The 121,896-nt window shown below is 28.9% G+C and overlaps 1 protein-coding gene across 2 annotated transcripts; it reads right to left on the bottom strand.

The window, feature by feature from the left end:
* Positions 1 to 19,467: 19,467 nt before the first annotated feature.
* Positions 19,468 to 121,535, bottom strand: LOC129960096 (centaurin-gamma-1A-like). 2 transcript variants are annotated; one of them, XM_056073205.1, is made up of 20 exons: positions 121,173 to 121,535; positions 86,747 to 86,805; positions 64,046 to 64,133; positions 63,877 to 63,962; positions 47,408 to 47,549; positions 42,618 to 42,752; positions 41,701 to 41,924; positions 41,398 to 41,583; positions 39,036 to 39,113; positions 38,251 to 38,355; positions 37,966 to 38,134; positions 36,016 to 36,159; positions 34,850 to 34,923; positions 32,765 to 32,842; positions 32,557 to 32,653; positions 32,318 to 32,435; positions 32,127 to 32,231; positions 30,778 to 30,862; positions 26,677 to 26,847; positions 19,468 to 25,102 (listed from the first exon to the last, which is right to left on the bottom strand). In XM_056073205.1, the coding sequence occupies exons 1-20, from the start codon at positions 121,348 to 121,350 to the stop codon at positions 24,890 to 24,892; spliced, it is 2,535 nt and encodes an 844-aa protein (XP_055929180.1). In that variant the 5' UTR covers positions 121,351 to 121,535; the 3' UTR covers positions 19,468 to 24,889. The 2 variants fall into 2 exon arrangements, with proteins under 2 accessions (XP_055929180.1, XP_055929181.1); XM_056073206.1 differs by lacking the exon at positions 121,173 to 121,535 and adding an exon at positions 86,923 to 87,083.
* Positions 121,536 to 121,896: the final 361 nt, after the last annotated feature.

Genomic DNA, 121,896 nt, shown 5'->3' on the forward strand with positions numbered 1-121,896 from the left:
TGTGCTGATTCCTTTTTTCATTCCAAGCGTCTATTTTTTACGCTTGCATATTTTTAAATGTAAATATGAAGGCAGATATTATTTATATTTATTTGCTAAATATACTTTAATATTTCTCATTTTTTGTTCAACTTTTGCTTATATATATTATGGGGCTATATATTTATGGGGCAACTTTTGCTTCTTTATTTATATTTGCTTATATAAATAACATGGTGCAAATATTTGTTCTGCTAACTGTATGCCTTCAGTATAAATTTCCGAACTTATACATTCTCCTCGGGTTGGCTGACGAAATGGTTGCGTGTAACAATTCGTTGACAGATAAAGTAGCATGATATAGAATCAAGTATATATATATAAATATATTGTAATTTTCAAAATAAAGATACGTTCAAATTCTTTATTTCTCTTTTCAACCCACGTTAACTTCAGTCTTTGATATTTGACCCAATTAGCATTTGAAGTATGCATTCTCGAATAAAAGTATGAAAAGAAAGTAATGCAATTAATAAAACATTCGACATCGAAATTTTGAAAATCTTCGCGTTCTAGACGTCTCTGAGTCCGAAAACGACTTCTTTGGAATTATATCTATTAGTTCATCTGTCCGTCTATAAACATAATAACTCAAAAAGAAACCAGTTAAGCAAATGAAGTTTAATATGCGATCATTACATCAAAATTGTGTGTGTGTGTGTGTGTGTGTGTGTGTGTGTGTGTGTGTGTGTGTGTGTGTGTGTGTGTGTGTGTGTGTGTGTGTGTGTGTGTGTGTGTGTGTGTGTGTGTGTGTGTGTGTGTGTGTGTGTGTGTGTGTGTGTGTGTGTGCGCGTGCGGAATTTTATACAACGTCAACGAATAGCCTTTCGGTATGTTTACCCGTTTTCATAAGCATGAAAACTCAAAAGCGCAACAAGCTAAATAGATGAAATTCGAAATATGGTTTTATCAAATATCAATCAAATTTTAGTTTCTAGAAAGTAGAATCCAAAATACAAACTCAATTTTTTCCATTCACTATTTAACAAATTTATACATAATATATTGTGGAAGCAAATTCTCTAGCTTTATATTGTAGTAGCATACAAAAAAATCGTGGGGGCCGAGACATTTCCCTTGGTTATTTTTATTTCATTTTCTTCATCTATGAACAAGAATTAAGATATATTTTGTACTCTTAAAAGATCGATTTTTATCAAAGGTGATACTCCTCAGACATTTTTAAAACCCGTTCTAGATTATTTATGCTTTTAATGTTCTTATCTCAATTATATGACAAACGTTTAATTTCCCGCTTTCTTATGCTGTGTTTTTGCGATGTAACGGTTTTCCTTCAATAAAAGCGCATAACGGATTTCACATTTAGCATGTATAAGATGCCCTCCTTTGCTTTTTTCTCTTCAAAAATAATAGGTCTGCACCCTTATGCAGGAATTTCTGGCATCACAAAAGCATTGATAGCGAGAGGATTCTTCAAAATTAAAACAAAAATTGGCCTTTTGATTTCTAATACTTCCTTATTGTTTAATAAATGTCTATGTTTTCATTAATGCCTTATTTCCCACCTGTTTCCCCCCCCCATAGTAGTGCGCTCGGGGTCTCAAAAAAACTTTACCCATAGGATGAATTAAATTGTTATTTCTTCGGAATATTTTTCCATTTGAAATAGAGTTTGTAGTCGAAAAATTTACGTTTATTCATAAAACACTTGTCCGAATTGCAAAGTCATTCTGCTGTACCAAGAAAAAAACTTCCACATTCACCAAAATCAATAAAAAAGGTTTTTAATATTTTTTTTACTCTTGAATCTAACCAAGTGTTTATCACAGGCAATCTTTTTTTTAAAAAATTATTGTTCCTTTCTGCATACTAAAATTTTTTTCTCCAAATATATAAAATAACTCACTTTGAGTTAGTTGCTATTTTTCGTTATTTATGGATTATTTTGGAGCTGTACCACGTAATTTTGAACTTTGGTCAGATGTTATCTGAACTGGGCACCATATTTTCAAACTTCAACAAGCCATTTCTTTTTAGGAATCAAATGTTGAACCATCCCATGCACAATTCTTAAAACCTATGTACTGTAGAAAGTTATACAATAAATAGTTAAATAATAACATCACGAAGATAACTTTGCTTCCGTTTGAGTTCAACATGAATTCAGAAATACTATTTTTATTTGGTAGAGTGGCCAGCTTTACGCCTATCCCCCGTATATTCTTTTATATCTTGTTACTATAATAACGCTTACCTTTAGAAAGGAAGTATAGATTTTAAATATGTATTACGAAAGTTATTATAAAATCTTCCTTTTAATTTTGCAAGAAAGGATATCATGCTAATAAATAACACTTTAAAATGTCCTCAATGACCTTTTTCCTGATTTCCAAATGAGATTAAAGCGTATGTTAATGGAGGGAACAATTATCCAGTATCTAAGTTACGGTCCATTGATTTTATTCGAAATGTTTAGAGGTGAATTTTTTTACATCATTCATTCATCATTTTAAAAAGAGAAATCTACCGATAAGAGAGAATTACAAACTAAATAATGATATTTAAAACTAGTTTCCACTGGCGACCGACTGGTTCCCCGGAAATATTGGTTATATTTAATTTCAGATATATCTTTTAGATATTACTTAATGTCTATCATTACGTCAAAGTGCCCGATATTAAACCCGTGCCACTTTTATTGTCTTATTTAAGTTGTGTTAACCGTGAACTTGAAAACCGGTTCCATAATATCATAACGTTATTAAAAACGTAAAAGCCCGCGTCATCTATGTTTCAATTTTATGTTATTATAACTTCCTTTTTTTTTTACTCTTCTTATAAACTACTCAGATATTAATTAGAATCCTTCTTCTTTAGCTTTTATCAATGGAAGAAAATCAAGCGATTGATTATTTATTGAAACAATATATTGCTGAAAATCAGGCAAAAAAAAAAAAAAACAATTTTTAAAAATTTGCCGAAATTCAGGAAAAATTTGAACTACTATTAAATTGATATCATTGGAAAAACAATTTTTAAAATTTTAAAATGGTGAAAAATAATATCTTCGGAAGTTATAGTGGGAAAACGCCAAAATTAGCCAATTCAGCTTAATTTTTAATTAATTATAATTCTAATTAAAATTTCCAAAAGATCGCCCCAAATAAGAAAGATAATAATAAATTAATTTTGACTTAATCTTGGAGATTGATTATTAAGGAATAATATTGGAAGTAGAAACTGCTGAAGAGTAAGACTTTTCTTTTTCAGTCTTTTAATATGTAGTTGTAAGTTCTCATGACTCAATTCAAGATCCAATGGGCACTTTTTCGTCCCTACTAATCCATGAAATTGAGAGTGAAATGGATTTCTAAAATTTAAAGAAAAAGTCTGAAAAGTTGATAGTAGTATGAAGGTATATTATTTTTGTTCTGATTTTGGGTTTTTTTGCTGTATTGAAATAAGTAAAAATATCTACAATTAATTCTATGTGAAAATCCAGCATGAGTTTAGTTTTGAACGGGCAAACACTTTCTATGTGTTCTGTTACGAATTGAAAATATCTCCAACACATTTACGCTGCCCCGATTGTGTGCGTGCGTGCGTGCGTGTGTGTGTGTGTGTGTGTGTGTGTGTGTGTGTGTGTGTGTGTGTGTGTGTGTGTGTGTGTGTGTGTGTGTGTGTGTGTGTGTGTGTGTGTGTGTGTGTGTGTGTGTGTGTGAATCTTCTTAGATTTAAATAGACTCTTAAGTTTTTTTAAGACTTAAAAGATTCTTCTTAGTTTTAAGTAACTTTTTGAAAATAAAATTGCATTTTGCTTTAGGTCTCAAATAAATAGATACACAACTCCTAGATCGGAGACGGCGAACCAATGGCACGCGACACAATATTTTGGGCACACCACCGATTAAAACGGTTTACATTTTAGTTCAAAATAACAAACTTCACTATGAAGTATTACAAACAAACGCGACTGATCGGTCGCGGTGAACATATTCCCATTCCCTACCCTATTTCTTGCATGGAAAAAACTCGGCCGTCGCGCACTCTGCAAAGTGAGTGTGCCGTCATTATATGTGAACTTCTAAGTAGGATTGCGTATTGCTAGGATTGTAGTTCGCAATTTCCGAAGGACGAATTTGGAATCATCACTGGGAGCACACTCATTTGTTAATGTCTTCCTTTTGTTACGTGGTGGATTACAATTGCTAATGATGCAACATTTGTCTACGAACAGCATCGTCACTTTCTTTGACACAACTGTGCTTTAAAGTTTATTTGTGTTATATTTACGATTTTTAACATGGCTAGTTCAGCGAAAAAATAAAAAGTGAAAGATAGTAAGTGTAACAGAGAATTTCAAACTTGGTGGACCGAGAAATATGGAATGATAAGTAAATTTGACAAAGCGGTGTATGTTTTATGTTCTGGAACAGTGGTATGTTGAACATCGTCTGTAAAACGGCATTTTGAAAAAAATCCCATATCCTTTTGCTAAAAAAGCGAACCAGAACAAAAAGAATTAATTGCAAGTGCAATAAAAGACAGAAATAAACAGTCGACGTCTATGATTAAATATGTTAGCAAAAATTGTCATATAAGCGCTACAAATCACTCGGCTGCAAATGTCATTGCTCGGCATAGTAAACCTTTTAAAGAGCGAGAGTTTTTGAAAGAAGCCTGGTTAGCATGTGCGTCCTTACTTTTCGATGATTTTGATAATAAAGGTAAGATAACTCAGCGAATCAAAGATATTCCCCTGTCTAGAAACACAATAAAATAAAGAATCTTAAAACTGGCCGGAAATATACAAGATCAACAACAACAAAAAAATGATTTTAATTCCGCTCCTTTTATATTGCCATGTCTTGACGAAAGTACTAATGTCATTACATCTTCATGTTTAGCTGTTTTTGTTCGATATTGTATAGAAAATATCATTAAGGAAGAATTAATTGCGATAACATCGTTGCTAACAACTACAAAGGGCACAGCTATTTGTTCGGCTGTTAAAAATTCGCTTGCTGAGAAAGAAATTGATTGGAAAAGAATTGTTTCAGTAACAACTGATGGTGCTCCAAATATGGTGGGCAAAGAAAATGGTTTCATTATTTATTTCAAACAGACGTAGGACGTTCAATTCTTGAATTCCACTGCATTATTCACAAACAAGCCTTGTGTGCCGTGGTTTAACATCCCTTGTTAATGTAATGGCTTCAGTCACAAAAATAGTCTACCTCATATCGTCACGGGCTTTAAATAAGCGAAAATTTGATGCTTTGTTGGATGAAGTCAACTCTGTGTCTAATGGCTCACTAATATATAATAATGCTGGTTGAGCCGCGGGATCGTACTTCAGAGATTTGTCGACTGCTTGGAAGAAATCAGACTTTTGCTGCAAAATGAGGGGGAAATTGAACAATACCCACAGTTGTTGGATGTTATGTGGGTTTCAAAATTAATGTTTTTTAAAGACATGTGCCAACAATTCAATGAATTGAACGTAAAGCTCCAAGGCACAAATAAAACAATTATTGTCATGATGGATCTCATTCGCGTTTTTGACGCTGAACTGCATATTTTCAGAAACGATATTATTACAAGAAACTATAAGTACTCCCAAACGTGAGAAAAAAATATCAAAGTTTTAGATGTGCATGAGAAACCAGACAAAGAAAAAGTTATTGAAGCATTTATTTCTGTAATTGATTCTTCAATCAAGGAATTTTCATCAAGATTTTCTCAGTTCAAAGAATTATCGAAAACGCCCAAGTTTATTATGTACCCTGATGTGACTTCATTTGATAAACTGAACTTGTCCCAATTCGATTAGTTGAAATTGAACAATTTGAAATGCAACTGCTTGATTTCCAGTCTAGGTGAATATGGATTCAAAAATTTATTGAAACAAGGAAAAAGTTGGAATTGATTGAAACAGAAAGATTAACAAGCAATATAAGTAAAAATGGCAGTAACTAAATTTGGAAACATGGAATTCGATTCCAGTCACATTAAACTGTTTGAAGAAGCTGACTCGTGCTATTTTAACCATATTTTTATCTACCTATGCCTGCTAGTTATTATTTTCAGAGATGAATAACATTAAAGACTCGCTTAGAAACCGTTTGGCAGATGACTCCAATTCAGCAAGCATTCAGAATTCTGCTAAAAGTAACATTTTACAACCGTAATATAAGTTATTTGTCATCTAATCTGCAACAATAGAAGTCACATTAATGTTATTTAGTTTGAATTACGTATAACTAAAACATTTACTACTATACAATGCAAAATGTACTTTTTCGTAGTAAATAAAGAGTTTTGAGTTGTTAGTACTTAATTTTATTGTTTTTCCAACAATCACAAGTCAAAATTATTTGACGGCAAGTCTATACCTCATTAAACATTTCTTTAGAAAAAATGGCACGTGGATCCATAAAGGTTCGCCATCCCTGTCCTAGATTCATAAAATGCTTAGTCATTATCAAATCGAATTTCCTTTAAATTTGCTTTTTTAAAACAAATATCTGATTTGCTTGTTCTTCATAACTGCATCAGTTATAATACATTTTATTCTTAAGAATTAAAAAAAAATCATAAGACACTATAATAAGATTTTAAAATTATGTGGTAAACATAAACATCTCAAGTATTTGATAAATTCTTATATAATCACACAAAATCACGTTTTCCTCTATAGATATGAGAAATCCTCTATATAAAAAGTTCGACGGTCACCAAGTGAATGATATTCATATATATCTGTGAAATACATTTTTGAAAATCGAATGCTATATTTTACAATTTAGCGTACAGTATATATGTTTTAGATTTTCCTCAAAACTATTTCATTTTGTTGAGTGGAAAAATTCATCACTTTGGATCTGTAAAATTGCTTGTTTAAATCGAAACATTTACGCTTGAATCCTGATCAATTCAAAAGCATTCTAAACTGTTCGTAATAGTCAACTCATCCAATTTTCTACTGAGGATGGTTTACTTTAAAATGCTGATTGTAATGTCTAGCACTCTCGCTCAATATACCAACGAAAATTATCGATAATTAATAACCAGCCAATATAGATTAGATATAACACAGATGTTTAGAAGAAACTTCAGCTACATATATCTTTTTAACTATGAGTTCTGAATAGTTCTTGTAGCAAAAAAGAGCAATAATTGTACGAAATAGTAACGGAATTACTATTTGTGCAATGGAATTTCCATGGAACATACACTCACAATTTATTCATACAAATAGAAAACGGAAAATCTGATCCATTATAACAAAAAATGTATAAAGTAACAAAAGAATGGCATAATATTTAATTCGTTCCATTAAAATACTTTAAAATTATCCTCAGTTTTCATGTCCAGCTCAAACAGACGAAGAAGGATTGTCACTTTCTATGGAAGATACCTGGCGTTGTTTCGATGCTGTTCATAGCTGTTTCATTTCTTCCCAAAAGAAATCCAGAGGATCCGGATCTTGAAAATATGGTAATCAAACTCATAAACGTAACATTTGATGAACCGTTGAGGATAAATTGTTGTTAAAATCTAGAAAAGAATCTCACAGGTAGTGTGGAACCTACCTGTAACCCATAACCCTATGTAGTGAGTAGAGAAGCCTGCGATAGACAAATTAATAAATGCTCCAGCAATATACGGTACACAGAGCGCATGTTATGTTTTTAGGAGAAACCTAGACCAGGCAATCATCAAGAATAATGTGCATCAATTATTTCTATTTCTTTCCTTTCCTCTAAAAAAGAAGTAATGTGAACGAATAGCTTTTCCTTCTTTATTAAGTGGATTGTAACCCTATGTTTTGCAGTAAATTTTTTTCGTCTCGCTTTATATTATTAATTCCCATTTTTGTTGCAAGAGTTCATAGATATCCTGCCGATCTAGATATGTCCGTCCGGGGGGGGGGGCACCTAAAAAATGGGAATGAGAAACTTCCGTTATGGTGGTCGGTTCTTATTTTTCTGGTGGGTATAGTAATGATGTGGGTTTGGTTACCTCCATACCGATGATGGTGCATCTGCTGCCGGGGAATTTGTGTCATGTACGCTGATGATAATCAGGATTCAGTCTTAATTTCTGGCAGAATTCTGTCGTGAACAATAACGATCATTCACTTCACCCTGAACGCTACGGCAAGGAGGACATAGTTCATTTGCGGTTAACTCATAGATATATCCCATCGGATGGCACCCCATGCATGGCAGATATGAGGGGGAAAAAATCTTCCGGTATAATGGTTCTTGCTTCTCTGATGGGTACATTAATATTGTGGGGTAGATTATGAGGATGGATCGTGCCTTTGAGGGGATGACTTTAACCCGTCGTAATGGGGGAAGCAATGTGCTCTTCATAATGCCCGTTTTAATTTTCGTAACAAATGTATCATTCAGATTAGCCCAGATGCTAAGAAATAGAGTCGGGATCTCCTTGAAATGGGTAGAATGGGTTATCCCCTAGATATAGGTAAAAAGCCATTTAGCGCAACAAGATATCAGCCGTAGTAAAGTGAGTTGCTACTGAGGAATAGGCTCCAACATACATTGTGCAACTGATGATATTCTAACATTTCCTTGGCACATGAGGAGGCCATAGTCACAATTCCAGATTGCTTAGTTCATAAGAATGGCAGATATTCCAACCTTCTTCTTTCAAGGACTAAAATATAAATATATTTCGCAATGTTTTTCCAATCTGATAGAAAACCAACTACTTCGTCTTTTTTTAAGTTTCCTTCGTGTGTCATTAATACATTTAACTGATCAAGAATTGGATTTAAAGAATCATTCCGATTCTAGGTACAAAGTTATAAACTGTTTTTTTTATCTCTATCTTATGAAATTAAGATTTAGAAGGGGTCTATCAAACCAGTTTATTGTCTCCTTCTCCCGCTTCTTGAACGTCGAACAATAAGTAAAAGTAAACATGTGAACGATTTTGAATCCAGGTAGTAGAAAAATTCTATTCTACTTCATCTACTTGTTTCCAAACATAAGGCCTCATTCATCAAATATATTTCATAAAACTAACCGAAAGAAAAGCTAATTTGGATGTAAGTGACATGTCAAAGACTGAAAAAACTATTGTAAAAAAAGATGCATAAAAGTGTATAGAAATTAACGGAAATAAAACGGATAAACCCAACTTAAAATTCGGGAAATTACATGACTTTAATTTTTTGTGTCTACAAAAATTAGATAAGCATATATTCTTCTTATTGTAAATTTACATACAATGGAGACATCGTAGAATAAATGATGCTTATAACAGATTCTATCGCACGAAACTGAGAGATGGTATTAAAATAATGCACAGTACAAAGAATATTATCTCTTTTATCAATGTCAGTATCATGATATCTGTAAAAAAGGAGATAAAATTTGCCTTTCTCCATATTTGCATATGGATTTGTAGGATTTCTAGGGACATAGCAATTTTAAGACACTCCTATGTAATTTGATGAGAATGGAATACACAAAAAATTGATGGGAAATTTCTTGGTTAAATTATAGGAACAACTTAAATAGTTCCAATAATTCATCTGTAATACTCGATAAAGAAGTGTCCAATTAAAAAAAAAATGTGTACTAGCGCCATTTCAGATGAATGATAAAAAATGAACATTCATCACTCTAACGGTAATTTATTATTTTTTTGTGGGGGGGGATACGACAGGTATTGAAGTGGTGTAGTATTTCATGTCCATTTATGAGTAGTCAGCAATAGCAATTTTAAGTGAATGATGAGCGAAGTGAAGCGATGAATAGCATATACTGATAAAAAAAGAAATGCAGATAGAAAGAATTAAAAGATCAAAAATCTTTTAATTTTTTCTTTATTAGTAAAATATTACTTTAAAATTAAAATTGATACTTTTTTGAACAATCAAGGATATACTTAATTTTGTTTCTCTCACTAATAGAAAAAATTTATCCATTTATCCATCCAAAAATTCATCCAATTGTTTTGAACATAGCGACGATTCAGGCTATGGTGCAATTTAGACAAAACTTTTAAATAGTTAATTATTAAAAATTAATTTATTATCAAATTTCTACCAGAAATTTTCAAAGTAATATTTTGTCGTGCATCAAGTAGTAATCATCTTTAACATGTAGAACTTAACTTTACAGATGCTTTTAAAGTGGCACAATAATAATAATAATAAATACTATTGACAAAACCTAGATAATATATAAATCCTACAAATATAAAGATGAAAACAACCTTTACCAGAAAATATTGAATATCCCTTAATGCAATAATGGCACATTAACTGAAATTTATACGCAAAATAATTTTCCATGAGGAATCCAGTCATGAAAATTGTAAAGTCTGTACATTTTTTAAAATGTAGATAATAACTTACGAACATTTCAGACATATAATCTTTTAGTGTTCATTATTACCTTTGAAATGATCATTTTAGTTTCCATATACGATGATAGATAGTGATAAAGCTGCAGACTCCTATTCTTTCTGCGACTGTATTCATCGAGAATCCCCAGTGATCGATTTTTTTTTAACCGATGGTATAACGTAGAAGTTTGAAGAAGGAGGTATAGGTTCAGGAATTGTCTTCTTCATCCGGCTCTGTTTCAATATTACGAGGTTCATCTCAAAATATATTTCACCCAACTTCAAAACGGGACGTTTACCTAACTAAGCTAAACCTAAAGCTTACTAAAGCTATTGTAGCTGCAACACAAAAAAACCAACATCTTGCTTTTCTTCCAGTCTTTCAAAATTTTCTCTGGGGGGGGGGACCTAATAGTAAGGTGAAACTAATGCACGATGAAACTCCAAAAAAATGCGCGATTATGAATACAGATTATTTTTCAATTGACTTTAAAGAAAGAATTGATAACAGTAAAATTTCACAACGTTTGTATATTAATAATATTGGTCACTTCTCTTAATTTATCCAACAAAAAAAAAGTGAATTCAAAGAAAGGTGAAAACCATCGACTGAAAAGTTTTTCCAAATGAAAAAGTGAATGAACAGTAAAAAGAAAAGCAATCAACTCTTTTCAACTCTCGCAGTTTACACCTCGAACCTAAAAGAGATTAATCATGGAAACATCTAACAAAATCATTTCATGCATCTAGATATTTTTAAGTCGTTATTTTTAGTACTCAGTTATTGTTTTCTGTCAGTTAATACCATCAAATAGTCCATGTTTCAATTTAGTCATAATAAGCAGAACTTGCTGTATCTATTACATAAATCAACAAGAGAGAGTTATTGGTAAACACAACACATCAAACAAAGATTAACACGCTGAATATAAAAATGGCATGCGTTTTTCATTATCACTTACAGAATTTCCTACTATATCACTCAAAAAATTTTAATGAAATCACATTGACAAGTTATTAATAACGAAACGTTTATTAATAACGAAAATCAAATAGTGAAATTTAAATGAGTTATGTAATGAACATTCTTTTATTTATCGGGTAAAATCGATGAAAGGATGCTATTAATAACAACGAACTACTTTAATGAACAAATAGTTAAAGATAGATGTGTCAGGAAAGAATGTTTGACCCGAAATTGAACGCAGCAGTTTGTAGGTTTATTTTAGTTATATTAACATCCCTTTCGAAGCAAGGACTGTTTGGGTAATTCTAATCCATGGTCAGATGACATCAAAAGCTCGTAAGAATTCACTTAAAGACGTGATTCGCATAGCAACGCAAATTTTAAACTATTTTTTTCTACCGCACGTGTGAGTCACGTGATGGCAGATGGTGAGTTTGCAGACAGGGTGGGTGACATGCATTGAAAAATAAATTCATGTCACGCATATGTTTCAGACGATTATAAGCGTGCACAGATAATTGGAATACTGGTTTACTTTATATATCAGCTTACTTTTTTTAAGCAACATAAGTAAGGGTTAATTTGGGACTGACCTCATAATTTTGAACCACACTCAGAGGGCGAAAACGAAACTTGAGTTGAAACTTCTCTTAAGGTTTCCGCACCAAGTTAGCGAGAGGATGTCTGAAATTTGGAGTCATATTTAATGTTCACTAGGCCCACATTTATGACAGCGGAATCACTTTAGTAGAATTCGGATTCTGAGCTTAGAATCTCCGACCAAGAAACTGAGATTTTACTTTTACACAGCTGGGGTTTCAATTAGAAAGCCGAAAGAATGGCGACAAGTAATAGAGGTGGCAAGCACTGGTAAACTAGCCGGGCTACCATCTTGCCCAACGGCAAATGGGTTTCTTGCACATAAGGTGGAATACGGACCCCTGGATATGCATGGGAGAGAGAAAATAACAAGAACATTATCAGACAATTTCTAAGCCTCTTTTATTAATTAAACTAACAAAATAGATTTATGTTACAAACACAATTAATTAGTTCGATCCTGATTACATCTCTATAGAAAGAATAAATCAGCAGCATGGCTCTTAACGCAAAAATTCTCTAGCTCGAAATATTGCAATTCATTTTATGGCAGAGTGGACTTTGGAGAACAATGGTCAAATTAAAAATTCTTTGCAGGTAATTTGTCATCTATAAGATTATTAAAGCCTGCAGTCAAATTCATTTTTGTGCTGGATATCGATGTCGAAAATAAAATTTTTGAATTCAAAGTCTTATCAATCTTATCTGCGTCAGAATATCTTCTAAAAACTTAGAGAGTATGCTGGCAGACATTTTCAGGAGATTTCCATTGAATGCGCTCAAGTATTAAAAATTCCAACCCGTGTATTCTTTTATCAAAAGGCTTGAAAACAATACATTTGTCAAAAATTCAATGAATGTTGGATACATTCTATCCCCGACAAAAGTGTGAGGGATAATTTGCCTGATTACAATAATAACTAGTATTTATTCCTGATAGCGCATCTGTATATTTAATTTATTTTAATTAATAATTCTATTTATGTTTGAAATAATTTTTGTAATGCTTGATTTTGCTCATTCACTAAGAATTTTCATTTTTCTGCTTCAAAGGATATAATAACCTGCTTATAATAAGGCGATTATCGAATGACAACATTAAAAAAAAATTAAGGCATTCTTTTTTCAAAGAGCTTGGAATCCATTTTTGAGATTATTTCTAATGACATTACTGACAAATAAACTTTATTCTTTTATGCATTGGAATAGTTTTAAATTTCTAATTATTTCTCTTCTAATTTTATTATTTTCTATTTTTTCATGTAGTTCAATATTTTGTTTGTTTGTAGTTTGTATATTCTGATGCAGCATTGTCCAGCTAATTTTTGTTTGCTCCCCTTATGTAAGGGATTCATTGCAATGTTCTAACGTGATTTTGAATTTTCAGTCTTTGATGTTAAATACTGTTCTTTCAAAACATAAAAGAAACATGTATAATTTTGCATTTTATTTTCAGTTAGAGCAAAAATTCTCAAAATAGTAATAATAAAAATTTATTTAAGATTCATTCATAAAAACTGTATTTATAATTTTTATTTCTTATTAAAATACAAACTGGTGATAAAATAATACGAACAGCCGGGAAACAAGAGAAAAGCTTTGTTAATAAGGGGCTTGAACACCCCTTGACTTGATTACAGATTGTATGCGACATCCGATGAATGCACAGAAGTCATGAACAGCATTCAATGGAATATGAAGCTATTCTTCCTAGAAAGCAGTCACTAATTCCGAAAGCATAGTTTTTGTAGGAAATCAAGCACAGAGTTATGACTCCAAATATCCCCACAAATGTTCAATTCGGGAAACTGAAAAGCCCAAGTAAGATCTCCTATTTACTCCTCATGCTCTTCAAACCATTTTTAGACGATTTTAGCAGTGTGGATGGAAGTGTTGTCGTCTTGATAAAGTGGGAATTCTGGACATAAAGTGAAAAATGAAGTGTGGAGAAAAGGATGCACCTAATCACCCAAAATATCGATATAGTGAGTAGTTGCAGCCTTCCCATGCAGAGTAACAAACGATCCAAGACCACGCCAATATATCGCATTCCATACCGTAAGGGAGGGAGCCACTTCCATGATTCACAGTCAACAAGAGGCAGTCAGAGGAAAATGCTTTTCTGGGCATTCTCCAAACATAAACGAGTCGTGTCCAGTTGTCTGTAATGTGGTGAAGGAATGATTCATTAGACCAGATGATTTGTTGCCATTGTTATGGAATCCATTTCTGTGTGTTTTATGTCACTGGCGTTGTTGAAAAGCATGACGTTATATGACCATTAGTTTACGAATTATATTTCTTTCATACACGTTCAAAGCATAAAATTCCCTCTGGAAAGATTTTGCTGAAAGAGCTATCCGGAGATGACTGTTTAGCAAGCAATCTTTATCTCAGATGTTATCTGAGATAAAGATTGTTTGCGATTTCGGACCATTATGGATTCGGAGCACCAACATTCTCTTATCCCTCTCAGTAAGCTCCTTTTTCTATCCCCTGTTGTGCTCCGTTGATGCCGCTTTATCGCCTGTGTTGTCATAACGATTGATACAGTACTCCTTGCACGCCCCAAATAATTGGCTTTTCTATCGCTGAGCAACCAGCTCACCCTATTCTGACAATCATATCTTTTTTACCGACAATCATATCTTTTGACAGCTTAGTCATTATTGAGTTTTTCAGAGAGTACAGTAGCAACACCTATGACTAATGTTGAGAGACTGATACCTTAACTTTCATAATCACTAGGTAGCAGGCTCGAATGCAAAATGACATGCGCGTTTTGCTTCTTTGAAATGGGCCATCCCTTTTTCACAGTTGTCAGTATTATTTTGTCGCCCATCTGTATATATAGTACGTGTATACTGTAATTAGTAATATGAACAAAAATAAGGAGATTTTTAGGATAAGAAAAGATTGACCGACACCAGACAATATTCTGGATAAAAATATTTTCCTCTTATTGATAAAAATTAATTGTATTATTGTACCATGTAGCTTTCACTTAAATTTACCTTATTTCTGACTATTTGTATGAAATTTTTAAGCATTGATCATATAAGATCAGCTGTTGTTGGGTACGTAGTATAAACGTCGGGTAAACAGTATATGTATATAGTAGATGTTCGGAGGTTAATACGCACCCAAATAAACACTTTTTAAAACATATATAATATTTTTGAAAAATATTCTTATACAATTAATAAATATTTTAAATACAGTTAATATACAAGAAATCCGCTTATAGTATGCTTCTTCATTTTCAATTAAAATATCATTCACATCAAATGACATTTAAATTTCACGGCTCCTACAAAGAATTATATTTAGTTCCAAATGATTTTAAAAACCACCGAAAGCTAATTTTTTTTCCATAAGTTGTTAAGGATTTTTAAAAAATGATGCAAAATTTAACTAAACTTTGCGAGTGTCAATTCCAAGGTAAATCAATAAAATTGTTTAAAATATCTGTAATATTTTCATTCAACAAGGATAGAAATATTAAATATAAAATAATCGGTTCTATGCGTGAAAATATAGTTTTTAATTCAGGAAAATAAATGATTCAATTAACTATTACGAAATCTTCACTAAAACCTTTATGCTCTATAATATTTGTGAGATTTTGAAGAAAGTCTGATTGATATTTTGAATTTCGATGGGGCATAAATTATTTACGCATTTCCTTTTTATATGTATATATATTACAGTTCGTTTTAAGAATCCAAGATTATCACCTTTACATAATTTTACCTCACAAAGGGCTCATATGCAGTGAGAAGATGAAAGCATTCCCAAATTTCTTTGTTAGACCTGCATTTTGATCCCGTTAAATATGTTTTCTTATAGTCTTTTTATTTGTTTTGAACGGCAACATTTTAGTTTAATTCGTAGCAAGTGTATTTATTTTTCATATTGCTGATACAATTTTCTCAATTTATGACTATATATATATATATATATATATATATATATATATATATATATATATATATATATATATATATATATATATATATATATATATATATATATATATATATATATATATATATATATATATATATAATAGTGTAAACATAATTTTGTAGATGCGTGGCTCAACAGAAGACAAATTTTGAATGAACTTCACTTTATTTTACTACGGGAAGCATAATTTGTACAAGAGGAAAAGCGATAAGACGACGTATCTGTCTACACCGCGACGCAAGAACAAAGTGAAAGTAATTTTTCCCCAGAGTGATTTTACTTCTTCAAAGGATATCTTTGAAAGGAATGCGTGGGTATTAGGGATATATATTCCTTCGCTCGGAGAGTGAAAAATGCACAAGCCATCAATTTTTTTACAGCACGTGTTAGAAATAAATGAAATAACGAAGTGAGCAGGAAATAAGAGAAAATTTTAGAATAAAGTAACGTGAACTTATTTAAGATAAAAATTAGAAAATAATTAGGATTTAAATTTAGAAATATCCTTATATTATATCCCTTCTTTTGAATTTGTAGGTTGTTAATCCTTTGTGGACGAGTATTTACAAATAAACGCAGAAGTCTTTTGTAAATTACCGACTTTCATTCGCGAAGAATTCATAATTATAGATTTTTCATTCTTTAATTAATGGTTCAGTTGAATTTGTAGTGTTTCCATGTAGCAAGAATTATCTTTGGTTATTTGAGATTAAAATTTCTTTCATTTTTAACGAAAGAAAGTATAACAACAGATTTTGTCAGTGGGTAAGAAATAAATAAACATTAGGCATTAAAGACTATTATTAAATAAACAAAGTTCAGAAAATATTACAAAATATTTTATCACCATAACAAAGCAACTATTAAATACCTGGATTTTCTTTGCTAACAAAATAAAAGTCAAATGCTAATGTGCAGTCTAATTACTAACAAAGCAGCCTAAGGTGAACCGACAATAATAGATTTAAAAAATTCATGAACTCAATAATTTTTTTTAAAAAATAGCATCATTCATCTCTTTGTAATATGAAACATTTATCAAGAAAGACCGTCCAATTCTGATGATTCTTTTCCCCTTCAATTTCGACAGCTTTTATAACTTTTAAGCAGAAACTTTATGTTCATTTTTCAACATTAATGATAAAATTTAAAAGAATCGATATCTTGAATGCAACCACAGCTCACTTTTAAATAGACTTTTATGAAATTTATGTTCCCACTTCTACTAATTTCAAAGTCACTTAAAATCAAGGCGTAACTTTTTTTTTTACTTCTGTCATAGTATCTAAAATGGTTCAGTTTTTCAGTAAACATTGTTTCATTTTAATTTATCAAGCACCGGAAAACTTCAGAAGTAGATTTCTTACTATATAAAGCTAATATTGATATACGATTATCCTTAAACGACAATAAAAGATGCAATGAATGACATTATGAAACGGAAATGAAAGTATAACCAGTTTACGACTTTTCGACATAACTGTCTTTCGTGTTGAGGTATTTGTCTCAAAAGAAGATCAGTTTAGAAATCTAGGTCTCACAGAACGAAGTCGGACACGAGTAAAGATGCAGTCGCACGGCATAACTGAGATCATTACCAGAATCAAGCTTCTGATCGTCAAGGACTCTCTCGATCAGTCCAAACAGATGAAAATCTGAGGACCCCGTGTCCGAGCTTAAACTTCCCAAACCGAATCTGAAATTTTGCAATTATGAGGAAAAACTTTTCCCCGAAAATAGCCTGGACATGGAATTCTCACATTTTCATCTGTTTGGAGCCTCGAAGAAATTCCTTGGCGTTATGAAATTGCATCTGACTAAGACCAGAAGGTGATGATGACCTCAAACGGGCCGTACGACAGCGTCCTTACTCAAGGTCAATGGCGTTTTATGAGACCTAGATTTTCAAATTAATCCACTACTGGGACAAATCTCTCATCATGAATGGCAGTTATGCTGAAAAGTAGAACATTGGCAATACTTTCATTTCGTTTCATATTATCTTTCATTGCATTTTTTATTATTGTGTTCAAAATGACGCGCGCTACTTATTGATACACTTCAATAGATTTTCAAAATAGTGCCTTTTATTGTTTGTGTTATGCACTGTATGAACAAAAAAAATCTAAAAATTAACAAAATGAATTAGAAAATACGTTGTATTAAAAATGATCTAGAAAAATTAACATAAACATTCCTCATTTGGAAGTTCGAGTGAATCGATTATCCAGTACACATAAATGCAGGATTTAGATTTACATCAACAGGAAATGTAAACTGTATATTGCTGAATTAAAAAAAAAAAAAATCCTTAACTGAATGCGTAAGAAAGTTACTCTTTGACCTTCAAAAAAAAAATATTGCACACACATACATGAAAAATTTCAGATCATAAAAAAACAAGGTATACATCCTTTAAAAATATTTTTTTCAATCAAGTTTTAATAAGTTTATACACGCTTTCACAACCAAAAGAAGCTAATATTCGAAGATGTGAAAGACATAAAATATTTACATTGTACGATTACTAATTCTTTGTTTCAACAAACAACTGAGATGATTAAGCAATCACTCACAACTGCAACTCTTAGTAATAGGTTCAACTAAACATGCTGACCTACTCAAACAGGGTGTCTCAGCAACAGGTTTAGAAACTTCTGGGAAGGGTAGGATGCATCTGCACACAAATGCTTTCAAGACACGGTAGACGGCGCTGCAAGTGCATTCCCAAGTGTTTCATCGGAGATTCTTCATTTCAACATCCCATAGCAAAATTTAATGTTAATAAGCAACGATATAATTGCTGTCAACATTAAGCAGAAATAGATCACCAATTAAAGTTGTGAAAAACACCTGCACCTTCAATTCAAAGCGTGCAGATACTTATATATGTGGTGCGTTTTATATAGAGATTATAAAAGCCATCTTGCAAGGAAAGATTCGTACTACATATATTTCTTGCCCAAAGAAATGTGAATGTCAAATTATTTTCTTTTAATTAAAAAAATAATAAATTATTGATCGAAATATCCAAATACATATGTGGATAGTTCTACATATGAACTGAGTAAATTGGATCTAGATTATGAAGATGCTAACATCAGCTGTGACATAATTAGTTATGATCACTCTCTATTCACGAAGACTACTGTGAGGTCATTTTTCCACTATGATTATTGAATTTTGTTAAAGAATGCTGAAATGAAGAATCTTTGAAGCACTGCTCGGGGATCCCGCGTACATGCATTGCCATCTACCGTGTCCGGAAAGCATTTTCAGCTAAGCGTTACTATATGGTTCCGAATCGTCTAGGTGTATCCTACCTCTCCTAGAAGTTTGTAACTCTGGAGCTGAGACACCCTGCATATAGTACCTAATTAAATTTATAATAAAAAGAAATTACAGAATAAAGAAATAAACATGATTCCAAGTATGATTTGTCATAGCATTCTAGTTTTAATTATCTCGAAGTTATAATACGATAACAAAATAAAATAAAATTTTGGGTAAAAAAATCTTTTTACACAGAATGAGAAGCAAACACATAAGGAAAGAATTTTTTTTATTATATCTTCTTAGATTACATACTTTTCTCAGAGTACCATCTGAAGGCAATGCATCTTTCCCTACTGTAAATTCATGAATGAAGCAGTCTTCGGATACAATAATTTACGCTTTGCCATTACACTTTCTAATTTCTTCAGGAAAATACATATGCAATGTACAGAAATACCTTATATAAATCTCTTGCATCAGTAACAATGTTTCAGAATAAATTTGACAATAAAAGCCAACATAATATATGCTACACTATATATCTTTAAATTTGGTTAGAGAAATCTAAATTTAAGAAAGGCGAATTTTAGCTTGCTCACAACTTCATAGGAAATTTCCGAAGTAAAAGAAAATTACAGAATTTATCAAAGTATATTATGAAACTATTCAACAAAACAGTCTGACTCTGCTTTTTTAAGTTCAGAATATCAATAAAACAAAATATATCAAATAATAATATGGTCACACATAGAAAATGGCTCCGTCTTAATGAATAAATATGGAAACATCTTCCGGGGAACATGCAACAAATAGATAAATTAAAAATTCTAAAACTTTCTTAAATAAGATTCAAATTTGACAGTAACAGGAATATATTTAAATATTCTTCACACATTTAAAAATTCTTAACAATACTTTTTCAGTACGAAGAATTACAAATAATTTGCACCAATCTCAGTTTTAGATCATAAATACACTGTACTGTACTTATAATTTTTTCAATAAATGTTTTCTTTCATAGCCCAATACTTGCCTGCACTTTGCACTCATATGCTTAGAAAACAGGAAAAACAAACTAAAAGGCAAAAACTTTTTTCTAAAAGATAAGTCTACACTATTAGAAATCGGTATAAAAGTATTTCTGAAAGTAATATGGATAATATTATATGCTGAATCTACATTATCACAATTTCAATTAGAAAGCAAAATCAATCGCCTTAACTACTACAGTGAAGAATAGAAGTTTCGGTGAAAATTTCTAAGCATACTAAAAAGACAGTATTTTATCTAAATTACATTTTTCAATCAAAAAATTTCTATCCTGACATTTTTCTAAATTCAAAACATAAATTCACAAACAGTACTAAAATTCATATTTTCGAGATAAAACTAGATTAAATAATTGCACTTGAGTTGGGTTTCAAAAAGCAAATGATAATATATGTAAGTGTAACTTTTAAATAGCTAAAACAATTGATGTCAATAAATCATTTATGGAAATTTTAGCATGGCAAATAAATAACCAAGCTCAAAATGGTTTGACATTTCCCTTCAATGAGTAATTAATAGTAGGATAATATATTTACATGATTGTCTTTAGAACCTGAACCCGTTATACGGTAGAATTAAACTCATGAGCTAAACAAACAATTTTATAGTAAAATTTGACCGTTTGAAAAATTCGGATATTTTAATAATAAAAAAAAAATTACTTCCAAAATTCGAAAACACATAAAAACTATAAATTTATTTAACTTTTACAGTTCACAAGTTACTTCATTATGAAATGTTTATTTCATAGTGCAAAAAGAATTTTGAAACTATAACTCCAGGAAATTAATCAATGTAATTATTTTAATCCATCACTAAATATATAAATAAGATTATATAATATAATTTTTAGATCAACTTATGCAGAGTTAAAACGTATAGAGCTAAACATAAGATTCATTCCTCCTTTGCCAGCACTAGAAAACAATACTGCAGCTAAATAGCTATTCCTGGCATTCAATTATACTAAAACAGTGAAGTATTCCAATTGCAACATTTTCATGAACAAATACTTTACAGCTGAAATTTCTGATTAATTAAAATAATCGTGGATGTGCTTAACAATTCAGACCTAGAATACCTGTGTAATTATGAATTAACACAACCCATAAAATTCTGATATAAATACACTATTAAATAATTAAAATTCATTAGAAAAAAGTTTCACAATCTTTGTTTTCGGGAAAGCTGCCATATAAGTACACAACCAATTTCAATGACTATACAGGAATTAATTAATATTTATGCATGTAGCTTTTATAATTTATTTAATTTGCTAGTAGAATAAAAAGGACTTCGCATCAGGCAGTGGTATCACAGATACTGATATGGAAGATCCTTGGAAATTTTTAACATTTTAATTATTTTCAATTTTCATATTCACACAACTATTAGCAATACTTAACAAAATTAATAATATCATAAAAGTATTATATTGAATTCAATACGTAAAATTACCTTTTAAAACTTAAAGGAAAATTGCAAAAATTTTATATTAAATGCAAACACAACTTCTGCATGTGTGTATATTAAGCAGCCAGTAACTGTCTAAAATTAATCGATTCACACAGAAGTTCAGACCAAATACAACATTTGATCTCGAAATCAGGAAAATCATATTTTGACAGATCTTACCCATTCATAATTTTTAGGAAATGCAGAAAAATTTATTCATGACATTCAAATTATTACTGCATTACTTGATTTTACTAAAACCACAAATGTAAAAAATGAACGAACTATTCTATGCAAAAACTCATTAGAATGGAAAATGAAAATTGATAACAACTTTTTCAACCAAATCATAAGAAAATGGCAAAACTATTAAAACAAGATCATCTAACTAGAGTATATATTTGCAACAATTTTAAAAATAAATAGTTTAAAAATTTATAAGAGTATCAAGTTATTTTCTTGAAATTATATAATGAGTCAGAGTGATTATATAATTTTAGAAATCTGTCAGGTTAAAAATTTGTTATTAAAATATTTGATATATTATAGTGCCCAGTCAAACTCATAATGATCACTTAATAATGAAAATTCACAATTTTTTTTAAAAAACTTAAATGAGTGGAGCTATGTAAATACACTGAATAATGTAACTAGTTAACTCTAAAATGCTTTTTATTATTTAAGCAAATATATCACTAACTATTCAAATACACTCATTTAATTTTTGTAAATAATGCAAGCTTCTAATGTTTTGGCACAGATTAATAGTAAAAGAGTATCAATGAAGCCTAATAAGAAAATAAGCATCTCATAAATTTCGATGACAGATTAAATTCACACATGCAGCATGCACAACTAAAACTGTAAGGTGTGTTGCTATTAACTTCCAATATACTATTTTTCATTAAAAAAGAAAACTATATCCACTTGGGATACCAAATATTTTATTTATATGACATTTTAAAGTGCTGAATAACAAAAATCACAATTTGAAATCTGTAATAAATAGAATTTAAAACGAATGAAAAGTTCCCCAGATATATGAATATATTTAATAAATAGCAGTGATAGGGTAAGCTAAGCACATTATTAGATGGTACACGCTGAGGTGCATACCTTTTAAAGCTATTAATACTGTGTTACACGAGTGCACTTTGGTATTCTTGAGTCTTTAAAACATGAGTATTAAACCATATCACTAATATTATTGCAACATAAACATGAAAGCTATTTCATACAAAATAACTTAATGTTTATTTAAATGACCAAGCAACAGCATTCAGGAAAAGATATTATACACTGCATACATATGTGATAAATACAGGTTATCAAATTCATTTTACAAAAGTCATTGCTTTTTTAAAAATTTGCCTAACTAAAGGCAATAGTAACATGATCATGTTTATAAAAGTAACAAGCCCATACTACGCATAAACAAATAATAAATTAATGCAATAGATTTAAAAAATTTCCAAGGGACCAAACAAAGACAATATATGAAACATTATTTAAAATAATTCAATTCACTAATTTAATGAAAACTACTTTATTTCATTTAAAATGAAATCTTAAAATTAAATAACGCTTATTTGTATATTAAAGTATAAAATATAAGACTAACAGAACAGATGTAATAATATAAAAGAGTACTTATACTTTATATGATACTTCTACTTTAAAAAAAATTAATAATTTTAAACTTAAACTATTTATTGCATATATTAACACACGTTAATATTTTACAAGAATCTGAAGACAGTTTATGACACAATTATATAATGAAATAGGTTGGCAATTATACTAATGCTCAAATGCTGCAAAACATTTGAGAATTATATAAAACAATAATTTTATTAAAGAAACATTTCAATCATGCTCATTAATTGTTTGTGTCATAGTCAAATGATTTCTTAGGTTTTAAAATTAAAATAACCATCTTACATAAAAATTAAAACATCTACAGTTAAAATTTTAAAAAACATTTCTTTATAATTATTTTTTCTAAAATTATTAATTAATATTAAGCAAGTATATCCTTTAAAAATTCTTCCTACAAATATTATATGAAAGAAAAAAAAAGCAAATGAGAGAGAATTCCCCCATTCTTAATTAAATATGAATATATATTTCTACAGCTAAATTTACTTTCATAGCAATTTTTTAAAAAATTCAAATGTATTTTTCAGACAAGTATGCAGTGTAAAATAAATTAACAGATATCAATTACATGAATGCCACAAAATTCAAGGAAAATTTCGAATATAGAAAAGACAGGAATGGAAAAAACCATACAATGAGATATAAAGGCATAAGATTCCCCCCTTCTTTCTGCAAGGCAGATATGTAATAACTCAGTTATTAACTATATATCATACATAAATATATGTATATATACATATATTTAAAACAGTTTTAAAATATACACAATACACATTAAATAACATTTTCTGTACAAGTTCATGTATATATACATAATAGAATTAAGGTTTTGACTAAAAATATACATAAATGATGATGATAAATAATGATGCTGGAATTGATCAGTTTGAATGACTTACAAAAACATAACACATTTCAGATGTGCAAAGTTTTATAATGGAACACTTCATAAATGCAACATTGAGGCCAAATCCCAAACTGAGTATCTTTGCTTTGTCAATATTTAAAGCATAGTTCCTATTAACATAATGCACATATTTGATTTTCTATATTATGAATATGAGTATGGATTTATCAGTCACAAATAGAATTACTCTCTCAACAGGAAGTTGACAACTTCCATAGTTTTCCCCTCCATTTTAAGAGTTAAATATTAATCTATTTCTAAACTCTTTAAATTTTTAAAGACAGTATACAGTAATAACTTTTTTAGAAAATTGTAATAAGCAGAGGAAGAAAGTCAAATACGAAAAGACCATGTGTATCAAATTTAAGGGAACAGTGTATTAAGGATAATCATATCCCTTGTGGAAATTTAACAACAAAATATTGCAGACTATTTTTCCATAAACACTCTATAAAAAATTTAGCTCATTTCCAAATAGAGCATTTTCCATACTTCTGTCACATTTTCCAAGAGTTGCTAGCTTCATCTATACAATTTTGGCTTAGAGAATGTGGTCAGACCTACAATGAACGAATAAAATGATAATGATGATGCAATAAATCACAGATGCTGATGTCTCACTATATAATGCTGGCAGGCAGTTTATCGAATACCTCTGTTGACTTTTTGGATAAGCTACCTCGTCTACGAGGAAGGGTAGAGGTAGGTGCAGGATTTGAATCTGGGCAACCACTATGGACAAGCAAATCATGGACTTCTTGAAATCCGCCATTTTTTGCATATGAAAGAGCAGTTCTACCATCAGAATCCACAGTTTTTACATTAGCATGATTCTAAATGTACAAGAAATCATAATTTGAAATATATAAGTTACAAGAAAAATATTTAAAAAAATGAACACGTTTTAATATTCTATTACTCCCTATATCCAACGAACTTGTCTATTACCTTGTCCACAATTAGAAAAGCAATTAAAAAAAAAGGCCACATATTTATTTATTTTGAAATGTATGGAATCAAATAAAACTACGATAATTGCCCTTAAATTGAATATTAAACCTTATTAAATTTGTTCAACCTTTAAGTCTTCGACATGAAATTTGAAACACAAAATATTGTTGATGCCAGTTGATTTTTTTCCCAAACTTTTTTGTTATATGGAGAAAATGGCTTGATTGTTTATATCTCAGTATTCCTTGCTTCATTTCCCCTCAAAATCTTTATTACTACTTACACAAGTAATAGCACAAACTGTTTTTGATTTCATAAATGAGCTCATTCAGTAAATAAGACACCAAAATAGAATATGGTAACTTAATTTAGTTTCTAATTTTAAAACCTTGATTAACAAATACATATATTGAAAATTGTATTATCAACTATCCAAACTTAGGTTTCTCAAATTTGTCTTTATCCCCTTCTAAATTTAAAAAAAAAAAAGTAAATCGTATAGAAAAAGTATTTGTTTAATATAAAATTGCATGAAACAATATAAATTTCAAGACTTCTTCTCACGCAAATAAATCCCGCTCCGAAAATAAAATACATTTTAGTATTTATTTTTACTAAAAATAAAATTGTTTTAGGGTGAAATTTTTTTCGGGGAAACATTGATACTATGGAACAGCCGAAAGCAGAAAAACAAAAATCAAATTAAGGATGAAATAAAGAAGTATAATCCATTTTTAAATACTACAATGAGAAATTAAAGTAACAAAATAATTTTTACTTTCCTCATGTTGTAATAATAGAAAAATAATTGAATTCAAAATCCCGTACTATAGACATATATGTTGAAAACAGAATTTTTTAAAAAGGTCGTTTTCATATTGAATTTATTAAGCTGAAAATATACATTGTGGCATAGTATGGGAATTTAAGACAGTTAGTTCGCATTTTTGATGATCTACCATACTTTGAAAATTTCAAACAAAACAAATATTGTTTGTTTGAACTCTCATTTCTACCAAATTCATTTTTTGATATCGTTAAAAAACATATGGGGATTTTCTGAATGAGCTCAAAGGTGTGAAACCAGCGAGTGGCAAGAGCCCAGAGCATAATATAATTTTTATCACCCCCATCATCAGTGGTTTAGTATGTATAAATGGCGCCTAGGGCACTGCATTATTTTAACGCTCCCCTATGATATTTCATTCTGCAAAATTATATAGGCACACTAATGCTTTGCCTCCATGGTGCCCGAATCATCTATATCTCCTCTAGCCCCAGGTCGCTACGCCAATGAGTGGAACAGTTTTCAGAATAAAGTCAGAATAAATTCAAATCTTAGAAATAATAAAATTAGAAACCTACTACTTATATTTTTACAGTAAATCCAAATTTCAACTTGACATTTCGTTTAAGAGCACACATACAAAAATGAAAATTACAACATCAAGCTTACCCATATGAGTAGCTGAGTGATTGGTAAACTTCCCAATGCAGCTGCAAGGTGAAGAGCGGTTCTCTGATCCCTTGGACTAACGGGAGTATTGACATGTTCTGGAGATGATGAATGAGCCAAAACTAAAGCTACTGCTTTTATATCATTTTTGCACACAACATCAATTAGTTGCTAAAAGAAAAATGTATTTTTTAATCAATAAACTTGCTTGATAAGGAATGAAAAACACATGATGAAGCCCGGTTCTACCGGTTGAGCAAAGCATACATGAACAAACAGGGCCGTCTTCATTAAGCAACGTTGGGCATATATATGGGCAGTTTGAGGAAACTTTAAAAACTAAGTAAGGCAACAAAAATTTGGTGGTGGTGGGTGACAGCTCAGGTATCATCCTCGTCATCTGACCACGGTTCAAAATTACGAGTTCCGTCCAAAATAGCCCAAGTATTGCTTTAAAATAGTATAGCTACACTAAACCAAAACTAAGTAATAACATACTAGTACTACCTTTAAAATATTAAAATTATTATATATAAGTGAATTTGCAATAATAGTATTAAATTTCAGATAATTAAAGCAGTTTACTAAAATATATGCTGTTCACAATTATACGTCATTTTACGTAATTCCCATAAAACGTAAAACAGTGCTTAACTTCATTTAACGCAATCGTTTTTAAAATATAGGGCTATTTTAATACAGTATTATTAATACAAAAATTCCCCTTATCTTTTTAACTGCAATATAACATTTTCTCCATAAAATACAATGTTCTGCAAAAACATTAACTATTTAACAATTAACTATTTTTTGAACATTTGACAATCAGTCAGTTGAATGGCTTAAAAGGCATTTAACTGATATGGTTATTAAGCCCATAATCGTGGTGGATTGAAAATATGTTTTAAAAACTTTCAGTTTAAAAAACTTTTTTCATCAGTAGTAATAGTGATTTGTAAAATCAGAAAAATTCTCAGCGTTGCTGAGATATGTGAAAACTTTTTAGCAAGTCATCTCAAATTCATATAATTCCTAGTAGCATCTCTTAATAGCTAATTATTTCATCTGGTAACAGAGTTAACTAATATTTCTAGATAAAGTTGAAAACAATCAACATCATTAAGAGCTCCGTCACTCAATGATAAATGACATGTTCAAGGTCAAAACACATGCTAACGATTTTGTCCTGTTTCACTTTCCTGATGTACAATCACAATATAAGCACGAAATTCCGAGTTTTTCATTTCTGCTTTGACAGTTAAAAGTTTTCGCGCAATTTTCAGAATTATCGACTATATAACCTTAGCATTAACTATCCAAAAGGTGCCAAGAATCTTCTGAAAATGCAATTAACATACTTTTTTTGGAGATCATTTATAGTGAGGTGTGCTGGTTTTCAGTATGTCTCCCTGTCTTAATAGTATTTTTCAAGATAAGAGGAGATGAGACCAATATTAAAAAGAAATCATTTGTCAATTTCCAGAACACTCATGTCTATTAAAACTACTCCATCCATCCCCCCCTTCACACCCACTTTGCCGCCATGGACAATTAGTTACCCAGGCCTCAATGCGTCTTGTGTATACAGTACAGAAATTATACATTTTTTGTGGTGTTCTTTTATAGTTTCTACAATCATATAATCTTTTCCAAGAAGATTAAGTCTACATCAGCCTTAACTTTATATTCGAAATCTCATTAGTATGTTAATTTTATTCTGAATTTGTTAAATGTTGCAGTTCTTCTCCGACTTATGAATGAATTTACTTCCGCTTACATCCTTTCCTCATTTTTTTTTTTTTTACGATAAGGAAATTGCGAATATTTTTATATACTTTTATAAGAAATATTTTAGTTAATTTTAAATGTACTAATTTTGAAAACGAAGGAAAATATTACAGGGTGAGGGGACGGCTGAAATTAAATATCACGAGAGCAGCTTTACCTCCAGTACAGGGCCTCCATGTATGAATCAAGATAAATCAGAAATAATACCAAGGAGTATACCAAACATAAAATAAATGAAAATTTTTAACTTGATTTTCCAATACCTCAATATACCCAAATATCGCACACAAGCACGCGCAAATAATGATAAATTTATCAAATTTAAAATCTTGGGAAGAAAATTTATTAAAAAATTTATATTTTTAAAATCCTGCAAAAGAAATCAATATTTCCAAAAACTGAAGCATTATTTTACTACACTCCTCTGTAGTAGGAAGTTCAAAATATGATAATGAAATAAAAATCAAAGAATATGTTATGTCATACTGTGTTTCCATAAGTTAAAATATGGAATAATTAATTTTCACTTTGAAAGCATTATGATAACCTATTTCAACACCGAAAAATGAATTATTAAATGGTATATCATAATGAATTTGATGGAGAAGCTGATTTACAAAAAATGAAATTTGACATACAAAGAAATAAATTATATTTTATTACAAGTTTACTTTGACAATCTTAAAAAATTTAGTGATTTTCAAAATAATTCTCTTAAAATTCTCCTTTAAAAAAATAGAAGCATTTCCACTAGCAAAAATCTCATCTTAGTAAAAACAAATCATAAAACCTCTGTAATAATGTTATATATGTTGGTTTGTTATGTTTACCATTTCCTTTCAGGCATATGCTATACTAATGAGTAAAAAAAACCCTTTGCCTATTTAATTAATCCAATTCTCTACTAATCACTTAATTGATTGTTTTATTTCATTATATTACTCAATTACTCAATGTGTAACGCATGCAATTCTAGCTAATGAAGGATAACAAAAACAGTAATTTCATAGGCGATTCATAATGTAGACTACAAATTAACCTATTTATTATTTGAAAAAAAAAAGGGGGGGGGGAGAACAGCATTTTCAAATTTCTTTACGCAATTCTTCACATTAAGATCAGTTAAAGCTTTCATTTAGCATGTAATATAATGGTTAAGACGTAGAAAAATTAATCAATAATTAAAAAGTGTTTTTAATGAAGCAAAATTGGCATGTTTAGTCAGAAATAGAATGACCTGGATGTCAATCATTTTTATAATGTAAGGTGCTACTTTATTAAAGTGACCAACATTAGTCTGCAAGCAAATAATTTTTTGAACGCATATTATGTCTATGCTATTTTGAACCACGTAATTCTGCAAAAATAATTTTAAAAAACTTGGCATGTTAGTGATAATAATTACATCAAAATCAGTGGTGTATGGTAGTTCTAAAATCTATTGAAATAGACGAATTTTTAGTACTCCAAATTACGATATTTTCATTTAAGCTTTAGAAATAAAATCTATAAAAATATTACATATATGTGTTCGCAAATGTGTAATCAACCGTAAAAAAATCTATTTCATAATTTTTCTCCTCCAGGCTCAACATACTTTCTCCAAATAGACATTAAATCAGTGAGAAGAAGAGAATATGCAGTGGTTATGAATTCAACAGCAGCATAAGAACCTGGTGTGATGAAACAAGAATCATTTGCTTATTTTAACTAGCGTTTTTTATTACATTGCATAATGCTGGCTGGTAAGCCAGTAATAACTGAAGAGAACAGTGATTGAATTTCTATAAGCTGCATGACTTTTAACCTTCAATTACTGTTCATTCATACATTCAGTCACACTTCAATTACTGTTCATTCACATAATGAGAAGAATGGGGTTTTGTCCATAGTGACGAACAGAATGGAATCGTGCTTTTTTCTTTATGATAATAAATTGTTAAAGGAATGTCACTGCTTCATAGCATATTATGCTGGTTTCTTTTCTTTTCTCTTCTTTTGTTTTTGTTTTCAGGACAAGTCATATATAATAGATTTTAGACTAATTAGTTCTGTACTAAATAATCCAAAAACTAAAAGTTCCAATACTATATAAGAATTTAAAACTCTTTTGAGCTAGCTTGAAATTTATTATAAGCATAAACAATAAAAGATGCATAGTATAAGTAAACCCAAAATTCCCGCAAAATTCATTTTCGAAAACATACTTTCGTGATACAAACCAATCAAATGAAATTAGAATCCTACTTAATGTTTTCTATAATTATCATTATAATTGCAGGAACACTAGAAACGTAGAAAAGTAACACTTACTTGACCAATAGGAGTGGTTGAGGAAATTGGCGCAAGAAATTCTTTAAACTCATATTTTGCTCGTATCCATCTTTCCTTTTCTTCCCTATATCCAAAAAGATATCGCTTAACAAAGCAATTGCAATAGGAGATAAAAATGTTTTCTTTTTATGTGATAATTACTTAGTGCAAAATATTATTCTCTTGTCTCTACTGTCTCAATAAAATCGCCAAATTTATCAAAAAAAGAAAATTGTTAAAAGAACTGAATGCACAAATCCTAAATTATATACTTTAAAAATAATTCTTATAACAGCAATTGAAATGAAAAAAAAAAAATCTTAAAATATGTTAAGCCTATAAAAGACACAAATGATACAACTAACGGCGATGTAAATAAATGAACAAAACATCTTTGAAAGAAAATAAAATATCTGAGAAATACAGATGGGATTTCTTATTACATGAGATAAAAACTCCAAAAATAAATTAAAGCATAATTTAAAATTTAGCAATCAAACATAAATGCGTCATCAAGGAAGAGATTAATGAGATTGCAGAAGTGATATTTTTAATGTAGACTGAGAGGTTAAATTTGGATTTTATATTACTTAAGCCAAATATAGCTACATTGAACTAAACGCATGAAAAAAAAGTGCCAACATCAATAGATAGCAAAATCAAATGCTCTCAACTTAGACTAACGAATTATGTCAATCAGTGATTTACAGATAATTTACCATTTCTATCTTTCATGTAAAAGAATTATTTTATACTATGTTTAATGTCCTGCTTAATTTATTTATTTATTACAAAAGAATGTACACACTACTTCTCCACTTTCTCTAAAAGTGGCATGGGAAAGACAGCCATTTCTATTTCTTTGCCTTAGCTCTATGTAGAAAGCAAAACCTTTGGTAAGAAACTGCCTCGTTATTTTGATAATGCACAAATATGTCCGATTACTACAGCCTCGTTTATAAAAATTCAAATATTTGGATTATTTCTGAATTTTATTTAGTATGCTTATTATTTCCTTTGTCCTTTTTACATTTCTTGCTCAATTAATCATATGCATGAAAACGTTTCATACTTTTGATTATTTAAGATGAAACCCCAAGATAATGAGTAAATTAAAATATTAAGATGAAAAATGTAAAATTTGTGAAACATTAATAAAGAATATTATTTATAACAGAAACTCTTAAAATAAAGAAATATTTCCTCCATTTCTCCATCATTCTACTAACAAAATTCATGCACCACTTCCTTTCAGATGATTAATTGTCAGAACCCATTATAGTAAATGATGAATTGTAGATACTAAGAAAATTTCTAATATAATAAAAAAAATTAAAATTCTGACTCACCTACTAGAATTAGGAGTTGGTTTTGCCCGTCCTCTAGTATTACCTTCCCATATACTATTAGCTAGAGTATTTCCTAAAGCCATCATAACACTTACATGTTCAGGCCTAAATTTGACAAAAAAAAAATTAATATTTGACGCAATAATTTTTTGATATACTTATAGCAATGATCTGAAACTTTAAATGCTTACAGCCATTCATCTAAATCAAGGGATCTAACTCGAGATATATGGGAACCCAAATTCCTATGAATTCCTGAGCATTCAATGCACATAAGAGCTCCAATATTAAGACTCGCCCAATCTGGATCTATAAAATAAAATATTTTAATGATGCATCTCCTCTAAATTAGCTTCACAAGCAAGTTCAGAATATAATGAATGGACTACAACAAACATATGCATAAAAACTGTGAGAAATGCATTCATACTTGGAGCATCACAATCCACACAATGAGTATTTCCAGGAACAGAATTCTTAATTAATTGGATTGAGGCTTGATCAACAGAAGATGCTGTACGACCAGACTAAAAATTAAAAAGAAAACTCATTATTTAACCAACATACAGCACATTTCAGAGTGCAAATATCTAGTTATATGATTTAACAAAGTTTTAAAAAAATATTCAATAATTTACTTTGGTTTTACAACTCTCGTTGCCTTGCAGACTAGTGAGTATTTGTTGTTCAATTGCTGTAATCCACGCTTCACGATCCTAAAATTAAAATATTATAATGGTTTTAATTAAATGTTATGTGTACGACTCTTAAAATAAGTATGCATCCTTTAGACAGGGGTGTTTGTGGGACCCCAAAAAATCCCCTGAAACTTTTACGGACTTACTACCGGCATTTTGGAGTTTCGAGGAGGGGGGGGGGGAGAAATGAAAAATTACAATTATGAAATATTGAATGACCTAATTATAAAAGTTCAATGAATTACTTTTTTTGCAAAATTAATAACCATAAATTTTCAAACATATAAACTACTACATTTTATGCAAATATTTTAAATTACCTGAATTAATTCTTTAAAAAAAATTATCTAATTTCTGCTGCTTTTTTTTATTTTCTGATGTTTGTGGGCTTGTCTTTCTTTTGTGGTGAACTTCATAATTGCAGGAAGATTGACTTTTATTTTCCTCATTTACAGTTGAAGAAATTTCCTCGAGAACTGCACATGCAGAGGTAGAAGCAGTTTGCTTTTCTGCTAATGTAGAAGGTTTTTCAGAGACTTTTATAGGTGACTCATCTGAAATACATGTTTTTAAGTCCTCTTGATATGTTTTCCAACTTCTGTTCATATTCAGTAAGAGATCTTTGTGAATTGGATCAGTCATTGGATTTTTTGAGCCATATTTTTCACATGAGGTTTCTTTAGAAGCCATTAAATCATATTTAATAGTCTGCACTGCATCTAGGGAATCAATCTTAAGAGAGGTTCTATAGTCAGTGACAAGTGTATCCATTAAATTGAATGCACTTTCCACTAATGGGCCATGGAAGCAGCTAAGGCAGGCTTTGACCAATTTAGCCAATGTAGGATACTTATAATCATTTGTGAAATCATCTTTTAAATTAAAAACTTTAGACCAATATTTATCAATTGTACACTTGACTTGATTTCCACTTTCATCAGATGTGTAGAGCATTTCTTTGGTGATATCAATATCACTCTGGTATAACCTTATTTCAGCTTCTACTTTTGATTTTTCATTATCACTAAAAATATGGGGCATGATAATTTTTCAAAAGCTAATATTGTACTGGTTTTACCTCTTAGCTCTGGATCTAATGCTGTAAAACTAATTAGATATGAATTTTTAAGGGGTAATTTCTGTTTCATATGCTGAAATTTCAAAGTGAAATTCTCTTGCGTACATAAATAAAAAAATATTTCAATAAGAGAAACGAAAAATTTACACGTGCATCAATAAATGAAACGAAAATTTTACACAGCGGAGAAAAAAAAATTGCGAAGCGATCAATGACAAATAGCTAATACGGCGAAAAATCCCCCTTCTCTACTTATTGGCGCCACGCCAGGAGATATAAGACCTTTGAACCCAGAGTCACGTGATCGCACATCTGGTCGCGAAGTCTCTCCCTTTTTTTTCTGCCGCGCCTACTTGCCGAAAAGAATCCAGAAGAGAATGTCCGAGAACCGGGGGAATGAGTCATAACTCGCAATAAGGAAAGAACAAAAAAGAAGTTTTTTCCCCCTTTTCACGCATTATCACTGCCTTTGGAGAAAGAAAGGAAAAGTTTTCACCACACACGCTGACCTTGCGCTTTCTGCTTTCAAAGCAAACAAAATCGCCCAGATCAAAATAAATAATTCATTATTATTCCTACTTCCTTTTGAACGACGATCCCCGGAATTTCCGGGTATCGAAGTTCAAAATCCCCGGAATTCCGGGGTTTCCCCGGAGCACAAACACCCCTGTTTAGAGAAAAATCCTATTTCCAATTTACTTTTAAAACTGAAAACAAAAATTTTATGTTAAATTTATATTTGGATCCTTATAAATATAAATCCCAATTGAATAACTTAAAAATTACTGTAACAGATAATAAATATGCATAAAAGCATAATCCTATCAAAATATGTGTGAGCAAACAAATTAAAATATAACTTGAATGAATTAAATATATAGTATTTCAGTCTTATATATAATACAGTACCAGCACACAAAAAATACTTTTTAACCAATCATACTTACATCTGAGCTTGAAGCTTCAAAATGCCATTGTTTATTGTCCAACGAGACAATTATGAACTCATGATCATCCGAGTCTGCACAGAAAAAAAATAATCATTACGAATATACTGCAAAGGTAAATCAATTTTTAAACTACCAATTTAAATTTATCCTAACTACGATAATATATTTTTCAAAATAAAATTATGACATTACACACAAAATTTTAACGGTCTTATTCTTTTACAAAATTTAAATTTAACATGTAGAAGAATTTAGGCAATAATTCACAAAGTCCCATGTTTGAACATAACAAATGGTACAATGATCAATTGAGCATTTGAAATCTACTTTGATTAAAAAAAAAATAACTGTACTCTCTAAGAGAAATCCTAAAAATATTAAAAAAGTCTATAAGAAATAAAAAAGTTTTAAGCACAAGAAAGAAACCTTATGAAGGTCTGATTAAAACCTATCTTTAATAATGCCAACCCACAAGTTCCACTTTAATTTGAATTTCAGAAATTTGCACAAACATGTTTCTTTAACAATAATATCTGCAATTTCCATTCTTCCCTCACAAAGAGGGAGATAATAAGTCATCTTTAATTGCCTTAATCAAAGTCAATCATCAATTTTCAGCAACCATAACTATCTCAAACATAACTAACTGGCAAAATATGTACACAATAATTTTATTACAAATGAGCACATATAATGCTTTTCTTCAATTATCTGACCCAATCGCACCAACATGCAGCAGGTCCATGTCGGTTACTTCATATAGCGACATGCAGCGCTGAACGAAGGATCAAAGATCAGTCTACTGTACCTATTACCTCTGACCCCCTCCTCACAGCGCTACTGAAACGACCACATATCGGTCATCGGTAAAGCCCATGGTGACCAATGTGTTCAAGAATTCCCTTCTCATGTTATTCACAGCGAGGGAAACGGAAAACACAGTTATAAATGAGAAATAATATTATAAATTCAAATGGTAAAATACAAAGTCTTTCAACAACAAAGCATTTTAAATTCCAATTTAAAGTAACAAAGCAGATTTGTCATGAGCAAAATACTGTATTCACTTAAATAAAAATACAATTTAAAGCGAATAATAATGGGTGAAATAAGAAATTATGAGATATATGAAATTTTTTTAAAACACAAAACATAAATTGTACCATCCATAGCATCCATATTCCTCAGTCCGGTACTCTTCATTCGCCTATGTCGCTTTTTTACAATAGGTGTATCTAATCTACTTAACAGAGGATTTGTACTCGGTACAGCAGGTATTAGCTGTGTTTCACTCCCATTTAAGACACCTAGAAAATATTTGAAAGTATTATTTTATTTTTTAAAAAACCAGGGATTTTAAAATAAATCTAGTTTTGTAAAAAAGAAGTGTATTGTTACATAAACTTTCAAAAGTAATAAAATAAAAACTGCATTCTACTGATAGGCATGTTCTCATACATCTTAAATGCTTTTTTCAAACACAAAATACTGTTCATTTCAGTATTCTGAGACGACCACTTTTTGACGGTTATATCTCACTAAGGGGCGACACAAGGAAGGATGCGCGTCATTTCCCGAATTTAATTCATTTTTAAATGTAAACTTCTCCTTTCCACTTACCCCTATTTTGCCGAATCAAACCCATCCTAACGCACCCGCAAAAGCGCGGAGGGTTATAGAATCCGCAGGCAAACAATAAATATATGTATCTGCATGTGTTGTAATTCTTATAAACATCAGATTTTGACACCACTTTCATTTTTTTTCATGAATACTTTTTAATCTGCCATAAGCTGATTCAATAGATTTAATGTTTTTCAGTCGTATAAAATACCAAAATGAAATTTTTCAAATGCATTCCGTATTAATTATTTAAAAGTCTTAACAAGTTAACAATCTAATAACTAATAATCTGTGCGAACAAGCTGGTCGCCAAGGGCGTCTAGTTTAAATTATCATCTGCTATGCAAAGGGGAAGTAAATAGTAATAGAACTAAATCTCTGCAGACTTCTTTCAATATAGTTAAAATCATTTACTATAAGACATTAATAAAAAATCTTCTATTTTTTCACGATCTAAAGAGAACCTTACATAAATACAGATTAATATCATTTAAGAAGCATGAAAAGCACTTTGAATTACTGAAAAAATATTTTTAATGCATTCTTTGAATTGAAAAATGCAAAGAAAGAAATAGTACATAAAAAAGAAAAAGCTGCAAACATATAACATCTTTTTATTACAGTAAAGAATAGTTTTTGAACATTGAGAAATGTTTCATGCTTACTACCACAAACATTCAAATGTAATGGATGCGTTTCAAATGCCTATTAAAGATAACTTCAAATCTTTCAAAGGATCTAATTATTTGAAAAAATCTCACATTCTTTCCAGATTTGATTCTTTCCAGATATCAAAAATTAATCTGCTATTGTCTTGATACACTTTTCAAAGATAAGTAGGTAGATTTTTAATGACACATCAGATATTGATATGCTGCATCAAAATGGTTATCAGAGAAGCTTCGTCAAAGAACAAATAATATTTTCATGACAAGGATAAAAGTTTGATAATGAAAAGCAAACTAAATGAAAAAGTAAAAGTTAACCATTCTTTAAGAAAAGCTAAAATTTACTTTCCAGAATTAATTTTTGCATAAAATAATAGAATGAAACAAATTAAAATAAATTATAAAGACAATAACAGAACAAATAGACTAAAGAGAAAAAATAAGATAAATGATTTTATTCATCCTGTAATATATTTTGCATATATATTTTATTTAAATGAGATTTCATTTTTTATTAATAAAAATACAACTTAAAAATGAAGAGGGTCATTTACTATTTTAATTCCAAACAATAGTTTAGAAACAATCTTCTACAGAACAGCAACTTTTTAATACAATAAGTACAGCATGGTGCAGCATTGACACCTTATCAAATGATACCTTTAAGATGCATTTAAGGCAACATGCTTAGTCTGTCAATGGCATTTATCTTTAAAATATATTTTTTATGCAATTTTATAAATGTTACAAAATTATCTAATTAGAAGTTAGCATTATCTTCTTCACTTAATTATTTGCACTGAATTTAAAATTTGCATTTACCTCCAGCAATGGATAGATTACTTAATTCTGAGGCCAACTCATTAACCTGATGTGATGAGGCACTAGAAGATGCTCCTGGGGTACGAGAACCTCTAGGCTTTTGACCAGGTATTTTAACAGTTGTGTGCATCAAAGGAATCTCTTTTCCATGAACATCATCCATATAATCCTTCATAAAAATTACAAAAAAATCATTATACAAGCCCAGACAATTAAAAAGTTAGTAATTCAAAGAACGAAGATATCTGAAAAAATGAATTTAATTGCATTAATTAAAAGGCTTACATGAAGACTTGGATGATAAGTCAATCTGCCATCACTTGTAAGTGTAACATACTTCTTTTTCCACTCTTTATTTAGAGCTTTGCAACTCCTTTTGTAAAGGTATCCCTAAATTAAAATATACATAAATAAAATATGTTCTATTCTCTAATAAGTTTTTATTCTTACAATGGCAATAACTACCATGACACACAATACAGATTAATACGAAGAATTAAAGATATTTCTCAATATGTTTTCTTCTTCTTTTTTTCAGTTTTGTGCTGATTTTATCAAACAGACATGCATTAATTTCCAATTCAATACATGACCATTTAAACTGAATAATAAAAGTATAGAATAATATTCTTGTATAAAAATCATCAGATAAATTTTGCAATTACCTAAAAAGTCCATTGACTTAGATTACAAAATTTTTTATGAATTTAATATTTAAAGCAAATGTAACTTTTTAGAAAGAATTAAATAAGCATTTTGAAATTTCAAAATGTCGACAGTACAGATACTTATATATAATGTAAAGCAATAGAATATTTTTTTTTTCTTTACGCAACCTTAAATATGAAAACAATTTCAATATTTGTGAGTAAAATTGGAGAAAAATAGATAAATTGGTAAATCCGACGCTCATGAAAATTTTGTTGCGTGACACTAATCATGAATTAATATCAATAATAGTTCCTTTAAATCTCTAAAACCTTTTAAATTGGCAAATAAATTCAGAGAAAATTTACAAACTGTATTTTAAATTAGATTTGAAATTACAAACAAGTATGAATATATATAACCTGTCTAAGAGGGATCACTCGACCACTGCCCACTTCTCCATTCTTGCTCTTTTTATCATCTTCACCCTTTTTCAAAGGCTATATAAATGTAAAATAGCATTTGAATCATGTCATTAAACTAAGGATATGCAAACAAAATATTTAAATACAAAATATTTAAATTGCAAGAATTTATTTACTCACAAATAATTTTTCAATTAATATGGACCCCTTTCATCTCCTTTTGAAATAGGAAATAAATATAAACAAATATAAAGAATATGTTACATCAATTTAAGTGCAGGCTAATGTTACTAAATCATTCCTAATTGAATAAATATATTAGCAGAATATAAAATTTTCTGCTTATTAAGCTGTGATGCATATAAAATAACAAATAATGACCATCATTACAGATGAAGAAAATATAACATTAGTATGATCTCTGACTGTTACATGTCCTTCAGTGAAAGTTCATGCCCAAAATCAAAGTAATGAAATAACAGATAGCTAGAACAATAAATGACGCAGATGAAGAGTCTGAAATCCTAGCACTTTATTTTTTCTTCAGCAAAATTTTTAAAATAGGATTATTAAAAAAATGGTAAACATTTTGACAGGAAGTGGAAGAAAGAATTAAAGGAATCTAATCTTTCTGGTCTGGAACTTTCAATCTTCAATAGATTATTTTATCTCCAAATAGTCTATTTATATTAATTTAATCTTAATTTAGCTCTGTTTTGTTTATATGGTATTCAATGTGATGTAGATCATTACATTACAGTGAATACCATAATGCCAAATGTAGATAGATCATAACATTTATGATTATGAGAACATTACTAAAGTTTATTTAATGAAACTTAATAAGAAAAAAATTGAAATTTTCTAATTCTGAACATTATAGAAAATTTCGGATCAAGTCACTATTTTAAAGATGCAACTTTTATAAATGTTGTTTTTCTCTGGCAATTGAGTTGTTGGTCTCATGTGGATGATTAATACACTAATTTGTTATTTCCTTAATTTGTCAGTTTTGTGAATATCGCTATTAACATTTCGATGTTTTTAATCTTTTGCTGAACTCAATTTTCACTAGATATTAATATTTTAATATTATAGTATTTTCATGAATTATACCTTCATTCTTTTCAATTGTAGAATTGTGTGTGTTTGATATGTCTAGAAATGAATTCAAATCAGTTGCTAAGCAAGTTATTTTCTTTGGACAAAATATGGGTTTTGATTTAATTATTAATTACATTGTGAGAACAAATTTAGATTTAATTTTTTAATGGTTTGTAAATATCTGCTATTTTAGTATGCAACTCCTAACATTACTTTGATGCTAAGAGATAAAATTTTGAAATTAGTATTGTAGAAAGAACTAGCCACATCATTTCAATTTAGTTGCTTATGGATGGTTTTGGAATTAAGATTTTCTGCAGGTATCTACTTGCTGCAGGCTATATTTTAGTACATTTAAATCTAAATCCATTTTAGCCTCAAATTTCAATATGCATGCCTAATGGAAATTTCTAAAATTTCATTATTATACCGTTTTATACAAGAATTTGTTCTAAAAATTTATTAGCACCTTGAAATTTCGTATTGAGATGTCATCCTGATTTGATATGTTTAGATTTTTAAGTCTCCAATTTGAGTTTTGAGAATAATTTGGTTTTGGTGAAATTTCAATGATTCATAAAATAACGTATTTTGTCAAAGAGGGTAGCTTGTTATGAGCTTTCTTCTTTCTGATGAACTATAAATATAATTATATTGTCAGTTAAGATATTTCATTTAGGTTAGGTCAATTTTAAGTGATGATTAAAAAGGTATTAGAATGTCAAAAAACATTTTTAATTCATGTGCAATGCATGATTGAAGTATGGTTAGTTTGTACTTTAAAGATTTTATGAAAAAACTTTTTTAAAAAAATGCACCAAAAATTGGAATTATATATATGTTATAATGTTTGTTTAATGGTGCTGTTATATAGGGTTTATCAACCAATTAAAAGTGTTTCTGGAAAAAGATATATCTTTTATAAATTCCTTTTGTGACTGTATAAATTTGGTTTGTGTACAATAATTTTGGAAATATAGATCACAATCTTGCAGAACCTTATAATTTCATTACATTAAAATATAATAATATGAAAGAATAAATAACGTATCGAACCTCAAAAGAATACGACTTTTTACAACGCTATTATGATAAACATGAAACAGCAGAAATTTTAAATACTTCCTCCCAAAAATAAAAGATCTTCATTTTTATGAAATATCATTAACATTTTTCATAAAACTCACAAAGTAATAAATATAATTGTATTTAAATACGAAAACGAATATGAATAAGAATGAGGTATAAGACATACTGGGAAAAGGTTAGAGCGCCGTCGAGTCTTGCGAGAAGTAGTAGGAGTGGAACAAGGTGTAGGTAGATCTTTTGATTCTTTAGGACCGACGATGGAGTTAGTAACTAGTACTTCAATTCCTAGATTCCGTTCTGATTTAACTTTAGATTCTCTCATTGATATAGTATTTCCATCGACACGATTTTCCTGGAAGTTAAATTTATAACGTCAATGTTTAAAAAATATATATATAGTAATTAAATGACACAGATTTTTTTAATTAAAAAGATTTCTTTAATTAATAAAAATTACTAATCAAATTACTTTTGGAACATGACTTGCAGCTATATGACTTAGATGACTAGGAGATGCAGAGACTGCAGAGAGAGTATTACTTCCCACACTAGTAGGTGGATGATAACCATTATTAGTACTGCTTACACCACTAGTAGTGCTTGAAACATAGCTATTGCAGCGAACTGGATGGCTGGGAGTGCTGGGTCTTGAGCTTATGCCAGCCATTTTCTGTTGAACTATCTTCTGGCAAGCTGAAGAGATATTGTAATGAAATACATTATTACTATCAAAGGACCCCCCTTATCCCATGACCAATACATTGTACATTATTTTTTTTTTCAAATCACACAATACTGAATCATAAAAATATAAGTCAATGCATACCTACAATAAAAAATATACCCTCACATTAAAATATTTATGTGAAGCTATTAAGTGATTTTCCGTTAAAAATACTTAAAATAATACTCAGCCACTTAAAATTCAAAATTTTATATAGAAATAGATGAATGTCTAAATTTTAACTAATAACATCTTGCTTAATTAATTCCATTATCAAATATAAATGAAAAAAGCTAATTATCGATATTGGAGAAATTGTAGAAGAAAAATAAAATATCACGTTTACACTTTCAGAAACTGATATTGAATGAAAAGATAAATTACACAAAGTATTTTTAATACGATAATATAAATTCAGGAACGTGAAAACAAATAACTGCAGAATTATATATTAAATTTAAAAGCTTAAAATAACTGCTACTTTATAACCAGATTTAAAAATGAAACAGCCTAGAGAAACTAAAAATAAAATAATCCAATTGTGATTCAATAAGAAAAAGGTACAGTTGGATTTACACTGAAGATAAGAAAAGTCATTAAAAATATTTCATATTTCATATGACTGTTTAAAGCGATTATATATAAACAAAAAATAATCTCACCATCTTGAAAGACTCTTTCAACATTGAGCCCGTAAGTAGCACAGGTTTCATAATAGGAACACCTTTTAAGGTCATTAGCTAATTTCCTGGCTCGAGAATCATCGATAACACGAGGATTGCTTTCACTAATTGCATCTAAAAACATACGAGAGAGAAAAATGCATACGAAAGAAATTAAAAAGAATACGAAATTTTTAGAATATATTTCACAATAAATGGCTGATTCACAACCAAAAAAAGAAAGAGAAAAAAAATTCAGGTGGGAAAATTAGAAATAATTACCAATCGAAATGACATTTTCAAATCAGTAAAAATTAAGTTCTCCTAAATAAAGCTGTAATCGTATTTTAATACCATCCTACAGTTCCAAAAAATTTCAAAAATGAATCAATAGTTTTTTTGCACATAATTTCTTAAAATGTTAAAGCATGTAAGGCAGTTTTCTGCTTCTTCAATGTAAAGCAAATCCATGCTACAAAGAATTGAGAAACTCAATTAACAATACATATATATCAATTCCAGCACATTAATTTACCCCTTCAAAAATAGGGTAGTGAAATGTATCTTAAATCAAAATTGTTGGGATTTAATTTCAGAGAAATTATTACTATATTTTTCAGAAAAGTTTTAATTCAATTATATACAATTACATAAAATTGTAATTATATACTAACATACTCACATTAAATATTTAGGATAAAAAAAATCAGAAAAAATTATCAGGATATTTTTTTCTAAGGCAGATTTATAAAATAATTGAATGTTGAATATCATTGCATAGATTTTTAAATAAAATTATGTTTAAAATCTAATAAATTAAAAACCTTGATGCACTTTTAAAATAAAACAACCAAAAAATAAAACTTTATTTTTTAACATATAAAATTTAATAAAAAATAAAGTAATTTAAGAATTATAAATGTCACTTTAAGTAAAATTTATAGATATCAAGCGGTTTAATCAGCAGATTTTTGTTTATACTAATAAATTTTTCGAATATATATATTACGGAAAATAAAATATTAAGGGCGCAACCAACCTTATATTTCATTCAATTAAGTACAAGTGATGAGACTATTTCACTTGCAGAACACTATTATATTAGTGTACAGGAATGAAGACACATTAACGAAAGGAAATAACAGAACTTAATAAGCACACTAAAAAAAAATTTAAGTTCACTTTTCGCAAATAAACATTTCTTCTTAAATATTATACAAGACATAAAGTTTTAGGGGTTAAGGGTTAACTGAACAAAGAAGAGAATTTAAATGAAAACTTATACAGCAGATGCATTGAAAGAAAGTTACCCTTTCCGAGAACAAAATCCTATAGCATATCAACAATTCAATATAAATCTATGTAGTATTTGACAGGAACGATCTATTAAAATTTTATTTAAAATAAAACTGTCGATAATCAATCTTGCAAGTCTTTGCAGAATGTATTTAAACTATAACACAATCAGGTGCACCATAGGAAGCTATAAACACAGAAAATATTTAAAACGATTGCAATAAAGTAAACGTATCGAATAACAGTTTAATTATAAAATCTTTAGAAATTTTCAAATATTTTGATTTCGCTTATTACCTCACAAAAGTGATATACTGCTTTCTATAAATCGACACAGGTAGTAATAGGTTAATAAGAAAACAAAAGAAATGCATAAATGTAATCAAATTAGGTACTATCAACGGAATAACTCATAACTTTCTTAAAAAACAAAAATTCAATCAGAACAACCCAACAAGAAAGAAATTTATAAAATTCATAATTTATCTGTTATATTTATCTTGTAATAGAGACATCGTCCATTCGTTCCGAATGATGAATATGGGTTGTGCTAACAATCTCATTGAACTGAGACCTATTCGGACTACTTTAATATCAAAGTCCTTAAGTTTCTTTAACCTTCATTTCAAAGTGAGATAGCATTATTCTAAGTATCGGCCATTTTAAAGAGAATCTTTTCCAAAAAGATGAATGCCTATCCAAATGCATGGGTGAAAAGTCCGAAATATGTAACGAGAAGAGGACAGAGGGCGAACAGGCTTACCGTGACGCAGGCCCCTTATAGAAAGGTGTCGACCATGTCTGCCTCGGCAATGCAATCGATCGATACAGCGCCCTCTTTCGTGTTCGCCCCTTCAACACCCGAATTTCGTTTATAGGGATAGAATACAAATAGCCCCGTTTCAGCGCGGTGTCTAGGACTTCAAAGACGGTACAGGGAAACACCATTCATCGGTAAGGTTACGCAGGGGCGTTCCCTGACAGCGGCTGCCCTACCTGGAAACGGAATTCCTCCAGCCCCCTCCGCTTTTCCAGTAGCTGCTATTTATGGCCTGGAAATTTATGTCCTTACGCAAGAGATCAAAATAAGGCCATCATTATATTTTTCAATGATTAATTGCTTCAAAGGAAAGCGGAACAATAAAACTTTCATTTTGCAAAATATTAAATACAAGACAAATTTGATTACAAATGAAATTTAAAAAAGGCATTTAAAATAATATGCCATCCACTTCTTTCACTTTGCATATTTGCTCTTTGATTCGATAGCTCAGAATAATAAGATATATTATTTCTAATAAAAAAAAAACATTGACTGAAAAAAAGCAAAAACTGCTTACATTGAAAAATGCATTTTTCGACTATTTAGATAAAAGATATTTGCAAAGAAAATTTTTTGCATTCTTTTTTGCAGTTGTTTTTATTTATATAACCGTTTTTTCTTTTCATTTTATGTCATCTAGAAGCCACGATACAGCTAATAAAAAAATGTAGCATGTTGCTAAATTAACCATTTGTCTCAATCTGCAACCGGAAGTCGCTATAAGATGCAACTTTCAACTTTTTTTCTCCCATTTTTCATCATTTTAAAGTACAAATAATATCTTTAGGATATTACTAATGCAACAAAATAACTTTTTGACTTTTATTTTCTTAATTTCTTGATCTAATTTGCAGCATTCTCATTCGCTGGAGTATTTCTTCGCATTGAAGTTTTCGTTTCGATTTCAAGTGAATTTCGTTTCGAAAACTAAAAAAGAAAAAAGGAAAAAAAAAAGCAACTGGAAGGAAAGGTCAAGTTAACAGATAATTCCATTGATAAATTACAAAACTAATGCAAGATTGCAATTCGTAGCAACCTCGATAACCTTAAAAATATGCAATCTGGAGTCTGGCAGCTTTTGTCATCGCCGCTTCAGCACTCAGCATTTTATGCATGAGTAATACGCAACAGGAGCCACTAGCTGGTCAGTATTAACAGGCAAATGACAGAGGGGAAAACATTTTTTGAGAAAGCCGCTGAATTTTCCACAAAATATTATATACATTATAAAGACAATATACATGTAATTCTGATATCAAAAGTTGCTAAAGAAGCACTTACATGGAACGACGAAAAATGCAAATGGAAGCTTTCATGGTTTACACTGAAATATTATTTCGAATAAAATTTCGTTGTTCCAAACACTATCACTTTTCCTATATAGCTGTCCTTCAGCTTAATGAAGATGAAACTGGTATATTAAGTGTACTAAATAAATTGCAAACGAATAATAGCAGTTATACGTGAAAAACTCAAACGCTTTTTGATTATGAACGTATTTGTAGTTCAAACTTATTATTACAGAAAAAAAAAAAAAAAGCAAGCTCAGTGAAAGAAAAAATATTTAATATATGAAGAAATATTTCTTTACAGTAACTACATACTTTGCGCGCGCTTTTCTCAAAATTATTTTTTCGAAATAAATTATCAATCATTAAAATTATATCTCCAATACTAATTAAAATTCTTAATGACATTTTCAGAGAATATTATGTATATTATTCTTAATAAATTCAATTAAAAGTTTTGATGTGCAATAATACTTTTTTATTTATAGCCTTTTTTACAAGAAAATATTTGGAAAATGAAGAATAATGTCGATACCATAACATATAAAACTTCATAACATTCTTGCATTTTTAATTAATTTCTCAGATTTTAGTTCATTTAGAAGATAACTCTGTTATATGTCACGTGTGTAAAGGAAATTGTGACTATCTCATTAAAATTTGATGTACTTTGTCAACTATTTTGGATAAATTTTATTGAAATTAACCTCAGATTAGTCTAAAAAATATGATATTTACAGTTTAGTTTTGGTTTAGTTATATTAACGTCCTGCTTTAAAGCAACACTAGGCCAATTTTGGGACGGACCTCGTAATTTTGAACAGCGGTCAAATGACGTGGATAGCACCTAAACTGAGCCCCCCCCCTCTCCAAACTTTCGCATTATACCAGTGGAAGGAAATTCGACTTCCAACGGATTTTATGTGCACTAGACCCGCTTATGCGACGGTTATTCGGTGGAATGGGGACTTGAATTTGGAGCCCTTGGTGTCTGAAGATGAGATCTTACCACCAGGCCACAGCGGCCTCATAATATTTACAGATATTTGGATTTTTTAAGACACTTTTTATATTATTTTTATGTACTATATAACTAAAAAACACCAAATAAAACTTAAAAAACAGCCCTCCCCCAAAATAATGTCAAACATATAGTCATTATTTCATTAATAAGATATATATATATATAAACTAATTTCTCCCGTCAATTTAGTTTTACTTTTATTTACTCATAAAAAAACATAACTTTAACAGAACATTACACAAGATGTTTCAGAAATATGGACTAAACGATCGAACCTGAAAAACAAGACCCCATTCTATGAAAGCTAATGTCTCGATTTACTCAATACATAATTCTAAAATTAGAAAAATCTATTTACCTTGAGTGCCCACCAGAATTAAGGGCACTTCACCAGGACTTCTGTAATGCGACATCTTAGTGTAATAATTATAGATAGCGTTAAAAGAAGGCTCGTTCTCTAGACTGAAGACATAAATGACGGCGTCTACCCAACAACTGAACTGAAAGAAAGAAAATACTTTAAGTTCATAGTTTCAATCTTCACACATTTTATAACAAATTATAATCAATATAAATATTAAAAAAATACAAAGTGCTAAAGCTTAAATTTATGTGCAATGAATACATTTTATAAATTAGGTTTTTAGAATAAATTATTGTGTAGAGGAGTATCCCTTCACCTCCGTTATCTAAGTCTGCAAATCAAGCAAATAACGTAACACAACAAATAATATAACAATATGCAAATAATCTCATTAATTCAGGCAACGTTACTAACTTAAATTTCAGTCAGTTTTCTTTTTTTATTTTAAAAATCTTTTTGCATTTAAGTTAATGCATAAAATAATTATATTCTGCTAAAGTAAAGTTTACAGAATCAATACATAATTCCGCAACAATTACGTGCATTTCTGTAAAACTTGGCAGTTAATAACTCAATGCGATTTAGAAAATTTGGGCATTAAACACATTGTAATAACAAAAACAAATAGTTTATTTGTTTTATGCGGATGAATTGAAACCAAGGAAAGTCAGTTATGATTTTAATAAATTAACTGCCCATGTTGAAAACACTGATTAACAAACAGCCACATAAAAGCATCCATATTCTAATCATTATCACAATAATAGCACAAGACTCAAATAGCTATACATATTCGTTTAGTAAGATTAAGTATGCATTTTATTTGGCACAGACACAACACAGTCTATTAATAAATGTATAAGATACTAAAAATATCTAATATTTCATATTTTTAATAGAAAGAGAATAAATAAAATTATACGAATTTAAATAATAAATTGTCACTAAAATGAAACAATAGCGCATTTAGAAATTCATCTGAAAATTACAAAGAAAACAATAATAAAACATAGAAATATAAATAAACTAATGTGCTCTAAATCAAAATAAAAACAATCAATGGGTAGTTATTCAGTTTAAGTGTAAAAAGTAAAATATATATTATAGTGTTTATATTTCATTGTAAGTGTTTTTACTATACTAAGATAGATTAATTTCCTGTTTTGAAACTATACAAAACTTATTTTGGAATGGAATTCGTAATATTAAACAGTGGCCAGATGACGACGGTTGGTACCCCGTCTCTCCTAACTTCCACGCCACAGAGGAAATTTCACCTTCGATTTAAAATTTAACGTGCATCAGACCCACGTCGAGTCTCTAACTCATAATTCCTTTATATTATAACTGAGACCTCAGTATCAGACCCCCATGGCTCTTATAAACCATGGGCACGTGATAATAAAATAATATCAGGCCCTCAAGCAACTATAAATATAAATTTTAACGTAATTAAAAACTTATATTTAATAGAAAATACAAGTCTGATTTGTAAAAAACCAACCAAATTTATTTCCAAAAACCTACAAACCATTATCTGCACTAGACTTCACATATTTAACATTTACTTGGCTATATATTAAACGCAAAATATGAAATCTCTATAATTTCATTTTATAATGGTTTGACTTGAATTTCATAATCAAGCTCAAAAAGGATTATTTCTGACAAATTGGAGTACATTGATTTCAACGTACAAGACTACTGAATAAAGTTTCTTTTTTGGAAAGGAATAAAAAAAAAAAAGTAAAACTTCACTATTTTTTGGAATTCTACAAATTGTGTCGCGAGAATATTCGTTTATGAAAAGACAACACTTGCTACAAAATTCAATGAAATATATATATATAAATTAAGTTATGCAAAATTTATGTATGGTTTTGAAACTACTATAAGGGTAGACCTCAATTTTTAATCCACGGTTATCTTACAAAGAGGATATCTTACTACAACCCTAAGAAGAACAGGAATAACCTAACTTAATTAATATTCGACTCTCAGCATTGCACATTAATAATGATATAGCTCACTGATTAACGGATGACAAGGCTAAACAGCAAGAAAAATGAAAATTAAAAAAAAAGTAGTCTTTATCTTAGAACGAAAAAAGACTACAAACGAAGCTAATAAGAAAGAATACTTTCGGGTTAAATAAAGAAAAAATTTTGAAGATTATACAAATGTAATTATGTAGATAGCGCTTTATGTAAATGTTCAGATATTTTTAAAGAGAACATATCTTTGAATTTAATATCATAGATTACGAAGGGACAATAAGAAATATTGGGAGACTTTTTTGCGAACTGTACAATCACAGTCCTGATATAATTATAAACATTTTCAAGCAGGATTTGTCAAATGAGAAAGTATTTACAACTTAAGCATAATTTTAAAAACTGAGTTGCAACCAGGCTTTTTTTTAAAATCAACTACGGATCAAGTGCGATTTGAAATTAATAATGAAGTTCCAAATATTTAATCCAAAATAACTATTCTTTAGGATGAAACTTCTGGCTTAAGTTGAAATTACGGATTTTTATCATATCAACAAATTAATTTCAAACAAATGGATTGAGGATTGAAAAACTCAGAAAATTATTAAGGTATTTCAGATGAACTCCAAAGTTATGAGCTAAGATATGAGACAACATCAAATAGCAGAAACACTGATCCGTCTTTCTTCGCCTCAGTTCATTTTACCAAATCATTTGAAATGTCCAATGAATTCATATGCAGAACAAGTTTGAAAAAAAAAAAAAAAAAAAAGGGGGGGTTGCAGATATAAGCTTTTTATCGAGTGTGTATAAAACACTCAATTTTCACTTTTAATTTACAAAAAAAATGAATACCACATAAAACGGCAATGTCCTTTCCCTCGTTTTCTAAAAGAGTGCGCATGTTAATAGCTAAAACAATAAACACGTGTTAATAGCTAAATCATTCATCGAAATATTCATAAACATTTCACATAATAGGGAAATGTTTCTCAGTTAGTATTTTATCAAATTTGGAAGTTACCTCAAATCCCAAAATTCAAAAACTGTTTCATTTTTTCCACGAAAAATAATTAGGAGTGAAAAATCTATATAAGGCGTTTAGTTTTTCAGAAATCGTACAAAAAAATCATTTATTCCTTAGTAAATAAATAAATATTTGTCAGAAAAGGATGAAATAATCTTCTCTTCTTTGCTTTTAAAGTCATTTCTTTCTGCTCTCATATAAATCTATTAATTCAAATTCTAACAGTTGCTGTCAGAGGTTTGAATAAAATATATCTCATTTCATAATCACGAGTCAATTTATATTTATATTACCAATATCACAGAAACCAAAATTATATATTCACAAAAATTTAAATGGGAAATTGTCGGAGTATATCGGGATGTTGGGAATTTTTTGTGTTAGGTTCAGAAAATTAAGGAAAAAATCACAAAAATTGCAATAACTCACTCAAAAATAAGCCAATTCGTATAAAATATGAGTATGTTGTCAAACAAGAGTTGCCGAGTAAAACTGCAAATTGCAAATTAGTGGAGCTGCAATCTGAATACGTCATCTGCGAGGAGCATAAAATTGCATGTTTGAGAGCAAGTCTGCAAATTTTGCTGCGATATTGAGATAAGAAATCTGGGATAGCTAATTCGTGGCAGTGTATCATTTGCCCGAAGAACTGCGATGGAGAACTATTGGGAGACTAGAAACAGGACAAAGACAAACAGAAGTAGCCAGATGGCTAAATGTGAGGCCTTCCATGGTATAGAGACTTCGGCAACTATTTCTAAACACAGACTCAGCATTCAGAAGGTTCAGCTAAGAACGGCCAACCGCTACGACGAACACCGATGACCAATATTGGTCATTATGGTCATGAAGGAATAGAACCGCAAATCCAACAGCTCAGATCCTTTCTTGCTGCAGCCACCAGAAGTTTGGTATCAACGTCATTTGTGCTTAGAAGTCTTCATGGAGATTACCTGTGTATGAGACGGACAGCCATTTCCTTGCAGCTCACGTCATGTCACAGAAAGGAACGTTAGGTCCAGTTTTAGCTTCCAAAGCGATAGTCGGTGCTATTTGATTTGGAAAGAACCCGTTATCATCCATCAAAAATCCATCTGTGAAAAAAATGCATACGGTGGAGACAGTGCTTCTTTTTGGTATGATATTTCTTTGGGTGGACACACAGACCACGAATACTCGAGCCTACATGCACTCCTGTGCTAAGATAATAGGTGATGATTTCCTGTTACAGAAGAACAATGCTAGTCCATATAGCGCTCGCATCGTGAATGATTATCTTCTGCAATAAACAATTCAGCGCATGACCAGCTCAATCATTGGACCTGAATCATATCGAGCATGTTTAAGATATTTTAGGAAGACGTACAGTTGCTTTCAATCCTCCACCTCAGACTATTGCCACACTTGCAACTGCTTTACATAAACAATGGCTCTCACTTTCTTCGGAGCTGATAGACCACATAACTGACAGCAGCACACATCACTGCACGTGTTATATAGCTTCTACAAGGAATCATACTCCATACTGAAGGAACTTTTTCTATATCAAATTGACACATTCAATTTGTTCATTTTATACACATACTAATTTCTATAACATTATAATTATCTGGTAATTTCATATCATTTTATGCATTTCTATGTACTGTATACTGTGGGTCAGTTCCATTAAATTTTTCATGCAACTTTTTGAGTACTCATCATTTTTGTGATCTTTCTTTAATTTTTGGAAACCGGTGTATTTGTTTAAATTTGAAAGCATTCTCAAAAATTAACGGACTTTAGATCAAACACATATTCATGCACAAACATTTAAAACACCAATGACCAGATGGGTTTTTTACATACCACAGGATCCTAGAAAGCCACGGGATCCAGAAAAAAAAGAGAGAGAAAGAGTGTACTAAATTAAAACTATATTACAACAGTGTAAATCAACAATATTATTAAACTTAACACAATAATGTTTATTGACAACTAAAATGTAATCACAGAAAAAACAATTAACTTAATGGATAAACTTAAAAACATCAAATGTAAATAAGTTGCGAAAGTATCAAAGGTGATCGAACGCTGACAAATAAAGCTATAGCATTACCAATTTTAACCTTGTTTTACAATTCTAATAATAACTAAGAAAGCATAAAAACGTAAATAGATAACACAAAATGATATTTCTAAACACAAAGCAATTCTTACCATAAATAATGAATTTGGGATTTTATAACAAGGAAAATAATTCATCAAAAAGAGCAAAAGATAAATAGAGAAGTGCATTTTCCAAAAACTAGTGCTGCAACACTAAATTTTGATTTCATTTATTAGAAAGGGAAGAAGTAATGCGAATTTCTTCTTTTGCAATTTTATATTCTGGAAACATTAGAACAAATATTTGAATTCCTCGTCTCTGACTCCTGAAACAAAATGTCATATCCTTATATATTTCGCGAAATTACAGACTATTCGTAATTCCTACACTCAAATATCAAGAACAAAGTCAAGTATTTCAATAAGTTTTGTTACCATTAATTTTAAGAAGATTTGTAAAAAGTAAAAAATAAATAAAGTGAATAACGCAAATTATACAAAGAAAAATCAATTCGACAAATTTAATTTTAATTGTAGTATACCTATATCATGTAAATATATTGAAAAATAATATTATGCTATTAATTTTATATAACATTATACTTTTCTAATATCTACACTTACTACCGCTACTGTTTCAACATTAAGCATAACTGATTCAAAACAAATTTTTCTACAACTTCAAATAATACTCAAACAAATATATAATGACTTATTTATGTTTTAATTTAAAGAAATCGCAATTTCATTTTCATTTTAGTATTTAAAAAAAAATGGACTGTACACAGTAGTAATGTTTCCAGTTTTAATTTAGTATAATTTTAATAATAATCCCTTTTGAAGCAACACGAGGGTTATTTTGAAACGGAACTCGCAATTTTGAACCGTGGTCAGATGATGAGGACGACAGATGAATCCTTTTTTATTATTATTATTTTTCCCCAAACTATTTGAAGGGAAGATTTTTGTCCCTGGTAGGTTTAACTGACATCAGTTCCACTTATACTGCTGTTCTTCAAATTGCTTCTTTCACTGTTCTGTGAAATCATGTTTAAAAACTTGACCATTCGAAACCGAAGCCTTAGCACGAGTCTACCGTGATACGAAAGCTTCCAAATTTTGAAAAGCTATTTACATATTAAGGAAGCAAATATCCGATAGAAAAAAAAACTACTTTTACATACCACAATTTCCTATCATTTCTTGTTTTATAAAACAATTTAAATTCATAAGCGTCACAATTCACATCTTGCACAAAAATCGATAGTAAAATTGCATGCGACTTTCAAACTTTTATGGCGTTAAGAACAACAAATTCAGAGTTTGTCTAAATATTTTTTTGCATTAAATAAATTACTATGAAGACTACCAAAAATGGGAGATATATAAAAAAAAATCTATCCACAGAGATCCCAATTAAAAATCGGATAACTGTTCATTTGTCGACGTGGCTACACAAGCCATCGGTTCGACTAAGAAGCACACCCGACTATTTTTACAAATAATCAAAATAATAAATAAGTTACTACGTTAGTTCCATACATTACATTAAAATACAATTTAATTTTTTATAACTAATTCTAAGCAAGTAAAACTTACCCCCCTGAAGCCTATAAACCCCTCCATTAAGTACAAATACGTCCTATGTATTTAATTAGCTATAATAATAATCGATATTTAACTATTTATATTCAGATTATCTACTACAGATTTAAGAAAAAGCACAAAATGTTACGAACTTTTCTTTCATTCAGTATTTAAGTATAAGCTATTTTGAAATTAGAATAATACATAGTTCAACTAGTAATCTAGACAAGATGTATCTGTACCTAATGTGGTGCTTAACAAGCGTTTAGAAGTAAGCCTACCTCTTTATAGTTAGTAATTAAGAAATAAATTAATCATATTTTAATGTACCATATAAATAATAATGTCAACAATGTTCTCTATCTATGATATTTAAACTTATCTGGAACAAAGAATACTTTGATTAGATATCATTTAATCTATAAATTGCAATATCATCGTCAATGCTTGAAAAAAAAAAAAGCATCTTTTGTTACACAAAAATTTAAAGCTTCTCATTTTATGATAACGAGGCAATTTTATTCAATTGCTTGAAATCAACATGGGCTTAATTTTCTAACTTCGAATTAGTAGTGCAAAGATAATTCATCAACTTCTTCTAACAACACAGATTCAATAAATCTATTTATTAATTTCAGTATCTTTGTTAAAAAATATCTAGTCTGTTCAAATGAATTAGATCACCTTGATATATTTTGGAAAATCGTAACTCTCATTTAACAATAAGAATTCTAAATTTCAACTGTTCATAACTCATCAACATTTTACTCAGAATTAAAAAATACCAAGTTAATGAGCTAATTGGATATGAACTCGAAATTTAATGTTGCTATTTTAAAAAATTGAGTTTGTGTAAATCTTAAAAATACAAAAATGGCCCTTTGAATAATAATAATAATAAACCTCTAATAAAGGGATATTTCTGCGCCGATACCCATCTGTAGCATTATTGTGCGATAAGTTTCGAAATAACAAACAGTGTTTGGATTTATTTATTTTGACGAACTGCACTATAGTAAAAATGTTTATGATGCTGCAAGTCAAGTAGGTTACTGATGTACAATAAGCAAGTTTCTATTTGAAAACTGAATTGATGAGATAAACTGCATTATAATAATCAAAAATAATAATTTTGTTTTAAAAAAAATTTAAAAAGCAAAATTGAAATTTAAAGAAAACAAGCACCACCCCTTCATTTGACATATGCTTAAAAAAAACAGTTCCTTTCAAACATCACTTTCGGTTTTTTTTTAAATGTATTTAGAAAACAAGAAAGCTTACCATAATATATAAAATAAATAAATAAATAAAAGACGGTGGTTCTGAAATGAGTAAATAATGAGTAATAAATAAATAAAAGACGGTGGTACTCAAAATGATTTTTGTTAGTTCTGAGTTCTGCAAATGAGGAAAGATATGCAGAATTCGATCAGCGTGCAACGACTAGGAAAACTTTTAATCTAACAGATGCTAAAAGAGGTTCAAGAATTTTTTATTTAAATAAAGAAACTCTTGTTCCATTTAAAACAAGTCTTATTAATTAGAATCAATGTGCAATTACTTTACACTACCAAATTTGAAATTAAAAATTTTGATCTTTAAATGTCGTTTAAATTTTTTTTATCGGGAATAAGAAAAACTTGCAATAATATTCAAAAGCTGACTTATCACAAGCTATAATTTAAATAACAGTCACAGAAAATAAAATAACTAAACATCAGTTAAATATCTATTTTTATTTCTGTCCAATAATTTTCTTCGATTTTTTTTTTCAATAATGGTAAATTTAATCATCAGATACTTTGATATAACAGATATTCATTGCATCGCAACAAAAATAGATTCAATTTATTTGCTTGAACTAAACAAATCAGGTGCATTATTTCAAAATTAAGCTGTAGATAGAAAAACCTAATCAATAAATTACTTCACAGCTTATTAAAGATCCAAGAAATCTAAAATATTAGTATAAAATAAGAACCTAATTGGCTGTTCAAAATGACTAAGTTTGTATAAATTCTCCCAAGCAAGTAAAGTCAAGATTAAGCTTCTATTCTTTTGTTGCTGTCAATTCCACTGTGGAAATGATGAAATGACATATAAGAGATCAACCCAGAAATAAATCTCTCAATAATTTTCTTTGAATCACTGGCTTACAGGAAATATTTTTAACATCGAATTGTAGATTACAAAAACTGAAAAAGTATAGAAGAAAATATTTTGACTTGCGAAAAATACGGTTAAAAATTTCTTCCAAACAAGAAAAAAGTTTGATTTTTAAGGTACGACAAGTGGTGGCAACCGGCAGAAATCGTTAAGGTCTCAACAACTAGAAGGTGGAGCGTTAAGTCAGAGAGAAGAATCGTTTCAATTGATTTGTTTCGAAATAACAAACATCACTAATATATTCAATTCTTCATCATGGAAAAATCGTGGAAGCGTCTTTTTCTATTATAATTATGGCTTATATTCATTTACTATCTGATTTTTATTCACATAAGCTTAAATACATATACTTGTCAGAAGGATTTCAATATAATTTAAAAACATTGGTATAATTCCTTGTGAAAATCTGGAACTACAACTTTATGGTTAATTCTTAAATTCTTCTTCTTTCATTTTCATTTTAAATAAAAATATTATGAAAAGGCATAAAAAGAAAAAAGAAAACTATATCATCATCTATAAAAATTGGCACATCGTTTTTTATAGTCATAAAAGAACTTGATTTTTTGATATTTGTCCCGAAATAGCTTCCACTCATTTGTTCTAACTATTATTAACACAATCATAACTAATACTGATTTTAAATATAGTATTATCCAGCATTTACCTTTCATGCTTTTTTTTACAATTTCCTGTGATGATCATCTCAGATTTCAAGTGCAATACTATCTACATGTGGTTTCTCACAATACACGTTTTACTTCGATTTACACCACTATTCATTTTACCATTTATTCATTGAGTCTCTGGAAAGTATTAAAGAAGGGTAATAAATAGTGTACACGATAACATTTCTGAACGGAACGACAGTGATCCATAAATAAACATTTTTAAGAAAGAAAAATAGCAATTATTTTCCCAATTCTGCCTTGGATTTTTCCAAATTAATATACTTACAGCTTCATAAAATACTCTAACACTTTTAGTATATATTTTCCCTCCATAAGACTTAAACAAAAAAAAAAAAAAAAAAAAAAAAAAAAAAAAAATCAAAAGCATCATGGATTTCAAACAATTTTTTTCAGGTGGATGAAAAATAAGACGATCGTATTCTTAAGTTTATGAGGAATATTTACACAGTCACTAACAAAACCGACATTTGTACCGACAAATTTCTATAAAGCACAGCATATATTGCTATAAATAAGTGTTTTGTCGACAATGGTTGAAGGTAAGAGCTTCATCTTAAAAGTGCTTGCTTAATCTTTTAAAATTTAAAATGCCCAAAGAAGAATCATGAGCAAGACAGTCAGATTCAAAATTATTTTTACGATTCAGCACTTTCTCATAATTCCTTTTAGTATTTCATGTTTAACTTCTCATTTGCTTTAGTCACACCCAAGTTCAAATGTTAGCATGATGAATATTATAGAATTATTTTGACAATTTTAAACAGATATATATATATCTCATTTCTGCATTATATATATGTATTCTATGATGTCAATTTATTTATATTTATTTTTGTTTCAACAAACTATTCGCCTCTTTATTCATGTCTTGGCATTCCTCTAACACGTTGAAAATTATTGCTCTATTTCTGCTCTCTCTGGCCTCATATTTTCTTCTACGCATGCCGTGTTAATGTGTCGAGGTTAAATGCACAAGAAATAAACCAGATGGGAGTGCAGCGCCTTCAAGAAAACGAACAGGATACACTTTTAATTCTTAAAGTGGAAAAAAGAATTAACAATAGAGTAGTTCGAATGGGTTTACTTCCGGGCTGCCATTTATTTCATAAAAATGTATGAGTTCGTAAATCAAAAGTACACAAAAAGGAGAAAAAAAGACTGCACAATTTATTTTTTTAATAATTAAAAAAAAACACGACAATTTTTTAAACGCAAAATCGAATTTGGTAGGGAAGAGGTTGGAAAAATAAAAGATTTCATCAAATGCGTTGGTTATTTAAATTTATTCCTCTTCGAGTGGCCAAATCAAAAACACCGGGGAAAAAGATAATCTAATAGGGAAAATAGAATCCGTGCTAAGAGCATTGGCGATTTATAAAAAGATCATTTAGAAACATTAAAAAAAATAGCCCCTCTTTTTATTTATTTATTTTTTCTATGACCAAGAAAATGAGGTGAACCGTATAGTCATGGTTCGCTTCGATCCATCGAAACAAGCGTATCTCGTATTTCACACTAACAAAATAAATAAACAGGATTTAGTTAATAGATGGCTTAAGAACAAATGAGGCTGAACGAAGCTCCTCTTTTCTGAATGAAGCATTCTTGTATCCGATCTCCTTTGACTGCTCTTCCAAGAGAAGATGCGCTTTATTTTCCATTAATGTTTCACAATACATGACGGAAGAAGTTATGTAACGGCAGTTAAATATCATTAATGTCATTTTTTTCGTAGTCAAAACAATGAAACGGAGGTCATTATTTCATATTTCAACAGGTGAAACCAGTCTACAATGCAGACAAACGATAGTGGATACAAAGCAGGGTTTTTCTTCTGTAACAAATGTTATTCATGCTTCAAAAGTATTTACATAAATAAAAGTGGAGATTTTGAGATAACCTTTCTCTGCAATAAAGATGCTAGATATTAGCTCTTTATATTTAACTCATTCTTCCATTACAAGTTCATCATATTTTATATACTTAGAGTAATTAGCTGAATAAGGAAGGGCGTCTTTTTCTTTTATTTATTTAAAATATAAGATTCAGACTGATAAAGAATAGCATCAAAAACAAAGCATTATTAGAAGGCGTGCGATTTAAATCAGCTAAATTGCTCTACAAGAAATAAACAAATGCATTAGTAAAAAAATAATAGAATCCCTTTTCATAGTTAAGCCGGTCATATGCTCATGATGTTATGTTTCTATGTTGGCGAAAGTTTAAAAAATATACCTTTCAGTTAAACATAGTGTGAGTAACAACAGTTTTATGTTTATAGTTATAAATATGACTGACAAAGATAATTCAGTAGATTATACCGCATAAAATCCAAAAATGAACTATTGAAATCTCAACATTAAAGCGACTTAACGCCACCGGAAAACTGAAAAAAAAAATTAAAACATGTTTCTTTTCTTGTAAGCAAAATAAGTTTTTTAGTTTAAACATACCAATTATGTTAAAACACTTATCGTTCCCCTTACAATAAACGTTTAAAAGTACAATTTTAGATGCATCACATAAACGTGTACCAAGAAGTAAAAAATTAAACATATCATATACGTAAGCAATCAATACATCTAAACAGATTTAGTAGTAAACGATATTTAAAAAACCCTCAAAACTAAAATACAATAATTTATTTTTTAAAAAATGCTTTAATTATATGAAAGTCTGAGCTTTATAATTTTATCTTCTGTTCTGTTTTTATTCTGTTCTCTTGCTTAAAATGTACAAGTTAGTTAATTTCATTTCACTAATAAGCTAATCCGCATTTAGAAAATTTCTGAAAGAAAAGGCTACAGGACATTGCCAAAGTGCATAAATCAGATGGCAATCGCTACAAACCATTCAGATGATTTAAAATATTTTTAGACTTACAGCTACTCTTGTTAGCAGTCGAACCCTCATCGGCTACGGATGCAGTTATTCTATATATTAACTATGCGCAAAACTAAAGCGGTTTAGCAATAACAAGTTCTCTATCATTACAATTAGATTCTGCAATGTAGGGAAGTAAAGATATACGAATAGCCGTTAATCTATAACTATTTATCTATCATTACAATTAGATTTTGCAATATAGGGAAGTACAGATTTACGAATAGCCGTTAATCTAAAACAATCATCAAAGATTCCGTATCGTAAAAAAATAGCAGGAAAGTAATGAATGATGGCATAACCATTCGCCATACTGAGTGGCATCAATCTCTTAAAACTCTCTGGTTTCGGCATTTCTCATCAAGAGCTATTTAGACACCTAAATCCTATTGTGCTAGGGCAAACGCATTTTTGAAAACGAAAATGTTTACGTAATTTCAGTTTGAAATCAAAGGAAAGATGTCTTTCCGCAATGAAAAATGTAAAGGAAATACGTAAGTTACACTTTTGTAAAAAAAATTTGCATGTTATAAATGTTACACGGGTAATGATAGTAAATTGTAGAAGATGTGATAGGCAAGAATTAATCTTCATGTGCCTTTTTAGGAATTTTTAAAAAGTTTAATATTATTTTCCCCCAATAAATTGGATTTTGGCTTAAAATACATAACATTTTTTTTTTATCCGTCTTATGTATTTTCACCTTTAAAACTTTTAAAGATTATTGTTAAAATTAAACATCAATTAAAATATAAATACATTAACTGCAGAAAAATGCATATCAGTCTATATTAACACAATGTTCATCAATTCTACTAAAGAAAAAAAAAATGCGATTTCACAGACTTTCGTTATTTTCAGTTAAAATAATTATAAATCGTGCTTACTATACTGTAAATTATATAGTATAAATTATTATTAATTATAATAATTTACTGAAATAAAAAAAAATGCAAATTTTTCTTCAAATCAATCACTGAAACGAAACGAAAAATTAAAAATTTCGGGAAAGCAATCTATTTGAATATAAATATTGAGTCTCATTATATAATATGAATATAAAGGTTCAGTTAACTCATTTTTATGTTCTTCTTGAAATCAAATTAAAAAATTTCAGTAGGTATTAAAAAATATCATCTGGATCATAAAGTAGAATTAAAATGAAAAGAATTTTCTTTTTATTTCCCTGCTATAATGCATATTTATTGAGAGTTGGAGTATAATTTATATCATTAAAAACAAAGATAAGACTAAAAAAAATACAAAGCAAATTTAAAGTTAATCTTTTAAATATATGTGCGTGCACACATACAGAAAAATCAAGAAAATTTTGATATCCTAAAAATACCCCCCCCCCCATTTGTTTTAGGACTTAGGACTCAAAATTGAATGAATTTCATTCTATTTGAATAGGTTTATAAAATCAATTAACAAAAAGTTTGCAAAACATTAAATACATTCTAATAGTGCATTAGAAATTTGTCGTTGATAAGTTATTTTTTTTATGATGTTAGATGCAGAAGTTATGTTTCTGAATTTTGTTGTCCCATTAATAAAGCTTATTCAGAAAATGCTAAGTTAAATTTTTTGAAACCATACCATAGATATTCGAAAATAGCATTCAATACAAAGACAAAAGGAGAGTATGACATTAAAGCTCTTTTCTAATTTATAGAAGTCGACGTGATATCTCCCTCTTTACAACCTTAGGGAAGATTTCCTCAAGCTAATGAAACTCATGTATTTTGTAGAAGAAAAAATAACCTCAATCACTAGGGTGGCTACCAAGCCACTGCATCCCAAAAGATTTGGATGCTTAGTCAACAAAATCAACTTTAACTTGTAAAAATCTCGACAATTAGTTTATTGATTGCTATCAAATCAAACTCCAGGTTAGTGTTGAAATCTGTTGCAGGTTTTTCACGTATTCTGTATCAACAATTAAAACAAATCTAACTTTTCACCATGAAGCTGCTCAATAATTACGGTTCTCTACAGAGGACTAATTAACACAGTACTAGTTATTGACATAGACAATAAGTAGGCTTAACCCTTAATAATAAAATAACATGTCTGACGTGTGCATAGAGTAGCATGAATTTTGATATCTAAGTCTTTTTTAAATTAAAATAGAAATTAATTTAAAACGAAAAAAAATCACTCGGGTATGTTTAAATGTTTCGCTTGTTAAGATCTTTCCGCTCTGTATACTAGAAGGAGATAATAATAAATGTCCAAAATAAAGCATATAATCTAATTAGGAGTTAAAATAAATTCGTAGTTCAAGGAATGAAATTATAGTCAGCAACCTCTGGAACAAATAAATTCAAAAAATTTTTTTCGCTAAGTATCATTTTGTTAAAATGAGGTTTTCAAAGATAAAAAATCAATGACATGAGCTCATATGGCAAACTTTATTAGAAATTAAATAATAACTTAATGTTTTAATTTGAAACTGGGAATTTAACAGTTTTATTTTAAACCAGGAGCACTTAATAAAGCCATGCACAAAGGCGGGGAAAAAAATGTCTTTAAACAGGCAATCAGAAATACTGAATTAATATTAAATTTGTCAAACAGCTAAATAAAACAAATTCTAAAGCACATTTTCTTTTCTAAATCGTAATCTTGGGAGAAAATGCACTAGCAGTTCACAAAATCAAAATTTGTGAATAAATAACGAGAATTCAAATTTATTATTAATGATTTATATTTAATTTAACGCATAAATACCCAAGATACTATAGCACAATTCTCAGAAGAGAAATAAAGCTAATACCATTAATTTTTTTTAATGAATAATGCTGGGTATTGGACGAAAAAATTTATAATAAAAAAATATTTCTCATAAAAGAGAAAGAACAAAATAATGATGGGTTTCAAGATGACAAAATTAAAAAATAAAAACAATAATAACAATAAAGCTCCACTTGGCTCGGCTAAACAGAAAAGCAGGACATACTAATTATACATCATTGAAACATTTGTTTTATTTGCAAATCAATGGAACTTTATCTAGAACATATTAGATAATGATACTTTATCTAGTGCCTTTACATTTATTCTATGCATGGTGCATCCTGTCAATGAATACAGAACTAATATGGGCACATGTATAAAATAAGCATAATAGCTCGAGGGGGCAAATTAAAAGAAAAGAAAAACAATAAGAAGTGTATTCGCATGCAGACACATAAAAATTTTTTTTAAACATTAATAATACGGAAAAAATATTTATCTTACATGGGGTACAAAATATAAGTGAATTAACGTTTATATAAAAACAGCACTATGAAACAAAAAGAAGTAAACATAAAATGTAAAAGAAAAAAAAAAGAAAACAAAATTGAACACAAAATAATAAAAAGATAAAACCGAAAAAAGAATACAATGATAATGTATTTTAATTAGCTGCATCCAAATGTACACGAACGGTATATATAAACGTATTTTGGAGAAGCAAAAATGGACAAAATTTAACCAAAATCCTATCAAGAAATATGACAAGCAAATTTCAAAAAAGTGCTATAAAAGAATACGCAAACAAAAATCATTCAAAAATTGCGTTTGTTAATCTACAGTCTACCTTGCAACTCCGTGAATCTATTCTTTGATAAACTACTATTTTAATAAAATTTTCATCAGCATTTTATTCATCAAATTTAAGCTTTAGAAAACAAAAGAATATATAAATAATGAGCCAAGTAATGTAATTTTTGTAGCTAGAAAAATCCTTTATCAACTATTCAGCTGATACAGAATATCTCTCAAATCAATGCCATGGATCCAAAAAGGTGTAATTTCAGTTTGAGATTCCCTTAAATTCAGCGTCTATCCTTACACAACAAATCAGACGTCCGTAACTCCCTCCCTAAAAAAACGTCCACCACCTCAGACTAGTTAAATTTTCCATGACAAATCCTGTGAATGTTAAATGTTTGCCGACATAACAATAAAATATTATAATCCACTGTTTACTTTCCAACACACAGTATTTAGAATAAAGAGAATAGATATTAAATTTACCTGAATTTCTGGTGGGCCGCCTTCGTCTCGAATGAGTAAAAGATAACTCTGCCCATCTATGACGACTTCCTTTTTAAATCTACCACCTGAAATGGGCACGTAGTGAATGACGGGAATTTCATAATCAAAATACTACTACTAATTTTTTTCAAAGATTTTCAACACTTACCTTCGGGGGATTCATCTTGCAAATATGAACCCGTCAGATACCTGTGAACTAATGCTGATTTTCCGCTCGATAGGCTTCCCACAATACCCTAAAAATAAAACAAGTTCATTGAAGAAATTCAGTTCACCAAAAATTAGATATGATTCAATCTGAACAAAATTCTGAAATTTTTGAAAAAAAAAAAGTAAATCGGATTCCCCCTCCAAATTTAGAAGTTTTTAAAAACAAAACTAAAATTTAACACATCCGTGCATAATTATATAAATATTTTATTCTTATTAAACTTTTAATTAGCACATCTTACCTATTAAAACTTTTCTCGATTAAAAGCAAAGTAAAAGAAATAAGAATAGAATAAATAAATTATAAAAACAAAGCGTTAGAAAAGGAATGAATTTAATATTTTAAACATTACCTCTTGTTTAACTAATTTTGTCTGTAAGAAATTTAAAACTTTTACCATTTTATATTTACTAAATTTCGTATGTTTTATCATTAAAGAAATATACATTTACGTTGTAAAAAAAAAAAAAAAAAAAAAAAAAAAAAAAAAAACCTGACACAGGAAGAAGAGGAGGAAAAAAATGCAGAACTTGAAACCGTCTTTTTATGGCATTTCTAATTTTACGTTAAATAACGACGTTCAAAAGCTAATCATGTTTACAGATTCACTCTAATGTAATTTTTTTAAGCATCAAAATTAGCATCAATACCTAAACCTGCAAGCTGCAGAGTCTCCCTAGACCAGAGTACCTTGAACTGATTTTGGAGTCATTAATAATTAAATCATTGTTTTCGCCTCTTACCGAAAACAGGAAAAGAAGTTTTTCAAAAGGTGTTAATAATGCTTATCATTTCAGCAATATCTGAATGAAGCAATGTACTATTTCTAGAGGAAATATTCTTACGATGTATCCGATCCAATTTAGATCGGATTACATCCAACTTTTCTCGGCATAGCGGAAACGACGTCTTTCCCTAATGAACAAAAAAAGTTTATCTGTCTGAACTTTTTTAAAAAATTATGGATACATTAAAAAAGCATTCTAAAATCATGAGTGACAGTTTTCATAAAAACTGTAGAAAATTCATTTAGTAAGTCTGCATGGACTTTGCCATCAAGATATTTGGTTAGAAAAATGAGTCAGAAACCTTGAACAGAAAGTTTTTACATTTCCGATAAGGTGATGACCAATTTTTTAACCCCAAAGTATTTTCAGTAAAAGTTACATACTTATAATTCTTTTTAAATATTATCGATAACGGTGTACACAAAGAATAAAATTGATAAATCTATAACTATATTTCAAAACAGATCAAAGCCGAGTTAAATACGAAAAAAAAAAAAAAAAAAAGCTTAAGTTCTTAGATTTGAGACTGACTACAGTTTTAAAACAAATGAAAATGTTTTCATGAATAAAATTTTACCCCAGTAAAGTTCTTTACGACCTACTGCAAAAAAACTTAATATTAATCAGGAAAAGCAGAAATTTTAAAAATGACAAATGAATATATAAGTTATTATGAGAGTTATTTTTTTTAAAAAACATAAAACGCATTTCAAATCTGAAAGAACTAAGTTTAAAAGTTTAATTTATTAACATCATTCAGTCCAAATTTATAAAAAGAAACAAAACATGGGATTTATTCATAATCAGGAGATAAAATCGATTCTACATTATGTATAAAACAATGACTCTGAAAATTGAAAATGCAGAAAGCATTCACTAATTCACATGTCTAAAAACATATTCCAAAATTACCGAAAATTAAAATTTTGCAGAATAGAATAACTATCCATATAAAAATTTAGAGTAAATTAAATCTGAATTTTTCTTGATTTTAATTTCATTATTTCTATGCTGAAATTAAGAAATTTGAATTTAAAAAAGACAATAAACCATTACTTAATAAGCCGGTGTGTAATAATAGCATAATTAAGGAAACAATTTAAGTTTCGTGCAATTAACAATTAATAGCATAATTTAAGGAAATAAAAATTCGTTATATATTTTATGGCAAAGAAAATAACAATTAATTGCCACGCTAACCAGAAATCAAAGTTTACTCTAAGAAATAAATAGGAAAAGAAAAAAAAACTCTGCGTGATATATTAATTAAAACGTCTGATTCGCATCAATAGAAATTCTCGTTGAGACTTTTTCCATCAGTTCCCCTCTAAAGATTTTAAATTACAGTAAATACTCATAAATTACTCCACCCTCTTTAATTGCAAATTCTTATTCTTTCTGCAGAGTTAATTGTTCCGCAGCTGGTCAAATTTTCATTCTGACATTAAAATATGCTTTCGTAACTGGCTATAAATATAAATATATAAAATAATAACATGTAATTTATTCATTCATATTGTTTCTTTATATATTTAAAGTGGACGTCTCGGCAAAACATTTCCAGACTTTTTTAATAAAAAAAAGGCAATAGGGGGGGGGGAGGAAATTTCAAAAGAAAGGAGTATCTTAAATCGAAATTTAAAAAAACCTTGTAATTTTTTGAACGGTTAATCTCGTGATAAAATCAAAAATGAGGAAAGTCCGTGGTTTTATTTCATTTGACTAAAGGTTTACAGAAAAAAAGAGACCAAAGCTTAACATTCAGCAACATAGCAAAAGTAAACTGTTCCAAAAAAGAAAACGCATGAAGTAGAAGATTTCTCAAAACAGACAAATAGAACCTATTCCATATGACTAACACCTCAAGACTAAAGCGTTTAAATGGCTAGAACACAGTATTCAGCCTACGACTAACTGTGCACCGCATGCTGCACTGGAACATTAGAAATCAAGGGCAGAGATATCTTACTTGGAAAATAATAAGGAAACGATCACAATTCATGGAAGTTTGAATAGTTTTAGAAGAGTGGGTAATACTCACTTGCAACTTCCGAATTTTATAATTTAAAAGTGTTTTTAAGTTTAACTGGTACTTGAAATTTCATTAAGCATTTTATTATTTTATTTTCACTGTCAATCGCCTATACACAATGCAAGAAACTCCAGAAAAAGTATTTGCATTCGTGATATAAGTGCCTAAAACAAAAATAAATCTTTAATAGCTAAGGATCTTTTAATTTACAAAAACAAAATTTTTTTAGCAAACGTTAAATTAAAAACTGATTCGAGAATTTCAATACTTGCGAAAATATGCTACAACCAATTTTCCGCTTACATATACACGCATAAACAAAACAAAAAAAGTGTATTGCGCATTTTCAGATCAATTAGCATTCGATTGAACATGAACAATTAACATTAGTATATTCAGAACTATTAGCATGAGCAAACGAAATGCTCTTTAATGTATGACTGAAATAAATAAATAAAAAAAAGTTAGTTTTAAGTTTTACGAGAAAATAAATTTTGCAAACACCTGATAAATAAATTGTAATGTAACGATAACAACCTTTACAAATGTAACAATTCCTAAAATATGTTTCAAAAATATATATGGAAAGCTTTATCTTTGAAAACAAAATCAAAATTATATTTGTATTTCATAATTTTCAAAAAAAATTTGCCTTTACATAAAAAAATCGAGCAATATTGCTGCTATCTAATAATTCAATCTTTACTTCAAAATAATCTCAGTTATTTACCATTGCTTTGAATATTATAGGCTTAAACAATTCGCAAATTTGTTCTCTAACACGTTCACGGATGTGAACGTTTTAGTAATCATTTTCATTGTGATGCAAAATGACATGAATGCTATAACGTTCAAATTTATAAGCCACACTACTTTGCATTCAATTCTTTATAGCCTTATTTTTAAAAATTATTATACACTTTAAAGCAATAGCTAACTGGTTCATTGAGTATTTTCATTTTGTCTTCTCTTTCCATTGTCCACGAACATGTTAAACTAGCCGAATCTCGCTTCAACCGGTTGTCGTGTTTATCTACTGACTGTATTTATGATTAACTAAAAAGGAAATAGAGTTTGAGCATGTTTAACAAAAATATACGCAGAATAAATAAAAAAAAATAATAATGAAATTAGTAGTCAGAAAACAAAAAGGGGGAAGAAAGGAAAAGGAAAGACACTCATTCATACATCCTGCTGAATAACCGACGAAAATACTCAGCCGCAAATGCTGAAGCGTTGAAAGGAAATCCAAGAATTGGAAGGTAAAACCCTATTTCTCAAAATCTGATAGTAATTAAAGCGTCAAGTTTAAACACAAAATAATAATCCCCATTTGTCATATTTTATAAAAGGTATATATCTCGTAAATAAATGAATTTCCATCATGAAGAGAAATAATTACATCATGAGATACAAAGTGTTTTTTTATATAATTTTTGCTTTTAACAAAAAATTCTACCAAAAAAAAATGTTTTTAAATATATATATATATATATTTAAAATATTCTACCGAAAGGAAAGGGTATTTCAACCGTGGATCCTAATACTGAGCTCAAAATCTCACATTTTTAATTAAATAATTAATACTTCCATTAATTTGATTGTAATTCAAATACTAGTTTTTCTAAGTACAAAAGTATATTATAAAGGATGGTTTTCTTTTATCAAAAAATCAAGTTTTAATAAAGGAAATATTAGAATTAATTAAATTTTTACCCATTATCCGCAGTTTGAAAAATCAAATGCATTGATTTAAGCAGAATTCTTGACATCTAAAAATAATTGCATATCTAGAGATCTTAATACATTTAAAAAATATTCATCGTACATTATCTCGTAAGATATATGTAACGTAGAAAATTTAAACCAAAGAAAAAATAATAAGTCTTACTTCTCATAATTATTTTCAGTTTTAAAATGCAAAATTTTCATGTTTCGGTTCGGAAACATGCATTTTACAAGCATAATAACATCTGTTTCTTTAAGTAATTGTAATGCTTCTTAAAGTCACTATAAGAAAGGCATACAAGATATTTTTTTTTATTTTATAATAAAAGCAATTTAACTAAGATTATATTAAACGTTTCGTTTTTAGAACTTTTCAAATATATTCCTATATCTTGAAAAGTCTGTACTCTTTCAAATAATATTTATATTTTAAGGAATGTCTGCATTATTTGAAGACTTGAACAGCCAGTTTTTCACGATAAGTTTCAAAAAGTTTTTTTTTTTTTGGGGGGGGGGGCTGTATGCAGGTACATCTGGTTTCTATTTATTAATTTCCTGTAGAATAATTTAACAGCATCTCGAAATTTAATCTCTAACCAAACAAAGTAGCATTACAAAGAAAAAAAATAATAATTGGCAACACCCGAAGCACAACTTGAATTAGAATAAATTTATTTCGGCAAAAAAGCAATGCATAGCATACAGAAATAAACGAAAATATTATTTTCATTTATTCGGTATTTTCTAATGCAAAAGCAGGTAAATAGTAGGCGCAAGAAAAAATACCAATTTAGATTATTTTTATTATTTGTTCGCCAAGTAATAAAATATTTCTTCAGCTGCATCCTAGGTGAAAAATGAATTATTCAAATGTGTACAGAGTGCCTATCTACTCTAATCATGGCCCAAAACTTAATTTCTAAATCGTTAGAAATAGGCAAATACTTTCAAAAGAGAACTGATCTAAATGACAAAGAATAATTTTTTTATGCTATTTAAGTCAATAAAAGTAATTTAACAGAATATCATTGGCACACTAAGATTTGTCATAAAATAAGACCCACTATTCTACAACTAAATTTGATCGTATTATGAAGCTTTCAATCATTATTTTTGACGATTTCAATTGTATTATTTGAAGTCTTGGGCAGCCAATTTTTCATAAGTTTAATAAAAGTAATGTGCTTCATATAGGGGTGTTTTTTTTTTTTTTTTGGTTAACAGTTGCATCTGGTTTCTATTTATTAATTTCATGTAAAATATTTTAACAGCATCTCGCAATTTGAGTGGCTCTCAACCAATCAATGAGTGGCTCTTGCGTGAGACCACCGTTGAATAAATGACTTAAAATAATGAAAATCAAAACTTAATATAAAATCATATTTAAAAAGAAAATGAACAGGAATGAAAACACAGACCACGAAACCACAAAAAAATCCCGGAAAATTGCAGTCATCAGACGATAAAGATGTACAAAAGGTGAAATGTTCCTAATACACAATAAATGTTTTAAAAGTTCTCATACAAATCAATAATAATTTTTTATACTAAAGACTAAAGTAGCATTTTCGCAAACATTCCATACTTTAAAGAATAAAGATATTTTTCTGAAATTAAGGTTCGTCATATCCTACGAGTAATTGGTCAGAAAAATAAACGATTTCTATAATCAGGTCCATTAGAATTTCTATAACCAGAAGAGGTTTGGAATGGGTTTTTTTCGAAATATTTTATAAATCTCCTTTCAATCTAATAGAAAAAAATTTTCATCGGATCACCCCACCCCCATTTCTTCTCTCTCTTTCTGAAGAATACTAAAAATAACTAAAATTAAACAGACGTACCTTATTGGTGTATTTATTCTTCAGTTTCTTGCCAATGTTTATTTACCTAATTAATACAGCCTTTCTCCACAGTTACATTTACGTATGTTTGGCCTTCGTGCGTTGGTTCTTTTGAATTCTTTTAAATATATGCAGAACATGTGATTCATAGCAATATTTGAGATAACTATAATAAAATATGAGGAGCGTGTTTAGCGTGAGGAGCGTGTAGTTGTACCCAACGAAAGGTTAAAACTTTTAAGCCTTTTCTTTTCAATTCAGTTTTTTTAAACATAAAGCCTCCAAATGTACTGCTTAGGATAATAGGAAATAAGTTGATAACGTAATGCATATGAAACAGGCAATGTCTATAAAGTTTAAAAAGTTTCGCATGCCCTACTCATCTATCTGAAAAAAAAAAAATAGAAATTAATTAAAGCCTATAAACAAGTAAAAATTTAATTCATCAGTAATTCTTGTTTTTAAAATACTCCATTAAATGCGAACATTCAGCGGTGTAAGATGTTCGCAGGCCATAGCATATTTTTGTCCTAGACTCTATCAATGGTGGCTCGACAAATGTAAAAGGAGCACAGGCATAGTCCTCCCCCCCCCCCGTTTCCTCAACATACTTGACAAATACATAAAAATATGTTTGGTTAACCTGATAACCTCCATGATTAACATTCATACCATCCATTGCTAATGTCTCTTAGCCCCTGCGAATATTAGCTCAGTTTTTGGTCTAAAACAAAACATATTGAAGTTACGCATGCGAAATACTGGCGGATGAATCAAAACAATATAAGAATATCAAACAGATAGAAGCATTTTTAATGGATCATCATCATCGTTTTCATTATCTTTGTAAAAGACAAATATTAATCCATTGAAAGATGTGTCCTTTAGATAGTTTGTTATCCCATTAGCAATACCTCAGAGCTGATTGTCACAGATTAACAAACAAAAGTTGCAGTAGAAAATACCATGCAAATTGGCAGAGTGCTTAAGAAACAAAAATATAAAATTATTGTTTGCAATACACTTTAGATATCAATACATAATAACATTAGAAGTTTTGTTTCTTTGCATTAGGATCTTCTATATCCATAATGTTCAAGAACATTCAAATCAAAGTTAATTATTAAAATCAAATTAAAACAAATACTGATACATTAACAAAAACAAGCAATGGAGAAAACAAAATTTTAAAAAATAGCTGAAAGAAAATATTAGCAATAACATTCTATTTGGTCCGTGAAGGGAGAATATAATGAATCAGCATAAATATTATTTACTAACGCTTAGGTTTATTCGCACACCAATAAATAATTCTGTTACTTTAAACATGAAAAAAAAAAAAAAAAAAAAAAACCGCAGTAAGCTGCTTGACGCCAAATCAGAAGTTGGGATTTGAGAATCCGATAGTGGCACAGTTAAAAGGCATATTTTTATACTCCGCCCAGAGTTAAAATGGCGATGGAAGATTTATATACTGCTTTTTTACAGTACTTTCACATACATAAATGAAAAAAAAAAGAGAGGGGGGATTTAATGGATTTAAAGAATACAGTAAATTAAAGAAAGCAGTAACAGCAACAAAGATCCTTTGATGACAATTAATGAATTTAAACAAAACTGAAATAAAACTTCTGCATTCTTTTTAAATTAATCATTCTGCAAACTACAGTAAGTGCGAAGATTTTAGAAAATCAATTAGAAGAGGTTTCGTTCCAAAAAAAAAAAAAAAAAAAGGGGTTATAACATTTTAGGGAGGTATTCGCATTCCGTAACCCGCCAAGAGGACTGACAGCATTTGAAAATAATATTTGGAAGGAAGCATATAACTTCATTAAACTAAAAAAAAAAGAAGAAAAAAATATACAATGGAAAATCGAAAGTTCGTGCCATAAAATCGAAATATGTCATTACTGATCCCCTTAGACTGTAATCTCAACACTTTGCAAAAAGTCCGAAGTTTTCCCGTTCTCTATATTTTAGCTGATAAGAAGAAAGAAAATGAGGAAAGGAGTGATCCAACATATAAAATTCTTTTTCCTTTATGAGAAACAGAGATCGTGATCAAACAAATGATGGTAAATGATAAAGAAGAGAAAAAAAACTGCTACGAAATATATATATTTTTTTTATGGCTACAACAGGCATACTATTTCTACTTAAGAAAAGAATAGAAAAGCTTTTTTCAGCCGAAACGTGATTTTTTTTCTTTTTAACTATTTATAAATCATCCGTCGTGAATTGATATTTCTTCCGAGTTGCTCGTAATAATTTTATGAGTCTGGTCACATTCAGCCGTATACCCAAGCAGATATTACTTTGTCATAATATGAGGATAATCACAAAGTAGTTAATTTAAAGCCACATATTCTAAAACGAACTTTTATAAAGTTACAATTATTTATTTACTTTAGGAAAAGAAATAAAAACACAATTAAAACCTCATTTTTATTTATTAATTTAATTAATAGCCGCCAATGGTAATAAGTAAGTTCGCCGAGAAAATTGGTTAGTAAAAAATTTCAATTAAATCTTTTATACGAGCTCGATCTTAATGACTCTCTCAACAAAGTATTTTTAAATTTCAAATTTCCATAGACATTTAACTCGAGCAATTTAAAAGCTTCAGACCATTCATTGTGTTATGCACTTTTTTAATACTCTGTCATTTCATGTAATATTTCATTTGAATTTGAAACGGGGAAATACCATATTTCAATTAATCCAGTAAGCTTGGCTTATTGGATTAGCTAAAATATGGCTTTGCTATATTGCAGCATGCTCATACAAACTGTAAGTTGAATCACTAAGCATTCAAGTTTTGCGCGCATACCGAATATATTTCGTAATTACAATAATTATCTTAAAGGATATTTGTTTCTTCATCCACTGAAAAATTTCTGTGTATTATAATAAGAAAGCAAAATTTAAAATTAAAAGAACGATAATATATTTTTATACATCTAATTGTTACAGAAAGAAGAAAGTTTTTAAAAATGTGTGAATTATTGAAAAAAAATCATTTCGAAATAACTGTAATTGACACATTTTTTTAATCAAACATTACAAATATACTTTTTAAAAAAATCATCTAGTAACAAATACAGTACCTAATTTTTCAAATTTATTCTTTTTTTTAGATTTTCGTGAAAGCAAAATAAATCCTCAAAAATAATGACTTTTTTTTCAATTACAAATTGTCTGACTATTTAAATTTTGAAAGAAAAAAAAGATAAGAATTACTTAAAAAGTAAAAATTCAAAACATGCTAAGGAAAAAAAATGTGGCCAATTCCAAAATATTTTTTAAGTGAAGAGGAAACAGAAATCCGCCAATTACCAAAAATTAAATCTCTAATTATTCTGCCAAGACATTTAGAATACGTGAAGAATTTAATATAATTTTGTCTGAAATATGAATAAGCATCACCACTTTACTGTCTAGCTACAGGACTTGGTCTGCAATGACCACCTAAATAACTTAATGAATGGATTTTAATTCATTTATCATATTAGTAATGGAATTTGAATTTTAAAATTGCTTATATTTTTAGAGCATTTATAAATGAAATATCACAATGTTAAAAAATTAAAGAGGATAACTTCTGTCTAATTAAATTTCAAAGCTAATGTAGACAAAAAGAACATTTAGAATAAGAATCCTGAGCACAAAGAGTGGATAACGAGGAAAATAACTGCAAAATTTATAATAAAAATTAACAAAAATATCCAAAGCCTTAAGATCAAATAAAAATAAATAAATCTAAAGCCAAAAAGAATCTTTCTTTGTTAACTAGCAGGATAAAATAGTATTCTGAAGGGGAAAAAAACCTCAATTAACTCTTTGGTCTTAGACTTTCAAATGTGTACGTAAGTGCAAACATTTTTTAGTTCGGATAACAACACATAAAAGCAATTCTTATTATTTTGAAGTTGACTGAAATTTTTCAACCTCCCATTTTATTCAGACGAATCAAGGTCGAGCAAAGAATTAATTTTAAAATACTTTATATATCAATATAAAAATTTAAAAAAAAATCTATTAACAAAATTATCGCAATGTTAAATACATCATGTATAATTCTTTTAAATGCAATAAACGAAATTAAGTCATAATTAACAAAGCATAAATTTATTCATATTAAATGCACCTTCAAAATAATCAACTTTAATAAAAACACATTTTTATTAGAGCACAAAACAACAGAAATTATTTTCAACCTTTTTTTTTTTTTTTTTTTTTTTTTAATCTTAATATCTATTTTCCTTAAACTCAATAATAAGTAGCGTTACTGAAACGAACTCCTAATTTAAATGGTGATTAAAATTTGGAAGTATTGAAATAGTCTATTACCATCGAGAATACAAAAGTACATAAAATTTCAAACAAAAACATATAAATAAATAAAAAAAATCTATTGCAAAAATTCCATCGTTAAAAACATGAAACAAATCAATTTTAAACAGAAGTGTTTAAAAATGTTGAAATTCATCTTCCTACTTTCTGTTAAATCAAATATCGATTGAATGACAGTTTCGTTAAAGTATTCATGAAAGCTAAGTTAAAAACTCGGTTCTATTAAAGTTCGCTTGTGTTAGAAATTCTTAAAGAATAGTTACTACAGAATACACTTAATGTCTATCGCATAAATAAAATAAGAATTAAACACAGTCAAAAGATGAAATGCGATTACTTTACAATATAACTTTATATAATTACAGCACAATTAATTTTTGATTTCACATTCTGAAAAAAAAAAAAAAAGTGAGTTTCACTAAATACTTGACTTAAACTATAATGGTAATGACAAAAACGGTTACAGTGCTTGAGCAAATGGTATATATGATGAACCCACTAATTGTTGGTACACAAGGAGTGGAGATTGATTCCTTTACTTACATACACGCAATAACTTTCGAATCAAAATGGTTTTCTTGGCAATTAAAACGCTGTTTCATAACCAAGCCGTTATTCAACTAAAAATGTTTCAGTTACAGCAGAGTAAACAAGTATTTCGAGTTGATATGTAACAGAAAGCTAATAGTTAAACATCCTGCCGCCAGCAACAAAGAAATCGCATCTCAATTATTCCGCACAATTCAACGAAGTATGCTATTATAGCGTAGTATATAAACAGCATTAAAATTAGTCTGAGTTTGGAGTAAAATAAAAACGAAATTACTCTTAAAGTTTGACTCGCAGTTGGTACAGCCATTTGGAGCAGTAATGAAAAAACTGACTTAGCATCATTTAATGGCAGACGAGCAAGATCTGGTATGCTATGTCAGAAAAGAAAAGAAACGGTATCTCAGTCTTTTATCTCGTAAATAAATAACAGACATCCCAATTAGTCTATATAGTTAAGCAAGCGGTAATATTAAAGCGTTGTATATCAACAGATGTTGCTTCGTTACAAAAGTATATGGACTTATTCGCAAGTGATGCATATAAATGGCGGTTAAAAATAGTCCTTGTACTTGTCTCATACAAAAAAGGTTAAATTTTTAAAAATCTAATATTGCTAAAAATAAAAACAATAAATTAATAAAAAAATAATACGTGCAATAAATAAAATAAAAGGAATCGGTATTTTTCTGTGGTATGGCACACATTTATTGAATGGAATTTTCTATTAATTATATTTATTTCATAATTAAAATGGGATTATAAACGACATAACAATTTATCTAATCTTCATTTTGGTTAAAACCAATTGCATTAAATATTTTTAGCAGTCAGACAAATGCTTTTATCAAACACAGATTTCAAAACATTCATCTTTTTTTTTAATTAATTTAAAACTGCCAGTGTTAACTAGTATTCCATAGTCATTTTATACGATGCATATAAAATCCCCTCCAACTGTATACAACGATTTGTGATTTGAAAACTTTGAAAATAAACTTTCAAAACGTAAATTTACAAAAAAAACTTAGGATAATAAACAAATTAATAGTTTTCCACCTAAAAATGTTTGTTGTCATATTCAATGAAACCTTTAACCATATAAATTAAACATAACTCATGAAAGTATGTATAAAATATTTTGAAATAAATTTCTACCTAAGCCTCAATAGATCAAAGAAACTTTTTGCAGGATAAATGCTTCAAAACTGTGAGATATTCAAAATGGGGGATAGGGGAAGGGAAATTCGAAACGTATGATTTTTTTAATTCATATTACAATATAATGCGTCCATGTAAAGAAAATTTTTTACCTTAGATTTGCAACAGAAAACTATAAATATATATATCGATTTTAAAATAACGAAGAGGTCTTAACATAAAAGATGGCAACAATCAATATCAAGAAAAAGGTTACAATACCACGGCTAAAATTATCAGAATTAAAGGCGCCAGACAGAAGCACCGTCTCCCATTTTAGATCATCAAATGACACTGTTTGCTCAGAGAAAATTGACAATATAAACCGACGGCAAAATTTTGCGAAAGCAGCAGAACAAAAATAAAATGGTCAAATATAGAACGTAATCAAATAAACGTCGAAATAATAATCAAAAGAAAGATTCATAGAAAAGCGTAGCAACCACTCTGGTTCTATAAATTTTACTACTTTCACTCGATAAACAATGGGAAAACTGAAGTCCTGATCGTGATCGTTGGAAAACATAAATTACATGTTAATATCACTCATGCAGTGTGCACCCTCATTTCATTAGAAATTGAAATGAATATAATGAAAAAAAAAACAATACTGGTCCTTTATATTATAAAAATTTTATAGTTTTAAAATGTAGCTTATTTTCACATAATAAGTAAAATGCAAAGTTATACAATATGCAAACAAAAAAATATTCAACTAAAAAAGTATTTCGAACAGAATGAGTCAGATTAACTCAGACTAGAACGAACGTCAGATGATTAGAAAATACGGTGACTTCATTGTGATTTAAGATTCAATTTGGATTCAAAATAGACAAGTCTAAGAAATGTCTATTATTCCATGTTCATAATTAGATGTGTAAAAAAAAAGTATCCTAAGGGAGGAGATTAAAAAAAAAATCTTCATCTGAAGGTCAAAATGGGTCATGAGAAAATGCTGAGATGGGTATTGCAGATAAGGTAAGTGTAAAATGAAGAAAGAAAGAAAAGGCGGGGGAAGTTGATAAGAAATGGCTTGTGATGGAACAATCTTTTATAAGTAAAAATTCTCAATTTTTACAAGTGCATGCTTTGTAATTTTTGAGTATAATTATGGTGCAAGAATAAATATAAAACTTTCAAAACATTAGAAAACAGAAAATTATTTTGGAATAAAAACTCCATCCATAACAATTTCAAACAATGTAAAATCTATTATCCAAAGTATCAGAAAAATCCCAGAATTCATATCGATGAATGCAAAGAGCAGTATTACTTACTAACAATCTGTATTTGAATTTATTATCATTAAAAATCATAATGAAGGTTTTATAAAAATTATCCACAGGAACGAAAGATTTTCAAACTATGACTATACTTTCATCAATAATGTTTTAATTAAAGCCACCTTGCTGTAAGAAATGGGCTCTTACTCATATTTTTTCATGTCTATCAAATGTTTAAATATTTAACCTCGTTATTAAAAAAACGAAACTACAATAAGTAATAACACAAACAAAAAAAGCATTTAAAAAAATGAAGAATGACAGCACTTTCTAGTATTAAATCCATATTTCTGAAATCATATAGCTATGAAGTTCAGTAATAGCTTTATACGAAATAAAATCGAAAAGATATGAAAAACTTTTATTGCGGACAGACAAAAACATTTCTTTCTATCAACATGGAAAATAGACAAAATATAGCAAGAAAAGGAAAACATTTGTATGAAATAAAATCTGCAAATTCAAGAGCAAAATGACAGAAAAATATTCGAAACATCCTAAACAACACAATAATTTACGCCTCGTTTATCGATATAAGCTTTATTAGCTTATATCGATATAGTGTGATAGCAACTTTGCTGTTTTAGTAAAGGAATACAAGAAAATAATTCCGAAAAATGAGACAGGCGGAATTTTGAGGCTGAAAATATTTTGGGTTCTGCCGGGTAGAAATAGGAGGGGAAGGGGATCAAATATCACATTCAGAATATCAGGACCCTCAAAATTCTATGAAACAGTGCATATAACGCCTTCTGCATTATATTTCAAGTAACTTACATTGCTTTAATCACTTAATGTTTTAGAATTTACAAAAAAATTCATGTCTCAAAGACGTACTTTTTCCTCCCTACATCGTAAATCCTCCCTACAACGCTTCATTGCGTTTAGAAAGAAAAAGAAAAGAAAAAAAAAAACTCAATATTATATTATTTTGGATCTTATACTTTCGCTAGTATTAAGAAGTCAAGAAATAAATCGCTATCATCTTATGCTATCAACGAAATAGTACCTTGCATCATTTCCACAGAAGAAACTCATTTCTCTACGCAATTCCAGGCACGACTTTCCAGACGTATTTTACTTAGAGATCCCCGCCGGGAAACATTAAAAAAAAAAAAAAAAAAACTGTGAGGGGAGAATGCTAAAATGTCATCATATAGAGGGAAAACTTTGCCTCAAATAGGACAACTGCCAAAATGTTGCGTTCAAATAATATTAAAAAAAAATCATATATATCTTTCTTTAAATAAAACACAGCACTTTCATTTTGATAAAATTCTGTTAAAATGGAGGGACTTTTTTTTCTGTAAATTAAAAACAAACATAAGGGAATTAAAAAATAATCTTCATTAAAACAATAATCTAGTTAGCTTAAAACTGCAAGATTCACAGCAAACACGAAAGAATTTGCTGAATAATGGCCGGTGTTTTGAAGGAAAACGTAACTTACGCGAGAATAGAATATCTAATGTTAATTGTTAACATAAAAATATCTACATGAATAAATTATATCACTAATTATTCTTTAATAAATTATATCATTAATTATTCTTGTAAACTCGACAAAAATTTGTTTTTGTCCCGTTTTTCTCAACTGTAAAGAAAATTGTATTTGAGGTGAGAGAAGAGTAAATAAGAAAGTTTTATTATATAATCATTATTTAATATCGATATATTACCTAATTTAAACGTTCATGAGCAGAAAATGAAAATTTTTCCAACAATAGTTAAATTTAGATAATTTCTTTTTTTTTAATAAATGGCACGGAAAAAACTTATTTCATTTACGTTTATAGTTACATTCCTTTCAAGTTTATTGTTGCTGTTCAATTTCTTAATGCTTCATCAAAAATAGTTAGCGAAATGGTTTTCAAGGAACTTCTTGAATTCAACTCCGAATGAACTAAATTCGGAAATCAATACGAACAAAATTAACATATAATAATTATTCAGCGAATTCTAGATTTTAGTTTATTATTAATTTGTTTAGCGCATAATTTATTTTGGTATGAATCAGCTATCCAAGGTTTTTATAACCTGAAAGTAATTAGCTGGAGTCCCGTTCCTTGTTCACAGATGAAACAACACAGAAGCTCCAACATTTCTGATATACGTACAAGACACTCAATTTTATCCCTTCTCCCATTATATTAAATCAGTGAATTTTAATGCTCTTGTCTTTTTCGCCTTCATAAACCGGCGACTAAATGGTGCAGACACAAATCCTTGATGAGTCAGTTGCTGCTCTCAATGTCAGCACTGAAACAAATTTACATTTGACGGGGGAAAAAAGTCATTTCATCTCAGAGCAAGTTTCTTTTTCATCGCGTTATATTGTAACTATACTACCTAATACTTACAGAGTAACACTAGCATTTATTCTAGTTGATGCTGACACAGAAAGAGAGCATTGGCGACGCACAATTCCTTCTATGATACTTTAGTTTATTTTTCAAAATTATTTTTTTATTCACGTAATTTTACAAATATACCCGTGAATATATCCAATAATTATTGAACAGACAGATTTCGCATACTATAAAATGTTATCTTTTAAGTTTTAAGCTAGATTTTGATGAAAAAATTTTATTCTAAAACCCCACAGAGGCAACTTCTAATAGAATATCAGATCTGCCTGAATTTTTTTTTCTCTGTTCTCCCAACTTCGCAATATTGGGGATTTCTAATACGACCGCAAATGAGCTTATTTATTAATAAAACGTGAACACAGATTATAGTCTCACTAAAACTAAACACTAATTGAAAATATAAAAAAGTGGGGGTTCACTTCTCGCATATTTATACAAAAAAAAAAAAAAAAAAAAAAAAAATCACTGCTTAATGATCAGCATCGCTTAGCTGAGGTTTCCAAACCTTACAAAATGACGAAAAAAACTTAATTTAGCACAACCAAAAAGCAAATATAGATTTTTTTTCACATGTTTGGTTTGAACATGAAATCGCATATCTGCTTCAGAAGTGCAGAACTAGATGTAGGATGGGAGGATCCATCATATTCGTTTTTGGTTGCGGATTTATTTATTTATTTTACTTTATATTATTATTATTCCTTTCTTTCTTTCTTCTTCTTCTTGTAAATTTTGGAAAATTGTGATAGACAGTCCTGCTTTTTAAGCGATGAAATAGTTTTCCTATAAACTTATTTATTCCAAACCAGACACAGATTTACAATCTTGATATAAATACTTCAAGCAAAATTGCACCAATCTCGCTTGATGGGTTTACGCACCCAAGAAATGGTCACGAGATCATCTCCGCGTCAATAAATATGAATTTTTGATACAAATCTGCAATTTTGGTAGAACGATCCACAATAAATTTCAACCATCAAGGTCTTTACGTCTTTGAGTTATCGTGTTTACATACAGACAGACACACATAAATTCCAAAAAAGAAAAAAAATCGTAAAGAGAAGGCTATAAAATATAAAAATAATCAATATTTTGAAGGCGGTGTTTTTTCGGGGGGGGGGGGGCGAACTATTATTTTGCTACATTATATATACGAAAAAGTAAAATGCTCAAAATCATTTTTCAGCTCAAAATTGTGAGCTACATTACTTCGTGCGCGTCACAAAACAACGTATACAAAAGAAGAGAGGCATTTTTATCACCCCATCGGGTTGGAGGAAAAAAAATTCACTGCAAAAATCAGACTAGGTTTAATACTCGGCACTTGGTTTAATATTGCTATCTATTTTTTTTAACACCGAAAATTTTGTTACCATTCTTAATCCTCTTTTAATAATTTCATTACAATATCCAAGCAAAAAAAACACTTGCATAATACATTGTTATAATGATTTTTTTTTAAAAAAAAATCATTGCCCTCAGGGTAAAATAAACCTATTTTAAGATACATTTTTAAACCTGTAGGTCAGAATTAACAGGAAAGGAGACAGGCGCATATAAATATATCACAATTAAAAGCTTATCGCTACATTCCATAAGGAAGTTATGTTTAATATAATTAGACTGATCGCATTAATCGCACTGTATCAGTTGCTGAGATTTAATTCACCAAAAATAAAGACAAACGAGTATTGAACACTTGGTGAATATATATATTGAATAATAGAAGTGCAAAAATCGCTCTTGTAGTATATGAGTTTTTCAATCTTTAAGAAGTACTTTTTGCATCACTATTTGCTTCCAATTAGACTAGCCGCCACTGCCCACTATCGTAATATTGAAAGTCTTAATTATTCTGGCGCCGAAGAAAGATTTAATATAAGAGCCTTTTTATTGCTGAAAATGCTCTGGAAAATTGACTGAAAAAATACTCTCATGTATATAAGTTGTAAAAACAGATATTTAGTTTTAAAGCAATTTTGTAAGTTACAAGGGAAGCAATGACCGAAAGTGAATAGCAATTAATTAATTAATTAATTAATGAAATTTATATACAGTATTTACTATAGCTTTTAATGGGGGATTAATTTCTTAAAGCCCGCAAAGAAAACGGATTTTAGCTCCAGATTCATGTATTTTTTAGGATGAACGTATAAAAAAATAAATATTATTGAACCATAATTTTATGGGATCCATTTGAAATTAAGAAAAAAATTAATTCACTATCTGAAACTTAAATATTTATTTGAAAAGCTTTATAAAAGTTATCAGCAATATATGAAACACTAATCTTTCTTAAGACATGATTAAGAATATTTTGAAAAGTGCCCCCCCCCCTTTGTATAAGAATTTCGCGTAACCCTAGATTTACGGAACCTGTCAATTCATAATTCTAGTATTAAAAATACGAGAAAACAAATATTTTATATTAAAAATGTATATTCAAAGTATTGTAATACCTTCATGAACTTGATAATTATTAAAATTTAGAGCTCTTATTTGTAGCACAACACAGGTGCACAATCTATAAAATATTTAAATACCTGTCTACGTTCATTCACAAGTAACGTTAGTTGGTTTTGCATATTATATGTACGATTTTTGCATATTATATGTATAAACACGATTTGAATGCCCATTCCTGCAGTAGATTGTTGCATGTAATTTGTACTGCTATACAGGTTGTATAATGTGCGACTGTAATAAATAAATCTTGTTTAATTATAATTTATATATTAAAAGAATTAAGTTAATGTAACAAAAACCTCAAATTACTTAACCCGTCATTTTGACGGGTTTCGGTAAAAGAAAGTATGCAACCAATTCTCGTAAATCTAGTGTTAAATTGAAATCCTCGAATACACAAAATGAAAAAGGAATCCAAACAGCGTAGGTTTTGATTTTAATTATACCAAGGACCTTAACAAATGCTAAGGTGGTGCTATTTGAAAATCTACAGAAAAATACAATGCCCTAGCAAATTACCATTTTTAGAACTTCTTTCTTGCTATTTATTTTTCGTTTTTCAAAAAATATAGATACTGGTATATCTGTTTATTTGTATAATTATTTTGAAACAGGTGTTAAAAGCACTGTGCAAGAGAGGGAGGGTAAATTTTTTTTTCCCAGATTTCTATCTTCGTTCTTTTTTTCTTCCCCTATTTAATCAATTTGATCATTCAGTGAAAAAACAATAAACCAGTACAAACGAACTCCAGTCTATTCTTTTCTCCTCTTTCTTTTTATTTTGAGGGCGTCTCTATAAAGATGCAAGGCTAGTTTTAAAAAAAGAAAGAGTTTCCGCTATCCTTAAAAGAATACAAATACAGCTTTAAAAAACTCAACCCACATTCATCACACAAATTCAAAATTTAACCAGGAAACAAAGACACAACGCCATTCTGGTCTCATTCACTCTAGAGCCGCCAAAGTGGTTGCACAACGTCTGCCGATGACGCACCCAAGGAGTTATTGGAAGCTAAATATTTATTCAAAATCGGCCATGAAAATTCTATACCCTCGTATGCTGAAAAAAAACGAGTTACAAAATGGGGGAGGAGAAGGGAAGGATGCATTCAGAGTTCTGTAAACGTACTTGAAAAAGCGTAAGCGGGCAATGGTTCTCAGCATTGTATGGTTCGCATGGTATCAAAATGGTGGGAGTTGTATTACTTAAAGTATATGTATTTTGAATTACTCGAGAGTTCAAGTTGACATAATATAAAAATGAAATATATAAGCACAATCAAAATCGTATACAGATTTTTAAAACAACCGTGTTTACCAGAAATTATACGAGTTTTTTTAACAGAAAATATATTTTCAATGTTGCCCCACAATTTAGCTGACAAACGTTAATTAGCCTTTATTAAAGAATTAACAATTTGTTATAAAATCTAATAACCTTCAACAAGGTAAATAGGCATTATAGACTGAAAAACACTTCTTTAAAGCCAAACTGGAGATACATACACACACAAATATCCATTGGGATATGTAATATGCTACATATTCCTAGAATTCCTGTTTTAATGCAAAATTTTATTTACATAAATGTGTGACTGCACATGTGTTTAGCTCAGTTCCAAAAAAATCTTACAATCACCATTTTCTTATTTAATTTACACAAAATAATAATCTAGTTGTAACAAGCACACATCTTTTTTTTTTTGGGGGGGGGGGACTGATTGATAAAATAATCCTGTTGAAACCAACGCTAGGGCTACTTAGGAAAAGATATACTTTATACTCTTGAATCTTGATCAGGTGACAAGGAAAACACCTCGTTCGGTATCCTTTTTCCGCTCTAAACTTTTTCATCACATTAGTGAGACAATATCTGTACCCTCACACTATACATATATACAGTAGATTATTGATGAATTCAAATCCAATACTCTCCATCCACGACTCGGCCACTGCATAAGGAACAATAAAGTTGCGTACCCCAGTTTTAATTGAAGAATTACTTATAATCATAAAGCACTAATAATGCAAAAAACAATTAAATGCAAATGTATATGTTGTAGATATAAAACTCCAGTAAATGTGTACATTACTGGAATTAAAACAATATAAAACTGAATGAATGAATCAATCAATAGTGAATATTTCACAAATAATATTTATTCAATTATTCTTAAAATTATTTCTTAATTTTCCAAAACGCACTTATCAAAAAAATTTACCGAAATTGCTATATTATTATTTTTACATATTTACATCATTTTTCATATTTAAATAAATAACATTTTCTTTTCTTTTTTTTTTAATAATTTGAAATAAGTAATTTATAAATAAAGTAATTTTTTACTATATTTTTAAATTAGAAGGAAAACTTTTAAGCAATAATAATAATAATAATAAATTCTTTTAACTATTTTCCTTGAATTTTTCGCATTAATTACTGGTGATTTGCACAACTTCAATTGAAAAAAAAATGTGCAGTATCAGGTTAAATATAATTTGTATGACAAAAAAATGTGATATTTTACTGAAAAGCTAAATATATTATTCTACATAAAATTGAAAACACCATCTTGCTAAAGCAGCACAGCCTTAGGAAACCATAACTGCAAAGATCAGGATGGCATCCTGGGTTTCTTGAATGATCGTTATTATGACAGCAGGAAATTAGAGATTGAGGTTGGAGTCCTAAAAGTCATCGCCGGTTACGGCTTAACTACTACTATAAGAGGTTTATCCTGCCATTGGAATGGATATATCACGACCCCACAACATTACTATACCAAACAGAGATGTGAAAGCCTTCAACCGAACTGGTGGCTTTTCATCCACATATTCATGGTGCCATCCCCCGAACCGTGTAGGAATATACGAGGAAAAATTAAAAGAGAAATACTCCATGAAAGTAAACACTACAATAAAACATAAACTAAAGCTCAATTACTTTTAGCAGACTAAACAAATAAGAAGAAGCGTGAATGGGTTGCTATAATGAAATAAAACAAAATTTTGCTCCAGACCTTTGGAAAGAAAAAATAGCAAAGGAATAACAATCGCATTTAAACTTTGCTACATATAAACTTTCTGAATAATAATAAACCCTAAAAGGTTAGGTACTTTAAACGCAAAAGTAAACACTGGTAATAAATAATAACTAAAAATAAGTAACGAAAACATTCCGAATTGTAACAAACAATTTGTATAGTATAAAAATTTTAACAAGCAATGAACAATATGTAAAGACGGATAATCTTTGGGATGTTGGTAGTATAAAAGATTCAAATAGATAAATATTACTTTTAAAATAATTTGTTTAAGATTTGTCAATAGATACAGATGTTTGGTAAAAAGGAGAAAAATATACATTTACAAAAATGCGTATGTTTTAACTGCATTTTGTTTTCTAACACACAAACAAACCTGGTGGTCTTCAATTAATTAAACAGGACTTGAGATATAAATAATACGAATGCTAGTATATATACAATATATTGCTTATTTTTATTAAACATAGTAAATGTATATGCATATTTATAGCATTCTTTATATACATTTTTCACATTACTTAACTTTATGCTATTCATAAAATTTCTTTAAATGAAAGTTTACATCATAAAATTGAATTCAATTTCAACATTAAAATAATGTTTAAAAAAACTGAATAAAGTACATAAAAGGTTACTTGAACTTATTTGAAATTTAAAAAAAAAAAAAAAAAAAAAAAGACTCTAAAAATGAGATAAACCAAAGTATTTGGCCAATTTCAAACTGCTCCACTTTTTTTAAATATTTCTGTTAAAATCATCATATAGAAATGATTTTTCAATTATAATCGTTTTATATGTTCAAAACATTTTGTAATATTTTGTCTCATCAAAAAATCGCAAAAGTTAACGAAGCAATTTCGTATAAAATATGTATACACTCCCTTTTAAAATAAACAGTATGATTGATTGGTTTTCTATATGCAGCATGAAACATGACAAATTATAGTTATATTCGAAAATTTCAAAACAGACTTACCAATCGCAGATCGGGAACTGAGCGACTTAATGTCCATTCTTGACTATTTACAAAGGAATCTATAGAAAAGAAAAAGAAAACTTAGTCTGTATCAAGTTGAAACAAAAAACAAAATCTGACAATAAAATACAAACAATTTCAGTATGACATTTGAATTCAAATTAGTATTTATTTACTTTCTAGTAACATTTCTTCCATATTATATATCCATAAAATGCAAGAATGACTGTCAATCGATATGTTTTCAGAATTTATGAAAAAAAAGCACTGCACGACTTCGCTTCAAGACACCAGAAGCAAAGAGATAGTAGATTCTCGATTTCATATAAGATCTGAATCGCAGTTACCCTAAATGGGAGCAATTCTCCAATCAAACACAATCATGTTGTTAGAATCCCAACACTAGACCTAGCGCCTCGTAGCGTAGGAAGATAATAAAACACAAAGAGAAATGGACAGAAAATCGGAAAACTTAAGATTTTGTTCGTATCAGTTTTAAGATTAAAACGATGAAGAAACTAGACAGATTACGGCCAAATCGAATCGTCATAAACGTTAAAAAAATTGAATTGTTGATGAGATAAGATGTTCACGCTCCACCGTGCCCAACCCGGAATAAAAAGCAAAAAAAAAAAAAAGGAAGTTAATCCGAAACAATAAACAGATTTTTAAAAAACGTAGACATAAAATAATAAAATCACATTTACTTCAAATAAAAATTTCATTTATTGATGACATGTAAAACAGATCGCAAATACAGTTTTTCCAAAAATAAAATTTGTAAAAACTTATTCATAATCAATTTATTTTAATAATATTAATATAGATAATAATTTAAAAGTTAGCAAATATTAAAAACCTTCTTTGAATAACTAAAATTCTTCATGATTATTTACCTTAACTCTTACTTGCTAGAATGTTATATAGAAAGATCTTTAAAACCACAATTACAAATAAATAAATTGACGACCACGCATCTTTAATCACATTTCCGTATAGCAGTGAAGAGTATAATAAATACTTTTTTTTTCTTTCTTTTCCAGTCTCGAGGTCAAAACCATACAGAACAATGGATACAATAAGCTCCAAGTGGAACATTAATATTTCTAAACTCGTTTTCAAAAGCAGCCCACTTCTTTCAACGAATCTAATAAATGTTTTCTTTGCTTCGTAAAAAAATCCAACAGTTTCCGCATACACATAATTATATCTTTATATATAGATTAATAGTTGGAGATCTTCGGACACGGGTAATTCAAAATGAAACTCTAATACGCCATGTGAACGCTTATTCATAAACTGCATTTAAATATAAATTCTGCAACATCACTATTTGGCATGAAAAATAACAAATAGAAACGCATATAAAAGATGACTAAAAATTACTGCCTCTTTTTTTTTTTTTTTTTTTTTTTTTTTTTTGCTGTGAATTTTATTCTTTGAAAATTTGTTTGCAAAATAAAACATGCGTCACATTTTTTTAGTGTTGTTTCTTTTCGTAAGAATTTAAAACATTAATTTATTCACAGTTTTGCTGTAACTTCATAAAATTACATTACATCTTACTAACAAAATGTTACAATATGCCTTAACGCAGATCAACTGCATGTTATAAATTTAACGCCGGTTTCTCCAAACAAATATATATTAATAAATAACAACTTTCTGATTTTACATGCTATATTTAAAAGATCAAAAATATTATTCATATTTATAAAAAATATGAAAAACTAAATTCATAAAGTGAAATACATATAAACATGCCACTTAAATCGATTTAAATTATGGTTTAAAGAACAAATTATTCAAAAAAAATCATTGGCTTTTCAAGAATGCAAACAATCTGATTACTCAGATAAGGCAGCATGTTCACAAGGATAAACAAAATTCTACTCTAAAATTAGCTTCAAAACTTGTAGAAAGAATGTGTGCTTTGTGTTAAATGGCTTCAAGATGACTCTGCAGCGGACTTCTTTCCATGTTACAGAAAATGGTTTAGTTTCCTGGAAAAATCATCCCTCAAAGGTACCCGTTCCATTATGACAGGAGTAATGTTCACCAGTTTCTTCGTATACCGCCTACATCTTTTGAGAAAGCTACGTTTCAAAATACGAAATAATAATAGCTATAAATACTAGAATATTGGTAGGTGAAAAATTGTATATAAAAAAATACAATTAACAATCTTTGTTCACAAAATAATTATGATTTTATTCAATAACTAGAGCTAAATAAAAAATTGTAATATTTAAAAAAAAACTTTAAACTGAGAACTTTTATTATGATGCATAGATATCCGTAAGTCAAATAATAATAATTGAATCACAAAATAAAAATTAGACTATTAGCAATATGTCTCAAATTAGCAACTTGGGCTTTTTATCATCAAATAATTTAATTTCTGAATAACTCTCACCTCTTCGTTCCAAATATTTTTAAGTCTCGTTAACCAAACTTCAAAAATCATTTTTCATATGAAACAAGAAATTTAATCAAAAATTTCTACAAAAATACAACTTGCATTCATCTTCAAAATACAAATTCTCGTATCATTTCTTCAAAAATTACAACTAGAAATGTCGAGAATAATTAGAAAGCCGGAAAAACGAGGGTATTTAAAGGTATTCTAACCAGGTTTAATAATTCAAACAGATTTATTTTTTACAAATTATGTCAGATTATAAAATTGTACCTTTCAAGTAATTAGCGGCGTATGAAATCTGAAAACAAACGTTTTCATATTTCGGTTTGGTTAAAAAAAGAAAACAAAAGTTCAACTCATACTAAAATGCGAAGATAAAATAAACAGATATCACATAAATTTAATACTATCATATCACAGATTTAAATGACAGGTGCATAATTAAAAGACCTAATACCGGAGAATATAGAGTTCTTTCATATTTTATGCAAAATAGCAATAAAACAAAAAACTAAATCATGCTCATTTTCCTTTACCCATGAACATTTTATTTTTGAATAATCCAATGTTATCTAATTTTACCATGAAGTACTAGGCGTGAGAATTTAAGGTCACTGGTTGAAAAATTAATAACTGCCTGACAGTTGAATTTTGTTTACTATCTCACTAGGTTATACATTCTGTCAAGGAAATGAATTGTCTTTTTCATTCAGCTACGAATCCGTTTGACACTCCCGAGATATTTATGAATTCCATTTACTTCGTGTTTCAAATAATATCGTCTATCAAGAATTTATTTTAAGTAATAAATTTAAACGTACACTAACCCAATGAACAAGTCTGATTTGTCAAAAAAAATTTCAAAGGATTAAGAGAAGGAACTTTTCAAATGATAAAATTAACACTCAAAAAATTAAATAGTTTTAATTAATACAATAATATATTTTATTATTGATGGCTAAGAAACAGAGTATAATTCAATGTAATATACACATCTAGAAAATACTAAAGTTATTAACCAATAAAATCAACATATTAACCAGTTAACTGTTTTTGATGAGTATACTCTTCATGGAAAAAATACAACACTTTGCGTTGTGACGAGTTTATTTGTCAAAAGTAATTAATTGCAATAATTTGCAATTGCAATTACAATTTTAGTAAAAACTCAAACATATTCGTAAATTTCAAGATGTTTAGAATATTAGGAGGGCAAGTCGAAATCAAAGAAACAAATAAGAGTATTATACATTGTACCATGCTTTTCTCAATACTATTCTTTAACAGCAAATTAAAATAATAAATTAATTTTTTATGTTTCTTTTCGTTTATATACAAAAAATTGTTACTTTAAGTAAATAAATAAATGCAATTATTGAAATAAAAAAATAAAAGTCATTTCATTACAACATAATTTCATATTACACATACTCTGTGTTTGACGAGTATACTCGTCATCGCTCAATTTTTGCGACACAATTTAGATATGCATTTTCCGAAGAGGTCGAAACAGTTAATTGGTTATCTAACGGATCCAAATGTTACATGTTGAGCCGTACTTGTTCCAAAAGAACCATTTCCTAAATTATTTCTTCCAAGATAAAATATTTGAAACTTCAGTAAGAATATTGAAAATTCAAAGTATTAATTTATACCGAATTTAAAAGAAACAAATTAACAGAATATACCAAACAAATGGCTAAATTGCTGCTATAATTTGATGGCTCAATTAAGAGTATAGCATTGAAACTGATGTGAGTCAATTAGACTCGACAGGGACTAAATCTTCAGGACTAGCTTATTGAAGAACGTCATTCAAAGACTTCAAGAACATTTCAAAACTTTATTTACCCACTTATTTGCGGGGGTCGCACTCAGCAGGAAGTATTGTTACACAACCCAGTAGGAGAAGATGACACAATTGTGATGACTAAGAAAGTATTACTCAGAACTACCAACAGTTAGAATAAACACCCCAGTAACGGGCATAAGAATAACACCCTTGAGCTCTATCGACGTCAAAATAGACTGGCGCATGGGAAAACATTTTTTTAAACATGATAATGGTTATAGGCTGGCTGGCATACTATTTATAAATTGCGTCATGCACCAAGTAATCATTAAAAATTGTGCAATGCGCTCTACATAGTAGAGCATTGGACTTGAAAGTTGCAAAAGTTGGCAAATAGCTACTTCCCAAATATAAAATGTCACTAAGAAAAAAATTTCAAATGTTTAATAGATTTTTAATTTAGAATTAATCAAAATTCTAGTATTTCCCCTCACTAACTTCGGAACATATAATCGCACAGAAACCACTTTATACTGATAAAAGTAGCTTTTCAGTGAAGCCAATTCTATGACCGTACAATTTTTTTTTTTTTTCTTCTCTAATTCAAATAATTTTTTTAAAAAAATTTTTGAAGTATAACTTCACAACAATATTTTTCAATGTTACACATGCGCATTGCAACGATATTAAATACATTTTTTTTTTTGAGCATGTTATCATTGTTATTAGCTAGCTTCTTAAAAATAACAAAAACTCTTTTCCACAAATACTTTCTGAAGTTACAGTTTATGAAAAATAATAAATCTTTACTTCCATGCAAAAATTAAAGCTGGCATTTTTCAGGAGTAAATTTCGTTAGGTTTCCAAATAACTACAATGGCATTGCATAAAAATCTTGAAATCAGTTAAGAGCTAAGAATAACAATATTTTCATAAGATATCTAATATCTTCATATCACTACACTTACTCCTTCTCCTAAAACTTTCTTCGTAATTATATACGTTGCTAATTTTAATGTTAATTTCATGTAATCAGTAACTGATACAATTCTTAAAATCTTCACCGCATTACATCAGATTTTTTTCCCTCTTCTTTTAATCTCAAACTCATGCATCCACTCAAATAAGGCCAAATTATTCCTGTGTCGAAAAATGGAGCATTTGCACGGTTCAGGTATGTGAAAGAAGCCAGATCATTAAAAGAAAAGAAAAAAAATTAAAATATACAATTAGAATAGCAATAAAAAAAAATTCAAGATGAAATGTTTTTTTTTAAAAAAAATGAATACTTGTCACGAAACTACGAAAGGAAAGAATTTTTGAAATATTTTAACTTTAAGGGTATTTTCAAAATCACTTAACTTAAAGGCAAATATGTTATCAAACCAAGCATGTGGAACTGTTATACATGGGTATAAACTCATAAGCTAAATTTTAATGGAATATTTGATCTAAAACCAATGAATAACTATGAAATGCAAAATATTTATTAAAATATACATGATTTTACTTGAATTTATGATGAATCTTCATGTTGTGGATTTTGCTATTTTCAACACCTAAATGAGTCGTTTTAACATCTTATAATGCTAAATTAATTGCAAATTACCATGCAATTGCACTTATAAAAATAAAATTAATTAAAGAATCAGTTTATAAACTGATTGCTTTTAAATGCAGTGTTCTTACATAAAAGAAATTAAGCCAGTAAAGTTATTAATTATATCAAATAAAGGTACTTTCTTGTGTTTGCTTGTTTGGTTACTGCAACTTAATTCGCAATAATAAATACTACGGGAAATCTATTTAAATACGCTCACAAAATATTTTAGAAAATATCTTTTTATAGAGCAGTCTCAATTTGGATTAGTATTATGCAACATTTCGGCAGAAGTATGGGTCGTATGGAAATCACTTAGTCAGCACTTGATATTAAAAATGTCAATAGTATATGAATTCATATTCGCTCTTAAATTAAACAATCTTTATCATCTGCGAAATATCATCTTCCTTTTATACCTTTTATTGGCTTAAATAAGAATGATATCAGAATATTAATTACATTTTCGGAAATACACTTCAGAAGTTTACTAAATGCTCAGCTTAAAATATCTTATTGCAGCTAAAATTATTTTTTATTTAATTTTTTAATCTCCTTTTAACACCAAAAAAATATTACTATTATTTGCATGTACGCATATCTGTGTGAATTATGGGAGTAATTTATAATCCGCGATTAGAATGAAAAACGTTTGAATTGAGCTGCAGAGCCAGAAAATTAAACGGAATGTTGAAAAAGAGGAGAATTTAATCCGCCAAACACAAAAACTTAACCCTTTCCTTGGCCGCGAATATCCACAAGAGATTTTGAGAGCTATGGGATATATGTTCCAATTAATCTCAAGCCTATATTAATTAATGAAATAGGCGCATTAACATGTTCGAACAGAATTGTCGGAAAAGCTAACAATGAAATATTCACACTTCCATAATCGCACGAGCTTGTCGCGAGGTATCCAGATGCTAGCTAATGTTAAATCAATATTAGAAAAATAATAATATATACATATATTAGTTACATTTCAAGGGCAATTTCATTATGTTTAAGAGTAAAAAATAAAAATGATTAAGGACTTAACAGTGATACAAACTCAGATTCAAATACATATAGCACCCGTACAGTAGATTTTGCTCGGTAGTGTTCAATGCCAAATTGAACAATGCTAGTATTAACGAGAGCTTAATGGAGGTCAAAATATGACAGCATGTTGTCACAGAAATTTTTTGCCCAGAACAGATACATAGGTTACTATATTTCTTCCGTAAGAGCAAACAACAAATGTACAGAACAAATGATCAAAACAGTTAGCTTCAAACTAGCTGTGCATCCTTTTTGCTTCATCAAACAAGGAATGGAAAAACGCAGTGACCTCAAAATTAAAATTCATAAATTAAAGATTTCAATCTAATAGAAATGGGGTTATGAATATTTTTAGAGACGTTCCGATTATTTTTGAATTTGTAACATAAATTCGAATGACTATTATAAAAAAAAAAAAAATATCCGTGACAGCTGGTTAGATGTACTCGAATATAAATAGTTGAAGTACCTACATGCTGATGATTATCCTGATATAAAAAATATGCAATTTAAAATCGATAGACTAAAATAGGATAAAACTATCAGTCTGTAAAAAACAGACAGAAATTGCCAAATTCATTATTTAATTGGCATGCTGATTTTTTTTTAGATCTTTTGCATCATAAGCAATATTTTTAACTAAAAATTTTTATATGGCCTAACAGCATTCTTTTAGTATGAATTCGCATGCTTCTGATTGTATGACCATGGAGCCTTAAAGTTTGCCATTTTGGTCATTTAAAGTTATTGAAAATTTGACGATCCATTGTCTACTCTTATTACTAAGAGACATAATTCTATACCTAAGGAAGTTGCATTCATTTTATTTTTTATTTTCCAGCAATCTAAGTAAAGTGGGTATACTGAACATAGTGTTAAACTTAGTTATAGGAGAATACCTAGATTAAGCATTTTATGTATTATATTATATTATATTATATTATGCCGGCGTCCTGGCATAGGGGTAGCGCGTCTTCCCCGTGATCTGGGCGTCCCGGGTTCGAGTCCCGGTTTGGGCATGGTTGTTCTTCTGTTGTTCTATCTGTGAGATGTGTGAATGTGCCCTCCTGTAAAAAGGGGTTGTGCAAGCGAATGAATGATGCGTGAGTGGCAAAGTCGTACTCTTGGCCCTAGTTGGCGCTGCTATAAAAAATAAGAGACGTTCCCCTCAGGCTTAAATCGCTGTCTTCGTAACAGCGGGCTTGTCAGTGGCAAGTGCCATAAGAAACAAACAACAAACAATATTATATTATATATATATATATATATATATATATATATATATATATATATATATATATATATTGAGAAACAGGAACATATTACATATTTTCTGATAAAATTAAGACTTTATTTTTCATATTAAATAAATCTATCTTATTATCATGGTTACCTGAAAATGGCAAACATTTAAACAGTGTACTTTATATAGATGCAACATACATTTATATCCATATATTATTAGAAATTTTAATGAACAACAGTTCAGTTCTCAAATACGTTTTACAAATTATTTAAGTATCTTATAAAGTAAATTTTTGTCTATGCAGCTATAAATCCAAATTCTTGATTTTTTACATTTTTCTCATATCACGCGTATTTCATCACGTTAATCTACTTGTATGCAATGCATGTTCATCAAAAATATAAAATTTTAAAATATATTGCAATTTGAATCTTGAATTATTCGTAGTTTTGAAGAAAAGGTGTAAGGAAATTTTTTAAGTGGTTTCAGAACAGCAGATTACAGAATGTTTCTAAACTTCTTTCCCTGCCCTTTTAAAGGAGCTGACTGAGAAATTATCTTTACAAAATGCTTTGAAGGGATAATACGATTATGAATTCCAACCAGGCAATAAAACTGAAGAAAAGAACCGAACAGTAGTAGTGCAAATATCAAAAAACACGCCTCCTCCAATTTGAAGGGGGAAATGGAAAATCCCTCAGTTTCAAAAGGTAATGACATTTCTGTTGTTTCAAAAGCTGTATACCCTTTAAAAGAATTAAAACTGCCTACTTTTTCAACATTATCACCTCTAATATTGAATGAAACAAAAGTTGCACTAAAAAATTTGGAAGCAAAAAGAAAGCATGGGCAGGCACATGTTTTGAGCAGCCCCAGCTTCGTGAAGAACATTCAGAGCATAAAAAGAAGAAAACATTTCTTCAGAGAAAATATCTGCTAGTTGATGAATACTGGTAAAGTTCTATAGTATAAAAGTAATAAAAAAAATTTTGTTGGTTGAATTTTGTAAACAGAAAATGGTTTGTGTGCATTCATATATATTATTAAATATACTCTTCGAGATAAATATACTTTCCCAGAAAATAAAAATGTAAGTGAAACTATAAGTGAACAGATCATCCAAATACTACATGGTCCAATGTTCGATATTACAGGACATAATACTTTTAATTTTTGATGTTTAAATTCAAATGTTCAATCTTTTCATGTGAATAAGTTTAATAAAGGATATATTGTTAATTTTTGGTTGATCTCAATAATATAATGGAACTTTTATTCGCTATTTCATTTCTTTCCACCTATAATCGTTTTACCTCATGCCATGGAGTAAAATAATCATAATAACAAGTCCTAAAAAAAGTAGCGATTACTCAGTTAAAAAAAAGAAGGGAATAAAAAAAAATGTAGCAATTCTCAGACAGTGTAATCTACAATATCTTTCAAAAAATTGTAAATATTTAACATAATTTAAGGAGTGTTGCTTGCCAAAATTGAAAATAGTCAATTCAATGGTCATTTAACCCCACTTTATCTTACAAATCGGAAACTGACAAAACAACGCCAATAACAAAACACTTTTTTGTAGAAGTCAAATTAAAATACTACCGATTAAATGCAAAACAATATGTTAGGCAATAAATTTATTTAGTGGAAACAATATTATAGCAATCTTGGAAGAGGAACAAAATATATGCTCTTGTCAACAACAACAATAACAAAAAATCGCACAATATCAAACCTAACAAGTAATTAAAAAAATTAATTCAATTCATACATAGGCCAACAAAATTTTTTTTTATTTTAGTTACTTTTTATTAAATAATTATCAAAAAAATTATTATCAAAAAATTATTGATTTTTGCAAGAATTGAACTCACATTCTTCACGTTCACGTGAAAAATACTGAAATCCTTGCATTTTACCGATTGAGCTACTGCCTGTTGATTTCAATTTTCATTACAAACTGCTAAAACTCTATTTAAAGTTTTAAAAATTAATTAAATTGAATTAATGAATTAATATTTGAAAAAACTGTATTAACATCAAGTGTCATCCAGTACAAGTTTAAAAAAAATGTATTTGAACTTGAGTGGATGAATAAAAAATATTTTATTAACGATTGAAAATTTGAACAAGATATATAAATAAATATAGGGAGAGTGTGAACTAATAGTAGGAATTGAAAAATAGGCTAGAATGAGCAATGAATAAAGTAAAGTTGCGCAAAATTATAATGGAACAAAAGATATATCTCTTATATTACACCAAGTATGCTTTTAGCTTAATCTGCAGATTGAAGTTAATCAATCATTTGAGTCGAATGTTAACACAGATATTTTTTTATTAAAAAGAATGCGAAACAAAGCATATATCACGCTTATTTTTTCCCGGAAAATATCACTTAAAATAAATTTAAGAAAGGTAATCTTATGAGAGAAGCAGACTTTAATTTGTTTAATAAATGTTTTTATACGCAATTTAAGCACTTATTGATTTTGATATGCTAAATGTTTTAGGAATTTGGCTTTCTAAGCCGAGACAAAACATTATATGGTATATGTTTTCTCACTTTCTTAAATTTAAACTTATAATCAACATGCTTCAATTGTATTTAAAACATTGAGCATCATTTTAAATCATCGCCTGATGCAGATTTAGACAGATAATTTTATTCTGAAAATCGGATAAAAACCTAGTTATGTCGAATGGCCTCCCAATTCTTGAAAAAAAGTAAATTCGTGCTTGGAATACAGAGGATATGAATTTATCTGAATTTGGACATTGCATTGAAAGATAAAGATCTATTCTATCATATTTTATACAAGATATATGCTTCATAAGAAGAAAGAGAAAAGCCAGCAGATATATAACTGAAATCGATCAACGAAAGAATTTTCAATTTTCAGGTTCGCTCTGAATAAGATTTTTTAGAAGAGAAAAGTAAGATGAAGTGTGCATAGCACAACATATTTAGAATAATTTCGGGAAATAAACATAAAAAAAATATTCAGAATGCAAAAAGATACCAAAGCTAATAAAATCTATGCAAGACAGACTAAGAAAACTAAAGACTAAAGACGAAGAATGATAATGAGTTGTTTTTTCTGAATAAAAAAGGAAATCTAAATGGAACAGACGTATTTCTTTTCCTTTTTTTTCTCCCCACTTAATGCTAGCGTTGTCTTATATGTTATACTGTTAGCATAAAATGTGGCAAAGTAAATCTTTTGTCTTCCAATACGACGTTCGATTTCAGGAAAATTCATACCCTCTACATTCCATGCGTGAAGTCACTTTTTTTTTTTTCTTCCAATTTTAGGGGTCATTTCATATATCTACGTTCTATCTAACATTCAAAATGAATTCTCACTGTCCAAATTTGCATCAGATGGTAATATAAATGACAACAAAAGTTTTAAATACAATTGGAGCATGCAGAGGACAAATAAAAAAGAGAGAAAAAAAAACATATACAGTGATATTATTTTGTCTAATTCCTAAAAACAGAAAATTCAAAATCATTACCATATCTCAACCAAAAAATAAAGATATTTCTTAAGCAAATTAGATCTTTTAATAAGACTGCTTTTCCAAGATTTATAACAAGCAAATAATTTTTTGCAAATAAATAAAGAAAGAAAGAGAAAAAAAATATTTGTTTCATTATTTCATTATATTTCGTTCTCATTTTTATTATTTTGTGTTGATATAATAAATAATGAAAGCCAAGCAACATATTTGAAACAACGAATTTTAAAAAATCTAGTAACATTTTTATCGTTTTATCTGGTTCTGCATAAATGTACTTTTCAGAGCGCAACTAATTAAAAGATTTACTTTTTCAGGTAGTAGTTGGTAAATAAATGAATTCTCAGGTCCCTTCTACGCACTTTTTAAACACTTGCAAAAACAGATAAAAAAGAAACACCTGCTGGAGTAGATTCAGCACTGTCACGAAATAAAAAGCAAAACCGCTCTAGCCTTCAGTTACTCTACATCTATTGGGTCGAAAACGCCACGATAGTTAGTGTAGGTTCAATATCGGTTTAAAAATAATCCAGGAAAAGCAGTTGATAACTAGTCGGAGTAAAAACCTGATCACGATATTTCGACCTTTAGAAAATCACGTTCAAAAGAAAAAAAAATTTACTTGAAAACATACCCGTATCATCATATCTCGTCAAGGTATTCAATGAGTCATATCATTAAGAAGGAAAACACAAGGCGTTCTAGAATTCATTTCTCAAACGGCGAATGAAAATACACTTAATTTAACTAGGATTTTTCCTGTAATAAGACGAAATCGGTAGAGACTTAAATTTTACAAATATATAACACAAACGGAGGTTTATATTTTAGATGCTCAGGTGATGAAAAAACACTCGCACTTAATAAAAAATTGTTTTTTTACATTATCATTCTATAATAGGCATTTAAGATCTCTAGTTCAATTCATAACTAAGTGGATTAAGAAACGCTAAGCGAGAAAATATTGAGTCTCCTGCATACTACAAGAGGAAGAGGTTACAAAAACGGTATTATTTTAAGATATCCACCAACGCTCGGAACCAGCTTTTGATCGAAAATCATTATTTTTGTGTACGTTTCTTATATGAAAGTATATCGTTTAGATATACTTTAGGAAAGTATACCGTATCGTTTAAAAAAGTTTTTATTTTACTTCTCCGATATCAGAAAAGATATAAGAAATTTTTGTTGAACTAAATAACTGAAAACAGAATAGAAAACAATAAGATACGGAAGTATTTTTCATTATTTTAGGCTATTTAATATTTAACGGTTTTTCTTTCGAAAAATTTGGTTTAAAAACTAGTAATACCTCAATAAAGAACTGTTCCCAAATTAAAACAGATTCCAGAACATATAATACATTATTTTTAATAAGTACACATTTTTATATATAGACAAAGGCAGTTTAGATTAGAATTAGTAAAAATAACTGGAGGAGGAGGGAGAGAAAAAGAAACGCTACTGATTACTAAGAAATGTTAAATCTTTAATTGTGATATCAAAAAGAGAATAGAAATATTTTGAATTTTTTGGATAGCACATCAGAAGGGCTTGGAGTTTCCAGTTTGATGGGATAAATTTTGGCGAAAAATCTTGGGAACAGCTAATAACAGAAATGAATAATTAGGAAAGTATACCGTATCGTTTAAAAAAGTTTTTATTTTACTTCTCCGATATCAGAAAAGATATAAGAAATTTTTGTTGAACTAAATAATTGAAAACAGAATAGAAAACAATAAGATACGGAAGTATTTTTCATTATTTTAGGCTATTTAATATTTAACGGTTTTTCTTTCGAAAAATTTAGTTTAAAAAAACCAGATGTTATTTTTAAATATTTCCAATAAGCATATTTATGATATTCTTGGTAATGCTGCAAATTTAGGTAATATCAAATCATTGAAATCTTGATTTTCCTCCGCTTTTATCTATGGCAGTAAACGCCTGGAAATCAAATAAACGTCGTTTTGACAGATATTATTCTCTTAATGCCCCCTTAAGGTCAACTGCCATACATCTTCAAACTAAATGACTGAAGAAAATTCAACTTCATTGTCGGTTGAATGACAGATAATAATAAAGACATATTAAGGTCAAGAAGATAAAAAATCCAATTTATTGAAGATTATAAAAACTGAATTATGCAGGAGAAAAAGCAGAAATTATTTATAGAACTGAAACGTGTTGGAAGAAACCTCAAAACATTTTTCCCAGCGTAAATTTTTAAAAAATAAATTTGTTTTTCTTGAAATACGACTTTTTTATAAATTTTCACTTTAAAACACGATAAATAAAATTCTTTTCTAAATATCACCATGGATTTTGGTGTATATATTATGCACAAATACTGTCTAGAAAATGAACCAAAATACCGATTTAAGCTTTTCTTAAGTTCTGAAACATTCCATAATTCCAATCCATAATTTCAATTCTAATAGAAACAACAATCTCTTAAGCGCTATTTAAAAATAAATTATTTTACGAGGTTTTAAATTTGTAATAAGCATTTAACCATTTTAAAATGAGGCAACATGGTCGCATTGCTTTTTTTTTTTAATGCTTCTCAGCATCCATCATTTACAGAAAAGTTCAAGAAATTTCTTCACCATTAAAACCATTAAGCTCTAAAAATGTTAATTCTAAAATCCTAATAATATCGAAGACCGACTACTAGATAAAAGATATCAACTCACGGGACTTCAAACACATACATGATAAGCAACTCGAAATTCAATTAAACTTTTTTCACTTTAAATACGCCATAAGTAAATCTCTGGACCATGAGACTGAATTTTATATAAAAAAATTCAAAGGCGTGTCCAGGAAGGAAATGGGCTTCAGTGACTAAAGGCAGAAAAGAAAAACGATACGGAAGGATCAAATAAAATAGATTGCGAAAACTATAGAACTTTTATTTGAAATAATAATGGAGCGGAATGGTGCTTATCACACAGAGGTAAAGACTGTGTTGATAGAGACAAGATGTAGCGATAAAAGGTACTCACACAACCTTCATTCATTTCAGTCGAAGGTCACCATAGATAATTACAACAAAATGAAAACTGATAAAGAGCTTTAATTTTATCTGAAATTAAAGCTCACAGCTTTAATTAACTGAAAAAGAAGCTAAAATATATTCATAAATTTGTCACATTCAAATTGATTTCTTCATTATCTCCGGAAGTATAAAATCTTCCTTATTACATTAAAATGGCAATGTGATAAATAGCAACTAGAATAGCATTCAATTAAAAGGAGAACTTCAAATATTTAATAATTGTAGCTTTTTCTCAACACGTTATGTTAAAATATGGATTATATTTGAAAATAATTATATAAAAATAATCAGAAAGTAATTATGTAATGCAAAAAAAATCGGGCTTTTCTTATTTCTTTCACACCATATGTTATCTAAAAGGTGCAGACTTAAAGCAATAAGCATTACAATAAAAGGAATAGTTTTTTTTTCGGGGGGGGGGGAAGTTTTGTTATTTTTTCGACACAATGGACACAATTCGAAATTCTGGCAGTTCTCGGTAAATAGTTCACTCTCTTCAAAACTAGTAATACCTCAATAAAGAACTATTCCCAAATTAAAACAGATTCCATAACATATAATAAATTATTTTTAATAAGTACACATTTTTATATATAGACAAAGACAGTTTAGATTAGAATTAGCAAAAATAACTGGAGGAGGAGGGAGAGGAAAAGAAACGCTACTTATTACTAAGAAATGTTAAACCTTTAATTGTGATATCAAAAAGAGAAAAGAGATATTTTGAATTTTTTGGATAGCACATCAGAAGGGGTTGGAATTTCCAGTTTCATGGAATAAATTTTGGCGAAAAATCTTGGAAACAGCTAATAACAGAAATGAATAATTAGGAAGCATTATTTTAAATGATTGTACTTCAATATAAAATAATTGAAATAATGAAGAACCTTTAGAAACCAACGTAAGAAAACAATCATTTTCCATGCAAATAAATAAATATTTAAATCATGTTGGTAAGAAGTAAATTACAGTAGTTAGTGTTATTTCAACAAATATCGATTGAAAAAAAAAATAGAACTCGGATACTCTGAAACCCGAAGAATGAGAAAATATTAAGGGAATAAATACGCACTTATGGGGGAGAATAAAAATTTAAAAAAAAAAAATCCATTTAAGATCCTAAATGAGAATAGCACGTTTTCGTAAATTGCATTGCGATTTACTGTAAAAAATTATTAATTTTCCAGTAATTAACATATAATCCTTTCGATTTTTTATTTAAAAAATTCATAAAAATATTTTTATATATAAAAATAAGTAGGATAGCACAAATTTCCTAATACGCAGAACTGTAAAACACAAAATTCTACATATCGAGGAAGAGAGAAAAAAAAAAAAAAAAAGGTACAAAAATACTTCAATCGACCAATAAAAGCTGAATCAATATAATTTTTTCCCTCTATTTCTATGCCAGTCTCAACAAACAGCTGAAGAGGAAAAAAATCAAAATAAAAGTAACAATGTGAAAAAAATGTAGTGTATTCATGGTCATTAATTGCAGTAAAAGTATTTTATAAATAGTCAGTCAATTATGATACATTTTTCTTTTGATTTCCCGGTACGAACAGAACTCAGCAATCTTATATTTTATATTATATTTATATGCATTAGGAACGAATGAATATGCTCCTCCCCAAATTTTTCAATTCTAATAATTAATGACGTTTTGTACATGGGATTGCTGTAATTTATAATACTACACTTTCCAGTGATGCATTTCTGCATAACTTGAATTATTTTTTAACAACTTAATAATTAGTTTATTAAAAATACAATATATTTTTGATATGATGTTATTTTAAGCAAGTTAGTGTAAGTTTTAAAAGAAGTAATTATTAAGTCATTAATAATTTAAATTAAATTTCAAAATAAATTTTCTTTATTTTTCATGTTATCCTAACTCTCACAATTAAAGATTTAAAGCGGTTGAAAGTTTTAAATCATGAGTATAGGATTAAAATAAATATTCTTTTAGAGAAAACTTAAAGAAAAATTTAATAGTACAGCAATTTTTATCCATATTTACTTATCCTTCATTTTCTTATTTTATTCTCAAAATTTGGATTCGCGAAAAACTGTTTCGATCTCAGTAAGAAAACATTTAAAATCGAATTTCTAAGTTTCTTGAACGAATTGCGATACCTGTGTTCATTTATACTTGTTTCCTTCAAATAGCATCAAAAAAAAAAAAAAAAAAAAAAAAAAAGAGGGGGCGGCACATTCTCGAATGAAACAGGAGAAATTGGTATCGACTCAAAACCTTTAGGTTTAGGATAAGGTCAATTCAGACCTTAGATTCAAGTGGCATACAGACCTTCCCTAGGTTTTCCCTAAATACTGAAAACCCTAAAAAAAAATATTACGTCATATTGTTGGTGAATTTAAATACTACGCACATAAAATTAAACAAACAAATGATTAAATTTATACACTGCAAAAAGTCAGGGATTCTGCAGCTCCGTAGTACACGTATGAGTCACACCTATTCGTAATACATTTAAAGAATTTAACTTAAAACCATTTAAAAATTAACAGATTAATAGATGATTTTAATATATTTTCATTTGATCCTTTTATGTGACAAATATGTCTATTGAGAGAAATTCTCAACAGCCAGTTGTCTGTTGCCAAATTCATAATTAGTTCTTTACTATCCACAAGAACTAACATCTGGCGATTAATTACCGGAAAATAATCAATTTTGGAAAATTATTTCACGATAATTTGTTTGGTCAAACTAACTGTGCATAGCCGGCACAACTACACATAATAAACATGTCTAAATATTGCACCTTGAGAAAAGCATTCGATGTTGTTGGTTTGCCTTTCCCTCACTCGAATTTGCTTCATCAAGCAAATATAAAAAGAATGATATACATGCAGTTTCGAAACGATGTAAGAATTCCAAAGAAACGCGATGCTTCGTTTTTTAAATTAGATAATCTACAGAGAAAAAATTCCTATCACTATACAAACTATGTCAATAAGAAATGCCAAGAAACGTCAAATTAATTATATGAAATGGATATTGATCCCGAATTTTAACATCTAGGAATCAAAATTTCTTGCGAAATATTCACTTAAAAAATTGTTTATATAGATGTTCGTTTGTGTTAAGGACTATATTTTGCTACAAACCGATGATCACCTAGGTTCATTACCATATCCGAAACTAAGAAAAATCTATATTCAAGCAACAGTTACCATTCTAAACCGGACGTAACTTTCAGTGCAATTTCCATCTATTCAAAGCCAGATTTACGTCGTTTCTCTAAAAACTATTTTGTAAATGCAACGATGCACAGCATAATGTTTCGGTCCTATGCTTCCTTTTTCTCTTTCAGCGTTTAATATAAACTTGGAAAATATTTGCAAGTTGGAAGAATTGAGGTAACCGTGACGGTTATACGGTTCATATTTCTTTCTTTATTTGTTATTTTTACTCATTCATTTTTTTTTTTATCCCAGCAACAACAGGCAATGAAGTGTTAAACGACAAGCTGTACAAATGCTCATCTACGTGATCTCAATTGCAAAGAGAGCGCCTTTTTTTTTTTACCTAGAGAGATTCAAATACAAATAAGACAATAAAAAAAAAGACATTTCGCGTAGTACACTATTTTGGGTGGATGAACACAACCATTAGGAACGTTAAGTCTCTCAATATCGATTCAAAAAAAAAAAAAAAAAAGCACAAAGAATTACGTTTCGGAACAGAGGTTTCATGATGATTAGATATTACCGGTGTTCTTTTTTTCTTAAGTTGAAGAGCGTAACTTGACAGAAGGAGGGCAAGAAAAAACAATGAATGGCTTCTATGGCCCGTATTACAACAGTAATAGATCCGATGAAAATACTTTTTCTGTTGCCTGCGTTATAAGAATAAAACATTTTTAAAAAGTAGCTGATCAAAGTGCTTTAATTTCTTAATCTTTCGTAAATAAAGAATTTCAGAAAATCGCAAAACATACTGTTCATACTATTGTATTTAAAACATGCTGATATTCATTTACTAGTTATTTTATGTACTTGTATATATGGAACAACTGTTAATTACAAGTACAAGCAAGATTGATTTAACTTCTTAAATGTGATGTTTAAGAGAATAATCATTTCTAAATAATATGTAAACATTAAGTCATTTATAAATGTTATAATTCGCCATAAAAATGGTATGGAATCCATAAATATTATAAGTGTCCTATGAACTATTAGCTGAATATATATGCGTCTTTTCCAAAACAGAGGGTATCGTCTAATTAGATAATGGGGAAAAAACTCATAGTAAAGAGATTAATCAATGTATTTTTAAAATGTTCCTGTAAACAAAATCTTGTGACAGAATATTTTTAAATAATTATACCTACGGTGATTTTCTATAACTTTTTCCAGAAAAGGAACTTCAGATATGGTAAACAAAAGTCGGTTTGTCCGAATGCTAACTTTACAGTAAATTTAATAATTCTTAACTTTATGATCTATTCATCAGTTAAAACTTTAAATCTATAAACTAAAAACTATTTCATAGTACAAATATTTTAAAATATGTATAATAAATCGCTTTTTCCATAATTTTAAAGAATTTTTTTAAAGAAAAAAAATCTCAATGAGATTGAATTTATAAAAAAATTCGAAACTTGAAAATGTTTGATTAATTTCCTTTATTAATTCCCGTTTTCTAAAATCCAATAGTAGAAATGATACTAATTAATCATCCATACACGTTGAACTTATATAAAATGAAAATGACTAATCACGTATTAAGGCTGTTTTGTTAAATTAAGATTCAAACCCACAATCCTCAAACCAAAAGGCTGATATTCTGTCGTCATTGCAGGTTCCAATTTTTACTCAAAATTTAAGAAATGGGCCGCACAAAAACTTGAGGAAAACAGAAATTTACTTTTTGCTATTTAAAGCTATTCAATATAACTTCAAACTACAAACAATCTTCCAAAATTCCTGTTTATATATATAAGTAAAAAATTATCCTTACAAATCTGAGAGTTACAAGTCAGTCAACAATTTATAATCCCCCCCCATTCTCTCCTATGATAACAGTACATTTCTTTAAATATAGATTCAGCTAGTTCCTTCAAAACTTGATATATATCAAACAAGTAACTCCATTGTCTAATGAAGACAAGCAAAGCTCCAACAACCTTGTAAGAGCAAACAGACTTAAGATCTTAGTAGAGAGAGAGAGAGAGAGAGAGAGAGAGAGAGAGTTACTGTTCGATGTAATACAAAAATCTATGTAAACAAAACCTGTACTCATATAAGTATAAAAAAACATTATATACTATATAATCCTAATTAAGATTCCGGTGGTCAAATGGATCTGGTATTAAAGGCATAAAGATGAATGCAATTTCCAGAATTATGAATCACAAGACTGAACGCAAAGAAAAAAAAATTAAGTTTCTGGAAGGTTAATAACAAGATTCATAAAAAAATTATGCATTTCGAAAACCATTGAGTTATTATAATAGAAAAATAATTTCAGGTTAATGAAAAATAAAGTGTTCGAGATCTAACATTCAATGGACCATTTCATATATATAATCTCAGTACAAATATTACTCTTCACCATTTAAGAGCTTTTGAATATCATCTGATGATACAGATTTTTAAAAAAAGTATTAAGCTAAGTTAATTTTAGAACAGAAATAGGAGGAAGCAATGCAACTCTTTTTCTGTACTTTTAATTTTGAACTATACTTCTTAAGAATTTCCCTTTTAATATTTTTAAAATTCAACCTCAACTGATAAATTAGACGAAACCAACCACTAAAATAAATTTGGTTGTGAATTTGAACAATAAAATGACTCTTACCCAATAGTCACCTCATAGAAAGCAATGTTTAATCCGTATAAAATGTTTAGATCTAATTAAAATATTTGATAATGCAGTAATAAGAAACTGATCAGGGACACCTAAGACAATCTTCATCGAAAAGAAAATTAATGATCAAATAAAAAAAATCGTGATTAAAATGAAAATTAAAATAATTTTAAGCAAAATAATTAAAGGTGATAGCTATTTAAATTCCGTCTCTCCAGTATTTGCATTTCGAAATTTATCTATTTAAAACAGAGAGAGAAAGAAGCAGATTTTAAAGCAAATTATACAATGGGAAGATATCGAAATATTTCAACTATACAGTATTCCATCTGAATAACAAATTACATTTGTGAGCAACGATAAGAATGATAAAAGCTGATTTAGGAAATAAGATTTCCGAAATACTTCAATGATATAAAGTTAAAAGCGTCAACAGCTTGTAAGATATCCAACAAATCAAAATTTAATAACAGAAAAACCCCCATCCAATTCACTTATAAGCTCCTCAGAATATCGTTTTCGCTATTTGAAAAAAAACCCACAACCAATCGGTATACAGGCACGAATTGATTTTTCTCGTCTCTTTATTAGATAACGTATAATCTTGTTACAGTCCCATGAGGTGTATCGGAAGCCAAATAAGTCGAAGGAATGGAAATATATATAAAAAAAAAAACAGAACCTCACCAAAAATAGAATTTTCTAGCGTTGAAAATATTTCCAGGCAGGAAAATAGAATTTTCCCGACATACAAAGGTATCTGAACGCATTGCGCTTTACTAGGTTCGTAGATGATTTAACTTTTTTTATTCAACTGAATGCGTATTAAACACTCATTCCGAAAAATATTCATTACTTGCCTTACGCATGAAAATAATTCTATTAAAAGGGTATGATAACCGACTCCCATGACATCAGTATCAGTAGCAAGATTAGTGTTGAGCTGATATTGAATATCGGTCCTATTTGACAAGATTTTTTTTAACTGTTATTCGATATTTTTATATTCAGTGAAAATTCTTAGAGAAAAATGTATTCTTTTGATATCAACATAGGAAATAGGTCATTTATTTGCGAAATAAATAATTGAAAATAAAAATAATAAATTAAATAATATTATATATAAAATAACCTATTGAAACACCAAAATACCAAACATCGGTCTTTTAAAAAGCTGACAAGATAATATCAAGATGCAAAAATTTCAATGCCCAATGTTCGCAATTTTTCAAACTCCATCAATTTATTTCTAAATCAATTTTAGCTGAAAAAAAATACCTCGTGTTGACCATTTTTCATTTAAAAAATTTATTAAGTTTTAATCGCTTATTTAAATTGTGTGAATATTATAGAGAATCTTCTTTCATCTGCATTCTTATCATGTTTTTACAGTGATACGGCTTATAACTTATGTTCGGCGCAGCATAGTCAAAATTTTAAAGCTCTTGCGCTAAGAAAAACCAAACGAAATGAAAACTAACAGAGCAAATAAAATATTAAGACCGCGACGTAAGAGTATTTCCAATGTCTCTGGTCAAATCTAGTTAGTGCGTGCAGCATATTACACCCATTAAGTATAGCTGTCGGCCAAGCAATTGACCTCACAGCTCTCCTTTTTTAGAGTTACTAATGCTACAATCAGATAGACAGTACTATAAAACTTATAACACATTACATCCACTTCCTTCCGCATAGTATTATATTATATCCATCCCCACGTTTGAAATACATGCAATACATACAAATTTTTCAATCATGTTTTACAAGGACATTCCCTTTCCTAACATGCGCTCTTATATCAAAACACACTATAAACTCACATTTGAGATAAATAGGGCATCATACATGAATTCAGAGATAATGCACTTTCATATAATACCATTTTTAAAGGACTTTGGAGCAAATACACAAGAAAAAGTAAAAATATTCAGAAAGATGAGGCTTTCCTTCCAGGTACAAGAAGCCCTCACAAAATAGAGTAATAAAGGTAGCAATATTATATTTTACTGCATTTTTAAGCTGTTTTGTGAAGGATTTTTAATATCATTATCTTATATATTTAGTCTGTTATCTCCTATTTGTTATCTGATAAAATATAAACATTTAAATGTATTCCGTCTCCCAAATTACAAACAAAAATTTAAGTTAAGTATTATAAACACAATATAAATAAAGTATAAGCACAAAATCGGTTTTAAATTTTAACTGAAAATAATAAATTGGTGTAATTCCTTCCTTCCTCCAAGACTTTCTTCGGGAAAATTGAAGAGTTCTGTTCACAATGCTCTTTAACTTTCAAAACTTATTATGCTCTCTCTCTCTCTCTATCTTATCTTCACCTACAACTTATCTTAAAACAAAATGCTTCTTTTCTTTATGATTAAGTTTATCTTAACTAGATAACTATCCCAGCAATACGCATTAAAAATTAACTTTTTAAGAAACAGGAAAAGAAGATGGTTTTCATATAAATGTTAAGCGTCCAAAAAGGCATGGAAGGGGAAAAAAAAATTGTCTAATGATAAATGAATAAATTAAAACGGAAATTTTATTTGGCGATTTAAAGAAAATAAACTTGTTTCGATAAAATCAAAAAATCATTAAAATAATTAATTTTTTAACAATTGTCTAATTTCAGATATAGAGGATAATTAATATTATTTTCTCAAATATATATCTATATAATGAATATATTTAATCATAAAATTTTCAAATATATAAGGAAATAGATTTATTTAAAACCGATAACTCTCCATTAAAATCCGTATTAACAATATTTAAGCGTGCTTTACTGGAATTTATTTTTCACTTTTAGAGCTGAATAGAACTAGAAGTTTATTTTATCTCTTACCATAATAAACGAGAACTCCCTTTGTAAGAGTTTAAACCTGCTTCAGAAACTTTTCTCCTATTTATCATAAATATATAACAAATATCAAAATCATCTTCCTTTACATTCACATGATGCATTTCTTTTCACTGACAGCAATTACTTGATTAAAAAATTTTATTTTCATATGTACATTTATTAAGGCATTTGAAGATTAATTCCTAATTATTTGCTAGCAATCAAGCAAAAAATTTTCTCAGCAAAAAGGAAAATCTTCAACAGCAATTGGGTAAAGATATACAATAGAACGAGTAGATACCCATCAACAATGAGATGGAAAATTGTTCTATATTCTCACCAGTGTTTGTAAATTCTATAAAAAAGTTCCATAAAATAAAAACAATTTTAGCTCAATAAAGCTACAAGTTTTTGTACTTATCTACCATAACATAATAAGCCGATATATTTTTTTAAAAATAACAAAAACCATATTCTTAAAACCAAACTTTATTCTCTTAAATACTACAGAACGTGAATACATAGATTAAAGAAAATGAAACCCCTCTCGTTTCTGAACTCCAGAAAAGCTTTCAATGCCATTCAGTTTAGAGCACAATAGTAGAATACTCAATACTAAGTGCAAATCAATTGCTTAAACAGAAAGAAAACTGTCTTTTAAGCAATTTGACATAATATGCTTTTATTCTCAAATCCGAAAGACTCTGTTAAGATTCAAAGTAATAAAAAAAAAATAGAAAAGAGCACTTTTATAGAAAACCACTAGAAATAGTGATGACTAAAAAATTGTTTCAAGAATTCCACTACTAGTCTAGAGCGCCTTGATGGGCCACTGCTCTTCGAATTGAAATCGGATAACAAAGAGGATCAGCTGCCTCTAAAGAAATTGAACTGCCTCAGGGAAAACTCGCTCTTGAGAAATCGACTCGCTATCCATTCTAAAAATAGTTCAAGATCTGCCTCTTCGGATGTCCACGAGAGACAGCTATTTTTACGCTGAAATAGAGCAAAAGCAAAATGGAAAGTGGGAAGAATTTAAAGGTTTAAGATAAGTTTTGGAATTTAAACAAACTAATTTTTTAAAATTCTGTTTCATTGAACATTATTGAGCTCATGGATCCTGATATAGTGATATTTAAATGTCTGATAAATATGTAAAGAATGAAAACAGTAATCGCCATGAAATGCGAGTTTATTGTAAGTTCGCCTTTTTTAAAACAAATGGGTGGATAATAACATAAGGTATAATCCAAAATATAATCTATATAATCTGCCAAAATATATGATGAGTAGAAAATATAATCTAATATAATATACCTTGATATAATACAAAGTAGATGTCCAAAAATTGTACCTGACATTGAAAACGGGCATTTTACAAATGAGAGAAAATGATTCCTGAGATTTCCCTTATAAAAAAAAGAACATCTAAGGAAGGACTTTATATAAGGATTTCCTTAATACAGTAAGAAGGATTAAAACAGTATATAATCAATAAAAAGCTTGATAAGTTTTTACGAAAATTAATACATATTACTTAAACCAACTTTCACGTTAAGAAATCAAATTAAAAACTTAAGAAACATAGTCGGTTCTCCCATCCTCCTAAAAAATTAATTTATAGAATCGGCTAAAAAAACTAATCTCTTCAAAAGTTAAACCATATACTTCGAAATACAAATCTTAAAAACAACCAAAAGCAATATAATACACCACAATAAACAATATTTTGAAAATTAAAATTCAGTTAACCCTCTGACATACTAGTTTTTCCTTATATTTATATAATTAAATGCCATATTTTGTTTTCCGATATTTTTATTTTGTTGTGAATCAAATAAAAAAAATTATTCCACTACTACACATAACATTAGCATAATATAAATATTTAGCATTTTTATTTTCTAAACTAATTATTACAAATGAAAGAATTACAATTGTAGATCGACGTGCATCTCAGACAAGAAGCAAATTAAGGATTTATTCTCTTCTCTCCCACCCTCCTTGTATTTTTAACCCAATAAATTCCAATACAGCGGAAGAGTTTACAAAAATATAATATGCATAGTCAATGTTTTCACGGAAACTTTAAAAAGTGTCTGTATGATAAAACGGAAATGGTCATAAAACAAGTTAAAGTTCTAGGCGCAATACAACTCACTATATGCAAATATGAATTAGAAGTGACACAGATAAATAGAATCAAACCAAGCTGGTTTTACAAGATATAATACAGTGACGTGCAAAATAAAATAGCTAATCTGTAGTCAGGTCTTGTTTTCCTCAATTAAAATTTTCATCATGCCACACGACACTTTCGATTTATAATTTTAAGATTTTTCAAAAAGAAAATAATAATAATATCATAAAATCAGAAATAAAATCACTTATCTTCTTCCGCAACAATTAAATGTGTCACGATAAATTCTTACCCAAAATTAAGAAGAGAATGCGAAACTCTTGATTTATAGTTCACACACATCAATATTTAAAGGCCTTTTTTTTAACAATTTAATTATATTCATTACTTTACAATTACTTATCTATTCATTAAGAAAGAAAAAAAAAAAAAACGAACAAGAAGTGAAGAAAAAGAAAGCATTCTTATCAACAACTGTCAAAAATGATTTCACGATTCTTATCTTTAGACGTTGATTCACCTTGAACAAGAAAAGAAGGCAGAATAGATTTGATCAAAGCCTTCCTGTTCCGCGGCGGAACGCTAAAGGTGAGGGAACATAAGGGGTTTTCACACAGTTTTCCCATTTGCGACCCCCTTTCGCTTGAAAAAAAAAACGACGACCCCTCAGAGCAGTTATGTGTCGGTGGTTATGAAAGTGGACCAAGACATATTTCGAAACTTTTAACGGTTTGTTTCTTTATATTCGATTCCTCAAATATAAAGATTGGATTTCAACAACTTTGTAAAAGAATTAATTTTAGTAAAATTAACGTCCCGTTTCGAAGTATTTGTATTGGGGGGGGAGTTGTAATTATTGTTTAATACATTTAATCGACAAATTTTAATGAAATGTTTTACAAAAATATGACATTTTATATACATACTTTTATTTACTGATGGCAAAAGTAATCAAAATTTATTTTTAAAAAATGTAGTGTTGAAATTTTTTATGACTCTTAGTTTAATCTCTGATTTGCCGAACTTTAACTATATTTACTGTATACATTCAGAAGGGGCGGAAATATATTTGCTGGTACAGCAGTTATATAGCCTAGACTGTTCGACCCGTCTGTCAGCTGGGCGCAGGTTCAGCAAAAGTCAGACACGGGTGGGGTGGGGGTGAGGGCAATGATTTATAGATCTAGTCTCTCACTATGGGTATTGTCAATCGATATCATGCTATCAACAGAAAAATGTTCCCTCAGTAAATATAGTTGCAGAAACTCTAGGTCTATACCAATCAGAAATTAATAATTCTGGAAAAGAGAAATGCATTTTCTTTTAAAATCTCTTTGCTAGTGAATATTTTATAAGGAGTTTCAATTATGGTTACATTTTGCAGTAAAAACATGAAAATATTTCATTTTTCTTCCTGCTCTTTTGTGCAAACTGAATCGCATTGTAACGTTATTAATACTAAATTAAACTTTTTTGGCTGTTACGAAAATGCACTGAATATATAAAATAATTTTGGACAAAATTTGATTTTTACGCAGTTTTCTTTGAGGCAGATTTGAAAATAATTTATAGGAGATGCTTTTCCGTTAGTTTTTTTTAACTTGCATAATTTCTGGTATTTCTAGTTTTCTAAAGCACTTGTGTTCATGTGCAATCGTAAAATTTCCTTTTCATACAAAAAAAAAAAAAAAAAAAAAAAATCAGATTCACGGGAATATAAGAACAAAAATATCTCTAATAAAAATGAATGAGAAATTCATTTGCGTTTTTATTTTTAGACGTTTCATTCATCCTATGACTTTAAAGCAGAAGAAAGAAAGCATTGTGCGTTCCAATTCAGTTTGTGTATCCCCCGGTCTTGTCATGGAGTAAACAGTTAAAACTGAATGTCCTAACCTTTCAAGATATGATTTCATGCAATGTCATCATCTTTGCTAGCTTTAACAAATTAAAAACATAGATAAATATTATGATGCAAGTTTAATTTGGTGATGAATTAATGTACTGAAAGGCATAAAACGAACTTCGGCGGCATTCTCTAAAAATTATATAAACACAGCAGTGCAAACATTCATATTTTATTCTTGATGTCAACCATTTATGAGATAACGCACTCTTCAACTATGATATAAACTGAGAAACAAAAATGTAATTGCCACTTAACTGTCATAATGGCATATTACTCCAGGTTATTCTAAGAATGTGAAGATAATCGGAAAATGTTTCCTATATACTCTTCTAAAATATACTTAAAAATGAATTACATTTAAATTATAAATGCTAATTTCAGCGTTATTTTCGTTGTCTTTTCAACTATTTTTATTAAAAGATAAAATTTGGAATGCAATTTTGTAATAACCTCATATATATTTAAGTCAGAGGTTAAACACTTTCGCGTGAGATCATTCGGTTCTCAGAAACTGATTTCTCCCAAGAGACAAAATATATCGCAATTAATAACCAACATTCAAAGCTTCTCCCGATCTTTATACATTGGAATTTAAAAAATTTCTCCCATTTAGGTGTAAAATATAACAAGATGTATCGAAACTGCCTAGAAATTATTGAGAAAGCAATCACTTTGCAAAATCATTCATCTCTTTCTCACTAAATTATTACTACGACATAATTAAACTATCATGAATAAGTTAAATTAATCACAAGCAAATAAGGTGATTCGAAAATAACCTAATAGCCTGAAATTAAACACTTTTTTCATACATAAAAGTAAAAAGAAAAATTATTGCTAGTTAAGTTACCTCTAAGAATTCTTCTTCCATATCTATATATCTTCAAAGGAGAGCGACAATATACAATCGAGGATTCCAGAAGGTTAAGATTAGATTAGCAATCTGATATCGCTAGGGAGTGTTTATAATAAGAAACTTAGGGATAGATTATTAAAATCATAAAAAATTGAGGAATCAATAGAGAATGCATTTATCCATAGCTTAATTCATAAACTAAAAGGAGACTTCCGTATTCAGTACCCCATTATCTGGAAAAACTTTTGTGGCTTGTAATGTTCCCTACCATCAAATACACGAAAATCCCATATTCAGAGAATTCGAATACAGAGAGTAGAAAATCTATTATTTCTAAAATTTTATTCATTTAACAAGCAGAGAATGACCAAGGTTATACATTATTACAAAATTTCATATTCAAATATAAAATGGAATTAGGTATTCAGTTTACAGCTATCCATTTTGTTCATTAACAAATATTATTTTCTTAGAGATGGAAAGTAAACCATATTTAAAAAAATTTCTACTAATAAGTGATATGAAACAGAAAAAGATGATCATGTAAAAACAGATACACATGCTCAGGGTGAAGCAATTTTTTGCAACACTTGACTTGGGTGTGCTCGTTAATGACTGTTTTACACTGATATCCCATTCGAACTGACATTAGTATGTATCATTTAGCCGGTCGGGTTTCGAGGTGGCTGATCCACTTGAACCATCATCCCGATGTTCAACATTTAAGGTCCGCATTTTCCTAAGAAAACAAACTACTGGAAGTCTTGTGAAATGTACTTGAAAGTTCTGTCAGGCTTGAAAGTGCAAAATAGAACCTCATACTAAATAATAATAACTAAAAGGATAAATACAGAAATTGCATGTTTAAAATTATTAAAGCTGAATTAACAGAAAAACTAGCCTTACAAATTCAGGAATAAAACAATTATTACATCGTATTTCTTTTTCGAAGATAACTTCCACAACTAATTAAAAGAAAATGATACTATATGAAAAGCTACACCAGTTTATTGCTTTTTTATATAATTTGGTAAGTAGGTTGATTTTAATGAGAGAAAATTTGAACAAAAAAAAAAACACTGAGACTAGTTTGTTTTGGGGCTGACAGATTCAGTTGAATCGATTCCATTCTGACAATTTCAATTTCATTAATCAAAGCATTCTAGTGTACAAAAAAAAAGTATTCAAGACATACATAACATAACATTTTTTCCTTCTATGACTAAGCAGGTTTTATACAAAGATACCAAGCCTTTCTGTGCAACAATAAAAAATTGAAATTCGTTAATCCAAATATTTTCCTCTGCATTATTCAGGCACATAAGCGATTAATTACGACTCCTAACATTTAAAACTTTAAAATAAAATTCAAAAAAAATTTCATGTTTGTTAGCTGATAAGAATTACCTTAATGGATCGCCTATTCAGAAATTTATTTTTAAAAAATTGTCTGCACGTTTACGAATTTTAAGCGTCATAATCCAATATCATGAGAAATACTCTGAATTAATCAATAACTATCTTAAACTGCAGGAAATTACTTTTCTATAAACAAGATCGGAAGTTTACTTTCGAAAATTCATGTCTCTGGTGACATAAAATAAGCTATTTCATAAAATAAATCATTCATAATCAAAATAAGCCATTCATAAAATAAATCATATAAAAGATATTTTAAAGCTATGTTGAAACTTTTTTTTTTTAAAAAAAAAAGCAGTTTTTAAAAACAAAGAATAATTTTCCACTTTTATTTCCACAACTTCCATAAAGGATACATTATTTAGCCAGTACTGACCTTCAATAATTATAAACGATTTGTGTTCATTTATCACCATATAAGAATAAATCTCTTTAGTCAATTTCAATATACTGATGACCACTTTCAAAATTAATAAGTATTGTCTGCTTTTGATTGTCTTGTATATCAATTAAATGACTAGATGATAATATTTTTAAGGCAATTACGAAAACAATCTTGTCTTTAAACGGAAACTATATTTCAAATGAAAGCCTTTAATCTGAGAAATGAGAATGATTCCTGGATAAACCATTAAAAAACTCATCATCAGCAATCATGCCATGAAAAACATAAGCTAAAATCAAAAAAAGATAAGGGAGAAAGAATAATACATGATGCCCGTATCAGAGATATAAGACAACTGTGCATTAAAATTCAATAACTTTAGCCATAGAAATTCTTCATAAAGTTAAATAATTGGCTAGTGTTTAATACTTACTAAAAATATACAGAGCAACCAAGAATTTTCAATCTTTCTTTTACAAAACATTATATTATATATATATATTAATAATCCTTTTAAGAAAGTATTTCCAAACATTTAAAAGCTAAGCATTATATAAATCTAAAATATATAACAGAAATGTTACAGTTTATATGAGAATTAATGAATTAATTCAAAATTCATACTTAGGCAGCAGTATCAACTTTACTACTCTCCAATATCAAAATATCCAAAATGATAAACATACTTATGAATAAATAAGATTAAAAGTATATTTAACTTTATGAAGTCACTGAAATTCTTAGAATACTCATCATAGTATATAATGTACATCTATGTAAATATCCAGATACCTTATAATGGTTCAGATTCATGGAGCCAAATTTACTTTCAGGTTTATAAAAATAAACCTGAATCGAACTACAAATGCAAGACTAGCATATAAATGCACTAATAAGTTGCATCTTTCTGGTAGCTCTATGGAACCAATCTTATACGATGCTTTCTCTCAAAGATTAGCTTTATTCAGAAAAGCTAAGCTTTCATGAGCTGATTTAATAACTTTTTGGGCAATCAATAGAGTACTAATGTATGCATTCAATAATGCAATTGTTCTACAGCAGGAATAAGGATAATGTCGACTAAGAAATATCATCAGATTATGAGTATGTCTATATATCTATATAATGAATTACCTTATTCTGATAAATAAACAAAATGCTAATAGAATTTCATACACAGATTTATGAGAATGAAATAAAGTAACTTAAAATTCTCCTTTAGAAAACTTCTGTTGCAAAACAAGAAAAATTAAATTACTGTTTAATTTTAATATTATCTGAAAGCAAATAATTTCATTGTCTTTTTTAAGAAAATAATACTTTTTAATAAAAAGAAAGTTTTTCCAATGGATTTGAAACTTTAGCAATTTTTTCATAAAATAAGTCAGAAAAAAAATACATCAATTTTTTATTAATCAGAATATCTATTTTGATATATTGATTCCTATTTTAAAGAGATTAGATGAATAGGACAAGGTCATTCTTGTTAGAAAATATAGATGAACAATCAAGTCGGTTCCAGTAGTGGAATTTTACGATTTCAAATCAGCGCAGTACATCTAATTACAGTAATGGTTTTGATTTAAAGCCTTTTAATATAATTCACCAATATTAATTTTAAAAGAGCACTTACTGATTTATTATTATTTTTTCCTAACATTAAACACTGCTTTCCTAATTTTGTATTATTAAATTTTGTCAAAGAAAAATGAGTTGAAAGTGACTTGATACAAGAGACATATTAAATACATGCATATTTCCTAAAGAATATGAGAAGCCAAGCTGTATACAGATTATCCTAGAGGTTTCTGATAATCAGATGCTTATCATTTAATAGCAAGGAATGGTATTTCATTGTTAAAAGTTTGGGAACAACTAAACCACGGTTATAGGTAAATAATGATAGAGCACAGCATAAAGAATTGTTTATTAAGTTTGCTAATTTCCCTTGTCATATAAAATAGAAATAAAAATATATATATATAAATATTGACTATAAAACCAACTTTTATAGGAAAGCATAGATTAATTTTTCACTGAAACTTAATCTAAAAATGCTTGATTTTAATTTCTAATATAACATATAATAATATGCACAAATAGAATTTTATACCGAGAAAAGTGACTTTTTTTAAATTTTTACTGAATATGAAAAGAATCACAAGATGTAATTCCTTTCATATTCAGTAATAACACAATTTAATGGTATAAAAATCATATCAATCCATGCAGCAATGCATACGACATTAAATGACATATTTGTGCTTCATATTAGATTTGCTGTTGCTAAAAGTTTTAATCAAGAACATTAATAAAATTAATAGATAAAACACTCTTGAGCTTCTTAAGTGGCCTTTAACTTATCCCTTGGAAAGAAATTAAACCTTTATATTAATGAAATAAATATAAATATTTCATTAAAGAAATCTTCAAGCCTCTTCAGAAATCAAACAAGATAGTTTAAATGCATCGATACGCAGAAAAAATTACAAAGTTAAGATAACATTAAAAAAATTGTTGAAAAGTAAAAGGGATCACCTAAATATGAATTTATTAAATGCAACTAGTTTTAAATAATTCTTGGTATATCCGTAATTTGATAGCATTGCATATATAAAAAACCAGTCGAGCCATTCTATTTCAATTAAAATCAAAAGGCTAAAGGAAAACGCTTTTCTATTAATTATAAAACAAATATTTTTTAAGTAATTTTTCATAAGTAATTTAAGTAACAGTTTTCATATTTTAAGCTTTATTAAATACGGTTAAAAAATTAGTAAACTACCAAACTGAACAAAATATTACTTTCAGCTTTTAAAAGAACTCCGAATAAAATAATTTCACTATCAAAATTAATACACTTATTTATCAGTTAAATACGATAAAGCAATTTTTCACACATTATTAAATTATATTAATATACACATCAATGAAGAGAATTCTACATCTAAATTATATAATTAGAAATAAATTCTAAATACAAAGTTATTAAATAAAGATAGGTAGAAAATTCATAAGAGAAACATTCATATAGAAAAAAATGTTGATCTCTTAAAACAAATAATAAACCATATTTAATAAAAACTTGCAATGAATTGCCAAAAGTTTGGAAATTAACTTTACAAAATTTAAATATATATATAAAGAACAAGAGGTAACCAATATTTCTTAAAGCTAGACAACTTTTAAGTAAGCAACTGTTTTTTTTTAAATTTAAATCCACATATAAGGGCTTAGGATGTGTGTCCAAGAATTTAATTCTAAAATATGCTGTAAAAAATCTATCATTTTTAACTACACCAAACATAATGCCATATTTTGAATAAATAATATAATGAACTGTAAGTAATCATTTTAATAAAAATTATAAGTGATTGAAATGATGCATACACATGATCTACCAAATAAAGTTTCAGCAAATTATCAAATGCTGAAAAATTGTAATGAAAAAAACATTAAGTCAAAGGTTCTTTAAACTTATTAAAAGCTATGCCAACCCATTAAAATCTTTAAGAATGTTGTTTATATACCTATGAATACATAACATAAACAATTATTTGGCAAACTTTCTTAAAAACCCTTTTGCAACTACCAAAACAAACATGTACTTGAAATGAATATCAAAATCTTTTGGTTTTAAGCATATAGATGTTGATATGTTTCAGTACAACTTACAACATGAATTAATTATTTAAACCATTTGTAAAATGCAGTAATATACTTTCTTTAACATTCAATAAACAGATATTAACCAACAACAAACATTTAAGTTGTCACAAAATTCCTAGTAATAAGTTTCATAATATCTTAATAATTTTATATTGAAAAGAAAATATCATTTTCTATTTGAAAAAAAAAAAAAAGGAATTAATTATTCATCAATAACAATATTCATACTTGCTTGTATAACTTAATTATCCATTAAGAGTTTATATGACTGTTTATATCAGAAGAATGTAAATAGAAAATCTAAACAAGATCTGCAAAACCTGTTTTCTAAAAATCTTAAAAGCACATTTGATGCTTTAAAAAACTAACGAAAAATAATTATAAAATATTTAGTTTTGATTCTTACTAGCTTTTATAATACAAGTTATAAATTCAATTTTGGTACACAAGATTAAATGTTAAATTGTAATACTTGATTGGTATACGATATTAAATTTAATAGATATCAAAAAGTGACAATTTTTAAAAATGTAGTTTTGTGGGTAATCTTCATGCTCAAACTTCCCAATTCATTTGCAAGCAATGCATTTCATGAAGCGGTTTAAAAGAGGTTTTATGAAAAAAGTAAATAATGATCATTGTTAAGATTAAATGAAGAAACATACCTTCTATGCAGACAACGTGTTCTCTTATTTGCTGAGCAAGTAAAGGATCAGGCATAAGTTCCAGATGATCGTAAATAGCATATATGCTAGGATGGACACTTTCGAATCTCTGGATTTCTTGACGAATGGCAAGGGAATTGCTGTAATAGGGTTGCTGTACATGTCCCCTATTATTCATGTTTATATCATTTTGTTGTCAGCTAAAAGAGCATATATCCATTCTAACAAATCGCTCACAAACATTTGACAGATCACACTCGAACTCTGATAATAACAAACTTTTCGATCATAACAGAGTAGTAATGGCCATTCAACTTTAACTACGCATGCGCTACATCATCGGATGCCTGTAGGCTGCTCAACTCCCTCATCTCGGAAGCGAGAATCGTCTGTAGGAACTCGGGAGGGAAAATTCTTTAGGGAAAAATTTAGGCATACTTTTAATTAAGGAAACACTTCAACTTCGACTAAATTTAAAATTTTAAAGCATAAATATTGCAAAATTATAGATAATTATTAATATTAATGGCTGAATAATCAAGGACCAATTGCAGCTAAATAAAACTAAATTGTGTCCAAAACATAATCCAAATCATTTATTGATTAGATACAAGAACATATGTTGTTGTTTCTTATGGCACTTGCCATGGGCAAGCCCGCTGTTACGAAGACAGCGATTTTAAGCCGGTGGGGGAGCGTCTCTTGATTTTAACTAGGGCCAAGA

The sequence above is a fragment of the Argiope bruennichi genome, chromosome X2 (assembly GCF_947563725.1).
Source record: "Argiope bruennichi chromosome X2, qqArgBrue1.1, whole genome shotgun sequence".
In the NCBI taxonomy this organism is placed as follows: domain Eukaryota; kingdom Metazoa; phylum Arthropoda; class Arachnida; order Araneae; family Araneidae; genus Argiope; species Argiope bruennichi.

Excerpts from the sequence above, each read along its gene's own strand:
- LOC129960096 (XM_056073205.1), bottom strand. The coding sequence starts at position 121,350 with ATGAATAATAGGGGACATGTACAGCAACCCTATTACAGCAATTCCCTT. Across the intron at positions 41,584-41,700 it reads CTGCAAGTCATGTTCCAAAA|GAAAATCGTGTCGATGGAAA; the intron begins GTAATTTGATTA and ends TTTAACTTCCAG. Across the intron at positions 38,135-38,250 it reads CTTATCATCCAAGTCTTCAT|GATTATATGGATGATGTTCA; the intron begins GTAAGCCTTTTA and ends ATTTTTATGAAG.